General features: G+C 42.8%; 1 protein-coding gene across 4 annotated transcripts; it reads right to left on the bottom strand.

The window, feature by feature from the left end:
- Positions 1-42,306: 42,306 nt before the first annotated feature.
- epha7 (eph receptor A7) lies at positions 42,307-125,408 on the bottom strand. Of its 4 annotated transcripts, none has more exons than XM_035618151.2 (17): positions 125,206-125,408; positions 123,431-123,495; positions 122,119-122,788; positions 104,845-105,000; positions 96,208-96,543; positions 65,282-65,406; positions 63,338-63,506; positions 59,952-60,060; positions 56,987-57,042; positions 54,687-54,812; positions 54,003-54,188; positions 53,585-53,646; positions 53,147-53,356; positions 52,394-52,609; positions 49,055-49,248; positions 48,253-48,408; positions 42,307-46,785 (listed from the first exon to the last, which is right to left on the bottom strand). In XM_035618151.2, exons 1-17 carry the CDS (start codon positions 125,297-125,299, stop codon positions 46,671-46,673), a joined length of 3,045 nt encoding a protein of 1,014 aa, XP_035474044.1. In that variant the 5' UTR covers positions 125,300-125,408; the 3' UTR covers positions 42,307-46,670. The 4 variants fall into 4 exon arrangements, with proteins under 4 accessions (XP_035474044.1, XP_035474046.1, XP_035474045.1 ...); XM_035618153.2 differs by having other exon boundaries at positions 52,394-52,543; XM_035618152.2 differs by having other exon boundaries at positions 54,687-54,800.
- Positions 125,409-144,179: the final 18,771 nt, after the last annotated feature.

The raw sequence follows: 144,179 nt of genomic DNA, 5'->3' as shown, positions 1-144,179 counted from the left end.
TTTTACTGACATCTCCATGTTTTCAGTTCTCAGAAACTACTTGAAAGCACATGCCAGATAAAAATGATGAACAACATTATTAAAATAAAGGATTTTTGCCTTAACATCATGCTTCAATGCAGTAATTTCATGTGTTATTTGCATGAATCATTTGTTTGCCGGCCAATTAAAGTGAAAGATGAGTTGTTTCCAGGTACTTTCAGGTTGGATGGAAAGGTTTGCACTCACACAAATCTGTGACAGTTATAAACTATGTGCACTTTTTATTTGTGCCAAGTTTGACCCTGTGCACATACTGTATTGGCTGCATGGCCACCGGTATTAAATGCCTTTTTCCCAGTCTACAGAGTGTCTTAAACCCCCTTGTAGGGTAATGAGTGCATTCCTCAGAGTTGCAGGTTAATGTGTTTATATTGGCGTGGTGAAGCTAATAGAGTTGTGATGACTCCACACCTGCCACAGGCAGACATGGGGAAAAGGAAAGAAAGCCACCGTGAAGTCTCCCACAGGGCCCAGGGCTGTCTATGGGCAAGAGTGCAGCTGACAGATAAAGCATCTGACAGTGACACATTGCTATGGGGTGACAACAAAAATGACTGGAATTTTAAAACACACTTTGACTCTTCCCACCTTCCCTCCACTCCTCTGTTTCTTCTTCTGTGTCAGCTTCTTCGACCATTCCTGCTGCTGCTGGAATTTTACATAAATAAGTTGAGGACAGGAAATTACACAGAGCCACAGACATTAAGGGTCTGTCTGTGCGAATGATTCCGTTCTTATTTCCTCTCACAGACATAATTTGGCGTATTTTCTTTCACGGGCGGCTACTTTTCACTCATCCACCCTCCATAAATTCTCCATTTACTGAGCATTACATTTCCCCAGAATGCTCTCCATTAAGGTTATATCCTATTGTTATCACATGCGACAGGGTAGTTTTCACTGTGTGTGTGTGTGTGTGTGTGTGTGTGTGTGTGTGTGTGTGTGTGTGTGTGTGTGTGTGTGTGTCATCGCCGAACGTGGTCCTGGAGACACCTACTGTAACGGGAACTACCACAAATGTGGATTGGAGTACTTTGTCCACTCATTAGGATTTCTGTATTTGTGATGCGTTTACAAAGACATGCTGTGAAATTTGGACAGCTTTGGCTGCATCTACTGTGCCTGACATGAAAGCTAGCTTAGTTATTTTCTCTACATGAAACTATTCATAAAGTCAGTCTAACATTCGCTCACGTGCCAAGTTATCGATCATGTGCTAAGTTATAGTTAAAAATAGTTTGTGTGCACACACTGGTGTGTGTCAGACCATAACTAAACCTGGCCGACATCTTGATTTGAGTTCACACTTGTAAAGTTTCATGACTATGTCTTGCATGGTTGTGACGCTTAACACCTGGTAAAGAACTCAAATCCACCTCTGTGGTGCCTTAGGTGTCTCCAGGGCACGCACGCACGCACGCACGTCCACACACACACACAGTAATAATCTTAACAGCACTGGCAACAAAGTAATACAACAAATTAAAAGACCTGCATTACCTATATGGCTTAATTTAGCTCCAAACAGTCGTTCACATCTACTACACAACACTGAACACCTGAATGATACTCAGTAATGGACTAAAACTTTAGAATAGTCTCAGGACTTCTCTATTTCTTTTCAAAATGCACAGATATGCTGCTATACTAACATTCAATTTTAATTTAACCATTGGCTTTTTCTCCAGTAAGCGTTGCCATAGCAAAAACAAGCTACCCCCTGGCGCCGCCCATGTCGGACATGCACTAAAGTCCGGACGTGTGTGAACCCTATACCCACTCAGGTCTGAGCCTTTCTAATATCTCCAGTCAATCCAGTTTGCCACACCTGGATTGAAATCAAGTTCAAGACACAGCTCAAGGATAATTACCTGCTCACAACCTAAAGAGACACGGCAAAGGCAGCGCCTTTGAATGAGAGTCATGACAAAGCATATCAAAATATTAGAAGTTCTTGGCGCGCAATTCAAATCCATTATTCAGTGCGACAGAAACGCGATTTTTGGTAATTAGTAGTCAATGAATATATCAATTTACAATAAAGCAGACCGACATGCCTATGTAGTTACTCTATGTAGTTTTCTTAAATCATAAATAAATCATAAATAATCATAAATCATAATCCACTAACATGCTGGAATGTGCATTTGGATTTTATTCCAAAGTGCTGATAATATACAATCTGATTATTTAAATGTCTTACCAGTGCAACAGACTGTCCATTGAACCATTTTGCTGCTGCTCACTTCCGGGAACTATTGAGAGGCTACATTTTCTGAACTGAGATGTCGCTACTCTCTCTCTCTCTCTCTCTCTCTCTCTCTCTCTCTCTCTCTCTCTCTCTCTCGGGCAAGGGGCCTTTCTTTTTTGACGAGTGCGAAAAGTGGTCTAAATACTGTATGAAGCCACTGTAAAACATCACAGTAGCTTATGAAACATTGCATCAGCTCTTTTATTTCATTATGCATCAATTATATATACTGTATATTTATATTTTATATATTTTTAATCATCTTTATTCTTTTTTTGAAATTATATGAGTATTGTTGTCATCTTTTGGGTGTGTCTCCTTTCCCTTTTCCCGATTTGTGTACTTCAATTTCAGCTGGTCCTACATTTCCCAGAATGACCGTTAAAAGGCTGCAGACAGATGGAGCTGCGGGGCTCCACAGTAGACCGGAAACACGTGACCTCCATGCCTCTAAACGGGAAACACGTGACCTTCACGTCCGTCAGAAGTGCACAAATAATGTACTGAATGTACTTGTTTGTTTTTTGTCCATATAACCGATCTTGAGTTCATTTTTGACGGGTGGGCAAACAATAAGTGTGTGTATTACCGCCACCAACTGATAGTGAGTGTGGATCAACATGGCAATCATTTACTATGAAAAAACTTAAAAAAAAACAACTTTCATACCTACTCATTTACATTAGTTTGTCTAAGATACTGAAAAATGATTTAATAACACTAATTTGAGTCCCTTTGTAGATTTCAAATGAAAATCACCGAGCTACTTCCTTATTGTATGGAGGTCACGTGTTTCCAGTCTAGCGTGGAGCTCCGCAGCTCCAGCTGTCTGCAGCCAGACACTTCTCCCCACAGAAGGGGCTCGCTTTAATGTAGCGCAGACAAAAGTTCAGTAAGTACAGTAATTATTACCTGCTGAATGAAGTCAAAGAGAGAACAATGCCTGAAAAAACACCAAACACCATGAAGTGTTGGTAAGGGCAGAACACTGGTTTGGCTGGAATTTGCATGTAATACCAGCAGTGTGCAGGTGCAGGTGTAAAGTAGTATTAACTCGTCAGATTAGTCTTAGTTCCTTTTTAGCCCTGCCAAGTAAGCACTGAATCACTCAGCGGTCACATGACAAGGTGAGTTTGACACGGCACCAACGACAGCAACGTATGTTTCACTTTCCAAAATGTAATCAGTTTGGAATTTATTTAATCCCTGATTCACAGGGCGAATAGTAATATGTCTTTTCCTTAATCATTGTGTCTCCAGCAGAGTTCAATAGCATGCTACATTCCTCCTCCCGACGACGTCTCAGCCTGTGTGCACAGAAAAGCCTTTCATTCCCTGTCACATCACTCTGACAACAGTGTAAAATGCATGGAACATCTAAGCACAGCCCAGCAGTCCTACACAGCGTTGGTTCAGCCCCAACAATAATCCACCTCAGATCCGTCTAATTCTGTTAAAACAACAGATCAGGGCAGCCACGTCTGACGGAAAGATTTCAACAGCTTATCTTCCAACTTTCCTACGATAGATGAAATACATTGCTCCCTTCTTTTGTATGGTTTGGTGTAGCCTTCAAGTTCTATGTCCTTTTGATGCTTTTTTTTTGCAGGAGAATAAGGTAATAACACAGCATGGACATTGTCACCATCAGTTTAATTTGTTAATTAACAGTTGCCTATTTACAGTTAAGCAGACGCAGAGCAATATTAACAACCAGTTGTTATTCTGCATACCTGGAAAGTCCGACACTAACTGTCCTTGCATTTCTCCTTTAGTTACTATTACACATAGTAACAAGATCCCTTGTTAATATTAAAAATAATGTTGAGTACTGTAGCTTCAATATTGTTGTGACCAGCTTCGTATGCAGTCCCAGATATGATCAGTTGAAAAGTTCATTAAGTTAACTTATTGACATGGACATGTTTTTCTTGTTTTTGCATTTTGGGTGAATCTACCATTTAAGTGGTAGGAATAGAATAAAAAATCCAAAAGATCAAACATTCTATGATAACGGCCGTTTGTGTGAACATTTTGCAGACTACCACAGTAAAGGTCAGAGGTCAACAGACACAAAACTTTACTACCTTTCAATACTGAGATTTACAGTGTAAATGATCAGCGAAATGATTCAAAGTGGGACCTCCAGATGTGGTGAGCAGATATTTTTAATTATATGATTGCAACAATTTACCTCAAATTCCGTGTATCTGCCCTACACACACACACACACACACACACACACACACACACACACACACGCACCTGCCTGAATCAAAGTTATGAGATCAGCCCTGATTAACCTGCATGTGTCCCATTAGTTTGATTGATTGCATCGATATTTTGATTCAATACTTCTGGCATCCTGGTCCATCTCCATTGGTGGAAGCATTTACAATGTCTGTGTTCAGCCGCGGACAATCATGGAGCCTCAGTGCTGAGTAGCAACTCGAAGTGGTCAATTTCTCAGTGTTTGCCCTGAAACCCAGTCCTGTTCAGAACCCCTCCTCTCCGTTGAAAGTGGAATTATGTCTCCTAAGGGGCCGCAAAGTCTCTAAAGCCCAATTACTGTGCAGCCAGTTGATTTATGGGTTTATTTTTAATGTCACATTAAAATGCAATTAGCATCTGTATCCAGAACAAACTGTGTGCATCCAATGAAGGACTTTCAGAGGGAAAAAAAAAGGGACACTGATCCCCTTTCACTACATCTCCAACAGGCTCTTCGGCCTCGCAGTATTTTAGCGCTTACTTCAGATGCAACAGCTTTGCCTTTAATTGGAGTCTATTAAAGTAAAGTAAAAAACAGTAGAGAGGAGGAGAATACCCCGAGACAGAAACCAAGTCTGATTTACTTGGCCAACATTCCTCCATTTCTTTGATTTCCTCTTTATTTGCGCTCCTCAGTGTCTCGGTGTCAGTTGGCCACCTACCAAGGAGGTAGAGTCATTCGGCCACCAACCAAAAGATTGGCGGTTCGATCCCAGCTTCCCCCAGTCCACATGCCGTTGTGTCCTTGGGCAAGACACTTAACCCTAACTTGCCTCTGACGGCTCTTCCGACAGTATATGAATGTGTATGAATGTGGCAGAAAAAAGCATGGTAAAATAGTAGTGCTGTATGAATGTGTGTGAATGGGTGAATGTGACTTTCCTGTGAAGCGCTTTGAGTGGTCTATATGACTAGAAAAGCGCTATATAAATACAGTCCATTTACACGATTAAGCTGTACTAGTGGACTTGTCCTGGCAAATGATTTTTAAAAGCAAAATGTATTATGATCTGTCACGGATGCAGCAACTTCTCCAACCGATGACCTCTGGAAGTAGTAACAGGATTTACTATGCCCTAAAACCCTCTCAGTGAATACTGCGAATGACCCACACAGCAACACAGATGTTATCATGCTTTAGAAAGCCCACTTTAGACACAGCAAACGGCAGAAATAGCAACAAGATCAACGGCACGCTTTCCTGCATGCTGTGCTGCATGCTGATTGAGCTGACAGTATTGTATTCTCATAAAAAATGTATTGGCTTTACACAGACCAGCAGACAGACAATCTTTGATAATCTTTTTCCTTTCTTGTTTAAGGGAAGTTTTATGGGCCTGCTGGTGCCACTTTATAGTCAGGTTAGTAAACCATAGCTAATGGTGCGTTCACACCGGAGTTTGGTTGCAGGAACATTTGTGCGAATGATGTGAATATTTCCGACACCTCCTTTGAACTAAAACACACACACACACACACACACACACACACACAAACTGTCCACTTTCTGCCAGTTGGTGAACAAATTTGTGCCATTGAGTAGTAGCAAAGCTTCCAGACAACGTGCTGGGTAACTATACCCTCTGGGTAAGGACGTATGGTGGTGGTGGTTAGTTTTGCTTAAGATGGTAGTCAGAACTAACCAATGATGAGCAGCTACTGTTGGGCTCTCTGTGTCTCTGCTGGACAGAGAGGGCGTCTTGTAGGAGCTTTGGGAATGTCTACACTGGAGGCTCAGCATGAGCAGCAGCAGCCCCATGTGCTCAATGGGTCTGCGTAGGAGGATTTCAGACAGAGTAGTGAGCTGTAGGTCACCCATGTTTTTGGAAGTACTTGGAGCCCAAAATACACCATCACTGTTGCTAGAAGCAGGCAAATTGATTTAGAGCATTGAAATGTGCTGCATGGACACATAGCAAAGGTAAAGCTGAAGCCATTACACTGCCTGTGTAGACAGTAAAATGCAGTAAGGAGCATATATCTGTTCCATCAGACGCCCACGAGATGGGCGACTAATAAAATGCCAAAGATGCATGTTTAAGGCTCTTTGAGAGAGTCCATGTGCGTGCAGTGGGGGGAGATTGTCAGTAGCTACATAGGTAGCTCTGCTGTTTATCACCGATCACATTAGGCCTACTCTTTAAATCATCCCAAAATATCTTATTAGCTGTGATAGCACAATTAGCGGCAGGCCCTATTGTTGTGTTTACTGCCACTGCATCATATATGATGTTGCCTCTCTGTCAGCGCTTGCTAGTACAACTTGCAGGGGTTAAGAAATTGACATTGACCTCATTTTCCTCAACTAAATCTTCCAGTCCAAGCGCACACATGAACACAGAAAAAAAGTCTTGTCACCTTGGAGGTGGGGGTCGCTGATCAAAAATCTCGCCTAGGGCACCAAGATTGCCAGGCTCGGCTCTACAGGATTCTAAATGCTTGACATCTGGGACTGTCACAAATTTTTCAGGGCGTCTAGTAACCCTAATGATAAGACACACGGTTTTGAGATGAGACCAGGTGTACACATCATAGCTGTGTAACCGTGATGTCATTGGCTAATGAGCTTGCTATTGTGACACACGAAGCTAGCTTGTTCCGTAGAGCTGATGGAAGGAATTCATTTAGGCTTAATGTTGCCATTATGTGCTAACAATCATATTAAGAATGAGTTGTACTATAGTGTAAATTACCCAAAAAATATACAATCAGATGACATCTTATGAGTAATCTGTTCTGCTAAATCACTTTGTTAGGCCACTGTGATAGGCTTTCCCTTTAAGGCAAATTGTGATTTGTGAATATGGGTTTTATAAATTAAATTTTACTTGATTATCCTCATTGGGACAACATAAGAAAGTGCGAGGAGGAAGAAGAGGGTGGGGTTAAGCATTTTAGTTGTAGCTGGTTGAATGGACAAAGTTTTCCCACATTTGCCCTCTTTCACAGCCTGGACACCCTCAGGGAATCCACAAAGTCCTTCCACTGTTCGTTAATACTGGTCCCAGCTGTGGTTTGAAGATGGAAATCTTCTGCTGAGTTCAGTTGGTTGTTTTGATCTCTGTAAAGTGACCCCTTTCTAATATCACAGCACTGAACACAAGCATGTTGCTCTTTTTTGCTCTCCAGTTCTTTGAAAGTCAAAATTAAGCCTGGAAATATCTTATTTTTAAAAAAAAACACACATCCTTTTCCTTTTGCATGAGGAACACTTTTACACAACCCCAAATAAAATTTACAAAAGTAAAAACCAGTGATTGAAACTGCATGTCTGGATTATAGAGAAATATTGTGTGGCCAGTCAAGGTTTGACCCCTCATTTACTGGCGGCATGTGTGGAAGATAAAGTTCCCAAATGTCTTCACTGATTTGTTCCGCCTCTCTGAACTGAGCCGAGCACATGTGGCCACATCTACTTATATCAGGTGGGCACATCATTTCATAAAAATGAAGCGTATCATTCCTGAATGAGAAATCTAACCTTTGAAAAGAACGGTGAAGGAACAAACTTTAAGTAAAATGTACTCCTAATATAGAGATGTAGCAAAGACCAAAACTCAGGGCTCATAAGCAGAGGTAGTATTTACCAGCAAGCAACCAGTTTGAATTTCTTATTCGTAGTATTGCATTATTAATATTGAAAGAGTGTTTAGAGTGAAAGATTATAGAATACTTCATATTCCCTGATATCTGGTATCACAGAAATCTTGTCACAAACTATCTGACTTTAATATCCATTCAATTAAGTGAAGTATTTATGCCCTAAGTAAAAGGCCCTAATTCACTCAGGTATACTGATATTTATGTTTGTTTCATCTACAGTAATAACAGTATATTGGGGAGAAATGTCACTACAAGCTTGTTTTCATGTACTTTTCCAAGTGTCCCCATTGTGGGATGAATAAAGGAGTATCTTATCTTTAGCCAGTCAAGTTTGTAACTATTCATTTGAACGACGGGAAGTTCAAATGCTGAGTGTTTAGATCCTGTGATAATTATTGCTATAATCAAAAATATAAAGGCGTCTGACTTCAACTGCTTACCTTGGAAAAACACTTTCAAAACCGCAGCTGCAGCTGCTATACTGTTGCTCTCTGTGTCTGAAACTATTTGCCTCCTCAAAAAAGGCCTTATAGTGTCAACGGAGATGCAATTGCTTGTTAGAATCAATCCTCTTCGTCATCTTGTAGCATTTCTTGATTTGGAGCTTGTTTCCTTTAATGTTTGTGGTTTCTTAATTGTGTGGGCATTGTCCTTAGGGGGTGCTCTATAATGCTATTCTAGTCTACAATATCAACAATGGTAATAAACATCCATTTTATTACACATCTCATGTGAGAAATACTGTACAAGAAGGACATTAAACATGCATAGTATACTTCACATGAAAAAAGACATAGAATGAAGATAATAATAATAATTTGTAAAAAATGTAACATGTAAATAATAATGAGTAAATGGGACTATAGTGGAATCAATAGGACAGTTATTGGGTGAATAACTGTCACTAGGACACTTGTTAAATCTTGATATAATTCAAGCTAGATGCTTTACAGGGTTTCATTTACATGGACATATTTTGAGACAATGAGTTCTGGCACCCATGCATGAAAGGCTTCCCTCCAACCTTACAGAAAACCATCAGGGCTAACCTGTGATGAAGGTCATAGAAGCATGGCCAAAAGGGAATACATACTGTATAACTTTACTTCACTGTCGCTTCAAAAAGCAGCTCTTACTCTGAGTGAGACATCAGCAGTGAGGTTCGCATGAACTGATGACTAGTGTCATGCTATTCTATGCAACAAACATAGTAAAGCTTAGACACAGCCTGTTCTTCCTCTATGAGTCAAATGGGAGGGATATACGGTATGTTTTAGTTTTAATGCAAAGGTGAATATTTCAGTGGTTATCTGAAACAAATAAAAAGCAGCCAGGAGTAATAAGTTGGGTGCATGTGTAGGAGCTCAAGAGGATTCTCAACACAGCTGAGTGAGTGAGTGGTGACAGCTCGAATGAGTGGACTGACCCCCTACAAGACAGCAGCGTCAGCGGAAATGACATGAATGCAATTGATCTTGGCCACGCTGCTGGAGTGACCTTGTATATAAAGTCTGACAAAGGGTCAACAGCTTCTTCCAGAGTGGGGCGTGTCTCCTCTCAGCTCCAGACGTTAGGATGAAGAAGAAAAAAAATACAAAATGCCACGTTAGATTGAAGACAACACTGCTATCACTGCAGGGTGCTTCCCACAAGAATGGAGCTCTTTCCTTAGTCCCAAATCCCCCTCTGTTTCTATTAGGCAATTAACGCAGGTGGAACATAAGGGTGCTGCAGACTAACGTAATCACCTATGCAAATGTACAAAGCAAAATCCGGAGGATTAATTGCAGCCCGAACACGTGCCGTGAGAGATGTCACAATTATCTCATTTACAGATGGAGATCAAGGCAATGTTTGTCTCACATGTTCGCTACGTGACAGGCACTGAACAAACAAAAGAAAAAGCCACTGCATTTACCCATGAGATCACAGTTAAGTTAAATGCAAGCAGCACTGAGTTTTATCTAGTTAAAATGATAATAATAACAACGAGGCACTTGGTATTATTGTGCAGCATGTTTGCCATTTCTACCTGCTTTTATGTTCTTCTGTTCCTTATAAATACATCTGTGATCTGATTATCCTTGTATACATAGGTAAACTGATTATCTGAGCACTGTTGTCATGGCTGTAGAGTTTAATGTTTCAGATTTCGAGAGGCATGTACTGCTTGAGCATGTGATGGGGCGTCATCTCTAAATGCGGTATCCTGTTCTTCTTAACACATGGAACGGGGATTCTGTCAGGGTGAGTGAAGTAGAGCAACGCTCCGGTCGTCGGCCAGTTAACCATGCTCAGATGACATGTTTAAGAAGAAGTTGACGCAGTCATACAGTGAGGGATACTGTCATATATTTTGGATTTCTGAAATTAAATATCATTGTCAACGACAACAACAATTTTTGTCAAATTTCATTTATTGGAACAGTACATATTTTAAATATGTTTTAAAAAATGCCATTGTATTAAAAGAAATATACGTTTTACTGTACACGGGACTTGACCCCAGTCCTAACACAGACTTTGTATCTTTTAAATATTTACACAGCACCCAAAAAAAGTATTATGAAAAATAATGAATAAATAAATAATCACAGAGTTATTATTTAAAAAGATAGCATTTGAAGTATTTTAAGTAAATTCTGTTTCTAAGGGACTGGTAAGCAGCCAGTTATATCTTATGAACAACTAAATGTGTAGGGTACAGGAAGAGTTCCAGGTTATTCCATGAATAATCCATTGTTTACCTCCCACCTTCAACCACAAAGTACACATGAACTAATATTTGGAGGAGTCTTTGTTGACAGATTCCTTCTATCAGTCATACAAATTACCCCTCACCTCGCAATATTTATGATAATGCAGCCAGTGACACAGCGGTATATTCCTCACCTCCTCTGATGGTCTGACACACACAGATCAAGAAGAAGCCAGTATCCTCTTGCTGCTGCTCACACTCAATCCATCATCCTCTGTCCTTTGTGTGTGTGATGAATAGCACAGTTGTGGCGAGTATTATTCCAGTTGGTTGTACCCCTATGCTGTTAAAGTTCAGCTGTGAATGTGAAATTTGAATTATTTCCGGTAAACAGACGCAAACAGAGACTGTTAGGGTGCAAATATTTTGCGTCAGCCAAATCTGTTTTGGGGGTAATGCAATGCTGCCTGGATTGTGTTTTTAGTCAGAATGTTCATATTACACAATATCTACAGCAACAATATCTACATCTACAGAAAATAATACAATTGATTATAATCCAAAGACAGATGAGAGAAAAAAGATACACATGACATAAGAAAGTGCTAAAATAGAGATATTTTGAAATTAAGGTCAAAAGTAATCAACAGGGAAAACGATCCAGCAAATGGGAATAGAATAAAATGACCATACCAGTAACACTAATATGTATAAATAATAAAAAAAATCAATTCAATTTTATTTTTATAGCGCCAAATCACAACATACATTGTCTCAAAACCTGACGAAAAAGACCGTCTTCAGTTTTCCCTGCTGCCCTCAGGTCTTCAGGGGGGTTGTTCATGGACCACAGTCATGAAAAGATGCCTCTGGATTTTGTTCTGACTTTGGGGTTAATTGATAGGCCACGACCAGAAGGCAAGAAAGGTTCTACTAATTTCACAGAGTAAATAAGTAGATTTGGGCATACTGGTTCCGATTTGGGCATACTGGTTCCGGGTCACTGCTCATTTGGTTGACAGGCCGGCTCGTAGAGCAGTTTTAACGTGTTTTCTGTTTTTATTTCGTGTCTTCTGGTCAACCCGGTCTACTAAGTACGTGTAATCATGTGTCTAATCGTGTCTTCCAGCCCTTGGAACACTTTTTTTTAATAACTTTTCTGTCTCTTTCGCCGACCAGCGAAGCTAGCGTCCAGCATTCCCGCTAGTGCTAGCAGCAGCTTCTGCTAACGCTACTTCAACTCTGCAGTTTACTTTGCCGGCTTTGTTCGGAATACCCTCCGGTAGAGAGAGAGAAGTTGTGCACCACTGGCATTGAACTTTTGTCTTTCTCCCTTTGCCCCTTCTACTCACCCAGGGAATTCCCACAGCTCTTTTTCATTCTGGTGTACATCCATCCAAAAGCTAATGCTGCTGCTGAACACATCACAACATCACTGAACAGACTGGAACGTATCTCACCAGACTCACCAAAATTTATCCTGGGTGATTTCAACCACTGCTGCCCTGGGAAAGCCCTTAAAGGTTTTCATCAGTATGTCACATGCAGCACCCGCCTGGGGAAGACGCTAGACAAATGCTATGGGTCACTTCCAGATGCATATAGGTCTGTTGTACTCCCCCCTCTGGGCTCTGCTGACCACAATACTGTTTAGCTCATCCCGGCATACATTCCTATTATAAGGAGGGTTAAGAAGGTCAAAAAAGAACATCAAGCAGTGGACTAATGGCAGCATTCTAGCTCTCCAAGGATGTTTTGAATCCACAGACTGGAGTGACCTTTTAACCCCCTCCGACAACCTCAATGAGCAAGTGGACACCGTCTCCTCTTATGTGTCATTCTGTGTGGACGGCATCATTCCCTCCAAAACTGTCAATCTTCCCCAACAATAAACCATGGGTTACCATGGAGGACTAAAGAGACCAGCTCACCTGGCCCGGACAACATCAGCAGCCGTGTTCTAAGGTACTGTGCTGAACAGTTAGGAGAAGTGTTCCAGATCCTCTTCCAAAGATCCTTTGACAGCTGTACAGTTCCCCAGATGTGGAAACATTCCACAGTCATCCCCATCCCTAAGAAGAGTACCACCAAACTACTCAACGACTTCAGACCTGCCCTCACCTCCCTCGTGATAAATCTATGGAGAGAATAGTTAAACGACACATCATCAGAGAGACAAACTCTCTGATCAATCCTCTCTAATTTGCACATCGCACGAGCAGAGGCGTTGATCATGCCAAAATATTAATCCTGGACACTGTACACAGACACTTGGAAATGCCAAAATCTTCAGCCGGACTCCTGTTTGCGGATTTCTCCTCCGCTTTCAACACCCTTCAGCCTCACATCCTGGCTAACAAACTCTCCTCCTGCTTTCACCTGGAAGACCAGCTCATCCTGTGGTCACTGGACTTCCTTACCCACAGATCGCAGAGAGTGCTGGTCAACAGCACTTTCTCTGACCTTCACTACACCTTCACTGGCTCTCCTCAGGGCTGTGTCCTCTCCCCGCTGCTCTTTATCCTCTACACCGATGACTGCAGAACTACACAGCCCAACTCTCACCTGGTCAAATATGCTGACGACACAGTCCTCCTGTCTCTGCTGTCAGGCCCCTCACAGCAACATGGATCAGCTCTCCAGGAGTTTGTGGATTGGTGTGACAGCTCTTGTCTGGAGCTGAACATCAAGAAGACCAAGGTGATGGTGGTTTCCTTTTCAAACGGGCAGAGGGCGCTTGCTACAGCAGTGACCACCATAATCCATGGAGAGCCTGTTGAGCTGGTGGAGGAGTACAAGTACCTGGGTACCATCTTTGACAGTTCGCTGAAATTCTCCTCCAACACCGAGGAGATTCTCAGGAAATGTCACCAGAGGCAGTACCTCCTAAGGAAGCTCAACTCCTTTGGAGTAAGCAAGATCATCCTCCGGACATTTTACTGCTCCTTCATTAAGAGCATCATCACCTTCTCCATAACCTGCTGGTTCCACTCAACCAGCCTCCAGAACAGAAACCGCCTGCAGAGGACTGCCACTGTATGTTCCAAAATCATTGGATTACCCCTCAGGACTGAGGGTCTGCTGTGTATGAACATTTAACATGCAGGTTATCGAACCGGATCATGCAGGACCCTTCACACGCCCTCTTCTCATCGTTTGAGTGGCTCCCATCGGGTCGCCGCCTTCGCTGCCCTGCCTGCAGGACACATAGGAGAAGGGCTACCTTTGTGCCCAGGGCTGTCCAGCTCCTCAACTTATAGCCCCCCTCCTTACACACATACACCCCCCCCCCCCCAACACACAGCACACACACATACACAAACTTACATTCCATACACACTCATACTGCCCCCCATGCCAACACAACTTACATTTGCACATACCACTCCATATAAACGTGGACTTTGCTGTGAACTTGCCAACAATATTTGGTCACATTTGCACTCCGTATGTATATATGTATCTATCTACTTCATTGCCCATTTGCACTTTGTTTAACTTGTATATTCTTGGCATATATTTATTGTTTTTTATTTACAACATTGTAAATCACATCTCCACAGTGCCCTATGATATTTCAGCCAAATAACTTGACGTGACAAATTACAAATTTAAGAAATTTACTTCAGTGGGGTGAACACAGTTACAGAGTTTTCAAATAACAACGTCATTCTAAAACTGCATTTGAACTTTCTGAAGCTTTTTGTTCATGCTGGAGATTAAGAGAGGCTGTCCAAATCCTGTCCAAACAGTTCTCCCAAAACAGATTAATACACATTATAAAAAATAGGGCATAAAACTTCAGCAATACCCTGAAATCACATTCATACAGCTAGAAGGATTTACTATATATACTGAACAAAATTATAAACGCAACACTTTTGTTTTTGCCCCCATTTTTCATGAGCTGACCTCAAAGATGTAAGATTTTTCCTATGTACACAAAAGGCTTATTTCTCTCAAATATTGTTCACAAATCTGTCTAAATCTGTGTGAGCACGAGATAATCCATCCACCTCACAGGTGTGGCATATCAAGATGCTGATTAGACAGCATGCTTATTGGACAGGTGATCCTTAGGCTGGCCACAATAAAAGGCCACTCTAAAATGTTTTTACTGTATTGGTGGGGTCCGAAAACCAGTCAGTATCTGGTGTGACCACCATTTGCCTCACGCAGTGCAACACATCTCCTTCGCATAGAGTTGATCAGGTTGTTGATTGTGGCCTGTGGAATGTTGGTCCACTCCTCTTCAATGGCTGTGCGAAGTTGCTGGATATTGGCAGGACCTGGAACACGCTGTCGTATACGCTGATCCAGAGCATCCCAAACATGTTCAGTGGGTGACATGTCCGGTGAGTATGCTGGCCATGCAAGAACTGGGATGTTTTCAGCTTCCAGGAATTGTGTACAGATCCTTGCAACATGGGCCCGTGCATTGTCATGCTGCAACATGAGGTGATGGTCGTGGATTAATGGCACAACAATGGGCCTCAGGATCTTGTCACGGTATCTCTGTGCATTCATAATGCCATCAATAAAATGCACCTGTGTTCGTTGTCCATAACATAGGCCTGCCCATATCATAACCCCACCGCCACCATGGGCCACTCAATCCACAACGTGGACATCAGCAAACCGCTCACCCACATGACAGCCATTTGCCCTGTACAGTGAAAAACGGGATTCATCCGTGAAGAGAAAACCTCTCCAAAGTGCCAGACGCCATTGAATGTGAGCATTTGCCCACTCAAGTCGGTTACAACGACGAACTGCAGTCAGGTCGAGACCCCGATGAGGACGAAGAGCATGCAGATGAGCTTCCCTGAGACGGTTTCTGACAGTTAATGCAGAAATTCTTTGGTTATGCAAACCGATTGTTGCAGCAGCTGTCCGGGTGGCTGGTCTCAGACGATCTTGGAGGTGAAGATGCTGGATATGGAGGTCCTGGGCTGGGGTGGTTACACGTGGTCTGCGGGATTGAGGCCGGTTGAATGTACTGCCAAATTCTCCGAAACGCCTTTGGAGACGGCTTATGGTAGAGAAATGAACATTCAATTCACGGGCAACAGCTCTGCTGGACATTCCTGCACTCAGCATGCCAATTGCACGCTCCCTCAAAACTTGCGAAATCTGTGGCATTGTGCTGTGTGATAAAACTGCACATTGAGTGGCCTTTTATTGTGGAAAGCCTAAGGCACATCTGTGCAATAATCATGCTGTCTAATCAGCATCTTGATATGCCAAACCTGTGAGGTGGATGGATTATCTCGGCAAAGGAGAAGTGCTCACTAACACAGATTTAGACAGATTTGTGAACAATATTTGAGAGAAATAAGCCTTTTGTGTACATAGAAAAAGTCTTAGATCTTTGAGTTCAGCTCATGAAAAATGGGGGCAAAAACAAAAGTGTTGCGTTTATAATTTTGTTCAGTGTATATATATATGTATACACCACATTCTAATAGTGATAAGATGATGAAAACAAATGTTCCAGGCATGCCAGCCAATATATACAATAACAGTATAAACTGTATAATATAAGTATACCCAATAAAAACAATAAATAACATCTATGTCTGCGAATCAGCCAAAGCATAAAAACTGTACAACCAATTTACCAAGCTCCGTGGTTATCTGAGGAGTCTGAATGGATGAATATTCCAGTTTCCAGTTTGACTAGAAACTGATTTGAGTGACAATAGCAAAGTACCCAACGATTGCTTGGACATGGATGCAGTGTCTTTCCCTTCCATATGTGAGAGAAGTCAGTGATGAGTTCTAAAACCAGCCCCTTTAATAAAACACAGGCAACTGTGATAAACTGTACAAATGTCAACGGGGCTGCTTGCATTTACACACTATTGTCATGATCTATAAAAATAATAATGCTTGACTGAACAAGACATTTAAAACTAGTCTAAGATTTTTCAGGGATTTCTGCTCAAATTCACATTTGACAACAGCTAACAGCACAGATGGCGCACAAGCATAAAGAATATTATCATCTAGTGGTGTAACCATACACGTATTTGTATTGAACCGTTCGGTACGGGGCTTTCGGTTCGACAAACGTTACGAAACCTAACAATTCATTGTAATCCTAAATGATTACAATGAACAAATAATTGTGTGAAAATATAATGTGTGAAATATAATAATTGTGTGAAATATAATGTTCTCAGCGCCACTGTGCTCAACCAGGCAGTCCATGTTATGCCCCTGTAGAGAGGAAAATAGAAAATATGACATGGACACGATGTTGCTTCAGTCACGTCCACTGGTGTAATGTTTTTTCCACAAACATATCAGCATGTTTACAAAATGTACACACAATTAGAAAAATACAAATGTCAATAATACCTTACATGCATTAAAAAACGAAGCAGGAACACACATTTGTCATGAATCAGAAAAGAGTTGAATCTTTGAATTAACTTATAAATAAAATGGCAAAATGCATTTAAAGTATCTCAAAACAGTGTCTTCATTAAGACAGGTTCTCAAACAAAATAACATGAAACAAACAGCACAATAAGACGTTTTAACGCTAAATTCTGCTGTACATATAGGATGTATCTTTTACCTGTTCACATGCATCACTGTAACATTCAACACTATTAATTTATTTAACTGCAGCAATAGTATTAATATCTTCCATTCAAATAAAACAAGCTCTCACAGACGCGATGGCGACGTCACGCACGGTACCGCGCTTTCGCGTAGCTCCTCGTGGCGCAGCTAACCTGCAGGCTACGGCAGAGCTACATTTAGCCTGCTAACTTCACCTGTTGAAGTTATCACAGTCACTCACGTTTACTCCCTGCATGTTCCTTACAATATGAACACATACAGAGATCGTTCAAACACATCACAACCCTCGTTCTAACCTGTGGAGGGGAAAATAGAAAATATGACACGGACACGATGTTGCTTCAATCACGTCCACTGGCGTAGTGGACGAGCGCGCCGCACATTCTCCTATTCCCCCGGTCTGAACGAGAAATTAGCAATCGAACACAGATCAGCAAATCACATCTCGATATTAAAACGGGAAACAAATGGAAACTTGAGGAAATAAAGAAATACTGCAAAATGCAATTTAAAGTGTATTCCTTGTAAAAGTTAGTTATGCAGCATTTTAACACAAATCGTCTTTTTTGTTTCTATTTATCTTATAAGACTCTTCTAACAGGTCAGAGTAATGGATTACCGATCATAATGTATTTCAACTTGATAAGAGATGAATCTTTTGAACCAAGAAGTGCAATGAATTACAGTATCACATCTTTATCACCATTACGTCCACACTACGGTACAGGCAGCGTGCTGTCTGCTCCTCCCCTCCCCAAAGCAAAACTTTGCTCTCCAGTAGCAGCCGGGAGGAACGCTAAGCCAAGCTAGCTCAATGCAATATGCCTAGTAATGCTATTAAAACAACGGTATGTCGCATCTGCTACACGAGAAGTTACATCACTGCTTCAGACGTGTCAACTCATTCGCGCCGACATCACCCCGCGTGTCAATAGGTGGAGCGAGACAGAAACACGGAGCAACACACAGGCTACAAACTATCCCCGCAGCATTTACGCAGCCCTTCCTGTCCGTTCGTACTCATTCAAACAGGGAAAACCAAATAACGGCGCAGTTAGTGCATTTATAGCCGTGGATTCCTGCTTTGTATGATAAAACATAAGCCCAAACGAGAGCCAACTGTCTACTACTACAGTACTACACATTTTTCATAAAAAATATCTGCTTTTGTTTTGTATGCCGCTAAGAAGACACCCCAGAAGACATGAAGGGTCATTGTTCAAAATCCAAAAACATTTAACATTATTATGTTACTTAAAAATCAAAGACATTTCTCTGGCATTTCTACTTTTTTATTGTATCGAAAACCGTACCGAACTGTGAATTTTGTGAACCGTTACACCCCTAGTATCATTAGCATGAAAAATATGCTTTGCAGTTGTCTACTGGGGCACAGATATTAACAATTTACAAAGTAAACAACATTGGACCCAAAATTTAACTTTGCGGCACACCATTTTTTATGTGAATTCAATCTGAATTTTTTCCCCCCAGTGGCCTGAAAGTTGACATGGTGGGTCAATACGTGTGTGTGTGTGTGCCATGATGAGGAGGTGAGTAGAGGACATGGCTCATGCCTTTTCAGAGCTACAAAAAGGGGAAAACTAATTTTCCTGCTGTCCCAACTGGCCACATCATTGTTAGTTACATTTGAACTTGTGCCCTGTTTGTAGCTTCACCTTTTCTGAGAGACAGTTGGTTGGACTGACATTTTCTCTTTACCACATATCATTTATGTTTGTTGTTTTTGCTTTTGTACACCCTGAATGCAGCATAAGGCTCTCAGGTTTTTAATAGAAAGCACTGTGTGAATAAATACAAAAGTTAAGAACTAGTAGGCTGTTTTATGTGACTACTACAAGGCAGATTGGGATGTTGTGTCTCGGTCACCCCCAGACAGGACATAGAACAAGGACTTTTCATCATAAGCCAGAAAAGTCTGTGATTAATAGTGTAAAAATTATTTGATAAATCAATACACAAAGCTGCACAATGGTTCCTATAATCAAGAGCTGAGACTATATCGTTTACAACTACAGTCGCTGCTGTAATGGCGTTGTGGCCAGCTTTAAACTCAGAATAATTGATTGGGACTTAAATTATACTTTACAGCCAAGAAAGTACAGAGCTGTTCATTTACAAAAGATTACAGCATTTTTACGAGATGATGGGAGATAGGTCTGCAGTTATTCAGCTCATTTGTCTCTCCTCCTGTATGAAGAGGAGTCACTAAGGCTGACTTCTTGGAAGTAAGCCCCCTTCCTCTGAAATAATGATAGAGACATTATCATGAGACGTTAGTGTCTCATCCACATAAATGAGTTGATTTAAACAAAGAGATTGGTTTAATTAAGAGATCATTAAAGTGATTTCACAACTCCTTTACAAAATTGGAGTCCGATATAATCTGTTAAGGGAGGGTGGCTGAAGTAATGCCTTTAAGAAATTTTAACACTTTCTTAAATTTTGCTGAGTTGTTCCACAGTTTTACCACAGATTTTGACCTTTTCACCATGTAAGTACATGCATTTCATAAATGTCTGAAAATGTGCTATTCCACATCACTACTAGTGGATCAAGCCATGCTTTGTTTATTTGACAGGTAACCTCTCATAAACCATTAATAAACCCAACAAGTCTTCAGAATCATACGACAAACTATGTTGTATGTGTTTCATGAGCACTAATATGACCAAATCAACATTTCCTAAATTAAGGCCTCTACCCGTGACAGGAGGTACGCCACAAATACATGGACTCAGGAGATAGGGTCAGTCGTAAACTAACCCGAGGGTCGGTAGTTTGATCCCAGCTTCCCCCAGTCTGCATGCTGATGTGCCCTTCCAACAGTGTATGAATGTGACAGAAAATACGTGGTAAAAAACGGTCTGCGGTCTGTAAAATGACCACATAGGTTGTAACAAGCTGCTTGAACAAACAACCTATTGTGGTTGTTTTTTGGTGGATGGCAGTCACATTAAACCAAGGGTTTACATCTATTTTTGATGGTTAGGTTTAGCACCAACCTTAACCCCTACATTTCTAAACTGGGGCAGAACTTTCTGCTACACATGTAGACAGAAAGAACATTATTCATTCAATGCTTAATGCTGGTAGCAGATAGTTAATTCCTTAAACTGGCCTGGACCAGATGTGTGGACTTTTACACTTATAATTTCATGATTTCTGGCATAAATAGGCAAACAACTGGTGGTAGTTGTACTTATTACTATCTGCTCTAAAAGCATTTTCATAAAACATTAATATATGAATCCAAAATATTGCCATTTTACCAGGTTTCTGAAATTACAATAATGTCTGTCAATGTCAGTTGCCATCCCAAATTCAATCTGCATAGGCTTTTAAATTATGGATCCATAACATTGATAAATCCTGACACCACGTGCCCCTGTTAGGCTGCATGACGTCAACAACTATAGGATGCCACTTGTCAGAGCCAAGTTGATCAAGAGTCTGCCTTTTAATTTTAAAAGGCAATGAGGATGCTCATGAGTTTGATATGGGCCCTTGAACACTGTTGAAACACTTAAAACACCCTGACCTTCTACACAGTGTTAATATTAAATTGCCTCCTCCCTTGCACTGAGCATTTTTACCAAATGACATAAAGCAGATTAAAACGTTTCTGCAGAATAGCTTTTACAACACATCTGACAAACCAATGAAAGATATCCTTATTCAGATCAAAGTATATTAAATTAGCAAAAATAAAGCTTACTCAATAACACATTCAGTTCCATTTTTACTGTGGAATAAATTTTCCTTTTCAGACTTATAAAAAACAAATAATGGGATTCATGAGGTTTTCAAGAGAAATAGTACATTACATTATTTTGGAAAGTCTCTACATTTCAACACCAAAGTCTTTGCACTGTGAGTGATAGCCAGCGGAAATAAATCACTGATTTTGTGACAGGAGTGAAACCTGTTGGAAAGAAGCCGCTGATCCAGTTATTTCATGCTCTAAAATCACCCCATATGCCATATCCATATGAAATAACTGGAATGGATTTTGCAAGTCTTCCAATAATGTTGACTGAGTCTTCATTGGCACAGGAAAAGAGAGAACACAACTTCTGATTCACGAGACGACTCACTAAACATCTACTGAACAGAACTCTAATCTTCAGGCAATCATTTTAACATGCATTTAGTTGACCTGCCCCATAAATCACAGCTGAGTGATCACACTCTCCAGGATGTGGAAAAGTTTGCAGCATGATGCAATGTGTCTCATTTTGGAAAATATCTCTGTGCTGGCTGCGGCATGTCTTTTCCCCCTGCAGATGTGCACTGCAGCTGACAGCTGCGTCACTGGCTGCAATAAGAACGAGCAATTGCAGGGAAACATTTCTTGTTAACAATTATAGTTGAACAGTGATCTGAAGGTTAATTTGGTAATCAGTGAATCTGGCGTAATGATAGCTGAAGTAAAGGATGACATTTATCACTGAATCAAAATAAAAGGATGTTGTTTGAATGTGGAAATTGAGAAAGTACTAAATAAAATACTACATTTTATTAGTTTTGCTTATTATTAATTGTTATATTTATTACTGTATCTCTTATCCCCAGCAGAAACTTTACAAACTTATCAAAGGTGATTACCATTCTAGTGATGGAATTGAAATGCTCAGACAAAACATCCCTCATCCCTGGCCACTTTGAAGATATGAAAGTCACTGGATCTAGTAGTCCTTACTGACTATACTGTTAGGTTTTCGTTGAAGCAGGACCCCAATTGCACGTTAGGGAAAAGGGGGTATTTATTAAAAGGAAACAAAAAAACAGACTTCCAGTCTTTAAAGGAGGAAATAAAATAAATCCAAAAAAACCTCAAGGGTCTCAAACACCAGGGAAAAGAGCAACAAAGTGCAGAGCTGACACAACTTAACAGACAAACCAACAAGAACAAATGGGATAACAAGGACTGTACACACAAGAGGGTAGAGATAATTGAACACAGGTGAGACACATTGGGAACAGGTGCAGACAATCATAGGGAAACACAAGAAAATGTAAAGTGACCCAATAAGAGGACAACAGGAAGTGAATGCAAAATAAAACAGGAAATACAAAATTCAAGCCTCAGATTTTTGTTCTTGTCTATTCTCACCATTATGAATAAAATTGTGATGGGAATTCGGGATCTATGATACATCCATAGCCTGTCTGATAGACTGACTGATTGGCTTTTTCATATGCCATTGGGCTATGGGCGGTTAAGGGCAAGGGAAGTGAATGGTTAGTTAAGATTTGTCATGTTAGACACTTGATTAAGGTTAGGGAAAGATTGTGGTTATGCTAATTGTTGAATTGTGCCTACTCTGCAACGTTCTGCTTTCCGACATACAGGATACATTGCTTCCTGCATTGGCACAATTTGGGCACTGCAGAACTGTCTGCTCTGAAGGTAATCCCTGCGGTGATGTGTGCCACACAGCAGCCAAATTCTTCACTTCCCTGCACCTCTGCCACCCAAGTCTAAAATCAATATCAAAACAAGGCTGGCTGTTTATCAGGCCTTTAGTCTGATGATGGCCCTGTAGCACCGCGTACCACAGCTACCATACGCTTTAAGCTAGTTTACATTCAATAAACTGCAGCAAGGTCACTGGGGTACATGTAGGCTATACATCATACAGTGGCTGGTGGCTGTGAGCACTTACTCAAAGGAGGGAGCAAGCCATTCAAGGGCAGCCTAGTTCCCACCCTGAGCCTCTTCAGCTGCTCTATTACTATATTAGCTCACCTCTTAGCGACAACGCTGCTCTCAGGTGCACAGATAAACATCTTCCAGGGGAAGTGCACATTTCAGCCCTGATGTGTGATCCAAATTCCGAGAGTGGAGCGCACTTTTCCCCTGCTTTTTCTTTCCTGCAGTCGTTTCCATTAGACCCATGTGGTGAACGCTATGCTGGGATCAATACAGGCCCCATTATGGACCCTTATTGGGTCTGGATTCTGAGCATCGACACATCCTGGTCGGTGAAGAGACCCTACGTAGGACGTTCCAGCTGCTGTTGCACTCGCCCATCCCTCCCAGCACCTCAAGGTGTGTCACCCGCAATACCAACCTCTTGGTTGTTTTTGATACAGTGATTGCTGGTTAGTGTGTGAGGCGCGTCTATCAGCTATGTTTATCAAAATCAAGCTTCCAGTGAGAGGACAGCCAAGCAGCTGTTTGCCAGTGGGACCAGACTATTGTACTACATGGAGTTGCAATGAATTTTGGCTGAATTAAGAGGCGACAGAACGTTATCTGCAAATATGGGGACATATGTTAACAATCGCTGTTCCTTTAAAAAGAAAAAATCTGCACTGTCAAATCATTCCTAGAGAGATGGCATATCATGTACATATCAGTTTGTAAGTAATCTCCAGTCAGCCTTCCCACGACAGCGACTGCATAAATACTCATCTATTATTTGGTTTGCCCGTCTCCGCTCGCCCAAGCCTTTGGGATCCTCCATCTATTCATTCACCATGAATAATGTGGCCCATCTCATGTCAGATGCAGAGATAATGGTGTCACCGTGCTGGCCCCACATCTCCCGATCAGCACAATTTACAAAAGACCATTCTGCCACTTCGTGCCGCACATTGCTGCCCAGTGAGAGGGTTGATTTGCAGAGAGGCACACACTGACCGTACAGAGGCCTACAGCACAGCAGCCACATCACTCTTGTTGACCTCCGACCACTGATCCGTCCTGATTGGATGGGTTTGTCCGCTTCCCGCCGCTCTGCTGAATACAGCGTAGCCTAAAGAGAGATTCACTTTCCTTTTTTGTCACACAGCATAATGTGTTCTGTAGGGTTCTCTAATGTGTGCCTCACAGTGCTACAGCTAGTGATTTAACCTGAAAAGACAAAGAGTTTGACAGTCATGTTAGTGACTTTGTCCGGCTGTGCTTGAGATAAATGATAACAACAGCATGCTAACATGCTCCCAATGACTATGTTGACATGTTAATGTTTAGCAGGTTAATGATTACCCTGGTCACCATGTCAATCAAAGCATGTCAGCACTCTTTTTTACTAATTTCAGCCCTTGGTGCAGAGAAGGGGGACATTTACTTGATGTATACTCAGAATTGCAAAAAAAAAAATGAAAACACAACAGTTCATTTATTTCTGTGATAGGGGAAGATAACATGAACAGTTGAATAACATTTTCTTCTGGGTGGTCCTTTCAGTCTGTTTGCCTGTCGGGCCTTGGCCAGGGTGAACGCAACACTCAAGTAGTTACTTGTCATCACTGTCAAGAAAAATAGCTGTTGATTGTTGGGCTTTCCAAGAGGCAAATGCTTATAAAGAAAATCCAGTCCTCAACATCAGTACAGCTGGAAACGTGCAGCCAAACTGGAGGAGTGACAAGGACAAATTTGTGCTGATGAAGTTAATGCTCTTCAGCAGAGTTTGTTGCCCAAATGGCAGCTTTTTACTAAACCACATTCTGACTGAGATAATGTTATGCAGGCAAGTTTTGTTGTGAGCGAGCTAAAAGCTAAGAAGCTGAAAGCTCATTCAGAGGGAGGAAGGCTGCTGGGGAGCTGCTATAGGGCCAGATCACAGATTTGACACAAGATACTGAAAAAAAAAAAAAAATATTCAGAGAAACAACAGAAGAAATATCCAGTTTTCTCTCTTGTCTGTGATGAAACAACAGACATAACGACTAGACTTTTCTCTGTTTGGCATCACTGCTGAGTTGGATACGTGGGAGGACACTGTCTTTACAAGCCATGCATAGCTCTAATACAGGTGAGGATTTGTTTGAGCTAAAGTCAGCTGCTTATCATCATCATCATCATCATCATCATCATCGTCATCCCCATTAGACATCTTGCCAAAGAGAAGAAGTTACACCCGTCACAAACGTTATTGTGATGGATGTGTTCAAAAATCAAGTACGACCCTCAGAGGATGTAATAAAAACTGAATTGGCTCTTGACAGGAAAGACGGTTTCTCACCCCTGCATTAGCACTTGAGCTAAAATTAGTTTTTTTACTGTATCTTAATTATAAGTGATATGGGAGGTTATTATGGTTGTTAATCAATACTAGTGATTCTTTGCATGTCTATATTGGGTTTTAAATGTGAACTACTCCAGTGAGGCTTCTTTTGTTGTGTTTCCATCTATTCCAGGACATCTAACTGGCCCAACGCAGACCTGACAGGACCGTCTCAGCAACAGAGAGGGCTTTTCCAAGGCCGATTCACTCCACCTTAAGTTTGAAACAAAGCAAACACATACTTAGCCATAGCACCTGTAATTAGTTTGAACAATAGTGTGAACATCAACACAATCTTGGTTAGTTTTTTTCCAAATGTCATCGCATTATTGTCACCCAGTCTGTTGAGCCTTCCCAAAAAACTTTGTTTTTACAAAAGTCACTCCATCCCGCCGTCAACACACGCGAGCTGTCGGAAGCGAGCAAGTAAAGATCGAAGAAATATTTGCACCTACTGATATTACAGAGAGTCTTATCACCATTTCAAACGGGGACAACCAAAAAAAAAATCACTCAATCAATCACACTGTCCAGCTGTTAACCTTCTGCATCACTGACTTTCACACACTTGTGTTTTGCTGCTACAAGTGAAATAATTGTATTTCATGCAGCTAACACTCTGCTCTCTGGGTAGTGGGATTAACCTCCAAGGAGGCCCGGGACTGAACATGAGCTGCTGAGCCCCCATAAACCCAGCATTCCTTTTTACCTTCTGAACAGTGTGTGTGCACTTTTTCTGTGGATGGGACATGACCTGGCCCCAGTTTTGCTGTGTGGTAATTTTATCAAAAAAGCAAAAGTTGAACTAGTCAAGATCTTAAAACTAGATTTTAAGATATAGATATTTATGAAAAATATGCATCTAACGTATTTAAATGTGCTTTCATAAGTTTGGTCGTGGCGGAAGTATGCGCTCTACTGAAGGCCATTCTAGTTTAGTTGTATATAAAAGAATTTAATTAATATTCTATGATATACTTGACTTTACTTTGGGAAGTATTGAGTTAAAAAAACAAACACTTTTACTTCCTACTGTTCACCCAGTTTGATAAAACACAAAACGATAGCCAGAGGTTAAACTGAAGCCAGGGCCCACCGCTGCTGAACTCTGGCTCCTGACATCTAACTGGCATCCTGCCAGAGTTCAGCTCTGTCTGCTTCAGCATCGCAGCGTTGCCAACTCTGACACCTCTCGCTTCGAACATCCGCCTTCAGACGCCGCCTCACACCGACCACACAAAAGAAGAGTTCCAACCCTGTCTCCCAAAAATGATATTCCATACAACCAAACTGCAACAGCAAATATGTTCAGTGAGGAATATAATTTTGACAGGGTTATGGTTTCACTTAAGCTTGCACCCTGCACATTAAAAAGTAGACAGTTGCACACAAGATAACTTTATAATATATATATATATTTTTTTTTAATAAGTGTATGGTTCTGTGTCCAACCACACTGTAGCTACACTGTGTTTGAGACTGACAGCTGCCTGTGATTGTGTGTAGGTATTTAGCTTTTTAGGTTAAGATTGTGTTCATGCATATAGAATAAGTAATTCATTTCGTTTTTTCTTGTAAAAATTAAGTGTATATTGATGGCGGTTTGTGCTATTCATTTAGGCTCATCGGCCTGTTTCCCATCCTGCTGCTGGCAGAGGTCACACATGCTCCACAGCCATTCCATGTTGTCTCTCGTGTGAATAAATCACTGCACCATACTCACCATGCTCTGCCTCGGCATTCATCACTTGCCTGCAGCTGCTCAGTGGTCATTCTTTAAACCTAAGAACATGGACATTTCCATTTCCTAGATGTAAAGGAACTTAACTTCTTCAAGACAGGGTTGAGAATGTCGGCTCCTTCTCTTTGACTTTGTTGAGTTACTGTGGCGACCCATCCGCTATAGGCAATTTAGGCATACGGTAGCAGCTAGACCTCATTGATTATTTAAACCTTTTGATTATTTTAAACCCAAACAGGTTAGCTGTTACAAATTCACAATTTCTGCAGTGAGGCAAAGCAGCTGTGTTCGGGGTGAGTGCGGCACTTCATATTTTTTTTCTTCAGTGGAAAACCTAAATTGCATTTCCTCTGGAGAATCCATGTTTTTTTCGCCAAAGTGTTGAGTGATTTATTAAAGGGAGACAACAACATTTAAAAAACCCCAAAATGAAACACAAACTAGGTGCTATGCATGAAATGTAAACACGGTCAGCTAAAAACATATTTACATAGTAGTCCAGTTATAATTATTATTAAAACTACACAGTGTAACTGATTGATTTCCAATGTAGTGCATTATATTGCATGTTAGTTTTAGTTTTGTAGGAGCTCTCCTGAGCTGGAAGCAGAGCTGAGATTCTCTCAGCAAGCCCCAGCGAGCTAATAGCAGCAGCACCATCACTCATTCTGCTCTACCGTGTCTTTGAAGAAACCGTTGTATCTGCCAAATCCATCAACCTTTCCCACAGAGGCGTTTGCCAGCCTGTGAAACTGATCATCTACCTTGGGGACTGAAGAGCAGAGCGGGGGGGGGGGGGGGGGCATATTTTACAGCCCTCTTAAATATATTTGATGCAGGAAAGTGACATGGGCCCCGGCCATAAAAAGTTGGCCCGGGTCACTCTCAATCAGCCCAAAGCATCCTGAGACACTCTAAATACAGACATGTGATGAATCTGACTGTAGCTGCAACACTTAATCAAGATGGAATTTCGTTTCAGGAGGAGAAGAATGGGACTGTAGTGTTCAAAGTAAGGCGGTCAAATTTGCATTAGAACCACATTATCCTTTGATTTTGGCACAAACAAATTATTATAATCAACTTGCGGTGCACTTATCACTTCGATCCTGTGTGAATAACAATGGCTACTTTAGGACAAGTCTCCCATCAGGAAACAAGTATGTTCGCATTGTAATGGATGTGAAAGCACGCAGACTGGAGTTATTATCTACAGATCTTCATAACAGACAGGTTTCATTTTCAACAATGATTTCTTTGGCAAGAGTTTAAAACCTCTTTACCTTGTTTGAGTGAGACTTGAATTAGAAGTGTATGTTTGGACGTTGATTAAATGTGCTTCATCCAGAAGTGTGTAATCTGGATATAACCCTAATAAAATAAAGTATATTCTGATTTGGTCTGAAGCTTGTCATATTCAAATTGGCAAGAAAGCTAAAGCCGCAGAAAGAATTTCAGCTCTGTATCCCTGTGAATTATGTCCATATTGGACGATTCTGCCCCTAATTATTTGACGAGGTTCAGTTTCAGTTCGGGAAGTCATGTGTCGTCTGTGTAGCAGGTGGAAGGGTGGTGATTTGTGTATCTAATGGTCATGTTGCAATTCTAACATTCAGGCTTAAAACAGGAGATTGCATTCCCACAAAGACCTGCGATTAACAACTGCATTTTATTAAACTGTCAATGGACAAACTCCCCTTAGTCAAGTGTTATTACTGCTACCACTGACGTTGCAAAGATCGGATCACTTCCTTTTTGCACAGAGACTAGCAACAACACGAAACGATGGATACTTCGATAGCAAAATAGATAAAAGCATGTTCACTGAACAGGAGGAATAACATGGTTTGCAACATTAGTGTTGCTCTGTGCAAACTAGTAACTGCAGCAGGGGTCCCTCATTTGCTCTTTAATGGAAAGATGGAAGCGAATTCTTTCATTCTTTTTAACAAATTCTTTAATTCCTCAAATTGAAAGACATAGTGGAGATGGTGACCGTAGATACTTGTTCATATGGATCACTAAGATGAAGGCAAAGTAAAACACCCAGTTGTACAAACAAGGAGGCAGGTTTTGTTACTTACTCATCTACTTGAAAAATGCTAACATCATTTTTCTTTAGAACCCTCTCTAGTCCCAGATCTCGACATGGAGTGAATGCTGGTCCAAGGTTGAGCGCTTTTGTTTTTCTGTCACTCTCCCTCTTCTCTTTCTTCGCCTCGAAAGGGCTCGTTTTCTTTTGCCAGGTGGAGTTTCCACAGTTACTCCGGTTGTTCCGCCGTCCAACATTTCCGCTACCTGGGGAAAACAAAAGCATCCTCCGCCCGTTTTACTTGCACAGTGGCAGACGGACTCCCTTTGAGTTGTAAATCGAGCCTCCGTTGTCCTGGGAGATTTCGTACCCGGTGGCAGACGGAACTGAACGGTGAAAGTGAGGCTTAGAGGGAACCAATCTAAACGCGGATGGTGTCATTATTCTAAAGCCACTGCATTTTACTATAAACATTTAGTTCATAATGATAAATTATAGCAAAACCCTTTTCTTTTGCCACTTTAAGCATGACATTTCCAAACCATACTGTACTTTCCATCTGCAGACTGTTGTGTCTCGTCAAGTATGTTAATTGTATTCATGGTCATGTTTAGTGTTTCATGTTTAGTCCTTTGTTGTCAGGAGCACTTTATGTTAAGTTAAAGTCACTCATGTCTAGTCTTGTTGTGCACTTCCTGTTTTATTTTATACTCCCCTTTCCCTCTCATTTCAGACCTTGACTTCCTCCCTTTGTGTGAATTTCCCGCCATTGTGATTGTCTAGCCCGCCCCTGATTGGTTTCACCTGTTGTCCCCTACCTCATGTATAAATAGTCCTTGTCTCCCTTCGTCTTGTGCCAGTTCGTCTTGTTCTGTCAGGAGGATAGTTTTGTCAAGCGTACCAGCCAGTCTGTCACGATATCAGGTTCTGATTGAAGTTTTATTGTTAATCCTCCAAGTGTGTGCTTTTTGTTGTTTGTAATTTAATCCTCTTTGTGAGTGATGTTTTGTTTTGTTTGAAGATTGACAAGTAAAGATACCTTTGTTTATTGTATAGTCTTGGATTTGAGTCCACCCGTTTCGTGTCTGAGGTCGTTACACAGACTCCCTTCAAATTGTTCACCTGGATGTCAATAAATGTAATTGAATTTGATGAAAGGTCTTCAAGAATTGTCCAATTGACAGTAATGGAAATGTTGGAATATTTAATGTACAGTAGCAGCAGCGCTGCATTCTTGGTGGAATTTTATTATTTAGTTTATATGCAACCGTGCAGCCACAAGTGGTAATTACAAGATGCTGGCACTGTGAATTCTGTTGGTCTCTGAGTCTGCGTGACTGAGGGTTCTGGAAGCAGCGTACCCCTAGAAGCTAACAGCTCATGTACAGTAAGTACATGAGCTGTTAGCTTCTAGGGGTACAAAGCCTAAAATCGTTGAGGCAACAAACACTCACCATCTCAGTACGAAGCAGCAATCAAGCTGTTAAAGTCAGGTCAAGCCTTCAGCATATGGCAGACTGAACGATGAACTAACCCTAACACTAAAATGTAGATGCTGTGATCTCTTAGCCTCCGCCGTGATTTCTGTTCTGAGAATACTGAGCTATCTTCTTATAGCCAGCTTAAGACCCATAGTTGGTGGTGTGTGATGTACTGAGGTATAGTGGAACACATTTCTTTGTTTAAAACTCATCCAAAGTTACATGAACAAGCAAATGTGGCATGCACTGGGAATGAAAGAGGTGGTCCTGTCCCAATTAAAAGTTAGTGTTTCATCGGAAGGATTTTGAAGCCTGGTTTTGCCAAAATAAAGGGAAAGTTTATAACCAGAGATCGACATTGAATGACATTCTGCTTAACGTTCCCCCTGCTTTTGTTTTATCTTCATGTGTCACTGAAAATGCAGGATCATCAGCATAAAGAAAAAGGCAGATTTTAAAGCAGCATTATTTGATTTTTTTGTGAAGCAATTGCAGGTTGTAAAACCCAAACATTCAGCGTATTGATGCTAAAATTCTAAATTAATGAAGCCTTTTGGTGTCAAACTGTAAAACAGTAACAAAACTAAATGCTGCTTCATTGAAACCAACATTCATAACGTATATAGCGGAAGTCAGGCACCTTACTTTGGTTTTTCAGAGGAGATGGAACATGAAAAGATTTTTGAAAAAAGTACTGAATCATTTCTATCTCAATTTAATCATATGTATTGTTTTGTTTTTTCCCCCAGAGAAAGAACATGGATCACTGAGGTGATCATCAATTTCCTCTTTGAAGGCTGTATTTTATGATGAAACACCACTGCCTATTATTTTTCCCTGTTCCAATGCCCTTGTAACTTTCACACTGGCTTCTTAATTACGTCCGCCACTATCATGCATCCTGACTTGTTGATTAAGTGTAAAAGTGGCTTCAGAGGAATACAAGTACTCCGTGCTGAAAATATGATGTTTACCCTGATAATGATGAAACCGGGTAGGAGATTAAGCCGAGAGATGCTGTTTTATTTTCAGATTATTTTGTTGACATCTGACACATGAAGCCTGAGTGGCTCTTTACTCAGGATTACTTAGAACATTAAAGGGAAAATGAAGGCAAAGTTCTGTTGTTTGCTTAATCATAAAGCTGAACGCTCCATTGCTGAGGACAGTGAATTTGAACAGTTCTGGTAAAAGTGTCTGGGCTCTCAAAGCGGGATGCATTTATTAGGATAAACACAGTTGTAATGATGTAATGCATTTATTGTCGTTCATCACACACACGTCAGATCCAGTTAATGTGAGGTTAAAGTACTGACTCTCACCCTCCATTTTAAAGTTGTCTAGGTCCACCTCTATCAAACTGTTTAGGAAGTACAGGCCTGGGAACACTTCACATAAATAAAACAAGATTAAAGTGCTGAGAAATGTTAAATTCTTATACAACCCCTGCAATTTCCCTCCTTTAAAAATAAGGTTTTTGTGTGCCTCCCTCCGCTCTTGTAAAATGTAACTTTGTTGGGAGATTTAAGCGGAATAAAACAATAGCAATATACGGAAAGTGTGTGGTTCCTCTTTATGCTTGAGCTTGTCATAACGTAGCACATTACCTGGAGACAATTTCAAATCACAACATGCATTATCTCAAGGCACTTTACATAGTGAGGTTGAGAGCTCACAATATTACAGAGAAACCGGATAGTTCCCACAATGAGCAGCACTTGGCGACTACGGCATAAGAGAAAAAAAACTCCCTTTTAAAGGGCCAGTAAGCGATTTTGGAGACGGCTTGTCTCTCGTTGTTGTTGTCGTGATTTTCCTCCTCCGTCCTCAGGTATGGGAGACCGACGCACTCACAACTATAGGCCAAAACCGCAGCGTTGCAGCGCCACCCTCCAGCACGTCTCGTAAGGTTTCGACGAGTGATGTTTACAAACTGCACTCACAGTGTTGTGTGGTGCGGTCTGCACCATTTTGTTTGTCGATTTACAGAGCCTGGGCTGAGCCGCAAACCTCGATTTTTTTTTTTTTTGTCGGTGCAGACACAACTGACAGCTAGCAGGCCGTAAAGAGATATTCGCTGATCTTTAGTCAACGTGTTTTGCTTTGAAATCGCTAACTGCCCCTTTAACAGGAAGACATGTCTTCAGACAGAACCGGACTCAGTTGTGGGCGAAAACATCTGCCTCCACCGTTGGTGTGGGGAGAGAGGAGAGAAATGGGGGAGAGAGTAGAGGTGTTTGGAGAGGAGAGACGAATTTCCAAAACAATGGAACCTAAGCATGAGTTAAAGGAGAAATCAATTGCTCTTATATTGCATACCATACAACCATACCAAACCATATCTCTCGCTTTGTTTCCTGACTATCTTTACACTTTCCACCGTCCAATGAAGGCAGAAAAAATGTACATCAGGGTATCAAGTACACAATGACATCCCTGTTGAGTATACTTATGGATGCAACATTCGTGAGTGTATTCGTGTATCTGCATTCATGTCATGCTGAGACAAATGTTAGAGTGAACCAGTTGATCTTGCATGAGTCCAAGTCTTTCAAAAGACTTCGATATTATACCTGAAATGTATTATATCAAGACTTTACAAGCTATAAGACACTGTACGTAATCGTGTTAGGTGTTTATATTAGGTATGCATAATGCTGTAGTCATGCATAATGCTGCTCAAGGTGAGTTGTATAGTGCTGTTGTGGCTGTAAGTGATGATGATATTGTCGGAGCTGCACAGTGGGCCATGTCACCTTGAAAATACACCTAATGTTCATGTTGTTGCTCACGTGTTTTACTCTCATAAAGTACTTGGAGCTGCCTGTGTTTTGACTATGCCCTGCAAAATAAACTTATTAAACTGCGCTTCTTGCAAGAATGTCGATGAGCCTCACACAGGGTCCCACACTGGTCTCTATGCACGGGTTTGTTGTCCTACAGGCTGCGTGGTCCAGGAACAAGAACCAGGAGCTTTGGCTTCACTTACAAGGCAAGTCTTCGGTGCAAAGCCTTTGTTTCTGTAAATGGGCCATGATCTTTTTTCCTTTTGCAGTCCAACAGGTAAACCATTAGTCAGGCCTGCAGACGTCTCCTAATCAATTTACTTCACTTTCACACCATTAATTTCCAAATGCCCATTTGACTTCTATATTAGATGCAAAATGTCAGATACTGTAATAGCGGTGAGGCAGGGCTCAGGATTATTGCAGAATCGCCAAGAACCAGAAACTTTGGCTTCACTTACAAGGCAAGTCTTCAGTGCTCAATTTGGATTCATTTTTTGCTTCACATTGTCTTTTAAATGTGGCCAAATGTGTGGGCATAAGGATGAGGAGAAAGCAAGACACTTTTTTATTATTTATTACAAATATATTTTTAAATAACCTAGGCTTATTTGTGGAAACATCACATGCAGGATTTAAAGATCCACTTTTTCCACTTTTCCCCCCATATCAACCAGTCATGATGCACAACAATAAAATATCATACAGTTGAAGAAAAAACAGGATATATCAAAAAATCCAAACAAACCCACCTGCCAATGAAGCCTTTCTGTTCATTCAGTGCGATTCTGTAGTACAGTAATTTTAATGTAAAACTACAATATGGTTAGCATGGGACCCAGAGGAATTCTGAGAGCTGATTTAATTTGCTCTGCCAGAATATGATCTGGATCCCCTCCATTGGGAAGTGATTTTCTCCGGCACAAAACATGCCGGTCCAATTACAACCGATTATCTGATAATGGGTGGGGTTTATACCGTTACGCAGAGAGAGGCGACGTTTGTAAACATCCAAGGCTGCCGCTGATGAATGAACATTTGACTTAAAGTACTTGATATTTTTATATTTTTCTCATGTAAAGGAACGACACTTGTTCACAGACGTAGTGGAATCATCATCACAGACATCTCCTCTCTGCTCTACTCTGTTGACATTTCTTCGTCGCTCAACAGACGTCACATGATTCGTCGCTCTCACTGGTTGTTAGTCTGTGTCCGTTGGTCACAACCTTTTGGAAATCAAAAATAAACCGAGCGGTCCCGGACTAATACGCATTTGAGTATAAGTCTGGCTACACCAGGCTAGAATATGGTATCAATCTCACAGGTGTAAATGGCTTCTCTGAAACATATGTCATCCAAAAGGTTACAATGCCAACGGCTAGATTTAAACTGTTCATACCAAGGTCACATTGCAAAAACCTGTGGCCAGAATCAGAACTGAAAAGACCAGATTCCTCTTATCTGGAACATGAAAAAGGAAATCGTGCACAATGGTCGAGGCAGAAGTTCCGCCCACAGCTGAGACCGGTTCTGCTGGGAAAGGAGATTTCTTCCTGTTGAAAGGGAGGTTGTTTTTTTTTTTCTCCACAGTGCTGCTCATCGTGGGAACTGTTGGTTTTCTCTGTAATATTGTGAGGTCTATGTAAAGTGCCTTGAGAAAATGTATGTTGTGATTTTGTGCTTAACAAATACAGTTGAATTGAATTGAACTTGGTCTGGAATTAGAAACTTTCTACAACATCCACAACATGATGAGAAGAAAATTGTCTTCCTACAGATGCGTCAGTGGCTCAACTTTTGATGAAGGACCAACTCTTGTTTCTTTTACGATACAGGCCCTCTTTCCCCAGAAATCACCTCTTTCTTCAGGACAAGAGCAAGAGATGAGGCATGAAAAGTTTACATGGTTGCATCTGTAAATACCTAATCATATTTCCCCGAAGGATGCATCTGAACTGTGAAAAGCAAAGCCTTTGTTCTGTAAATGGGCCATGATCTGCTTTCCATTTTCAGTCCAACAGGTAAACCATTAGTCAGGCCTGCACATTCCTCCTAATCAATTTATGCACTTTCACACCATTCATCTCCATATCCCCGTTTGACTTCTATATTAGATGCGAAATGTCAGATACTGTAATAACGGTGAAGCAGGGCTCAGGATTATTGCAGAATCGCCAAATAAAAATGATTTCTTTCCCCGTTGTCATCCTCTGGCAGTCTGCCGGGTTCCCCTGTTTTTCTGTGGCAGTGCATCAGTGTATTGGAGAGATGTAGATGAAGACATTTTTTACTTTGACACACTGTATAAACATCCAATATGTGACGCATTGCAGGGATTAGCTGCAAAAACAACAAATAATTGAATGAAATCTAAGTTGATAGCTTTCAGGTAGGAGACATGATGTTGTCAGTCTTCAGTGTCCATATCTTTTCTGTGAGTTGGGTACAGAAAAGGCAGTACGGATGGTTAGCAGAGGGTATGAAAGCAAAAGCTATTGCTTAGCTGTGTCTGAAATGCAACACACACAGACAACCCCAAAAGCCCAAAATGTCTTTCAACATCTCAAAAGCCAGTCTTAGTTAAACACATTGTCTATAAACTAGTGCATAGGAAATATATACGGCTCAAGTTGAAGCTTCACCTTAAATAACATTATATGTTGAGGTTATTGGTGACTAGCTGACTAACTTCAGATTGTTACATTTTGGTAACAATACATTTAAGATCCACTGTCACATTATAAGCATGTACTGTAAGATAACCTACAGTGGCCTTCATGTAACATAAGAAAAATGTTCCCTCACTGGAGCCTATGATAAAATGTGTCTGCTCTAGGCAACTGTAGAAACGTCACCATGGTGGTGCAACATACTCTCTTAAGGTAACGGAAACCCACTAGTTTTAGCTTCAAATGAATGATTTTACGCTAATGCAATAGTCATTGTGAATGTTATGGTCAATTTCTACCTAAAGATCCCTACACGACACCAACACATCTGCAAGAGTTTTTTTTTTGCCATGCCACACATTGTTGGTGCTCGTGGTGCTATAACGTGGCTTGCAAAATAGACTGGGTCCTGCTCAAACAAGCCGTGAGGAGCAGAAAAATCCTGCAGCTGCTGCTGGGTTAAATGTGTTGTGTGGTTTAGTCAGAAAGCTGCTGGATTAGACTTTAGAGTTCTGCCTCCAAAGTCCTCAGCGGTATAGTGCTTCTGAGCATAAAAAACTATTAGTATTTTGTATTATAAAAAGTGCAGCTGTTAATATCTCACAGATAACATTGAACACAATGGATGAATATGCTATTGTTTTTTCCAGTTTGGACAGGTTGTTTTTTTTTTTAAATGCCTGTAGCTCAGCCAACATAAAATGACTCATTATGTGAATGCAGAGTGTGTTATTTGGCATCTAGCCTCTGACCTCATCGCTCACTACTTCACCCACAGGGGGGAATAGTGTGTTTTCATCCTCTTGTTTTTATGTTGCAATTTGCCAAAAAAAAGACAACGTTTTTTGTGCCTGGCTGAGACTATATTGAGAGAACAAAATAAACCAAAAATAAAAATAACAACCACATGCAATAAACCTAAATGTCATATTCCCATATTGTTTCTGTATATGGTTTTCCCATGTTTGACGTTCAACTCGAGCTCTGGTATTCATACTGGATCTCATCGCAATGTCTCTTCCTCTGCAATGGCATCCAACTGCAGAATCAGCATCAGCAACAGTTAATCTTGGTGAACTAACTCAACGCTTGCCGAAAAATGTGATTGTATGGATAAATCGATTAATCTGATAAAGTCACAGTCTTGTTTTTTTTACATTCGTACCAAAATGTCTGTTTAGCTGGTGTTTTGGAGCTTTTGACCATGATTTGATTTTAACGATTTGAGTGCACTGTGATGATAGAGAGGGACACAAAAATTGTATCCTCACTACCAGAGGGCCAGATTGTGACTGTGCACTTCCACCAGTAGGATACTATAAGCCCATCATTTAATAAGCCGATTATAGCTACTAAATTAATGAAAACAACAATATATATCAACTTTTATTTTACCAACATCTCTATTTGTCATGTTCAAATCCATTTAGTAATGCTTCAATGCAGGGTGCGATTTGCCCTGAACTCATGATCTTTTGATCTGATGTGAGACAGATGCACAAGTAGGGAGTCAAAATCCAAGTAAGTTAACGTGTCTGCGAGTGACATTTACACTCACTGCACAGCTCAACAAAATAAAACTTCAAATATATGCGCTTGGTGACGATTCTCTTGGTCCAGTTTACTTTTTTGGCCACTCATGTGGCTCTTCGTCGTGGGTCGTTGGCATTGCGGGCAATAGCAGACGAGACCGCATTTGCTCGGCAATTAGCCTCTTGCATTTCGAGGGAGCGCCCTCTATATGGAGGGGACTAGATTAAAATGTGGTCAAATGAGCAGATTGATTGATTTGGAAATTGACTCACGTCCGCCCATCCCTGGTCAAAAGCATATAACGCAAGTGCATTTAGTGTCCAAATCAAATTTTTCTTAGATTAACAGTGGGGGGGGGGGGAAGGTTTCTGCGCCAGTCGCATGATTCAAAAGGGTTGTACTAGTGTCATATTATTTAATCACGGTGTGTTTTGAGTGTGACATTCAATAAACCAAATAGATTGGTGCAAGGTAATAAGAGAGAGAGAGCCTCTCTTCAGAGGAAACTTTTCACTTTGCACACAAGCAGATGATCTGTGTGTGTAACAAGCAGAGTGCATTCATTGTACATCCACCTATGTAGCTGTTTAACATATTAAAATCATAGTGAAGCACTGCACCGCTGACTTCAGACAAGGTTTTTGTTGGTAAAAAGCTTCATTGCTTTTCACTGGCTCAAGGTAACAATATGCCAACAATATGCTTGACCACACCTCATTTTAATACCAAAACACTCATGGCTGCTCTGCATCAGTCTGAAACAAAGCTTGGCAACGCTTTTTGCTGTTTTGGGCTGTTTTGGGCCATGTGTATCAGGGGGCCCTGATGAATTATGTACAGGTTCTATGGAATTTAACAACTATCATTGCTTTTTGGTTCCTAGTGTATAAGTTTCTTAGAAGTATTAGTATATTTATACCCAAACATGTTTAAAACCTGTGGATTTTTCTATATTCTAACAAGGACCTGTCGTTGGTAATTTCGATGAACCAGTTTCTTGGTGCCCAAACTACAGCTTGACTAAGTCGTCCACCTTCTGTCATCTTGATATTGATGGTAATAACTACCATGAGGCGTTTAAAGTAAGCCATAAGTGGTCCCAGTAGAAGGGTACCTCCCTTAACCACTGACTATTAAACTAAGTGTCATCTTTGGATTTTAAAGCCAGGCTCTAAGACAAAAGCATCAGAGCAATTTCCCTCCTCCTCCTCCGCAGACTCTTACTGCCATGCCACTGAAGATGATCTAACCATTTAAGCAGGATCAAACTTGTAGCTTAAGTTAATGGGGAGGGTTGAGTTGCCAGAGAAAACAGATGGAAGGAAGCCAAATCCATGTAAAAGCCAGACCATTGCTTCACAGAGACAGCTGAGAGGGCTTGGAAACAGCACGGGTGTGCCATGAACTTACCAAATCAGAACTGCCGAGAGATGTGATCAGAAGTAATCCATCCCAGCTCCTTCAAAGCACATGCAGGCATTTCTGCAGGGAACAATGGCTAAAGCGGAAGACTGTTTGGACACATATCACTGTCTCAACATGTGCGCAGGTTTCCACACGGTTTCTTAATCACATTTAACCTCACAAACATCAGTGTTTGCTGTTGGATAAATTATAGAAAATAAAACTTCATCAGGATTCATGTTAATTGTGTTGCCAGTTACTGGGATGAAATACTGTATATCCGTGACAAAACATTTACAAGAGGAAACAAACTTCATGAAACTAATTTTTGTTGGACAAATAACTTAACAGAAGCATATTTGCCATAACCATGGACTTATTCTAGTCTTAAATACACTGTGGTTGGTATGCAACTACACTGTATCGTCTAATGTCACTGTTCTCTTCTGACAACAGGGTTGCAGCCGCACACCTGCAGTGCAGTGGCAACAGCACCCGAGCAGGGAAGTAGCTGCATCCTACATCCTATAAGAGCCGTGTGGCCCATTGAGAAGGTGACAGATACATACATCACAGTAAATGCAGAGCTTGGCAGAAGAGAATGGGTTTGTGTGCAGCAGTGTCGGGAAAGATTGCCACAGCATTTTGACATTATTTGGTTCTGTAATTCTGAGAAAGGATTAGAAAGATTAATCCAAGGTGTCGTGCTTAGTTTGATTTCGTAAGACGTGACAGGATTTCTCAAAATAACACAAATATAGAAGTACAAAAATACAGTTTGTGAGAACAGTTTGTGTTTTCAAAAAAAATCTCTCAGCTCCTGTTTTCTTTAGATCTTGTTCTTGTATTGTTCGTATTCATCTGAGCACTATACTGTTTAAATGATGTTCAGGCATGAGACTGCTTTCCTGATTTGAAATAGTCAGTATATTTCTTATTTTCCTGTGAGTATTCCCAATGTTGGTGTAATGTGAAACAAGTTTCATGTCTTTACGATTCTTTAAAATTGGGCCACTTTCTAACCAAGGCATCCTTTTTAAAGGTTTATACGTTTTACATACTGACTTAATATAAAAAAAAGGTTTAATAAATAATTTTGCAATGGTTTGTACAGAAAATATTAGCCAACAAGAAAAAGAGAAGATGCCGCAGAATGTGGAGACGACAGGAATACATGCTGCAACATCTCATGGAGACTCCGACGAAGAATTGACTGCCACGGTTTCAAAACTACCTGGTTGCTCTGTCCCCATTCACGCAACCAGGTAGTTTCCAAACTGCGGCGTTCAACGCTTAATCGCTTAAGTGTCCATGCGATGTTGCAGCATGTATTCCCCTACATGCTTTTCGTTTTTTGGTTCCGGAAAGAGCGCATCTATTGGTTCCCACCGGAACGTCAAGTCGAGGAAAAACAGCTCGTATCACCAAACGATGGAGATGACGGGGGCGCTTCAACTCCAGCAAAACTCTCATGATATTATACCGACATTGGAAATTTGTCTACGGCAGTGAAATCTCTTGAAAGTCGTTAGGTGTAAGACCGGCATTACCCTCTGCCCATGACTAGGCCGACGCTGAAACACTGGTAATATCTATTAATCCTTACATTTTCGCAATAGACATCTCAAGATCTGTAAGTGTACAACACATTGTCTGAACATACCCGCTCCCACTGTTGCCCATTTTATCAGCTACTAGTTCACTTGTCTTATGTCCTATTCTCTTGGAATCTTTGTGTTAACAGACAGCAGTCAGTCATTTGTCACGGCTAGGCTGTGACGCTGGGAATCCCAGGACCTCCGCCCCTTTCCTGTGTCTGTGTTCTCTGTGTGTATCTGTCTCGTGTGTTTGTGTGTGTAGTTTACGCCAGTCATCAGGAGCTCATTGCATTCCGACCTGGACAGTATAAAAACGTGGACGACGCGGGGACACGTCGCCAGATTATTATACGAGTTACGCGGTAACGTAGATCTACGGCCACTTAACGTAAACGTTTAGCTTTTGTCCTTGTGCTACTAACCTCAACGTTAGGAGCACAACCTCAACTAACCTCAACGTTAGGAGCACAACCTCAACTAACCTCAGCGTTCTCTCTCCTGGCTGCAGAAATCCAGGATTGAATTCCGCAGACACCGCTTCATGCCACACGGACCCACACCCATCAGCAGCCCTCGTCCCCCTGCCTGCCTCTGCTCAGTATTCTGCAAAGATCTCAATAACACCTGTTCCTCTTTTTCCCCTCAATCCGTGTCTGCCTGCTTAGTCCAAATACTCACCACCACACCTAACATCATTGTCCTGTTTGTACTGGAGATGACCATTTTCCCGCTCGGAGGAGTCCTCTCCCCCCCCCCCAGATATGAGTGCTTAATGAAACTAGAATGGTACGAGAGTTCATACCTCAGCCAAGGCCCACCATTCCCCTTATAAAGTACATTTAAATAATCAAGATCGTGGCATTATCCCCTGGTCAATTGGTAGCCTGGGACCCAGACGAATTCTGGGAGCTTATTTCATTGGCTCTGCCAGACTCGGTCTGGAACCCCTCCATTGGGAAGTGATTTCCTCCAGCAAAAACTTGCCGGTCCAAGCACAACCGATTATCTGTTATTGAGCGGGGTTCATACGGCAACACTGGTTCAAGGACATTGTGGAATCATCATCACAGGCATCTCGTCTCTGCTCTGGTATGTTGACATTTAAGTGTCACTCAACAGACGTCACATGATTCGTTGCTCCTGCTGGTTGTTGGTCTATCCAATTGCGTCAGGGGGCATTTTGATGTGTGCCCGTTCGTAACGCGAGAGGAAGCGAGATGTCTCACTAATACACATTTGAGGATTAGTCTGGCTAAGCCAAGCTATTAAATTGGTGAAAATGTTATAAAAGAATGCAATGTTCATATCTGGGAAAAAAAAGGGATTAAAAAATTGTCTGGATCCGCCCCTTTGTCTGGATCCATGCCACAACTGAATGGGTTCTTTCTTGGCCCATGTTCCACCACGTGTTATGGAAATCCGTTCAGTTTTCGTGTCATCCCGACAAACAGTCCAACCAACAGACGTAAACATAACCTGTAACCAATCTAAAAGTCGCTTATGAAATGAACACCACCAAGATTGTGAGAAATTATATAATACAGCAAAGGACACCCAAAACTTCTATAGAGATTGTATTATATTTCCAAAAATATATGTACAGTCTATTACAAAGGTTACAAAGCAAAAAGAATTGTCTATGTAACAAGAAATTGTCTAATTAAATGATCTTCTTCTGTCGGGGGGAAAATACTTTTGACCAGTGAATATTCTCAATACTTTCATCACAGAAAAATAAATAATACATTGACAATTTGTATTACTGTACAACAAACTAAAAGGCAGAGTGAAGACAAAGTCAAAGTAAAGATGGGAGATCCTATCAACTGTCTTTGGTCCTAAATGAGAAATAATGTACAACTGAAATCTTGTGGGAGACAATAATTCATCTGCGAGATATAAAAATATAGTGCATTTTCAATGTATTCAGAGCTCTCTACTGAGTAATATGTGTAAAAAAAAAAAACCCAATATAAATAAAATGTACAAGTTTTACAATTAGAACATATACAAAGATTCCCTCAAGTCTCGTCTCGTTCTGACACAATCAACAGTGCTGCGCTCTTTGGAACTATCCACCACCTCGCCGAAGCGGTGGAACTCATTTCCAACTGCTGTACCACAAGGTTTGAAAAAAATAACTTCATACTCTATCCACTTTTCCTGATTCCAACCAACCCTCTACATCCTGCAGGTTCTTGGTTTTTGTCTTTTTTTATTTTGCTTTTTGTGTTTTAATTTTTTTTTTTTTTTTAATTTGTATGCTGAAATAGAGCCACAGCAAAACCTTTTTGTTGTCCAGAGCTGAGTAAGCTCAAGTCCAGAACGTGGATGAAACAGGCTGAAACAGACAGTAGAGTGACTTCGCTGCTGAAGGTTCCAGGTGATTTTGAAGATGAATCGATTTAATCTCAATTTAGGAGGTGGAGGCATTATACCTTAGGGTGTGCGAGGCCTCCAGGGGCCTGGTTTGAAAATCAGAGCTGGGATGGGGTGGGGTGGTGAGACAGAATGCTGCCTGTGAACTGGGGATTTTTGTGCTGACTGAATGACTTTATGCCGCTATTCAATTCAAAGGTCTGGCTAAGACCCAATTGCTGAGCTCTGCTGTATGGATAAAGGGAGCGTGTGTGTGTGTGTATGTGTGTGTGTGTTTGTGAGTGTGTGCCCGGGGAGCTCTGAGTTACTAGACTTATATCCGCGATAGGCTGGATAATTCCTAGAGAGCAGTGTTTGAAATCTACAGTTGTGCATCCCAGGGTGTTTAGGTCATTTATGTTCTTCAAACATCTGAACGAGAGAATTGTGTTGTTGTTTTTTTTTGTGGGTTCCATTTTGATTATGGTTTCTGCTCAGTGCTGCCATGATGGAACACTCCTATGAACAGATTCAAGCATTTTACATAAGCAAAGTGTTTGACATACGCACATCATATGACAAGAGGAAGATACGCAAACACACACACACACACACACACACACAGTGAAGCCTCAGAGCTGGATTCAAACCGAAGTGTCCAGGTCACTGAACAGGACAGTTTGCACTGAGAGCAATGGACACAAAACATTAACTGAGTTCTACATGCAGTCATTAAAGTACTGCACTGAAGTCAAAGAGAGTTAATAACCTGTACGACACTGTGATTCACTGTGGTGGTTCAGTCAGCACCGTAACCCTAACAATACCCACTCTGCAGCCATATATTGTTTTCACCACATGACATTCACCAATATGTTTAGTCCACACTTAAAAAAGGCTTAAGGGATTATCACACAACCACTAAAAAACTAAGAGATGCTCTCTGAGATTTTCATGAAGTTTGAAGCTAGGATATATTGTACAGTATACATTATGATAAAAAAAACATTTATTGTTACTTCATCCTGAATTTGATAGATTTCAAAACTTCCCAAAATGTCTTGAATCCAGATTCTAACCAATCTGTGACCTGAACAAATAGTTAAGGAGTTGTGAGATTTGATCGTGTCCCATTGTGTTTCTAAAAGAATAAAGTCTCTACGACCTTCAGGTGATTTTTGGCATTGTGGGTAAATTGTTTGAATAGCTTCCCATTTTGTTCAATTGGAAACCACATTTCAGCTGAGAAACCGTGACACAACCAGAGATGATGCCATCTTAGTTTCAGGGGGAGAAAAGTGGTTAGCTAATTATTACTTTTTATATTGTCTTACTCAAGTTTACAGTTTCAAGCTTCATATGTTTCTGTCTGTGTTGTCAAACAACACAGCAAGTTGACGAACCTGCAATTTACCGGCAACTATTTTGATAATTAGTTATGTGGTGTGTTCAAAAATATTTGCTGTTTTTTGCAGATGTTTTCAGCTTCACCCACTCTGGAGTGTGAGGCTAAGTGTGAATCTACTGATGTTTTTTTTTTTTTTTTTTTAATGCATCACTGCAAAACTTTAAGAAAATTATTATGCAGGATGCAGCAGCAGTAAAAGACGTTCTAATGAGTCTCTTCTGTGACACCGCTCCTCACAGCTGAATAACATTTAAAAAAAAGAAACTGCAATACAACATACTTTGACATGGAAACGTGCTCTTTTTTTGCATTTGAAGTGGAGACAGATGGCACCAAATAGGTTGATTGGCTTCTAGGATGTCGTCTGCAGAGCCCCCTCATCCATGTTCTTCATATACGTCTGCCGTATGGAAGCAAAGAGGAGCAATCTTAAGAGACACTTAAATGCATGTTCCATTTATGCCTGTGAGGGATGAGCCGTGGAGATGCATGAATAAACGAAGGCAGCTGCACGGCCTGATATGCGTGTGACAAAGGTTCCCTGCACTTTCATGCCCGAACCCTGGAGGCTTTGATTAGATGACATCAGTGAGGCTGATCGGCACCTCTCTAGTGTTTCTCAAAATGTTGCATCGTTTGTCCCTGCAACCACCCACTTACACGTTCCCATACCTTGTTAGATTCAAACCTTTAGCATATCATAGTGGCAAAATACAATGTTATCATTCCATTTGATGATTTGGCACAGCAGTGTTTTTTTAAGCGTGTTCCAAAACCGTTTTTGAGGTTAAAGAGGTACATTCCTTTCCTTTCCAGTGGTGACTGAATCTTTCCAAAGGGGTTTCTCTCAGCACAGCACTCACATGCGTTTATTCCTAGCACCTTAAAAAAAAAAAAAAATCTCAGTTGAGGACCATTTCTATCTGGTAATTATTGCTCTGTTTAGTTCATCTCTTCTGCGCTGACTGTGCCGCTCGTGGCTTTTTAAACCGTGATCGCGAACTTGATTTTTACCAGTTCAAGTTCCAGATAGACAGAAAACAAAACACAACGACAGGAAGCTTGTCCACCCACAAAATGAAACGCAGAGAGCATTGCCATTCAACTGCCTAAAATAGTGGCAATGACTAGTCAAACATGTTTTAAGGCAGTATTACGTCTACACCTTTCTTGGATCCACCCTTAAAAACTCCTGTGTGCAACATTTTAGGCAAAATGATGGCAAACCAATATGCGTTGGCTTCAATATCAATACAATCTTTTAACAGTGCTAAAACATTCTACTCAATAACCAACTCAGGGTTCGTGTGTTTCCTGTAAGACCAAGGATATTGCTACTCTGATTAAAAAAAAAGAAAAAAAAAAAAAAAGAGTCTGGTGACACAAAGAACAGTTCTCACCAAGTGTTGCACTTAATACAAAAAACGGAAAGGTTGAAACCACGCCAAAAACGCTCTCCTGTCGGCCGCGAACACGCGTGGGAGGATAGCATGGACACACAAGCCACTGCAAACCGTTCAAACAGTCCGGCACGTCTCATGTCACAGAAATGCACATTGGGATCCGCTCCTGTAGAGTTCCCACCTTTTTGGATAAAAGGTACGTTTACCCTGTTGTCAAGTCCAGATAGAAGAGCAAGAAGAGCTGCTGCATGCGCAGCAACATGTCACTGTCGCGGGTACAAAGAAAATTAACAAATTAGAAAAAACAAAGAAGTGAGAGCGTTGCGAGTAGACAAAGTGTTTTTTGTTCTTTTTGAAAGGAAACCCAAAGCCATGATGTGCACTTAAGTCTTTCGTCAAGTTAAAGAAACGTAAGCGTCAAACATCCTCTCCAATGTGCCATTTGATATGTGGTTGAGTTTGTAAGCGCCTCTTCAACAAAAACAAGAAAAGAAAAGTCATGTCCAGGTAGTTTCTTTTTTTGTTGCTGTTTCAGGTTTTTCTGTTGTTGCCCTTTTCCTCTCTTTAGTGCCCTCTGAAGATGCGGACCACAATCCTTCACTGGGGAACAAAGGAATGATTTCACTCCGGACACAGTCGGAAGAGTCAGACATAACAGATGTCTGTTTACTTTGACAATCCCGGTAACGTCCCAGGCGCTGCTCCAGATAAGTTCTGCTTTCGTCTTCCACCCCCGCCTGAAGTGGCCCGTCCCAGTCACACCTGGACACCAGTGCCATGGAGATGTAGCATCTGGGCTCTCATAGTCTGTATGCTGCTCATGATCTTTTTCTGATGGCCCACCAGCGAGATCCCCAAGCTCATCACGTCCCTGGAAGAGAGGACAACACATCAGTCACCACAGCATAGGACAAAACCAGAGATTTACAGCTTTGGGATTTTCATTATTGCGAGTATGGGGAACAGAACAGGCAGCAAAACATACAAGCTCAGTTATGAATTTCAAGCATACACTTTAGCATCAATGTCGAATGTGATTTAGCAGAAAAGTGTACTCATAAGTGCTTTTTAATTTCATGCTTGTAAAGTTTAGTTGAACCTTTGATTTCATGACGATGCCACAGTCTGGGCTGATGCTCATATTCAGATTTTCAAGAGTTCAGCAAGAATGAATAATGAAAGACTTCACACAAATTCTGTTTCAAACGGAAGCACACTGTGACGATCTTTAATATGGAATGGTGGGAGACACCATTTCAAGATTTCATAGATCTTGTATCTTCAATACTGTAGCCCTCAACTTAGTTTACTTTAAAAAAAATAAAAATAAATATATATATATATATTTTACAAACCTTGGACTAGAGGTATTGTGATATATGTGTATTACTAAAAATTGTATTAAAAAAATAGTGATATCATGTTAAAAATAAACATATGATTCTATTGTGTATTTCTGGTTCTGGTTGACACTCTAATAGGGCATTAGTCATTCAAGTGTAATTCATCTAGTCTCCAACCAAAAAAGAATAACCCAAAGATGAATTTGATGAGATTTTTTAACTCAATATTGTCTGGGAATGTTGAGAATTATTTTTCGCCCCACCATTTGTGTTGTAAAAAATGTAAACATTAGTGACAGCCCTCCCTCAACCTGAAATGATCTAAGATGAGCATTGCTGCTATTCTATGTCTTCTAGTATGTTGTCAGTTTCAAATTATTTCTGATAATTTATTTACTGTATGTTTAGCGACAATCAGCACAACTGGATACTTGGATGTATACTTTAAAAGCCATGGATGTCGGCTCACATACAGCAATGTTAAGACAGAGCAATGCAGAGCAGTGGACATACTATAACTTGAGTGTTTTTGAACTGGCGGAATAAGGGCTGTGGAAACGTTCACTTTATTGAATTCATCGACACAACAAGTAAACATGGAGAAAGTGTATAGTTTGCATTAACAGCAAATTTAAACAGGATTCACATGAGAATCAATAAGCAGGGAGGCTTATGATAAAGTCTAAATTATGATTAAGTATAGTAATAAAAGGGGGGGAATTATAATTAAGGCATGTCTCCAATAAAGGCCGGTTCTCTCTGCACTCTCCATAAATAAAGGCCCAGGCCACTATCTGAACATATTGAGTAAGTTGCAGAAATGTATAAACCCTGATGGGACTGAAAGTCAGCCAAAACTGCACTTTAATGTAAAATGCAAGAAAGTAGATTTTGTTCACTCGATTTCGATGGAAGGAAAGTGTAAGTGAAATAACAACAGTCTAAATGTGTTCTCTACTGATGCCCAACCCCTTGAGGGTCGCATCTCGACTTACTCGATTGACATCCTGGCCACAGATTCCAGGGAACCGTAGCCAGCTGCTGTGAAGTTGTCTCGGTATCGCTCCATCTTGATGGCTTCCAGCCACTCTCCCACCGAGCGGAAGGCGGTGAAGTCTGGTGTGCTCTGATCTAACAGTGGACTAATTGGTCTGCGGGACAAGCACACAAAGATGTTTGTGTCACATGGGCAAAGGCAAAGCGTGTCAACACAGTCAAACGGGAGACAAAGACAAAGCGAAGACCAAAGACATCTGGCGGCGCGGTCAATTGCAGGAAGGGGAAGAACTAGCTGAATGGCAGCTTCAATCAATACAAAATTCCCAAACAGATGCATCATGTCACCTTTCTGCTTAATAAATATTTTGTTCAATATCCTTTTCAATCTGAATACATTCACCCCATACAGTCACCATACAGCAAAGTGGCGTTTTGACCGGCTGTAACCTCCACGTCTCAATCCCACCTCGGGAAAGTATGTTCTGACTGCAAATAGAATTCATTTGACAGGCGTCAGAGTGAGGTCTGCAGTCCCCGCTGCACTTTAAAGTACCAGGAACTCATTACCGAGATTGATTTAAAAGCCCTGCTATTGGCCATAAAGCCATGGAAGCTGCTTTGGGGTATCGATCCCCGGGGATTTATCTTTCATCTGTGAACTACGGAGGGCTAAATCATCCACTGGACACATTCTGGATCATCCACTAATGCACCCAAAAAAATCAAAGTTTAAATTCTTTATTGTATGAATCCACATTTTTTAAGATGAATCATTCCGGGCTTTTTAATATCCCTCACCTTGTACATGTTCCCACTGGGGTTTTCAACGTGTTCGGATTGCGGATCATCTTGTCGAGGATGCCGACTATCTGATCAAATTTGGGACGTTCGGCTCTGTCTTTCTGCCAGCAGTCCAGCATTAGCTGATGCAGGCCCGGCGGACAGTCCATGGGGGCAGGAAGACGGTAGCCCTCCTCTATCGCTTTTATGACCTGGGGAATGCAAACAGATGGATCATTAGTGTCAGCATGTAGTATCACCCTGACCCCCCCGATCCCTTGCCCCAACCTTCAAATGATATAGGGCCTAACCAAATTGGACGAATGTATTCCAGGTGTTTTTGTATAGAGTAAAAGTAGCCAAACTGATAAGTTTGGAGGAGTAATTGAGGAGCAACACGTTCCTGATCATAGCCAACCCATTGCACCGATAAACCACTTCTATACTATGTATTTCATGACCGACAGCTTCCTCTTTCCAAGAGAGGCTGCTGAGGTCCTTTTACTGTATCTGCCCATGCCAGAGTGGTTGTATTACTACTTGTAAAGTCTGCCTGCAGTAATTGTTTCTGAAAAATACTGTCTGAAAAGCCCAAATCACCAAGTTTACATTATATGTCCATGCCAATCTATTCATTAAATGGAGAACTCTCCAGCCTACCCAGAGAAAACTGTCATCTATTGTCGTTATCAAGTCGATGTACCATCACCCATGAATTTCAGCTGGAGATGGAAGACTTCCAATTTGGTTGCCGTGGAGATATGGGCATTTACTCGTTGGGGATGTCACAGAATTGTTTCATGGGACGTGTCCGGTAATTTTGGAATGTGACCCGTTCTAGTGTATAGAAGTCAGGACGTCGTCTCTGCCTCTACAGCATCAATTCTGTCTTTCACAAACACCCCAGACTTTGTTTAATAATAATTGCCGTAATGCTCAATTGAGAATATTGGCCTCTTGTTTACCATCGTGATTATTAACATTAGTCGTGGTGACGTTTAATTCACCAGTGATCGATTGGTTGTTCTTCGGTCCCAAAAGTGTTTGCACATTGACCGTCACACATTTGCAAGTTTCAAACAAACATCCCAGTTCATCCCAATTATCCTGACCACTCACTTGGAAGAGAATGTGAATGTAAATGGATCCAAAGTCTCCGCTACAACAGTCAGTTGCATAGGTAAACTGCTTGTTTATCGCCTGCGCACATTGCTGTAAACCTCTGTCTGACCAGTCACCATGTCCTTACATCTCATCAATGAGGCTGCTGAGAATAAATTGTAGAAATTTACAAAGCCAGAGTGCCGACAGAGTTGTTTCCCCGAGATTAATTCCCCACATTGTTTATATGGCTAAACAAAAGGCTATATTTATACAGCTTGGGTAAATAATGGAAATTTTATTTCCGAGGAGCCTATATAACTAATCTGTTGTCACTCCACATAATGCATGCAGTTTAGCACAGAGTTCATTATAAGTCAGTGCCATCACAACAGTATGTGCAGCCGGCACTTTGATGTGAGCCCATACCTCCCCTTCCTTTTGGCTGTGTATGTTTTGTGCACACTGTATATTCATCAGCTATTCCTGCCAGGACCTCTCATACAAGAATGAGTCATGGAAGGAAAAGATGTCAAAACACCGAAACTGTTGTGGAAAATGCAAATGATGTTCTTCCAGCACTCCCGGAGGATGTTTGCCGACGTCTTGACAAAGCGCAAAAAAAATTCTGACATTGATGTCTGTCAAGGAGTGGAGTGGCAAAACACCACATACACAATTCCGATGCCCAGACATCTTGTTTAGCATTTCCAACATCGGATTTTTCAATCAGCAGGCCGCTGTTTTGGAGCGCCAAAGAATCTTAATCAAGTTAAGACCCGATGCTGTGGGCACTGAACACTGGGCGCCATGAAGGAATCGTCTAGGCCAGAATCTCTCGCCTTCTACCATCAATCAAAATGTGTCAACAGTCCAATGATATGAAAAAGCTTCAAGAAGTCTGGTGCGGTTAGACTCCCTCAGCGGGAGTTAGCTACAACACACTGTTTTGTGGTTTGATTGTATTAGTGTTACATGTATTTCTAGAGTTATTATAAAACTTGCGGCTTCATTTTGCTGACATCTTTAGGTTTTATACTTACCCTACATAAATCTAGTACAATATTTTCAATGTTAGAAGCTACAACAAGTGAGATGTGAAATAATTCCCTCACAGGGAATGAGTTTGCTAAATATTTCATTTAAAGGTGTCATAACAACTATAATCGGGGTGCTTAAAGAGGTACTCCATGATTCAGTATTGCATTTCCACAAAGTTTGGGGACTTAAAGGGCCCAGATTAAAAAATAAATAAATAAACAAGGTCAAAATGAATGCAGTAGAGAATGATATCGTTGCTAGTTTGTGACATTTCCAACGATGCACTGATTTAATAGCATCCCTTCGTTAGACCACTCCGATGTTAGTTAACCCCGGTGACATCACAGTGACATCCGTTGGAAATATTATCCAGATATGTGGAGTGGCACTTTAACATCAGAGCTTATCTATGAATTTATACTTTTTGGATACCACAATTAAAAAAAACCAAATAGGTAAATTCTGGGTCAACTGCAAAAGAACGCACCAGCCGTTTGCTGTGTTATTGGTTCAACACGGCTACTCTCACTGGTTCCCATTACCATAAATCATTATGAACCGAAATTTGACTTGGAAGCATTCTGCATGATAAGTACGTTCCACTCCTGTTCTTCACATTAATAGCATCATCAAATCCATGTTCTTGGGAATTTTTTATGCCTGTCCCATTTGAGGACAGTTTTTTTTTCTCTCTCATTCAAATGGATTCAGATTGCATGAATAAAGTGAAGACTTTTTGAACTAATTAAAGCCAAGGTTACCCCCCCCGCTGAGCTTTCCTCATGAGGGTCCTGCACCAAAGCCTCAAATAATAAAACCCACAAACAGGGATTTTTCTCAGTGATTTTCTCAGTGTCACTGGAATGGCTTCATTAGGGATGAGTAGATAAGAATATGGAAAAATCTTGTACTTTTACAGACAGCAGTACTCAGTTGAGACCAAGATTAGAAGTAACATATATCCTCCACTATTCTACCACTCCTAATGCTGGTTTGTCATTTGTAAGCTGTAAGTTATTCATTGTTTTGAAATTTGAGTTTCTTGATGGACCTCGGAAACACTAGACATATCCTCATGAACGATGCACTATATCTTCAGCAACAATAAGATTTTATATGGTGAAATATTATGGGCTTTGGCGTGTCAGTCCATCAGCAGAGTGACAACATTACAGTGTTGGTAATTGTATGAGCTTCTATCGGGTAGTAACTCACATCTTGATTGGACATGTCCCAGTAAGGCCGTTCCCCATAGGACATCACCTCCCACATGACAATACCGTAACTCCACACGTCACTCGCAGAGGTGAATTTGCGGTACTGGATGGCCTCGGGCGCGGTCCACCGCACAGGGATTTTGCCCCCCTGTTCAGTAAAACGCAGGTCAGAGGCTGGAGTAAAGATCAAATGCATTACATCCTGCATCTTCCCCTAGAACATCAATTAGAGAGAGTTTTGAAATTACACATGGGGTCAAAACACAAAGTCCAATTAATAACAACTTTGACTGATATTGTCCAACATATTTATGCTGCTCTTATGGGGAAAAAAAGTCTTATTTTTGCATTGTCCATGTAGTTTTTCATTATTTTTTCTTGTCCATTTTAACTTTTCATTTGTCTTCCTAGTTCAAGAGACATAGTTTGTCTCATTTTATTCTATTTAATTTTTCAGTTATTGATATTGTACTTGTGTCAGACTGACACCTGTTGAAAGCCTGTGACTCTTGTATAATATCATAATGATATAATATGACAATATATGGGGTTGTTTTATATTGTGAATGCAGTACAAGACTTTCAGTTGTCACAGAAACATTGCATTTGTAATAAAGTCAGTGCTACTGTACCAGTGTTCTTTTCAATTGCTTGTAACTGATCTATAGAGCATGAGTAAATGATTAGTGATACACTGGCTGCGACATGATTTAATAAGTTTGACAGGTCTTGGGGTTGGGGAGTGACTTACAGATGTTGTGTAGACTGCCTCCGGATCATCGTCGATCACCCTCGACAGGCCAAAGTCTGACACTTTGCATACGAGATTGCTGTTGACGAGGATGTTTCGCGCCGCCAGGTCTCGATGGACGTATCCCATATCCGCCAGATATCTCATCCCCGCCGCGATGCCCCGCAGCATCCCCACCAACTGGATGACCGTGAACTGACCATCATGTTTCTGCACGGCACAAAGAAGCACGGGCTGGTCAGCCGTCTTTCGCTGACCATGGGGGAAAATGTAGGTCACTGCACTGCAGCAGCTCTAGCACAAGATTTATGATATTTATGCGATGCACAGATCGTACTGCGGACTCCTACTGCTCTTTGGGACACTTTCTAGGAAATGTAAAGAAAAGTTATAGAAGACGCAGCTTTGAGGCTGCTGCGCTTCGGAGGTGATACTCACCCTGAGGAAGCCGTCTAACGAGCCATTCTCCATGTACTCAATGACAATCATGACTGGTTTTCCTGGAGAAAAAGAAACAGAGGAAGAGAATAAGCCGAACAACAAAAAAAAGGATATTACTGCTTGATACCAAAATTTGGTTTGCCTACAAAATGCTTCACAATAAACGGCCATGCTGAACAGCTTCCAAGTTATTTTGAGCCGTGTCTTTTATTGGCTTTTAATTAAGAGTTACCATCTGCTCCTTTTATTACAGTGTCTAAATTAGAAAATGTTGAACAGAGAGTGTGGCTAATTTAATGTTGTATAATGTCACTCTAACTACAGCGCTTTTACCTCTCAGAGATAAAAATGTTTCTAATGATCGGGATTCAAATCAAAGTTTCACACTTTCATCTCACGTCCCAGCGCGCTTTACCTCTTGTCACGACACCCTCCAGATGAACGACATTGGGATGGTCGAACTGTCCCATAATGCTGGCCTCGCAGAGGAAGTCCCGCCTCTGCTTCTCCGTGTAGCCCACTTTCAACGTCTTGATCGCGACCGCCACGTCCCGCTTCCCGGGCAGCTTCAGCCGGCCACTGCACACCTCCCCGAACTCCCCTGTGCGAGAGGAGATTTGAGTGAGTGAGGGAATGGCGTGGGAGGTTGAAAATAGAACAGCAACCCACAAACACCCCCCCCCCCCAAAAAAACCAAAAACAAAACACATCAAGCACTTCACAATGACAAATTTATTACGTGTATTTTGAGACAAAGGAGATGTGCTGTGGTGGAATACAAATTGGAGTGCGACATCTTGTTATACTCAGGGGAGTGTAACCAAGACCTATAATAGGACATGCTTGAGATGCACAGATACTGTCATTGACCACCTCTGTAAAACCCGTGCGGCAGCAACTTTTCAGCAGCAGGGAAATCTCGGCAACTGCCTCCACCACACGCACATTAATTGCAATGAACTTTTTCCCCTCTTTGCAATTGCACTGTCAATACTCAATATATAAAGCTGTGTCCCTACTCAAGGTGTAAATATTTGGCTGTCAGTGTGATATATGAGAGCACAGAGTGACTAAACAGCAAGACAGAGGATGGGCTCACCTGCTCCAATAACCCGCTCGATTTTAATGCAGGAGGCGTCCAGCTCCTTGGCAAATTGATGGACAGCCCTGTTTGGGTCCTCGTATGTTTCAGGGTCAATGTAGGTTTTGGTGCCTGGAAATTTGACTGTAGAAAGGTAAGAGGATTACTGTTACGATTAAATATGCACACTGCGCACCAGCGGGCACTTGACAGGCAAACGATTACTAAGACCAGTGACTCAGGGGGAATTGCAGGGCAGTAAGCGGCCGGTGTCAGAGGGGGCTTTCACGCGGGGAAAATCATCACAAAAGGGGAAGCAAAGATTTGAGTAACCCATACGCTGTGCTTTTTATGAGGCTGCCAATTGCCTTTCACCTTCCTGCAGCTGACACTGCCTCACTGCAGAAGAAGAAGAAGAACTGGCCTCACTGGCCACGTTGTATTATATACTTGTCATACTCTGAGGTTTTATACCAAATTATATCATTCTAGGGATTCATTTTTTGGGGTCTGACTTTACCCACGATGAAAACTGTTGAGTCTTATACTTGAGTTTGTGAACCCAGACATGATACAGTATGTGCTGCAGTTTTTGAATTTGCCACGATTTGAACTGACCTTCTGGATATTACAATGTGGTTATTTCACACCTAATGAAATCTGACTGAACTGATTTCATAGAGGAAATTAAATAAACAAATTAAACTGAGAACCCAACCCACCCCAAACGCTAGGACCTGTCCACATTTGTCCCTGTTCTGTTGTGGAGAATCTACAGTAGCATGAAAGTGTTTTACACATTCACTCTGTGCAGTGTATGTTGATTTACAGATGACAATGAGTAATTGTAATCTCTGACAATGGTGCCAGAATGAAACATTGGTGACAGATAAGTTAATAAAGGACTGCGGTCTGCTCAGGGCAGATGCAGCTTTATCTATCATGACGTAACTCCGAATGAAACTAATTGAGATTTTGTCCAGAAGTGGGGTACAGCATTTTTAATAATTTTTCTCGACTGATGCCTGGGGCAAGACATTCAGGAATTATTTTTTATTTAATGAAATCCATGCATTATTGTTATTTTCAAATAGCACTGTTATGGGACTGGTCCATGGATGGCCATGAGGTGAGAGAGGAAGCAGTTTGCAGAAAAATAAGGTAAAAAACCAACAAGGGGAGATACGGGCCTGCGGCAGGGTCGAGGGGGGGGTTACCATCGTGCACGGTGCTCCGAATTAACAGAAAATTACAGTATTATGCAATATTTAGTGCACATGCGACCCAAGGGACCTCTTCAGCCACGCCTTCTAAATTTCACTGATAACAATATACTCTGTCAACTTGTAAAATGTAATGAGCTCAGAGTAAATAGTGCAGCCACGGCCCGCTGGATAAACAGTGGACAGGAACTTGTTCTCTGCACAGAGGGAGAGGCATGATGGTGGCCGAGCCACTGGCGTGAACACAACAAATGTGTCTTCCCCTTGCGATGGGGAGGTTTCCCTCCACTCGCTCCCATAATTGCTTTGTCCCTTCGACGTGTCAGCGGATCTGATAGGAGACGTCTTATCACGACACCCTCGCCGCGACGTGGCAGACAAAGTGGGTCTATATGTTGAATGCGCGCGCTATCTGGCCTCTGTCGCCTTGGCGGCGTCCTGTCATTTGATATTGCATGGCAGATCCCTCCATTAAGCTCGACACTCGTCTTGTTTGTGTTTTTTGACTCCTGCTGAGGTGGATCTGTCAGACACTTAGCGTAGGAGCCAACCTGGGCTCACCGCCGCTGCCTCGGCTCTAGCTGTACGCTTCCCGACACCCCCGACCCTTTGTTTCCAAATCAGCAGTTTGCCTACAACGTGGATCATTACGGCTCCACCCGGGGAAGTGGCATCTCCAGGGGCATCATTAGGGGTGGAGAAAACTCTCTTGCTGATGCTGCCTAGAAGCGGTGTTCACTGTGACACTTGCTAAAACCATCGAAGTTATAGCTTTTACTTTTTTTTTTTTGTAAGAAAACTCCTTCCTCGCGGGTTAGCCCTTTAACGGCCTCCATGACAGTTGTCACAATCGTGCCTTTGTAGTTTCCTGACTTCTTCATCTCCACAGACTGACTCCAGCCAATCGGCAGCAGATGTCAGCCTGATTGTTTGACTTAAATCAAATGGACTGGGATAAAACAGTCATGCCTGTGGGTGCTAATGGGTTTTACGGCACCATTCCGGTCTGTGTGTGTGTGTGTGTGTGTGTACATTCTTATATATGCACACATAGAGCGCGTGTGTGTGTTTGGGCTGATGAATGCTGGCACTCACACTGGAAGTAGAGCTCCTCATCTCCCTCCTGATCCGCTTTGCTGTACCCGCAGTGCCTGCATGGAGGGGGGGGGGGAGTGGAAGAGAGTGGCAAAAAAAAAAATCAACTGATTGGTGCCGCCGAAAATAAAAGCCCTAAATTACAAGAATTTTAATGTGGCAACTAATGCTGTGCATGACAAATCTCTTAAGAAACCCCGCTGAGCAGCACGAGCCGTGAACCCAGCAGCCTAGGCCGGGAAACGTAGCTCGGGCGTCTAACCATGCAACATGTCAAATAACACACTGTGCACCGGAAAGGACTGTTCAACGTGTCTCGTGTCATTAATTTATAACATCAACGTGTTGAAGCTTCCCTCAAGCAGGTGGCGAGCCACAAGTGATGGATATGCACTTACTATAGATGAAAAAAGAAAAAAAGAAAAAAGGGGAAAAGGCAGAGTGTAGCAAGTCCCCGTTGTTCATGCTGCATTCTTTAACCCTTACAGCCCCATCCTGTTTTCCCCTGGTGTTCGCTGCCTGTATTCACCGGCCCCATGACTACATGTGTCAGCTCGGCACGTCGGCATATTCACGAAAATGTTTGCTCTGTTAACAGGCAGCACGTGGATCTGTATTAAGATTTGTTCTTCTCAGACCTCGTCGTTTTTATTTAGTTAAAAAGTGAGGCTGTCATTGACAGTGGGATACTATGTGTGAAACAAAAGGTTTTATGCAATTATATCAAAATAATTCGATTCTGGGCCCAACAAAACCCCCCAAAGCTCATTTCTTTGTTTGGATTTTTTCCCTGTTGTTGTTTTTCCTTTGTCGCATAAAATGATTATGTGGGAACCGTCCAGAGTCACTGAGGACAACGTCTCAGAGACTCTGGACGGTTCCCACGTATTGTATTATTTATTATTATTTCATTCAATGACCATGTTAGGAGCATAAATGCCTGGATGATGGACAACGAAACTCTGATCATCATCGTCGTAGTCGCCCCCCCCCCCCAAAAAAAAAGTGACAACGTTGCATTTGCAACCTCCGTTGTATAGATTCGTGGGAAACGGGGACTTCAGTGCAAACATCCGACGGCTTTTCAAATAAACTTGATGGTTCCATGAATCATTTCAACAACCCCACTTGTGTCTGAGTCCAACCACAACCTAACACAGACTGTAGCTGCAAGGTGTGAACTTCATAAATCGGACTTGCTGGCTGAGCTAATCAGTCTTCATAACACTGCTCTGAGATGTCACATTGTTTTTTCCTTTTTTTTTTCTCCTTTGGGCCAATTATCACATTTGCTTCATTTTCCCCTCAGCTTCCATCGTAATTTCAGCTCCTGGTGAGACCAAGAACACGACCAGATGCTTCTGTGTTGTTTTGGGGTCACACAAATTGTAATCCCTCACATAGCATTGTAATTATAACTGTAATGGCTTCTCTTCCTGTATTGAGCGCTCGGCATTTGTCCAGCCGGCCTCGATATTTTCTTCAATCAATTTTGACGAGGTGAAATAAAAGTCTCCAGGATGACGATGTTTGCTGTAAGCACTGCAAAATCATTTTGTGCAGACTCACTGCTGCAGTTGCCGTCAACAACGTTTTCCCACTTTCATTCAGCTCCTCGTCTGTTTTCTCTGGTTTTGACAATAGTCCACGACAAAGTCCACCAGTGCATTTAGCTTATACCACAAAATAATTCCTCAGTTCCCTACGAGGGCAGTATAACTGCAGAGGAACTGGCATGTGTGGATTTGGTTAGATCAACCAGCAAGTCGACCAGGATGTAGATTCCTATAAGTTAAGTTATAAGGCCCTCTCCAGGTGGCCACAGTCTGCGATTTCTTCTGTTCAGACTCATACACAAGTATTTGGAATCATTCATGTCAAAATCAAGTCCATGGGTCTCATGCTGACCAATATATGCAGTTTTCTGCGAGTCCTCGTCTTCCCCGAATCTTGACAACAGAGGTGGCGAATGCAAAAGTTAGCACAGCCCGCAGGGCCACAGTAGATACGTTTATGGGGAAAACACCAGGCTGCAAAACGCCACTATTATCCCTTAATGAGGGACGTCACCTATGACATCGAGGTTTCAAAACTCCACTACATGCAGAGTTACCGCTGCGTGGAACCCAAATTATCCAAGCCAAACATTTTTTTTCTAAAAAAAAATAATAGTCAAAACTGATTTTTATACCACAGAATTATCAGACTCTGATTTTTGTGGCGTCAAGTTGGACAGCTATAAAGCATATACAACAAATATTACATTTTCATTCAACTGCACCTTGATAAGTCATGGTTAACAGAGCTTAATCTTAATTAAGGGGTAATTGACTGGCATATTTTTTTTATATTTTTCTCTACACATTTTTACACAGATTTCTTTGTCTCTGCTATTTCAGATACTGCTATAACTGGAAAGTGCAAGTTAAATTGATTGTGTACAACATCTACATATTTCTGTTTTGACTAAGTCATGGCTCGGAGAAGAAGGCAGGCCCTTTTTTGACACAAAATGTGCCGAGCGGAGGGTAATTCTGATGAGGCCTCAATTAAAAGCAAGCTCTGATGAAATGCCGTTCGTGCAGATGGAAACACAGATGAAGCATGTGGGGGAATGGTGGTAATGACAATGGGCCGGGTGCTTTGTGAGCGGTGCCACACTTCCTCCTGCCCTCAGGAACGCGGAGCCGAAGCGCTCCGGCCCTAGAGCCCTTGCCTCATAATGGCTCCGCAAAAACAGCTTAAAAATGTCCTCGGGGCTGGAGGGAAAAACAAACAAATAAATAAAAATAAAAATAAAAAAAGATGCATCACAACCCATTAGCACAGCATGCCACGAGATGATGGGTGCGCGTGTGTGCACGTGACGACTCCGCAGGCGCGGAGGCCTGTGAGTGACAGAAAGGCTAATTGACAAGCGCAGACTCACAGGAGCGGAGAGTCAATGGGGCCCGCGAGAGCGTACCTTCTCCCGATGATGAAGCCGAACACCATGAACACCAGGATGATGGTCCCCGCCACGGCCACCACTGCTATGATGATGACAGGGTTCTGCTCGCTGGAGACAATCGCAGCTAATGACACGGACACACACATACACAAACAAACAAACAGACACACACACACACACGGATAGACATGCAGAAAGACAGAAATGAACAGTGTGAACTTCAGCAAATCAGAGAGCACAATCTGCAGGACATAATTGAGTCCAATGAGCAGCATGGAGACTGATAAACCCCCCTCCTCCACTCTCCTCCTTCCCCTTGAAGTGTGGAGGAGGAGGAGGAGGAGGGACGCTTCTATATTTGAGCCGTCCTCATACACACGACTCTACTGTTTCAGAAAGTGGGCTTAATAGTCCCAGACGACAACGGCGGTGCCCTTCATCTCAAACAAAGACACATTCAGGTTGGACTGTTTCCCATCCGGAGCTCTCGTAGAGCTCAGATTGTTTGCACTGACACTGCCGATTGCGCCGCAGAACGGCCGTATAAAGTCAACGCGAGTAGTGTATGCGGGGGGAAATTCATGCATTTTAAATCAAGTGGATCTGAGGTGAAGGAAATACTTGGAAAGGGAAGATAATGATTTTTTTTTGTGTGTGTGTGTGTGCGTGCGTGCGTGTGGCCTGTCTGAGGAGTTGCGATGAAAAACCCCCGGTGACATTTGATCAGCTGTTACTCAATCAAGCTTCAATATTTTCACCAACTGTCCATTTTGGGAGGAAGTCTGGGGACTCAACTGTCACATTACACACGAGCAGGTTTCACTCTGTCATGGAGGAGACCGGTGGTTCGCTGTGCTGGTCAAGGACACTTTGACGAGACCGCAAACTTCTAACCTTGTCACGGGGCACACTCTGCGTGTGGTATGAGTAATTAATGTGTCCCCTCCTGCAGAAGTGTTGGCTGTAAGGTGGGGGGTGGGGGGTACTACGGTGGGCTAACCCAAACTAAAGAGAAATGAATGAAAAAGGTGAAGCAAAATCCATTCATTCAATTCATTTACAAATGTATATCAAATCCTTTTATCAGCGAATTGTTAATATTCCTTGCTGCATATAACTTGCTAACTATCGCTGTTGATTATGACTACTAGTGTCACGTAGCTTGTCGCCTTTATTAAGAAAGAGGAAAAAGCCTGGTTCTGTGCAAAGTGAATTAACGCACTGAAAGCAATTTGTTCAGAAAAACAGAAAATGTTTGTTGTGTTCGGGGTTTTAGAGGGAGTTACAATCTGGAACTATTTCTTAGCAATCATCAGCTGGACGCAGTGAGTGTGCACAACATCCCAGAGTCTTGGGCTGTGTCCAAGATCTTTCCCTTGCTCACTTGTTTCCTACTTCCTATATAATTTATACTAAAGAGTTTACCCGATAGCAATGGTTGGAAAACTTTTTTTCCTTATCAGGGGCCAATTCAAATTTGATAAAATTGTCCGATGGATAAACTAAATTAATGAACACATACATTACACTAATGCGGTTGTAATGCTGGTGCTGCCTCTCCAGATAATTGACGTCCGACGGTAGCGATGGTGATGCTGATGATGTGACAACTTGCTCAAACAAATACTCACCTTTGGGAGTACAGTACTATGCATGGCTTGCAAAGACAATCATTTTGCCCTCATATCAAACTTCACACATAAAAATGTCCTGTTGGGCTGCATTTGTTATATCTGTTGTTGTTTCATCACAGGACAGAGGCAAGAACTGGATTATTTTTTTGGCCAATGTCCTTCGGTGTTTGCTCAAAATCTTGTATAATATCAGGAATCTGCTCTGCAACAATTCTTCAAGACAAACTGGAAGTTTGGAATCCTGGGCCCACCCTGAAGGACAAGCTAGTATGCTCTTTCATGTTATTTTATTGCATAAAGAAAATAATTGCCATCATGAGAATGATTTTTTAGATATAAACTGTCTCAAGGGCCGTACTGTATATTGCTCTGAAGCTTAATGTTCCCCACTCGTCTTATACTTCAATGAGCAAAACATTTTGAACATCAATTTTGCATCATCGCTGACAAGTGAAGTGATGGCATACTTTTAGGATCAATAAAATATAGCCTGGTAGCCATAAATAATGTTTATTTCATCAAATTAATTTTTCAAGTGCATTAAAAACCATGCATAACATTTGCACCCAGGAAGTCAAATAACTAATGGTGGATTCTCACAACGAATGCGATGAAAATTGTGGCACAATGACTTTACATATAGTCAGTGCAATTTGCAGTGCCTGCTTATGGCATGTTGCCAATAATGCAAAATTGGCCCCATTGGCTTACAGTAATTATCTATTTATACATGTATATTTATAAAATGCTAGTGTATGCAGCACAAACAGCTCAGAGCGGCATCCCTCACCAAAACTCATGGCAGCACACTGCGACACTCAGAGTAGAGCTAATGTAACTGTTTAGCTTTAAATTTGTTTATCCTCACGACGCTGAGGTAGCTTGTCCTTATGCTTTGAGATTTTTTTTACCCATGAAGTCTCATCAGCATAAAGTCAAAGCAATTTGTGTTTGCTTTGCTCCAAAGCAAATCATTTCCCTGGGCTGTTAATGTAATAACCGGAGACATTAACAGGTTGTAACGTGAATATGGAGTCCGTTTTCCGGAGTGATGTGCTGATGTGCTGCTGCGGTCAAGGTAAAAACTCGTGAGGAGAGTGGGAAGAGGTGAAACACTGGTTGATGAACACATGCAGTCCATTCACACTTTCGCTTTTGTCACGTTCAGCAAGTGTGGATTTCATTTAAAGATATACAGTCATATTTTTCACATATGAATAAATGTGTTTATTTCGCACCCATTAAAGAAAAATAAATAGACCTGACAAGAAATCGATGGAAGAGTTGGCAGGACTGAGAACGGCATAAAAATGATTCTGACTAGTGAGAATGGAAAAGGAAACACATTGATCTCTTCTTCAGCAGCGAGCACTCAGCAGCAAAGCTATCGATGAAAACATGTGACACATTAAGGGCGTCACACGGAAGCTAATGCAGAACACTGTTAGAAACAAAAAACTAGACTGCTTCCTGCATCAAAACTACGTACCTAAATTATCTTAATATTACAGTATGGTTTGTATAAAAACATTTCAACAGTGGGAAAATCAACACAGAATTTTTTTGGGCCAACCTGCATATTTTTTTCTTCATGAACTTGTGTTTATGGTGGAATGAGTTTCAGGTAAAATTAAAGATGACTGAAGTGATTGATACAAATTTATAGTTGTGTATGGATTTTAAAATGGGTCCAGAAAAAAAAAAAATAGTTTTTTCAAGGACAAACCACGATGAATATCCAAGTGTGTGTTTTTGCATGGCCCTTACCTGTGGCCTCCTCTTTGGTGGTTATCTCCAGTATGGGGCCGTAGGTCCCGTAACCTGCCTGTGTGAACGCCCGGATCTGGAACACATAGGCCGTGCTGGGCTTCAGGTTGTTCACGGTGGCCGACGTGGACTTGGACCTCACCGTGGAGTAAATCCGGTCCTTCTGATCCTGTGAAGAGTAAAAATCATCTTTTATTTTTTTTTACCAGCTGGGCAAAAAAAACAAACCACCAAACCACCAAATGCTGTGTGAAAGTCCAGCTAATTATTTACGCAAATTGAAGTGTTTTCATCTTGACGTCTTTCAAAAATATGGCAGTTGTACTTCAGAGGGCGTAATTACCTGCACTGTGTGAATTAATTTTGAGTGTGGTTTAACAATGTTTCATTCAACTTGATACACAGGGAGGCGATTTCATATGTAAAAATATGCTAATTCAGTAGCCACTGTAATATTCAATCTATATTCTGTATAATCTGTATGTGAATGGCTTATTAATACGTCATTCATTGGATCTGCAGAGGCCTTAATAAGAGACAGGCCTGTCTTCCTAATGTTCCCTGTGTTTAAGTATAATTTTCCAAAATTTTGTAAGGTGCATTCCTGCTTTCTTTGCCGTTGATGCGTCCTCAACACTTCCCCCTGTGTTAACTTGTTGTGATAAATAATAGCAGCACTAATTACAGCTGCACAATGGGAGAGTCGTGTCATGTACACTGCCGCTCACTGAGTTACTGCTTCCAGTCACAACTTAATTCCAGTTGCTCCTACTTTGCTGTTCCTTTTAAAATCCCTGTTAGGATCAGTGTCAGTGAAATGTAAGGCTTCCAGCACAGATGTTTAATATCAAAACACTTCCAATGGCTTTTTAATTGGCTGTTCTTGGTAGACTTTTAATGTGAAATGCCATAAGGAAGAAAGGTGTATTGAAAGTAGCTTACAGTCGGAATTGATTTACTAAGGGAAACCAGTATTTCTGTATAAGAATATGACCTTCTGTGGAAATTTAGGATACATTTGTCTTATAGCACCCTCCACCTTCACTTCAACTTTTGAAGCCAGTTTCTTGGAGATATTTGAGATGTACTGTATGATGTTAAATAAGTAAAATACATTGGTATTATTTTCAGATTACACTTCATACTGACTGTAGATTACTGTGACCCACACATTTTCATTAAACTAACAGTTTTACCATTAGATGCCCCGCCACACAGAGAACAAAAGCACTTAAGGTACGAAAATATCTTCGCCACAAAGGAATCTGTTCGGATGCAGAGTCCGCACGTATTGTGCACTTTGTTGTCGAACTGTAAATGCTTTGCTCGGCTCAGAGCCCAAATGGAATGCCAGGGTCTGTTAGGGGTGTAGTCGTCGTTTCCAATTTTCCACTTTTACAGCTGGGCAGACCACAGCCACAGTATGTGACACAGGAGACTGATTTGTCAGTGAGTGCGAGGGGCTGTGGCCAGCAGGACTGGCATCAGAGCTCTGCTGCCCTGCTTTTGATTTGCTGGGTTAAATTCGCTCCATTAAACCTTGCTGTAAAGAGCTGATGTGATCAGACTTGCAACACGGGCAAGCAGCGGTATAATCTATGTGGGAGGGGAAAGGAGTTAACAGTGACAGATTGCTAATTCTGGCAGTGCGGCAGCCACGGATTCTGTGTGTGTTTGTGTGTGTGTGTGTGTGTGCGCTAATATGTGCGTGGGGGTGGCTGTTAGGGACTATAGCCTGATTAAAATCTTATGAGCATCTCATTCATTATTGCAATTATGAGACAAAGAAGGTACTTGCAGAATCTTGTGAATTCCACTCACAGCAGCATGCAGACAGAATACAAAATGGAGAGTCGGCAAAAGTGAATGTGAAGGATGGAAGAGGAAAAAAAAAAGGTTTCAGAAAGACACCGGAGATGAGAGACAGATCGACTGAAGACTCACCTTTTCAAAGTACTTGATCTCGTATTCTGTGATGACGCCGTTGGGTTGCTGCGGCTCCTGCCAGGAGAGCTGGATGCTGCGCTGTTGCACTTTCTCCCTGATGACCTCGCTGACCTGGGATGGAGCTGTTTAGACAAGAGCATGTCAGTGAGCGAAGGGCAAGCCCCCTCTGCACGCACACACACCGCATACAGCGGGCCACAAATCGGCCCCCGCTGACTCCTCCGCCCGACGCTCAGAGACACTGGCGAAACACACATGAATATTCACGGGATTGCTTTTCGAAATGTTTGCACCCCCATGATCGAAATTTCAATTACAGTGCACACGGCGGAAGGTAGCACTGGCCTAGCCCGTGGAAAACTGCAACATGTAGATTATGAATGACAACTCGGTTCAATTAATTCCAACATTTCCAGCAGAACAAGCAGGCACTTACTCTCCCTGGTGACAGAGCGTTTCAGAAAGTCTCTCAGAGGGAGAGGGGTGTACCTGTAACCCTCTGACACCAGTCTCGTGCACACCGATTATCTGCGGCCCTCTGACTGACAAATCTGTCTGGCTGCCACATTTAGAGTTGCTAAACATACAAAGTCGTGTTTTTCAGCTGTAGGGAAATGATTGTACTGAACTTAACAACCTTGCTTGAACCCACATTTGTGCCGAGTAATGCCATTTACTTTAACTGCTAATGCTGTCGCTGCAACAACTAGCGCAGCAGCTGCTGCTACTACCACTGCGAGTACACTACCACAGTATTCATGCTATTGCTGTAGCAGCAGCAGTCACTGCTAACACATTTCTGATTTTATTGCCAGTAATAACACGCTAAGCTAACCACTACTAATGCTACAACTACTGCAAATGGTAACTTCTCCTGTAACTACTAAAATCTGCAGTTACAATTGCATGCAAGGTGGGAATAGTGGTGTGCAGAGATTGTATTAGCTTGGAGCTTTTTTTTCCATAGCAACTTATTGCTGCTAGGAATGAAATGAAAAAATATTTAAAAAAATAAAGATTTGTCCAAATGCTAAAATGCTTCATGCAGCTGAGGGTTACAAGTGGAAAAGTGTAGCTGAGCAATATTTCAGCTTGTTTCCATGAATTAGTATTGAGTAAAATTCTGGTTTGTTTTTCTTGTGCAGCAAAAAAAGGCCAAATTCTTTCTTTAAAAAAAAAAAAACGAACATTCGAGAGTTACTAGAAAGTTCTCAAACCTCGTTATTACTATACACAGGCTAAACTATTCTTAATTCACTAAGAGGAAAATAAAAGGCCACTCTAAAGATTTGTCATAACAAAGACCGACTTAGCAGTTAGGACCTGGCTTTGTAAAAAACTGTTGGTGCAAACGGCTCCTGGAGTGCGTCATTACTGCTACTAGTCCTGCAGCTGTGATTGCTCCTTCTAGTACCAATTCCATTACCTTCACATCATCACCATCGTTATCTTAATTATAATCAGCATCATTTATACAGCACTATTCTTAAGGACCCCAATGAGGAACAAGATGGCAAGCTTTTTGGATTACTAAACCACACCCCAGGGATACAATGCTTTCAAAAGATATGCTTACTGCAAATCTGCACACTAAACAGCCCCAAAATCCTTTTTTGTGAACACGCTGTGAAAACTTGATGACTCATGCAAAACGCAGTGTCTTAGCGAGTTTGAAAAGCTAGCTCTGGGACGACTTGGACTCCAAGGTAAGGGGCCACTTGACTTCGCAAATCAGCAAAGTGCTATCAAATGAAAGGAGAAGCTTATTGGTGAAGACTTGGCACCAAATAGGATGTGAATTCTTAAATGACACTGTAATCACTTGACTTCAAAATGCTCATCTTGAGCAATTTACAAATGATGATGAATGAATTCGTTGACATACCATTTGGCAGAGTAGGATGTTCCTGAATCTGCAAATTGTACAGTCTCAACCATGATTCAAATGACATTGATATCCTATAATTGTTTTGATACGGAACAACAACCAACAAGAGACAAAAGAGTGCTTTCCTTGGACAGCTGCTGAAGTGCTGACGTGTCTGCACCATGCTCAGTGATCCGGTGCGAGTGGACCTCTGCAGCCTTCACGCAGCCTGACCTCAGGTTGTTTTAAGATGGCCTGCTACTAATAGCTCTGGCTGGATTAAAACCTCATTAGGCTCATCAGCATTCCTGACAGTGAAGCACACAAGAGCAGACAACCCAAGACCTTGTCAAAAACGTGCTGTTGTGACATGTCCCCTCATGATCCACCCAAAACACAGGAACAATGAATCCTTTCTCATCGGAGTCGGGCCGGTCAAAGGGACGATTGAGTTTTCTCTCCCGAGTCATAACAAGCAGTTATTGCAGCTTAACTCCATCCAATTTGGATGCTTTCTCTCCCCCCACCCAGACAATGCCCTTGAAATATGGACCTTTCTCTTCCAGCATCTAATTCTGGTTTCAGTTTATGGGCACTAAATGTTGCTTCTTGTCTGTGTTTACTGCATCAATCTGACATTTGCTGTCATGCCCTGCAGATGTATACTTCTGCCCTGCATGTGCATATAGAGGGACACTCTTTCAGGATATATATTTGCACGGTTTGGAACTCTTGGACTTAAAGCTATACAAATAAATACAGGTAGATATAAATATTTCTATTCTGAGCCAATGGAAATGCAAGCTGTTTCTATGCTGAGATAACACATAAGTAACTATCTCTGGCAAAATCTTACTGTACAAAGAATTGTTGTGTAATCCTCTGTTTTTAACATTCTGACACAGATAAGTAAATGTTATACAACATGCTGCATCATAGCCAGATCTCCTACTGAATGAAAAAGGCTATCTTTTGTTGTCTGCGTGAGGAGCTTTTTTTTTAAAGCCCTTTTTTCAGATCAAGTAGTTTAAAAAGAAAAGGAACCACATGCTGTTTTTAAGAAAATTAAAAAAAAATTAAAATACAAATCCAGTTCTTTGTATTGCTGTATTGTCCTTTTTCTGAATCCAAAGTCTTAAAGAGAGGATTACTTGTGGACTCAAATGATTCCCTTTGATAAGCTTGCATCACATCACTATGAAGTTAAAAGGGCACATTCTAGTAAGTCGGCATTGAACTTCCATAAATTGGAGGACTCACAAGAGACTCATCAAAATTTACGCAGCAGAGGCAGTGAAATCCTGCAAGGGGACATGTTTCAAAGAAATCTGCACTTCCCATGATGCAACCCAAGTATGGGGCAAGCCCAAAAAATGCTAGATCCCATAAATAGATCTGGCTTTTTAGTTTGACATTTAAGATATTCTTTTTTTTGTAGGACAACCCAGAAGTTATAATCAACCTTGTTCTTTCAACAAAAAGCTAATGAGATATGACTTTAACATCAAAAACACTACACTTCCAACTTGTGACTTGATTTAACAGAAAGTCAGCAATAGTTTCGATGAGCGGACGTATGAACGCAAAAGGGGGGTAAAGGTGGTCTAGTGAGTGGATTGGTTACTGTGTCACATCTCTAGTCTCAATTTGCAACCCTCACAAGTTGGATATTTAGGTAAGATATGAAGTTGTATGTTATAAGATAATAAAACATGTATGTATCTAACCAAAAACTCAATCAAAAAACCTTAATAGACTTTAAGGAGGAGGAAACCGGAAGAACAAAAATGTTACATTGTTTACAGGTTTTTGAAGTCATTCCTGCAGAACTCTATGGGTCTTAAACTACCATTAAACTGCAACAAATTCCAGAAATGTTAGATTGCTTTCGGCCAAAAACAAAACCTTAATCCCGTTGCCAGTTAGCACGCGTATTTTGGTACTTTTTTCCAATTTTCGCCTTTGACTTCCTGAAATAAAATTTTTGACATATACATATCCATAAGAATTTGAACATCGCTTTACTGAGTAAAAAATAATGTGTTTCTTGCTGAGAACGGCAGCACTCTTCGCTGATTTAAGTGGCAGACGTTTTACTGCCTGAGATTAGTTACTTTCCCACACATCTTCTCTGTTCATAGTGCGACGCAGGCTCAATCACCAGATCTGCCCCATTTACCCCCCTTTGGCCTGCAGCTGTAGTAGCAGTGGCTCAGTATAGCGCCGCCCCCTCCTTCACTCCCTTACCGCCACGGGTGACAGGCGGCCGGGGGCCCCATGTTTCCAGAGAGATCATGAGATCAGTGAACGGTATTAGCAGACGCGTTCTTCCGTGCTATAAAAGGGGGCTCATTCCAGGAAGGTGATTTTCAGAATGGAGAAGCAGCATTCTCTGCCAATGAAGACCAGAGTTTTGGGTTCATTCTGGGAGAAAACTGCTTCTCTGGTTCTTTCTGGCTCACTCGGGAGGCACTTTGTGACAGCTTTTAATGACTGACTTGACATCATGGACACCAGAAGCAGCCAGCCACTCTCAGACTTTCAACATACCTGTGGGGCTTAACATGGTGGAAAACGGTATAATTGTTATGCCAGTCTTAAAGAGGCTGTTCGGAGAAACGTTTGCGCATTCATTTTGCAATATTAGAAAATGTGTTAGTGACCCTGAAAAGCTCCTCCTTTAACGCTAACTGATCCAGAAGCCATTCTCCAATGTGCTCTGCATTTGAATATCTTTTGAATACATTAGACAGTGCGTTTTTTAATATCCTCTTCTTTCACTCAGCCGGCTGATTCGTCTCCGAGGCGAAAAGCAGAGAGGAGGTTGTTCATTACATAAGAGTCTTTCTCTGCCTCGACCGTATCAGTGCTTTAAACTCATACATGAATCAGTGCTATTTTCAGGATGCGCCTGTGTTACGCCTACAGAACCATCTGTGTTGAGGTGCAAAAGATTGTTGCAGTTTTAAAAGGTTTTTTTTTCTAACAGGTTTTTAATTTGAACAGGAAATCTCAATGTCTCCCTGAGAAAAAAAGAATATCCTGAGGGCACAAGGTATAAAGCTCATCTGACAAAGGCTGGAGATAAAATTAAGCAATAGCTCACGACAGGCCGTGGGATACGGTCATCGAGCTCTCATGAGTTTACTCAACTTCACTCCGACGCTACTCTCGTCTACTTCCGTCGTTACTACCTCAGTCGCGGATTGATACGGACCTCTGCAAACTGATTCGACGTCAAAGCCGTGGTATATGCTCATCACGACACAGCTATGAACCAATCAGATCGCTCGATTTGAGCTACCCGTTTTATAATCACTATTAACTCTGCATAATGGATCATGGCTGCCTTGCGTGGTGCGCCATTTGTTCACATCTTCAACAATTAACGCTGCACATCACATGGACGTCAGGGGCCGTGTAGGAGGCAGATTCCCGTCATTGTCACAGTGACGTTGATTTGACTGCCTCACATATCCACCCTGGCACCACGATCACTTATTTTACTGCGATCTCAAAAGCAATTTTGACTTGGCTAACCTCCTACAGTGTTGCCATGTTATATATGTTCACTACGATCTGAAGTCTGCTGTGTGCCCTGTAGTGGAATACTCTAGTAATATGTGTGGTATATGCAGAGAACGTACTGTAGCAAGTATGTGAACAACTACACACATGGCAAATTTGGTTGTCTACACACACTCGTGGCTGAAAAGTGTGAATATATGAACAGACACGTGGGCGTATTGGGTTCTATAATATTTTCAGAAATTGAGTTTTCTGGGCAACAACTGACACTGTGTTATTAAAAGCTAATTTCAGACATTAATACAAGTTATTTCATCTGTAAAGGCTGTACAGTTCAGGTTCAAACATCATGTCCACGTACTTATACATACTCAAAATCATGCTTGCTGCTCTCCATTTTATTAAGTATTTTACTATTTGACGGCTATTGGTTCATTTAACATACTGTACAGGTCCAGTCAGTTTCCTGTTTCACCGCTACAGAGCTGACTATTTACAGCTCAGGGGGGTCTGGTTATTTTTTTCATAGCAGCCTGTGAAAAAAAGAAAAGAGTGGCGGTGGTTTGGTCCCAGGCCGCGCTGACACTAACGAGGTGCGACATGATCAAGATTACCTCTAGTTGATGTTGTGACTGCCAGAACCGAGCAGAAAGTGACTGATGTTAAAATGCTGGCAGCTCAGGAGACATGGACGTTTTAAGGAGTGGTCTCTGCGTGATCCTCTCAAAAATGGGTACTTGTTGTGGCAGCCAAGAGCATCTCTTTGCTCCCAAAGCCTGAGCCCAGATAATCCTAATGACATCAACACGAGTTTTCTCTTGTTTTATTTTCTCAGACATTTGAAAAAATGACTCAGAGGTGCAATTTCCCTTTCAAGTCAAGGCAAGGCAGTTTGGTTAAGTCGTGCTCATGTTTCAATGAAAACCATTTCAGGTGGAATGTGAAGACTTCCCTCCCACGAGTTGAGAAAAATTGTATGGGTCGCTGAATTTAAAGGCAGATATATATCCAAAAGGTCCCCCACACCTTCCCCCCCACCCCCTCACTTTCCAGCACTGTGTTTCAGTGTCAAACTGCTGCCTGCTCCTTGTCGTCGGCTCCCCGTGCAATCTTCTCACGGTGGCAAATGTTTGTCTCTCCCCGCACGGAGGATGCAATTTACATTTTAAGACAGCGCAATCATTTCGCCAAATTTCATGTGACCTCAGCTGGTTTTTACAGCTGCAGCGCCTGAGCTTGTTTGTGCGTGGGTGAGTGGGTGTTAACATGCCTGTGTGAACCCAACATAAAGTGTGTGTGTGTGTGTGTGTGTGTGGGGGGGGGGGCAACCTACCTCGAGTGTCTAACTATAATATGAATACAACTGTCTGTCTGCCTTCCTAATCCAAACTGTACATGTGTTAATCTGAGGAGTCAAGGAATTGCAGTGTTGATTGTTATGTTTTTTGGGATTAATGGTCCAACTGCATATTATTTCAGTAAGAAATTAAAGCCACGTCATACCCATTTGTCAAGTTCTTCAGTCAAAATGGTGATATTTTCAGTTCAGGGAAATTGTTACAATGGTGTCTCCTAATTTATTAGGCACACCTAGATGAAACTAACACAACAAGCTAATAATTGTTGTTATTTGAATGTTCTATTTTTTAATGAATATGTTTGATGTGTGGATTTATTTAACTTATTTCAATGGTCATTATAGAGGCTTAAACTTGTGGAGCTGTTGATCTTTATAACATTTTAGCCTGTTTTAGCTCATTGATTGACAGGCAGCTGTTTTCAGCAAGACAGGTCTAACAAATCTGTAATCCTGTCCCATCACTTTAAAAGCCAAACTTACGCCTGTGTGTCATCCAGTTTGATTCCGTCACACCAGCCGGACACAGCAAAAGTCTGTGTCCTGCCAAACAAAGAATGGCAGCATCATTCTGACAGCCCGATGATTCCAATTCAACGCAAACTCTTCAGTTGAAGAGGCATGAAAATACCCTCGGACCAACTGTGTGCGAGGAACCGCGGCTTGGTAGAGGACGGCGTGCTCGCTGCACAGCAACGGCGGTTAATGGCAGGGACGTCTTTGGTGACCATGCAGGGGAGGGGGTCAAAGGTAACTCTTCTTTTTTAAAGCAATTAGCTATGCCTGATTTGAAGGGGACCTGGTGGGGATCTTTCACGTTCTATAGGGCTGACAGCTCCAGAGGTGATGGGATGATTATTCATATCAGATGCTTTCACAGCTGACAGCTCAACACAGCCCTCATATCCCCCCTCATTATTTTCCAGTTCAAGGAGCCCATGATGATATATAAGCACATCCATTCTCCAAATCAGCAGAGAAGTATCAAATCCAATTCTCCCTGCTTCTCTCTGCTTCAGAGCAGTTTTTTTTCCTCTTAACAGTAACAGTCAATGGTGAGGTCTGACAGAAATGTGCTAATCAAATGATGGTGGGATGTGTTTGGCCATAAAAGGAATAGCAGTAGATGTCAATAAGAATTTATCCAGTTGATTGAATCCCCTCTTGAATTCCCCAAGCACTCAAGCAAGAATTGTTTTTTTCTTTTCTTTTCCTTTCTTTTTTATTTGAGGGGGGGGAGTTTGCGTGATTTGCTGAGTGCATCACCCACACTTAACAGCATAAGTATAGGCCTGTGCGCAACTGTGAAGCCAGGAATCAGAATCACAGTGGAAGGTCATCGAGGGGAAATTGCATTCATTCTACACTGACATGCACACACAAGGCACCACTGTGCATGATTGCCCCTCCAATGCCTCCTGGCAGTGAGTTCATTTGAACCTGCACTGGTTCCGCACGCTGCATGCACACGTATAATATGAAAATGCCATTCAGCAGTGTAACAGACGCGGAAATCATCGGTCAGCTTTGTTACATAATTGTTGAGCCAGCGGGGACTTATTTAAGAAGCACTCGGCTTTCCTGTGTCAGTATCCAAATTAGGGAGCGGGCCTGGCAGCCTATCATCAGTGGCTCTAAGCACACTCCCTGATTTCTTCAAGTCAGCTGGAACTGGCTCGGCAACAGCCATATTTATTTCCCCTCATGTAGGGCAAGAATAGAGTGATTCCTCCATTGTACCATGGGGTAAATTTACATAATCATATAGCAGCGGTGGTGAAATGATGGGCTTGTTCACACTGGGCACTAAAATGCATCTTGGTGTGATGCTGTCACACATGGACAGGTCTACAGGCACAAGGGTGAATGCAGCCAAAATGCATGCCGGAAAAAAACAAACAGTGTAGGTCATTTTAGGTCACAGCCAGAGCCCAGCCGATACTGAGTATTGGAGGCTGATACTGATAACTCAGATCAAAATATCAGTTGTATTCATATGTATATATTCATTAAACAAACATTGTTAAAAAAAAAACATGTGCTGAGTGGGAAATGTTGCAACTGTTTCAATAAACGTATCAGTCAATCTATGTTGAAATATATGATTTTCTTTGTTTCAGTTGATAACTGATCAACTGTCAACATGACCACATGGTAAAGGCCAATCTAGGCATGGTTTTTCATCACACTAATCAAAATTATTGATGTCTCCATGGAGTAGTTCTGAATGATTTAAGTCCTGAAGGGCTGTATCAAACCCAAGACACTGAAGGGACAGCTAACTACATATGAACAGTGCCAATTCTTTTGACGGCTGACACATTTCTTTTGTCAAATGGTCAAATGCCAAATCGCTCATATGGAGAAAATTTGCCACAGCTGACAAAGAAATGAAGCCCTCTAGTGGTGAGGAAAGTTAGAAATACGCTTCCATTGATAAGAAGTGAAGAGGGAATTTGAAAACATGTACAGGAGCTGATTCATTTCCTAGATACCAAGCCAGACTCCCCCTTCGATTTAGCTCCCAGGGTTAATCTCCGTGGGCTCATTCAGATTTGAAGGCTCAAGCCGAAATTCTGAGGGACTCGTGACTTCGTACTGTCGGCAATAGCAGAGCCACGGCAATCCTCCTCTCTAACTCCACTCCCACTTCGAATGTGTGTTTCCCCCTTCTCTCAGTTTTTCCACAGCAAGCTTAAAATACAATGTGATCTCAGGCAATCAGACATATTTTAATAGTGCAAGGTGAGAAATGTAATTTCCTCCTGTGTCTTTCAGGAACCAGGTCGTGTTGTGGAAGGTCGCGATCAGCTCGGCAGCTGGGAAACACACCTCAAAGAACAATGACATGGATCATAAACTAAATGTGTGTTGCAGCCTGCTTGAGCCAAAACCGCATATTTACCGCACACATAAAACTGAGCCTCTTAATTTAAAAAAAACAACCTTAACCGTTCACAGAAGAAACGCGGAGCCCAGTTGTCTGTAATAAAACGTTGCACGCTGCCAAATAAGAGCAGTTGTTGGCTAACTCGGGCATTCGTAATTATTGTGACAATACACAGCAGGCCAGCATGTGTGTGCAGGACGTAATGTGATGTGAGGTGGCGTGGCGGGACGGAGCTAAACGCTTCAGGGAGGTCGCTGGAAACAAATGATGGAGGTCAGAAATTGAGGGAAAAGCTCTGTGAGTCTGTAAATAAACCTTGCATTTGTTCACAGACCATTTTCATCTGAACCCACTTAATCAGGCGAAATCCCCAAGAAGCGCCCGGCTGCTGATACACGGCCTGATATCCTTGTCCTTAATTGCCGAATTTCCTGATCTATGCGGTGCTCTTTGCCTATGCGGCCCGATGAAGTCATGAAAACATGCCATGCTTGTCTAAATCCCTTTTGCTGGTGAGCTGTGTTATAATGATGCTATCTTACCCCGGCGCAGCACATGGACTGTCAGGGAGAATCCACTGCGATACAAACAGGCGCGGGCCAGATGAGAAATGAAAGCGCCGATACTTGTTATAATGTGCACGCTTGGCTTTGCTTATCCGCTGCCTCGCTGACCTTTTTGCTACGAGCAGCTGCAAGGCATGTCTTTTCAAATACATGACCAGGCTGAGCAGAGCTACGCGTGTGCGCACACAGCGGCGTTTATGGTTTATCTTAATAAAACAAAAGGCCGTGGAGTGAAAAGGCACAGGGCCGATTACGGCACGAAACCCCGCGCGGTGACTGTGGATATTTACAGGCGCCGCTAAGCAGCCAAATGGCCTTCCACCTCTTTGCTTCCCTTAAATGTCAAAGCACAGCCTGAGGGGCCCTGCGCTCCAACCTGAGACCGTGATTGGACATCTGAGCTCACCGGGGACTGATAAGTGAGATAATTCACAAAAATGCACTGTGCCGCGCGCACCGGGTCGGAATCCTGAGGCACCGCTGTTATTTTGAGGTTTCAACCCCTATAGTCACACTTATCTGTGGCTTCACACAGAGGCAGCCGCTCCGAACGACGTTCCTCACTCCCTTATCGTCAGCGAATGAATCCAGTGTTTGGCACACAACGGAAACAATTATAAAAATTTCAAATTAAACCCGCCGCCGCCATTTTGCAGAATGTGGGGACGTAATATGAGCACCGAGGGCTGGCATCATAAACATCCATTTATTACAGAAATATCTCTGTCATCAGGGCAGATGATCATATTAATCAGCGCTCATATGCTCTTTAATCACAGTCTTGGACAGGCTCCATCCCGGGGAAATCATATCCAGGGCCCCCTCCGGCCGCCTCTGTAATTTAGCACGGAGCAGTCTCTTCCAACACGCTGCTGATTGCCAACAGATCTGGGGCAGGCGCGCAGCTCTCCAAGACACGGCGCAGTTAAATCAGATCAGAGTCTGAGTCGGAGACAAGTCCAACAAGCACTGGAAATGACCCTGCTCAAACCGCCGTGGACAGCTGCGGAAGGTGCTGAATGTGAGCCCCCCCACCCCCCCAACCCCCGCCCCCCTGAGGCTGCTGAGCACCTTGAATCTGTCAACATGTTCAGTCCGTTGCCAGATTCTGTACGCAGCCATGTGTCGGCACATTGCGCTTGGTCGCTGCGGCGCTGCGCCGGTGTTCTGATGACTTCAGACCGAAAACAATCTCATCAATCACAAGTGGGACGAATCTGCAAGAGTGCAAGCGCACCTCACGCCAGCGAGATCACCCTCATTAGAAAGTGAAAATAGGCCATGTTGAAAACGACAACTGAAAAACAAGTAAAAAAAAGCCAAGTAAAGAAACCCAGCTCCACTGGACCTTCAGGTCAAACTCTGGAGATCTCACATATTCGATCTACAGAAAGGATGAATCCCGAGGAGTTATGTGTAAAATGAACAATCCACGAGCAAGCACAATATCTACAGTCAGGATGTGGACCGTATGTAATCTGGGCTCACATTCTTTTGAAAGGGGCCAAAACATACAGCAGTCTTGTGAAAATTGAGTGCAATAGCTTGAAATAATTATAAATTAATAATAAATGATTTAATAAATCTTAAAATAGGTGACATAACAGTAAATGGGCAACTCTGTATTCCAAATTAAAAGTATGCCACTGGTAACTGGTGTATCTTTCTGTATGTATATTTATATAACATTTTTTGGAATAGGACATAGTATACAGTATATGATAATGTCAGAGAGTAAATGAAGAAAGATTATTTTAACTGCCTCAAAGACGGAAAAAATTAATTGTGGAAAACGAGGCGGAGGGAACCTCTCCAATGAAGCGGTGACTCCTCATGGCCTTGTGAATAAAAATACCACATTCATGCCGCCAGTCATAAGGCCTACACTCAGACGTCTGTTTCTAAATCCCACACTGATCCAATAAAAGGCTGCTTCAAAGCTCCACCGGGCAACACCCAACTCTGCATGCGCGAACAGGAACTGCGTGGCGATAATGGCCGCGCACGGGGGAGAGCGCACGAGTCATTCAAATGGGCGCGCGGTTCGAGTCGGCCCACCCGAACCGGCGGACGCAGAGCGGCGCGCGGCCGGATGGAGTGCGCCTGGTGATAAGGGATGAAGACCCGAGCGCCCAGTCGACTCAGCAGCAACCCTGTAATCAAGGGGACAGCCCGCTGCTGGCAGCTGCGCTCGTGATGAGTAAACCCCGGGCCAGACACTCCAGACAGACTGCATGTGGAAGAAAGTAACAACAACACCCTGCTTATTGTCTGACGGCAGGTCTGCCTTTTTTTTTTGTGTTTGTGTGCGTGCGCGCGCGCGTCTGTCATCAGCAGTGAACTCTTCCATCGCTCATCTGTCCGCTATGAGCTGGCTGGATGTCTTCTTTATGCACAGACAAAAGAAGAAAAAAAAAAGGCAGACGACGGGACGTGAGGGGAACCAGACGGACACTGGGTGTGTCTCTCCGCACTCGACGAACACAAAATTTCAGCCATATTTGGCATATTTGTCCTGGAGAAATTTCCTCTGTGGCCTCGGCAGCTCGATCCTTTGAGCGATCGCCCTCCTGAGCCACATCTTTTCATTTTCATATCCCGTTAACTTAACGGTAGCGGCTAAATGATTATGATTAATGACCGCTAAACGCAGGGGGACGAGCAGTGGCTCCATCTCTGTGGAGCTTATGGATATTGTGGGTTTGAAAAAAAACCGAAAATCACATATATCATGCTTCTGAAACAATCTCAGAGATGGTTTGCAAGACTCATTGCACGTAACAATCTGTTAAGACCAGATTTATAACTAGGATTTATTATGGAGTGTCATATAAAAGTTGTTTTCAGGGGTCTATTCTCAGACTCGTAGCAGTGCAGCCGGTCCCTTGTCAACCGATACTGCGCTGAGTGACGGGCTGTGTGCAGAGACAAAGCCCGCTCTCTGCTTTGCTGAACTCGGCGCAGATCCACTCCAAGCTCCCTCCGCCCTACAAGTGCATAGCCACTGTCCTTTGTCGGCTACCTGTGCCCTCTCCCCTGCAGTGCCTCCACGTTGAGCGAGTCGCCCGCAGTCGCTGGGCACTGAGAAGGACTCGCTCGCAGCACCTGCACTGGATAAACACGAGGGGTCCCAGGGAAAGCCGGGGGCCTAAAGCCTCCGTCCCATTCTTCACCGGGGGGAAAGGGGATAATAATGGCGCCAGGGTTTTTTGAAGATGACCAAACATGATTTAGTGTACGGTGTGATCACATGATAATATGGGTTGTTCATACAAATAAAATCTTCTATAGAGGCAAGTGTAAATTTGCATCTTTCATCTTTTGTAAGTTTGCAACTACCTATTCAAACGATCGATTTCAATTGCTGCTTTTGTCGAAGGAATGGTGCAGATCCACAAAACAACAACTTTGCAGCATCGTCCCACATGTAGAGAGAACTTTTCATGACCTCAGAAGACAGCCCCCGCGTTTGTTTCAGACAAAACTCTATTTGTCTTTCAAAGCAAAAAAAAAAAGCAGAAGCAGGGAACGTTTCTGGAGCCATGAATGAACACATTCATCTGGATTCATGGATGAAGTGACGAGGTATAAATGTCTGTTTTTGGCTGATCCGGTGTGTCAAACACCTGAAGATCAGATAAAAATCCATTGCCTGCCGTGAAGCGGCCCTGCTTGTTAACGAGCAACATAGCCGACGGACCTCGAACCCACATCCGGTTTTTGTTTGCCGGCGTCTTTTTAATGCACAAACATAAAACTGGTCCAATCGAGCACTGGTGGCGCGACCTAAAACCTTTTCTCCTCGGGAAAAGCCGCCATTGTTCACCAACGTTCGTTGAACAAGTGGAGGCATCCGATCACAGAGGAGACAGGGGTCTGCGCTCTCTCCATGCGGAGGCACGGACTATTTCCGTCGGGGGGGGGGGGGGGGGGGGGGGGGTCATGACTTTTTCTCTTGACTCGACTTTCTCTCTTCGTTCTGATGCCCTCGCCGCCTGTGCATGAAACCCTCGGCGGAAGAGTCTGTTGTAAGGGGGCGGTATTTTCCTATTTAAAGCTTATGTTTAAATTCATACATCTCAGCAGAAATGTGCATTCAAATAGTCACAACTGCAGCTTCTTTTAAATTTTTTTGCAGTGACAGTATGTGTGAGTGCCGTGCGTCTCCAACGGCCTGAGCCCTGGCTCACTACCAGTATAATGATGTCATCATTGGGAAGAAAATTCGCTTTGAAAATTTATCTCGGGAAACAATCTCATGGCTTGTACTTTCTCCTTGGAGCAAAAGTGCCCCTGTTTCGCCGCCAACTCTATATTGGACTCGATAATGACTCTTTTCTTCTTTGGCTGGTTACAGAAATTTACCTCACACTATCCGGCGCGATCGCTTTGCCTGGGTGCGGGTAATACGAATAACAGACACTCTAATGAGATGTCAGAGATCATCAGCGGTGCCCGGGGGAGAAAATGACGGTGATATTGAGAAGGATTTCAAAAAACACCACTATGAGCTAAGCAACATAATACACCCAGCATGCTCAGGGTGGCACCACGTGGCATTAAGCAATCTAGACGCCTTTTTTTCCTTTTTCTTTTTGCAACAGCTCTATTAGATGTATAATGTTTTCCCGCTCTGGCTCTTTCTCGCTTTGTGGCAAGCTTTTGGAGAGAGAGCTGCTGAAAACGGCAGAAGCAGGGAGCGGTTACATAAAACTGCGGCCTGAGCCGATGAATCGCTTTCCCTACTGGGGTTCGAAAGAAGCCCTTCGGAAAGTACTGTACCTCCTTGAAGTCAGCAAACTGATTAAAGAGACCTGCCAGACAAAACGAAATGAAAAATAAATGAAATAAAAATACCCAATCTGTGCTTGACTGTTATCTTTTTTTCTCCGCATCATATTTCTGTTTTCTTTGAGATGGAGAGGGAAGCAGGTATGGCACAAAGAGAAGCTGAGAAAGTGGTTCTTTACAGAGACCAAATAATGAAAAGAAATAAAGGAATAAAAGGCCATTTCTTAATCCATCCCTGCTGCACATAGCATAGCTCTGGTCAAATGAATTCTCAGCCTGCACGTGGAAGTGATCAGCAGCCAATGCCTCGAACACATTGTGTTGTCTCCCAAAAATGCCCGCGAGTGCCATTAGTCCCACAGGGACAATTATGAGAAAAAAAAACCCTGCCCCAGCCCATCCTTTGTAAATCTGTCTGAATCGCCGTAATCCTTCACTATTAAACTCGAGAATGGTTGGACCATTCATATCTATATAGACGGCTGCTCTGCGCCGTGTGGATTCAGGCTCAGAAAGAAGCAGCAGGGGGGACGTGAGGAGGGATGGGGGGGGGCGGAGGGTGTTGTTTGTGATGCAGATTCCCTACAAGAAGGGGACCACCAGCAGTGTGGAGCAAACACACACACGCACACACACACACACACACCATGTCAGCTTGTCAGTAAATCAGGCCAAGTAGAAGTCATCTATCAGCCCGTCAGTACCGCTCCCTGCTGATGTGATGGAACAAGGTTCAGGATTATACCGAGCGGAGAAAGAAATCTTTCACAGATCTCCTGATCCACTTAGGAACCGATAACGATTCGTATATAATGTAAAAAGTGTTCAGTATGTATGTGTAGCAGAGTCAAGGTTGACATACAGTAATCGACCTGAGTTACTGGCCCCTTGATTCTAAAAAGAAAACTCCCCGACAGACAGTGACCCTCTGTGAGTCCGGACGGCGTAACAGCTCCATGTGAAAAACGGGGCCAAACTTAAAGCTGTGACACCCCAACGTGAGTGATAGCGAGCTACCAAATTGAGAGATGAAGCCCGACGTCCTGATTAAGGCCAGCGAGGCGTCACATCATTGCCAGCCTGTGTGTATTGGCTCGCAGGATTTGCCATTACTGTAATTGGTGATTTCTGCCTGATAGGCGGCGAGGGAGACGAGGCTTAAGGCTTAGTGGGAGGGCCCGTGCGAGGGTTTGCTCTTCAGGGTGCCGAGCTTCTCCCGCACCGCTTTCCCAATTACCCCTGGAACAATGACAGACAGCAGCTTTTTAGCCTCTTTGTGTCAGACGTCCGGTGTGTTTACCCAGCGTATCTCCGATCCACTTTGTCGCCAGTTAATTGGAGAGCAGCGCGTTATTCGAATGCAAATGCCAGGCATGTTCACACAGTTTAAAGTGAGCTGCCGTCGGTGAGCAGCAGGTGAAACAAGAAATGACAAAAAGCATGTTGACACTGTGTGGGAGGAGTCGTCCCCTCCTGCAGCACGCCCTGCTTGGCAATCGGGGGGGCAGAGACTTTACAGCACGCACCCGTCTCCGGCAGCTGCCACACTCTGGACAGCCAGACTGAATCCAACTTGTGTCATCCGCTGCCATTTAAAGCCAGAGCGGAAGGGATGTTACCCCCGTGATGTGTCCGATTAACAAGCCCGTGCGCTTGAAATACATCCAGTCGCTGCACTAAGTCACTGAATCTTGCAAGCTAGATGTAATTTAATTTTGCATGGCAGACAAAATCAAATAACGTCTTGACATTAATAAGTGATTATCTCTCTTCACTGGAGGAGTGTTTTCACAAAAGCCCGACCTGCCGAGAACGCAGGGGTCTCGGCAGGCCTTTGATTTCATCGCTCATCCCGGTGTCTGCTGCCAAAGTGACCTGGTCTTAACGCACTGTGACACACTTTTCTTTGGCGGCGTTCGATGGCGAGTCACCAGTGTGATCGGGAGGCGATTTGGGAGGAATTTACAAATTTAATTAACTCGGTCTCTAAGGAGACCGGCTCTTCCCGCTTTCATTTAGATGTAATCTCGCTTCGGAGAATATATTTCCACGCACGGTTTGCACAGAAGAATAGCTCTCCTCGGCCTCCGTGCTCCTCCACACGCGGCACGCGGCGGCTGCTCGTTTTTCCAGGGAGAGTAGAGTCAGGAAGTATACAAACCCACTGTAATAACAACTGCAGAAATGGTTGAATAATAGGTGAGCTGGCATACTATATTTTGGGGGCATTACCTAAATTTTGGGGTCACACATTTGGTACAGTTTTTGGTGCAATAATAGATTACACTTTTGCTGTTCTTTTTTTCCCCTTCATCAAATGGTGGACAGAGAGCGTCTGCCAGGAAGTGGATAGTTCCCGGCTGAGTGCAGCTTGTGCTCATTTACATGATGCAGAGGTGAAGGAACATTTTTGCTCAAGTGTTTGACAGTCACCGGATTCGCCAAGGTTGCAGTAATTTACTGGCAAAACCATAAGGCATCCAAATGACATCTTAAGACGACACTGTACAACTGTTACACAGCCACCTCTTTAGAATTGCAATTAACATAAGAGTATTAAATGAAGATTATTTTCATTATGTTCTTATTGTATCTACGAAATGTAAACAATGCACTCCACAACGATTCCTCTGGCCAATTGTGATATCTTTATAGAATATACTTTTTGTCCAACCAACAGTGCAAAACTCAAGTGAGGAAATAAAGTCAGACTAAGAAGAAAATCAAGAAATTCCTTCCATTTGAAATGCTGGAACCAGCACATAGCGGTAATTTTTGCTTGAATAATAACTTTAACAATTTTTTTTTTTTCTTTCATTTTCAGATGTCAAAAAAATGCACTAATCATTGCATCTCCTCAATGTTCCACAAAGCTAATGTTGGTAACCTCCCAAGAAGAAATGTATATTTTAAAGATGTGACGAGGTATAAGATGTCATAAAAAACACCTGGCCAAAAGCAGATCCTAGCAATAATAGGATAACATGAAGTGTTTTCAGCGATCTAAAAATACAAAACCTAAACATTAAATATTGGTGATGAAAAGAAATCTCAATTACAGGGGGATAAAAAACAATTAATGGAGCTGTAGAGGCACCAGGAAGGAAGAGATAGTAACTCAAAATACAGACAAATATAACAGCACACATTTTCAATCTGTAACACTGGAAACAACGTCCCAGGATGTTGTTTTCCTCCAAGAAAAATAAGCAAATCAACCCAGTTTTTCCCCCCCTCCACATCTCCTGCATCCGGTGTTTCTCTCAAGGTAACCCTTATTTCCAGCCAAAATATGTCGCCTTCTTGTATTTTCAACAATCCCTGAAGTCGGTTAAACAGGCATTCATTTCCTCGCAGCAGGACTTGGAAGCGGTGCGCTTCTGGCCAGATCTGAGCACTTTGCACAGCGACTCTTTGTCCCAGCTGTCCAAGGCTGCAGCAGAATGAGCCGAGAGGACGGACGGGCGACGGAGATCATCCGGTACAAAGGGAGCGGGAGACGTGGCCACGTGGCCTTGTCGCAGCCGCCCTCTCGCCCTCGCTAACTCCCTCCAGCCCAGATGTGAAGCCCACCTGCTCCGCGGCTAACGCCGACGTCCTTTGCAGGTCCGCGGCTGCCGTAGCGCTTTTACTGTTGTTCTATGCCAAATAATTCAAAGCAGCCCACCAGATGGCTGCCACTCGCTCTCTGTGCTTTGATAACAGAGAGGTTTCGGCGCAGCGCTGGTTTGAAGGCAGCAGAAGTACAGCTGAGGAAGCCAGCAGGTGTGCAGGACCGAACCGAGTCTTGGTCAGGCCCTGAAAGAATTTGAGGCGACGGCTTTCGAGGGTCAAAAGGTTGTTCATAATTGCCAGCGGCCTGTTTGAGTGGAGGCAAACGGACTCCCCCCCCCCTCCCTTTCTCCACAGTCAAAGTGGTCGGCCACAAACTCATTATGATTTCCAAGTGTGATGATGATCTGAATAAAAGGGGAGGGGGGAGGGGGGGGGTGAAGCAGGGGGTCGGAGACATAATTAGTTTTCCTCACTGCAGGAGACAGTGTGTTGATGAGACAATGAAAGAGTGAAAAAAGCCGAGCTGTCAATCTCCCCCCCTCCCCGATCCTTTCATCTCACAGAGCTCCAGTGAGTAATGCTCACAGAGGCAAATCTCTGCCAATTCTACAACCACGAACCGTTTGCGCAGGCCTCCGGAGCGAAGGGGAAACAAGCGTTTCGAAAGAGGACACTTCCCAGCAAGCACAACCCAGGTCGTGTTCAGGCAGGGTGCTGGAAATAAACGCAACTAGTTTGCACACACACAAATGCACAGTGCGCACATTTTCAATAAGTTCAATAGCCATAACTCTAAAGAATGCTTTAAACGCATTTGAGGACTGCAAATGGTAAGAAGGTTCCTCACTCTAAGGGGAAAAATAGGAAACATTTATCATGTGACTTACTCTGACCTATGGCTAAGTGTTGGGGAACAACTTTGGACAAAGTAGGCAACTGGTGGTGATATCATTAATAAGCAAATTTAGTTTCTCATGGATTCTAGCGGTAGCTGTTCCCATAGCACCACTAGCTGCTGTAGTCGTACTGAATGAAAAAATGAAATAACAATTTTACCTAAATCAAGCATTATTTCAAATGCACAGCTCAGATGGGGGATTTTAGTTGCAGGACTAGACCTCACTGTGAAACTAGCCCTTACTATAAGCGTGCACCATTTACCCCGTATGAGAAAAAAAATAATAAAGAAAAACCCTGATAATGAGAGCACAGCACAGAGCTGCCGGATCAAAGCAGAAATCATCACACGGAGTGTTGCATCCTCCTATTCAAAAATACATTATATCCAAAGTCTGACTACAACTGAAAAGAAAACAAAGTCTGTACGAATTTATGTGAGTCCCTCCGTTGCTCCGATCGATCAGCGACAACTTGGAATTAACCAACTCGAAGGTTTTAAAAAATAGATTTCTTTTTATTCAATGTTTTTGTCCGTTGCTAAAAAATTGCAACATGATCACTGATGAATGCTGCTTAGATATAAACACCTGATCACAGGCCTGCTAGGATACCCCCCCCCCCCCCTCCCAATTGACTAATATGGGGATGTATCACTTCTCAGCATTTATGACCATGATCAACGTGCAGGTGATGTTTCCGTTTTTTCCCCGTGTGCGATAAGAGACACGTGCCCTCTCCAGCAAAAATGCTAAGAATCTCTAAGCTATAGGCAATCCCTCTGCACCACCAGACAAAACATCTTTGCCTGCAGGAAACAGCGATCAAAGTTTAGCTATTGACTTAGGATTGCTGCTGTGTGTGTGTGTGTGTGTGTGTGTGTGCGTGTGTGTGTGTGTGTGTGTGTGTGTGTGTGCGTGTGCGTGCGTATTGTCCAGTAGGGGGGATCCGCTGCTCTTGGGCACCTTCAGAATGCAACCCCAGCTCGACTTTTTATTGCCCTTGGAAGTCCTTTTAACTCCTTCGGCAGGAAATGAAACACTCGAATGGCCCCATTGCGAAGTGCCAGGGCCATTTGCAGCCGGGGCCGCGAGATTCCGGAGCATGTGTTCCGTATCAAGAGAGGCTCTGGGAGTCACAGGTGCATGCTGACGGGGCGAGTGTGGTATGTGGGTGTGCGTCTGCATGAATGTGCACGAGAGAGGAGGCGAGAGCGCAGGCGACCGCGCGGATGAGGAAGGGAAAAGGAAAGAAGGTATTTTGGTGTTTATTGAGGCCTTACAGTCACCCGTGGGCTGTAAACGCAGAGCTGATGCATTCCAGAGCTGAAGCCAGCTGCGTTCACCGGCCGGTCAGCGCTTGAAGACACACACACACTTTAAACATGGAGGCTCAAGTTCGCTTTTCAGATTCGGAAATTGTCGGGGAGGAGAGGAAGGGCGATTACTGTTGATTTCCCTGTGATTGATTTGTGGCTGCAGCACTACGAGTAACAATTGCATTCATTATTGATTAACTGTTGATCGGTCCCCTGATTACTTGATTCATTATTTACTCTACAAATAGCAGAAAATGCAATTAACAAATTCAGTCAAGCCCATGGTGGCATCTTCAAATCACTAGTTTTGCGTGACGAGCAGTCACAGGAAATTCAATAACATGCAACAGAGAAGAGCAGTTATGGAATTTTGCTCGACAGATTACTCAAATGATTAAGGTATTATCAAAAACCAATAGCAATTAAATTTTTTGGATGTTTTCTGTATATTTTTGTGTCACCTCAGAGACTGAAAAGTTTTCCCATGAACTTCATTTATACCCTGGTCCTTGTGTTCGAAACGCATGAAGTCCCTGCAAAGGTTCCTGGTTCCTGGGGAAAGATCCTGCCGAGGAAACGTATAGGGAATAAAAAAAATAATTACAACCTCGCTCTGTCTGTTAGCTTTGCACGTGATGCATTATTCTGATTTATAAGCCCTGGGAGTGAATAAAGCAGCTTCATCAACTGGCTTCCGCACGTTCCTATTATTATCAGATTCCATCGCAAGCAATGCCCATTGTCGGAAATGAAAGTCGCTCACAAGCGTCGGGGGGAAAAGAAACACATTTAAGGAGCACTGGTGAATAATCACGAGCATCCCAGTGCCACAACGCGGCCTTTGTTGCTCAACCTGAGCACACCGTGTGCTCTGAGCGCTTCACGGCGCTGCTAAATATGTATATCCTCGATGCAGCTCTTTTGTTCTGCAGGTCGCACAGTTATTTGTCCCACGCTTCATTTGCTGCACCAGACTGACTGCCTCAATTAGTGGCACTCACAGAGAGACATTAATAAGTGTCCAACAAACCTGGGATGGAATATATTAGAGTTCCATTTTTGTCGACAGTGACATTTCTCATCAACTACCCCTCAGGTCTGTAATTTCACCGTGCGACTACTCACTGCTCGTGATCTGTCACCCTGTGGTGGTGGCGGCGGTGCAGGGAGGGCTCAGTCTGCTCAGGTGCGGCTACCACACCGGTGGAAAATACGGCCTCAATGCAGGCAGAAGCAAGGTTAGCTGATGCTTTTTCACACAGCAAGCTCATATACATATAGCCAAGAGCTGCCACCAACGCCGCACAGCACACAGTAGCTCCAATGCAATCCAGGCCTTGAACAATGGGGGAGTTAAGACGCTCGGAGTTGCTGGAAAACCTGAAAACCTATTGCAGCTCAAAGATAAATTCTGCGGAAGTACAGCCGAGCGACCGCAGTTGTCGGACTTGTTGATTGCAGGTGTCTCGTGACATTTATCACCGTATTACTTCATTAGTAAAAAGTACATGAATTTATTGGGATTCATATCAGATTTCCCCCTGCTACCCAGCCCTATATATAAGAAATAATTCCAAATGATACAATTTATGAATGGCTGTGATTTGGCAGGAAAAGGGGGAGAGATTGTGTAATTCAAAATTATCGTTTTCACATGTATGTTGTCTTTTATCAACGCTCTCAGCGCTGAAAGTAAAAATTCCACACACCTCCTTTCTATTGGAGGGAGAAATCTCAATGACAGATAAAACCAAAACTATCTGTATAGATGGATAACACAAAATGTGATGACCTAAAATGGGTGAATTGACCCTTTAATCTACTAAGAAACAAAATGTCCCTTTTTTGGACATTGAATTTTTTTGTTACAAGCACTGCTCAGAGTGACGCAGCAGAACTAAAGACAGAACATGAGGCATGCTCAGCTGTAGAGTTCTCCCTCACAGGGGTTTTTATTTAGCTTCCTCGTAAAGACATTTTGCTAATGCACGGGGTCGCGATGATCTGAGCCTTGCTGACACTTTGATACCTTTGCACATTTAAGGCGTTTGGCTCGTCCCTTTATGCAGCAGAGAGCAGATTAACAGTTCAACAGACGGCTCTGTGAGGAGACCGCAGGGCGACATCTGACTCTGTGGACTGTCACCCGCATCCCTCGCCCGTGGGTCACCAACGTGTAAACATGCAGTGGAGTTCAGTCAGCATTCTTCAGTGTCTCCACTTCCTGTTTTGAACCATGTTTGTTTACAGAGGGGTTTAAGATGTCACACACACACACACACACACACACACACACACACACAAACACTCACACGCACACACGCACGCACACACAGACCAATTTAATATCCTAAAAAATGTTGATAAGTGCAACAAAGCAGTCAGTGCCTCGGCTGAAAAATGAGATCGGCTGACGTCTGTGCGAGGAAAAAGTAATGACTGCAGAAAGGTGAGGCTCTGACTGAAAAGTTGAGCTGTTATGTGGAAGGTAAACAGCAGATTGACTGCCAAAAGAAAAGAAGAAGAAAAAACGTTGCCTGAGCCTCTGTCTGCTGCCTCGCAGAGGTCTGAATAATTAAGGCCGTGTCTGTTCTGGGGGAACATTGCCTATAGGATGAGGCTGAATGAGAATCTGGGCTCCCTTTTCAACTTCCACACATTCCCAGCCGAGCCATAAACTTCATAATGTTGCAACTTCCCTCACGGTCTTCACAATGGAATGATATCGCGCTCTACAATTGTGCCAAATTAATAACGCTGCATCCAAACACAAGCAAACATGGCTGGAGACAGGGTTTCTGGAGACATGCAGAAAAATACGGGAGAGAAGAATAAGGAAATATTTCATAGGTAATGTAATTCTAGTGATCACTAGATATATATATAAATATATATAAATAATATCTATAATATCCATCTACAACAGTTAATGTTATGCAAATGTTGATAACAACATTAGTCAAATATTTATGTCATAATTTCTACATGGTTTTATCTTTAGCATTTAAACATAGTATCTAAGAGAACACGACCACCTGCTATTAAGCTGCTGGAATAATGGAACAAAAAATTAAGAATAGGCTGTGTGTGTGTGTGTGTGTGTGTGTGTGTGTGTGTGTGTGTGTGTGTGTGTGTGTGTGTCTGCCTTTGCTATTTTCCATTACTCACTAAAATAGGTAATGAATTGGACTCGAATTGTCAAGACCTGGTCTTCCGACCTGACTGCAGTTTTGGTAAGCATATAATATACTCATTTAATACTGTTTGTTTTTGGTTTAAAGTTGAGTCTGTGCACTTTTAATCTGATGTAGATGGCCGCAGTGACTTTTTGTGCAAAAAATTATTACATTTCAACCGCCGATTCCTCTATAATTTCACTAATCACATCCATGCTCCCCAGACGGCTGAAGCCTTTGCATTGAAGACTATGACCTTTCCTCTAATGATGGTGTCTCACTAAAACATTAACTTTAACTTTCGTGAGACTTGTGATGTGTAAGAAAAAAGAGTATCACCAGCCTATCTGCAGCTATCCGCCCTCTAAGCCCGTATTAGTCAATGCCTTTTCTTGACTACAGCTCTGCATAGATGTGTCCGCCTGTGTCCTTTCCAAGGCGCTGAAACAGCCCGCTGCTCTGACAGGCTTCCCTGCGCCGGGAGAAAGGACCGTCCAACGGCTGCGATAGGGACCAAGTGAAGGGGAAAGAGACAACACCGGCTTCTATGAAGGAGGACTCATTCAAGCAGGCAGATTCAGGGGGATTTAGGGAGCTCGTCTGCCAGCAATAAAAGGCTGAAACGGGATACTTGGTGAGATTAATTACCTAGATAGGCCATGATAATGCCATTTAAATGGGAAAGTAATTAAAGTGCACCTTCCATGAAAATTATTCATTGCTGACGGACTGGGTGACAGACAAATCAGGAGGCATTTACAGAAAAGCTACAGGTTAAGTGCTCCGAGCTGCTGCTCTGAGACCACCACAGTTTTATTGCAGCTGTTGAATCGTACTGCTTTGCCCAGCTCTCATCAAATTACCGCGAGCATGTGGAGCGGGCGGAGGGTGGCGGCGCAGGCGGGGCTGGTGGGGGAGTGGCTGTGGTGGAAAGAATGGGCTCCCAGGTAACGTAAAACCGAGGGACAAATGCAACAGAGGAGGATCCGCTTAACTAGAAAATTACACTGGCTGGCACTGGTCACTGGGGACTCCTCAGAATCAATCAATCCCTCTGTTTAAGGCCACCGTGGCAGATTAGAACACAAAGAGGGGTAATCAATGGCCTTATTGTTCCCCAAGTGTTCCTTTCACAGAATATCCTTTTAGTGTGACGATAAAGTGTAAATAAAGTGGCCGTATTGATTACCACTAAGGAACTGGGTTATCAATTTGCACCAACGATCTTTTATATCTCAATGATCATTGCTCCCTTGTTGAGGTAAAAACATGAAACTAACTATGTTTCTCAGCTCTGCTTCTTTTTGAACTGTAGACACTAAACTGCTGGAGGACAGTGAAGCAGACTTTGATTGAAGAAGGGAAACTATTTGCTTCTCATGCAACGCGAGGGCACCGAGGCTTTCCACATCAAAGTCGAAATGCTTAGCTTACATTCTTGTGTGCCTCAATGCCTTTTTCTTTTCTTTTTTCTCTTCCTCTTGCACCGAGAGATTGAACCGAAGGGAATATCCTGTTGTTCTCTTTGAATGTGTAAGTAGGTTTGTACTTGAGGCGGACTACAACACCATCCTGCATTCAGCGTTCAGTGTTGCACAACAAATGAACCGAGCAATGGCTTAAAAATAAACACTGATTTGCTGATTTCCAAATTCCTCCAGTATCACATATCTGAAGCTTGTATCTTTCACAAAAGCTGATTTAAAATTCAATATCATGACCAATTTCCATCATATCAGATGTTTTTGATTGATGAACTGGCATTCAGAGACGGTCCAGTCAAAAATCCAGTCACATAAATTCTGTTCTATCAGTTCTGGATGACCATCAAATGTCATTTCTGATATGCATCCATCTATACAGGTCGAGTGGTAGAGGAACAGGGGAACAACAATCTGACAGAGCTATGAGAGGGCTGGGGGTGTCAGCGTGGTTCGGTTCATGGTTCAAATATTTGGGGGTTTTAATCGACAAAGGGGTTGTGTTCAAGCTGGGATTAAGGCACTCTTTTACGGTTTTCAGCAGGAAATATACTGTCATAAATCATGCATATAAGAGGTTTAAATATTACATTATTTTCCATAAATGCTCCTTTGTGATGCCCAACCCAACATATTCTCAAAGTTTACTCCGATTCAGCCCCAACATATTGACACCATGTGGAAAGGTGTTCGGAAACTCCATCAACTTTGTGTTAAACACAGATTTTCTTTGGTTGACTGCAGCCCTGAATATGTGTAACAGATAGATGTAGTCAGAAATGTTGCATATTCCATGTCATGCAAATGCAACATTTTAAATAGTGTCTCCATTTTATTTGAGGGCTGTTGTTTTTTTCTTCCTTTTTTTCAAATGACAGCCACAGCATTTTTGGCATTCTGAGTCGCTTCCATTCCAAATCACCACAGTCTAAATGTATCTGGCTACATCTGGCAACAGCCCCCATTTTTCTCTGCTCTGGGATACTTCAGAGCACAGCTCAACTCTTGCCATCTGAGTGTAACAGGCGTTGTGCTGATGGTACAGGCAGTTCACATTAAAATCAATTTCCTTACGCTCATTATACTGTTTGCACCTCTTGCCGATTGCACCTAAACCCCATTCTTCTGCTCTCAAGATGAATGTTTACACGCAGCATGTGCACTAACACAGGTCCCCTAGCCTTTCCCATAACCAATTTCAAATCCTATTTCTGTGCCCTTCTCCACAGTGATTTCTTCTGGCTCAGAGATGTGAACACCCGCTTGAATAAATATTAATGGTTATTCTACGAGCAGTGCCCACTCACAAGTGTGCTGGAAGAACAAAAGGCCTTGTTTACAAGTGTGCTTGAGGAAAGCTAAAGTGCGAAGGGCCCTTGGAGGGCGGCCCTCTAGCACTGTGGACTCACAATGGAGTGCTGATTGAAACGCACTCTTAACTTACAGCGCATGGCGGCGGCGAAAACAGCAAAAAAATCCTCAACATGGCGAATTCCTATCCAACCGCCGGGAGGACTGAGAAATCAAGCTTACAACCTTCTAGCCTCCACTTGAAGTAATTTAAGATGGAGATGAGACGTGATTTGGTTTCTGGGAACAATAAGCACTCAGCACCTTGGGAAGCTCCAGCCTCGCTCCACACATTTCCTTTAGTGTAATTAGGGGATGTGTGAATTCCTCATTAGATGGATCACCATGTGCATTCACACAGTGCGTGTTCATGCCTTCAGTCTCCAGCTACGGACTCTATGTTCTCGCTGATTATCATGCAGGAGGTGGAGATGGGAGGGATGGAGGAGAAGGGCTCCTCTTCTCTAAGGTTCTTTCAGTGCTACGGGGCTCCAGTGCCTCGCCACACAAAGGTTAATCAAATCTGAATGATGAGCCATAAAATCTCTAATAATGCAGTCCTCATCAAATGAGCGGTCCTGCATGGTTACTCAGGAAGGAACGTTTGTTTTAAGGAAGAACCGACCTACCAATTACAGAGCGCTCAAGCGTTCCGTAACAGCCCAGAGAGCGCCGGACACAATGATGGTCCAGTGAGCAGGACGATGAGCCCTGCAGTGCGGAGCCAATGTCTGCTCGACATGGGAAAGAGGGGATAACCCATCACATGGCCAGCGACATCAAGCACTTGCTTGGTAATCAACCTGCCACAGAACTTCATGGAGAGAAGTGGTGGTGGATGAATGGATCAGCAAGGCATCCAACTTTACATTGGACGACTCCTACTGAAAGTCAACACCAGGTGCTTTTAACCATTGCCACGGCTTTTACCCAACCTTTTAACCAGTTTATCATACAGATGTGTGCTTTCCAACCTTATTGAATAATTTATATTAAACCCAATATTGACCTTTTCCGAACTCCAATCAAGAGCAAAATAGGCCATTCCTGATCTTGTGACATGACTGGAGTTAAAATATTCAGCTCAAATCAAGACAATTGATTACAGTTGTGTGATATGATTTAAAAGCAAATTATAGTAAGTGTTGCTTGAGTAAATGGCTAGAAAATGGTCATATATGTGGTTTTCAAATGCCGTGTGAATTTTTTTTCCTTGTTCAGTTGAGACAACGTGTTAAAATCCTGCATCGCAGATTAAAATGTATTTTACCATAAATTAACAAACTCTGATTCATGCTGCTCAGTCAAACGGAACTTTTTGACCATAGGGTTAAAGAATACTAGTTAGAAAAATCCCTTCATGTTTTCATTGCTATTGGGCAGAAAGTGAGCTCTTACTAAGTATGCTACTGTTAGACTCCGTCATATCATGCATTAAAAAGAAAGAAAACCTACGCTGATTTTCTTTCTGCGTATTTAATTTATTCCTTTTTAATGCTGTCTGAAACTTCAGCCTTCATTAAATGTATTATTCTGTCCCAGTGAACGGATGGATCAGGTTGCCCTGTCTCGGAGAACTGCTAACCCTAAAGGAATTTGATTAGTCTGTGTCTCAAAGTGCATCATGGTCTAAATACTGTTTCAGACGCTGTCCCACCCTGTTACCAAACTCCTAGTTATTTAAAAGAAAATGATCAAATGTACAGATATTGATGACAAGCACAATCTATTAGGTATCCAAACTTAATGAAATCGATCAACAAAATTATCAGCGACCTGATCCATCCCGGCCAATTACACTCATTATAGTGTTAAGGCAATTTAAATGGTGCCACTTACTCGAAATGATAAACATGACACTGTCTTGGCCGAGCATACTTCTCGCCTTCAAAATAGCTAATGATGAAATATATTCAATGGGGGTTAACTGGGTAATTGTCTGTTGTCAACATGACAAGTATAATTATGAGTGACTCTAAAAGAGCATGTGTTAATAGTTTCGGGGGGTTTTGGGCTTTTTTCCTGCGGGTCATCTTCCGGCAGACGTCCTGGTTTATCTTTGGCCGGGAAAAACCTCCTGCTCATTCCAGCTCATGTCACTGTCATGAACCAAGGTCTGGGAAATACATCATCGCTAACACTGCATCCCACACACATTTACTCAACAGAACACCTCGTGCTCTCTTCCTCCCACACATGCACATGAGAAGTACGCTGACATTTTTAATTGTGTCATAAACTGTCCTTGGTAACAATCAATAACCTATTGACATGTATGTTTCTATGAGGAAATTGGCAGGTGAGTTGCTTTACTGTACGCTAGGCTAACACTACAAAGATGACATGAATGTCGGCGATCAAACCATAAGGTTGATTTAAAAGCAGCAGGACATAATTAGCCATCACAAAGGACACGCGTAGTTCGCACAAACAGAGGTTATATGTGGCCGGGGTGGCTCAGTGGATGGAGCAGGAACACATACACTTCGAGGTTTATGCCTCGACGCAGAGGTCCAGGGTTGGAATCCGACCTGTGACGATTTCCTGCATGTCTTCCCCCTCTCTCTCCCCTTTCTCACCTAGCTGTCCTGTCAAATTAAAGGTGGAAAAAGCCCCCCCCTCCCCCGGAAAAAAAAAAAAAGCCCAGAGGTTATATATCCAGCTAAAGCTCTGTGCTCTCTTCACAACTTTCTTTTTTTTTTTTTATTCATTTCAGAACATACTCTGTTGGGCCAAATGTGTTACATGGATGCTCGAGCATGAAAAAGGGCTCTCTTTGGGCGGATCCATAGAAATAATGAATGAAAAAGGGCTTTGAAATTTGTCACCGCAAAATACAGCATTTTAATTTAAAGCCGATTCCCTTGAGACTGAGCTGCAAATACAGTATTGGCTCTTTAGGCACCACTGGGAGTCTGCATCATTGCCGAGCTAATAATGTTTGCCACTGTGATGTACACATTAAATTAATCTGAGTAATATGCAAACTGGAAATATTATGGATCATTTCAGACTATGGTCATTAATGCTTATGGAGAGGTTTTTCATAATGAAAACCATAATTTTGTTGATACCTAATGCTCTCTCAGCTGGAGCATCTGATCTCCTATTATAAACTATAAACTATGCATAGACTGGTGATGTTCAACTTTAGCTGACGAAACAGAAATACAATGATTTATTATTTAACCTCAAGATCAAGCAAATGTCAAGAGTGTGTTAACTATACAAAACTAAAGTCTGGACAGGGCTAGCTTAGCTTAGGGGCTAGTACCTCTGAAGCTCACAGTTGAACTTGTCATTTCCAGACACTGTTTATACAATTGTAAGTTTTTTTTTTCTGTTTGTGTATGGATTAAACACACAGTGTGCTAATTAGTAATGCTTGTGATGTGTTGTTAAGTGTACTTTTTGAACATTGAAAAGAGCCAGACATTTTCTTGTTAAGGCCAGATGAATCAATCCTTGGCTCCAGCTCCATAACTAAAACGCAGATATCGGATTGGTATTGACCTTCTCATCTACCTCCCCAAAGAAAGTGAACAAGTATATTATATGCCACCTCCCTGAACTGAAAGAAACTAAAACATAAATAAAAACAAACCACATGCCAAAATCACTGGTCTACAACAAAAAATATGTTGGAATCTGGGATGGCAGAGGATGGGGACCTGGAGGACCTGTTTATAATTCAATATTTTTATTACCTCTGACAAGAAGGTTGTGTTTTTGCTTGTGTCTCTTTGTTGGTTTGTTAGTTTATTTATCAGCAGCATTATGCAGAAGGTACTGACTTAATTTGCACCAAACTTGGTGTTGGATGGGGCATATGCCAGAAGAAACCATTCCATTTTGGTCAGATTTGCTGAAAGTGATGGATTCAGGATTATTGTTTAAATGTGTTTACGGGGAGCCATTCAAGTGTTCGTTGTGGAAAATAATACAAAATGATAATAATAAACAAAAACCGAAAGAAACTTTGGGCATATCCAGAAAAGTTCAGAAGATCAACACGTTTCCTCTAAATAACTTCCTTCCAAAGCAATTCAGTCAAAGTGCTTTTACCCAGCAGGAGGACATTGGAGGATACATTTCATCATCAAAATTATCATTATGTATATAAACACACTGACGGAGGAGTCCTTACCTGCTTGACCAGTAGCAATGCTCACTGCCGCAAACAGCCTCTGCGTGCGGCTCAAGTCCGACACCCCATTGACAGCCTCCACCTCAAAAGTGTAGTTGGCGTGGGCGAGCAGGTCCATGATGGTCACGTAAGTGTCCACTAATCCTGTCTGCGCGGGGGAGTATCCCACGTTCGGCCCACATGGAACACACTCCTCGGGCTCCCAGCTGCAGCGCCGGCATATAACCCTGTAGCTGACATCGTTGCGGCCGCCCGTGTCGGCCGGCGGGCCCCACTCCAAGCTGACGCTGGTCTGGTTGATGTTGTAGACCAGGTTCTGTGGCGCCGAGGGAGGTCCTGTCAGAGGTGGACACGGAGGAAACCAGAATTAAACAACTGAGTGCCAAGGAAAGTGACAGCCAAGACTGTGCATTGACTGGATCTGTGTTTTCTCTGTTCTCTGGGAGAAGAAAAAAAAACCCAGTAAGGGACATGCAAGCTCCAGCCCTAGAGCCAAACACTGACACTCAATTATAATAAGACTCAGATCCAGCGGAGAAAAAAAAATGGTTCAGGTACACGGAAAGGAAATCAGCTCTGGCAGACACCAAGGTCAGTGGAAGAAGGGTGTGAAATTAAGCAGTGGAGCCCTGAGTTTCAAAGGGAGAATAATTTTAACGGTAATTTTGATGTCATTGTCTATGAATTGTCATCATAAAAAGACTGACAGTCAAGCAGACAGGCCCACAGATTGATCTTGTGCCAATTTGAGCCATTGTAGATAAAAAAAAAAAGAAAGATTTGCGCAGCCTCATATTTTGATACGTAACAACCTAATGGTTTTTTTTTTTGGACAGCACACTCGTACATGCAAACATAGCTGGTGGTTCATGCGGATGGATTAAGGGCTTTGTTTACACAGTGACTGTTAACAGCATAAAACCTGCAGCTGCTGTGGAAATGACAGAGACACGGTTACACGGTCAGACAACCGCTTTACAGGGAGTCAGGAGCCGCAGACAGTCCCTCTGAAATTCTTCCCAAAAATATACAACTAGAACCCCAGCTGGAGGCGGGGGGGCTTTACTGGTTTTCTTTGGAAAGGTACTGTATATCATGTTGACAGCAGGACACTTAAAATTAATGTCTCCCAAAAAAAGGACTGCCTGATCCACACAATTTATGCAAGAGATTTGAACCTGGATGATCGCCCTCCTGTAACTGCCACATACAGTTCCACTTGACGCACAATAACAACCTGCTCCACGGCATCAAACGTGCACACGACCACACGCACCATTTGACTGTAGACGTAATGGCAGGCAGATTAGCTCATCCCATGAAACAATGAATAACAAATTGCTGCTTTCATCTTTCAAATTCCAGGCTGTTGGCTTTTATGACCCATATGTTGATATAAATACCCCCCCCCCCCCCCCCCCCAACACAATAAAGATTATATGACTTGTATTATTTGTTTATGAAGGGTGTGAGGAGCATCTAGGTTTTCGTTCTCTGGGAGACTCATTTGAACTTGTTCTGTTTAGTCAGGAAAGATTTTTTTGAGGGAATCTCGGGGAGGGACGCCGCCACTCATTAAATTTGTCACATTTACTAACAAAATAGGTCATGCATATGCACGGAGCCCAATCTGCTATCACAATATTCATTAATGCAGCACTTAGTTGTTTCTCCCCTGTTCCCCCCATTAGAAGCGAGGGGCGCGGCAGAGACATATCCATATTCATGATCACCGGGCAAGATAAGAGAGAGACAGTGGACGGGGGAAGATGAAAGAGCCACCTGTGGCAGGTGAAGTGGAGAGGAGTGACGGCCGATGGCGCCACTCGACTCCAGCCTCGGCATCGACTCTCTCAGCCCCGCGCTCTCAGTCGTCGGCGCGCACAAAAGGGAAGGTGGGCCCTCAAACACGTCCGCACTCAAGACTCCCACGCACACGTGCACCCGCGCGCACACACACACACACACCCCTCCCACCTCAAGTCCCCAGGCTCAGGGGGGCTTTTTACTCGACCAGCTCTGTGGCCACGGTTACAAGTCACAGCATCTCATTTGCTCGTGCGCCTCTCATTTGGGTCTCAGGTGGCAAAGATCAAAGTGGCAGTTTTGCATCAGTAAGAGACAAAGGGAAATTAGATTAGACAGTTTCTGGATCTGTGTGACCCTTGTCTTTTGTCTTGTTTTTTTTTTTACCAGATGCGCACTACCCTGCAAGTTTTGCCCGTTACATTTTTCCAAATCCTACAGGAAACCACAAAAAAAACCTCTGAGCTGCAGCCTACATGATGAAAATGTCGAGTTATGACGAAGATTCGAATCGTCTTTTACTGTGGTTTTTTTGTTTTTTATTGTTGTGTTGCATGTCTTTTGCAGGGAATCGGCCATTTTAACAGCAGGAATGGCTTTCTCTCATGCGAATGTTCCAGCGGGTTCAACCCTGACTGATTTGTAGCGGCCCAGTCACTGGATCCTGGGATTAGCGCCACCCAAGACGATTGCGATTGTCGTTTTCTGAATCTGATTTAGCAAAATAATAATGGGTGCAGTCAGACCATTCACCGGCGCTGACGCGGAGCTGTAGAGATGAACGACTGGCTACACGAGACTTTGTGAAGACAACAAACGCAAAAGGCACAAAGTTCCTAGAGGGAGATGAAGGCACAGGGAGAAAGCAGGCGTTCTAGCCTGCCACTTAGGTATACACACTTTTCACTACAAACAAGATGACACATAATGCAACCCAGTTTGTTTGAAGCACATTGAATCCATCAGTTCTCTCTCTCTTCCTCTTCCTCTTCTTCTTCTGCCCTGGCGCCTCTTTGTTTTTCTCCGAGCGGCCTCTGTCTGGGCTCAGGAATACGAAACTCTTCTGCCCCCAGTTCACCTGCAGCGCAGATTTGCGCCGCATCCTGAGCCCTCCGCTGTCTGTCTGTCTGTCTGTCTGCTCATCCCTGTAGCTGAAGGGGCTTCTCGTTCTCCCTCGTCCTTTTTACTCCTTTCCCCCCCCCCCCCCCCGTCTTATCTTTCGTGTTCGCTCCTCTCCCCCCTCCTCCCAGTCAAGTTTCATTTCACGGATTAGCCTACCAAGCCCCCACAGCCTGAAATGTCTCAATCGCTTGCCAGCTTCCCTCCAACACTGCCACTGTGACCAAGCACGAGCGAGCACGAGTGTGTCGGTATTTTTGTTGCCGTGCATGCATGCGGAATATGTACACGCGCGGTTAATATGTCCCAGTGCATAGTTTCCACACTACCATGGCACAGATGTAAAACTGAATCTGTGGAATAGAGAAAAACGATCTCCCGTGTGTCAACAGTGGTGGAAGAGGCCCAGAGGTTACCACTACATCTAATAATCTACCATATAGGAAACATACAGATCATTTCTAGGTCTTTATTCAGAGCCCAGCTCCACTCTGTGCAGAGTTGTGAGACCTGACTAAATCCGAGCTTAGGAGAGAAGAAGCCGGCGCTTATCGGCCTTGAGATGTGCCCAGGGCTGCCTTAACCCTCCACAGCCTATTAGCCGGCTGTGCTCTAATTGGGGGGAACTGTGGGGAGAGGGGCGGCAGGGGTGAGTGGTATCCAAATTGCCCATGAGGTAATCCTCACTCTACAAATGTGTGTTGTGCCCCCGTGACCTGCCCTGTAATGATGTGGCTGCAGCAGAACCTTTATGAGGCTGAAGACGGGGAGTGCTCGAAGAGGGGGGGTTTTTTCCCTCCTTTTTTTTTTTTTTTTTTTTAAGCTGAAGGGCTTCCGACCGCTGTTGTCATGATAACCAAAATCTCAATACTACCTCAACACTGCACTGAATTCAATATTGGATTTGCCGCTCGCACAACTAATGCGTGCCGCAAGCTGGAATTCCATTTCAGCCCCAGTCTCTGGAGGGTGTGCGGTGGCACGTGGACGGGAATGAAAAATTAAAGGAAACCGTCACTAAGACGTGTATTGTGTTGGAACAATATACGCGCGTTTGTGCACTTCAGCCGCATGAGCTGAGCGCTCTGAGATTTCGCTTTGGATCGCATGCAAAGAAAAATGAATCCTTACTTTGCCAAACACGTTTGATGAAACAGTGCGGCGCGACGAGGTGCCAGGCCTCCTCTCGCCATGTCAGTGAACCAATCAGCCAATGAGAGAGCAATGATCCAATCCTTGTGAGTGTGATGTCTTCATATGAACTTGTATCTTCTCTGTGCTCATATGAGATCCCTTTAAATGGACTTATCTCATTACGGCGTGGACAAGAAACATGCAGTCATCTTCCTGAAATTTACATGTGCGTGATCAGGATGGGAAAAAGAGCCTTCATGTTTGGATCAGCATCATCTCCAATCTCGATTCAGCCTCGGGATAGTGCATATTGATAAAATAAGCTGCTTTCAATCAAAATACAAATACAGAACCAAAATAAAAAGCACTGCTAATTTTTTGTCACCAGGGCCGCTTTGCTGGAAAATCCAGCCCTGACCGGAGCAAGAGGGGAACATTTGGAACATGCTGATTTTGCGACAAGGCCTGAAGGGGCAAGTAACCTGAGCAGTCACACTATCAGATACACATTACTTAAGAAAAAAAAAAAAAGGTGTGAAAGTGAACGCACCAAAGATTGTCCATAATAATCCCATTAAACACAACAACTCTACAACTGAGGTTTCACCTACGGGTCCCTTTCAGTGAATCCCGGCTGACGCTTCAGTCTGAGAGCACCATATTTCTCAAGGTAACGAGTTTAGCACAGGCTGTCGTGTTTGTTGGCAACACTAGCCCCAACGTTCTTCAGCTCCCTGTCACAGCTTCTCCAGGCAGGATGGACACTCTGACGGATATCAACTTGTTGAGGTGGCACATATTTAAGTAAAGGGGGGGGGGGGGGGGGGGGGTTCGGTGGCAGGGTCTGGTTGGAGGGGACGACCGCTCACGGCTGCTGCTGTCAGCCCCCTGCTCGCACCAGCACTGCTCACAGCTGTTGCATGATGGATGTCCACTCCCCGGACCTGTCAACAACTCCAGCCCGGGCCTCGGCCCTGCTGAAAGTGCGCCCCCACAGCCGTCCCTCTGCGTCCCATTTTCTCACATCTTTTGCATATGAATGGCATGGACAAACATCCGTCAGACAAAAGCATTTCTGTTTTTTTCTTTTCTTTCTCTTTTGCCCCCTCTCGGCACATATCGCTTGGGGAGACAATGTATTTGGAACTATGTTTTTTGGAACTTCTTCCCTCATCTTTATTCAGCGTCGATTTGGCTTTTCATCTCTCCACATTACATCTTCATCTCATTTCCTCTGAAATCCTCATGGACACATTCTTAATCTGTGTGTGCCAGAGATCCCTCTCACTGTTTTGCTAAGGCCTCCAATATGGTAGCTTTACAAACCCCTATTCTGAAAAAAATCTGTCAATCAAGCTATTTGTTCAGGCAGTGCAAATTCATTTTCAATTACTATTCTTTCCTGGTCTGGATAAGGCTTGAAAAAAAAAAAAAAAAGGAACTCACAGTGACTATTGGTCACACTGACTTAATCCTGTGATGAATGAGGGAATGCACGTACAGAGAGCTGAGCAAAAATGTGCACTGGGTGAATGAGGTGGACGGTGAAGCCATTCATACAAGTAAAAAATACATATTTACATATAATGGTATGGGGTCATCAAGTGTAGACCCCGAGTTAATGAAAAATGAATAATGGAAAGTGTGCGTTAGCCAGCTTCAGTAATTACTGTGCTACTTGGCCAAGGTGAGTACCCAGAAGGGAACAGTCAGAGGACACGGCGAAGGAGTGGGAACTTTCTCCTGTTCTATCCACTGCACGCGTGTCCTGCCCTTGATCGGTGGGAGGTGTGGGAGTGTAGCGTTAACATCCGATGAGGATGGTGGGAGGAGTGAGTAATGGACCTGTCCCTCAGAAGGAGATCTGTATGGTTGGGGAGGAGGTCTTAGTCCGATGACTGTTTGTGTCAGACGGTGATCGCCATGGAGTCAAACAGATAAGTTTGTGCTTGGTAAGGTCCTTAAATGTGAGTTTGAGTTGAGCTCGCTCACGTTTTTTTTTATCATTTTCAGATTCTACGATTCTGCCACCTGGCATTGCTTACTTGTCTGAAACGATTAATCATTTGAGGGGATTTCCAGAACAGCGCTTCTTAGTGGGGTCACATTTTTTCTGTCTTAATGTACTTCCAATTTTCCACAAACAGGAAGTGACCATGGCTGGATTAACACACAATTAGCTTATTGCCCCTATTGACCTCCCTGTCCACCCCACTCTGCTCCGTGCTCTGCGCTTTTGGTGTAAGCTGTCACTTTGGTTCAGTCGCTTTTCACACCATCCAGATGATCCAAATGGAGAAGAAGGTACCAGGTTCCTCGTGGCTCGTCCAAGTGAGACAGTCAGATCCCGTTCCCACCACAAACAAACTGGTACAGGGTTGGTTTCGGACCAGACTGAGAGCACCTCCGGTAAAGGGGTCTTGGTGCAGTTGGTTCGGTCCGCAGCCGAAGTGTGATTACTGTGTTCGAACCTTTAGTCAACATGCCTGCATTTCACCAACACATATACAGTGAAACTCAGAGAGTAAATTCTGCTACTTTTCTGCAGAGTGTAAATCCAGCCGACTCTAACCACTCTGGCACTGGGACAAAAAAGGAAACAGCTGACTCTTCGGACAGTTTACTAGCTGGCATACAAAGGGAGCAGTTTGAGACGGACTTCGAGAACATTACTTGGCAGATATGTCAAGAAAAGAAAACAGCCAGCTGAAATGAGAAAAATGGAAGGCTGATGTTTTGAAGACTGATAATGGTTGTGAGAAATCAGAGCTCATTATTAATGAGAGACGGATAAGTTTCTTATCCAAGTTTCAATCTTAACATTCTTCTTTTTTTTCAGGCATCCCTCTATGACTCACCCTGTGTTTTAATTAAAATATTTTTTTCCTCTTGATATATAATCACTTACATCATCAAGCCTTGAACCACCAAGAATATTATTCTTCCACAAGAGTGGAATTAAAAAGAAAAATCTATGAAACAGCTTAAACAGTCATGGCTTCTGCCAAATCATTCATGAACTAAGCGCGCGCACACACACACACACATACACAAACACACACACACACACACACAACAGACACACACACACACAAACACACACACACACACACACAACAGACACACACACACACACACACACACACACACACACACACACACACACAACAGACACAAACACACACACACACACACACACACACACACACACACAACAGACACACACACACACACAAACACGTCTGGCTGCATGAACACACCTGGGCACTGAGGATGTTCTATAATAAATGGAAAGAGCTGTAGGGCAAGCTAAGACAGATATGTTGCTCAAAACTGCTTTGCAGACAACTATAAATGACACATAATCTTCTTCTTTTTCTTTTACATGAGTTTTACAACATTAAATCCAGACTGCAATCAGAATAATCCTCTCTTTGATTCTCTGATTCAATGCACAGCCAACCTGATGCAGACTTATAAAATTATAGTATTAGCATAATATCGCACCAGCAGTCTCTTCTGTGTCACACACACACACACACACACACACACACACACACACACACACACACACACACACACACACACACACACACACACACACACACACACACACACACACACACACACACTAGAGATTCTGACTTGGCCTACTTTGGGTGTTCAGGGAGGGGAAAAACTCAGGATGTGAACCAGCATGTCGATTTTCCTGCAACTGTGAATGTGTTTTTGTTTGTTTTCAACCAAAAGAAGAATAGTACAATATGAAATAACCAGTGTCAAATGTTAATTTATCTGCTTTTTCTTAATAGATATATCCCCCCCACCACAAAAAAAAAGGATGACAGAAGTGTATATCTCGCAGCCAGAAGCCAGCGGGTCTTGTGAAACATTATCAGCTGAACGGAGGCACACCGATAAGGTGCAGAGATTCTGTTGAGGGGTGCTGTCTACCGCCAGATAAAGCCGAGTGTTAACACTGTCCTGCTGGCGTGCGCTGCACCATGTGCATGTTAGCTGAGGGCAACGTAAGAGAGGACAAAAAAAAAATCCAGAAGCACCTGGAAACTAAAACCGATATATATGTATATATGTTTCAGCATGGATTTTGGAAGCAAATGAGCCCCAGCCTTCAGACGGAATTCCCCCGGTCTGTGTAAATAAGCCACCGACGGCTGTCACAAAGCTGTTACACTGGCCAGGACAAATGAAGACACGGGGTGCTGCCTGGGCCGCCGCCGCTGACTGTAATTGCAATCTTTCAGACGGGAAATGGCAAATTGCTCCTCTCATCATTAGCAACCAGCTAAGACAGAAAACAGACATGTAAGCCGGCAAACATGATTATAATGACATACTGGGAGGCAGACGAACTGCTATAGAACACATCTGGGGCTTTCATGAGACCACTCCACGCTGACTGAGCAGAAGTGGCCTAGGGGGACCAGAGAGTGTGTTGGGTTTTTTTTTGTTGGTTTTTTTTTTTTGTTCCTCCACTCGCATGTGTGACTGTTTAAATTCAGATCCCGGCAAGCGGTCTGCGCTGTGTTGACTTAGCAACGGCATGGCAAGACTTACTTGTGCAGGCCACAGGCGGGGGGTCAGAGAGTGCTCGGTAGTAACCGTCCTCGCAGTCGCAGCGCCAGGAGCCCTCGCGGTCGTTGAAGCTGTGCGCCGGACAGCGAGAGCACTGAAGGTCCTGGGAGGAAGACTTGTAGAAACCCCGACCGCATGCTGTGCAAGGAAGGAAAAAGGAAAGGGGGGGGGGGGGGGATGAGTTAGTGAACGAGGAGGACAAAGACGAGAACACAAAGTTATGAACCCTGTTTGCACAAACAGAATAATGAGCGGATCTCATGCAATTATCACAACATCTCTGCATAATGGAATTTCAGTTGTGGTGAAGTGTGAATTTTCCTTTGCAAAAAGTTCCTCCCATCTAAGAAATCTACATTCCTAATTAAAATCATCTTGACTCAATTTAGTGGCAGTTCCAGTCGTACTATCTGGACAGTGGAGCTTACACCTCCTTTTTCCATTTCCACCCAAGGGCTCCCTGATGTTTTAATACGACAGAGAAACACTTCCAAAGATAACCACCCTCAATACGAACAGGCACCGGGGGAATTCTGACAATATTTTTTCTATTCAGTCAACTCTGGTTCACACAGATCTCAGCAGTTACAACCGATCACTGAGTGATATGAGTCCCGTGCAAACTCCTCCTGAAAGAGTTGTCCCGGCACTCCCCACTTCCCATCACGAGGACGGGGCACGACAGAGCGCTCCGTTGTGGTTCGCATCTTCGAATCAGCAAGTATTCGAATGAACCTGCCCCCTAATCAAGGTTCGACTGAGCCTCGAAGCGGCATCACGCTGAGGCACTCGCACAGGGATCAACTACCACCTCTCACTTTGAGAGGAAAATGACAAGGCCCTTTTTATTCTGATGAATCCTCGGGTCAGCGAAGGGGTCCTGCCTCGTTCACAACAACAGATCCCGACCATGAGTGGAAACACCCCTCTGCCGAGCGCAGTAAAAGTGCTTTTACTAAACTGAGATTGACTGATCAAGAAAGACTCATCACGAAAGCGAGCAGTGATGAAGACGGAAAACTAAATCCGTTGACTCTTAGCGGCCTCGACGGGAATCGCATGTGCTGTACTACGTTCATGTTTAAATACTAGCGAGGAGGAGAAAAAAAATTATATTCTGGGTCTGTCTATTTCAGCCCTGAAGTCAGCTAATCTGCAGCGACCGGCCCTGTGTGCAAAGCAGAGCAGCAAAACTGCAATGATTTCTAAAACGCTAAAAAGCTCTTCATGCAAACTGGTAAATGCATTTTTTCCACGAGCCACTGGGGGAGATGAGCGACGTTTTCACACTACAGGCTCCCTGCCATTCCAGTTCTCCATTCTGTCCCGCTGTTTGTTTTTTTCACGTTGCAATTTGACCACCACCTCTTGTGACAGGTCAAGAATGAGAAGCGCAGATTTTCTCATTGGAACACTTCCAGGGCAGCATGAAGAGGAAGCCAGGGATCAGGGTATCCCCATCCCAGCGACAAGAAAGCCCTGTCACTCTCCATTTATCACACTGCCACAATCCTTTCTTTTTTTTTTCTTTCCCAGGAGGAAAAAGAAAAAGGTTGGAAAAACAACGATTTTATCTCTAATCTTTCTTTTACCTTTTTGAACTAGTAATTGGAAACAGAGCAGCGCTCTTGAATGCCGACCAGGCAAAGCATTCGCTGTCTGCTTGCGCTTACACATTATACTTAGCTGCTTTGGGTTCTATGTACAATTCTGATAAGTGATAATGTTTGACAAACAGTAAAGCGAACGCATGTCTATTCCCACTATCTGAAACTTGTGTAAACACCCCCCCCCCCCATGGATGTTGATAATGACACTGAACGGCTACCTCCAGCAGGTTAAAGATTGGCGAGATCCCATTTAAGACACTGCTTTCTCCCACCATGCGCTGTTTAAACATTCTGATAAGCCAGCGAGTCTGTTTGCCTTTGGGTTTTCGGAGAGCTCATCTGCTGGGTGGCCAGTGTGCGGAGGGGGGAAAGCCTGGCAGGGACCTGGGCTATCTTCACCGCATCCTCCACTCCAGCAAACCAGAGGATCCACGGCGAAGATTAAGACGAGCACAAAGCCCGGGAGTGGAGGGCTGTGCCAGTCATTGTACGACAGTTACAGTTGCTTTTTCCTCCTCTAAACACTCGATATGTGATTTTCTCTACATAGTCTCTCCATCAAAATAATATCAAGGGAAAAGAGTAGCTTCATCTTAAAAGTTTGGACATCTAGTTTCTCTGATCACATAAAACCCAGATTTCCAATGATCCTTCATCTGGTTAAAATATAGAGTTAAAAACCAGCAAGATCCAAGAGTATGTCGTTAGAATTAGTGAAAAAGTCAATTTTGATGCTCGTGGCAGACAAACACAACAGTGACAGACGTGCAAAGAGGATGTGACACCATCAACAGGCGACCAAATGAGACTGTTACCTGATTCAAATCACAAATGTCTCTAGGTTTTGAGTTTCTGGATAATGTAAGTAAGGTCAATAACATAAATAACATATGTCAAGCGGTTTGTATACATTCTAATTTGGAAATGTTATAATATAGATTCCAATACCCAGATTCCAATGTAGATAGGTTCTATCTACACATTAAAGGGAACCGAAATTCCCCAGTTTAGGATGAATTAAGTACGTCTATCTATATATCTATGTTATGAAGATTTAAAGATGATTCCAGACAATGACTGCATAAGTTTCCTGTCTTAATAAACACACTTGCCCTTTAACTCATGCTCACAAGGGAACGGCAATTCATTCCTCACGCCATTTATTTTTGTTTTTCCCCATTTAGAGACCATGTGTTTATCAGTGCGTCCGACCGGCATTGGCACCCGGAAATGTTTACAGACGCAACAAGGCGGCAAATGAGGCCTCAAAAATGGAATGCCTGTGTGACATGGGCACCTCTGTGTTTTCGGCAGCTTTCCCCACCACTGGCAGTGCAGTGAGTGACAAGTACAAACACAGCCTTCGCGGGCCTCAGCATTCCTGTCCCAGTGACTGCACACTGACTCACTGCTAGCGAGTTCCCGTCCCTGGCACCAGATGCCGAGGAGACGCTCTCAGCCCGAGACACCGCGATGGGAATGATAGTGAGTGAGAGGCTCCTTGTCGCCTGTCCCTACAGCAACACGTCCCTTCTGAGTGGAAATATCTACAAAGCAATTACACCGAGTCCATTTATCCAGTAGCCGTATGACTGACAAAATGACTGACACCTTACTGGCAAACACTGACACAAAAACATGTTAAAACGTTGCACAGGGCCCCAGACTTTCTCCGGCCTGCACTGACTTTCAGTCCAATGCGTAATTGCATTTGAAAGGATGAAGTGTACAAGTGTGACTCCTTTAAAAAAGAAGCCCATTCATGTTAGTCTGGTCTTCTTCAGGCACAGATAACGAGCGACTAATGCCTTGTGCTTGTTGACACGGACCTGTTAACAAAGCTCCGCCGCAGACACAACAGCCGGCTTATTTACGACACTGAGAAATTAGTCAGTCCACAGAGAGGTGGGTTGAGGCTAAGCAGACACACAAAAAACGAAAAGAGAAAAACAGGTCTTACATTCAAGCCAGCTTCTCACAAAGGTACAATAGCAGTATCTGTAATTTCCCTTCCAGTGGTCAAACACTTTCAATTTTATACAGCGAGAGGAAGAGGAGCCTGAGAAAGAGGGAGGACCCCAGAGTAGTGGGATAGAGATAATCAAACTGTGACTGTCGTGTCTCAATCACAGCACACACTGGCCCGGGGAGTAAAACAAAGTCTCCTTATCTTATGCAGACATACATACACAGACACACACACAAAAAGGGGGAAAACGGATTTCTGTATTTTTGTAATTTAGTTTATTTATTTTTTCCCTCTGAGCTGAGCTTCTTAACATTCTTGAATTACATCCAATTTCTCTCACGCTTTGGCAGTGTCATGACACTGTGGGTGAGGGACAGAGAGGGAGGGGAAGAGCGGCAATGACTCCTTATGCGACAGCCTGACATATCCCTCCCTGGCCAAAATAGAAAATAATTATTTTCCTTGTCTGAGGGTGACTCTGACGCACTCCCCCCCCCCCCCCAGTTAATCTTGTGCCCTTGCTGCAGATTGGATTCCAAATTTGTCCTTTTCATTTTCTATCTCGTCTTCTGGTTGTCTGTATTTACTGAGGCTGGTTAATAAAGAAAAGAGCCAACCAAGAAGGACAGATGACAGGGAGTATATTTTAAGGTATTAAAAAGTATTCCAAATAAAATAATCTGAATTGATTTTGATTACAACCCCCATTACAACCCACAAATCAAACCAAAGTTACTATCTTCATTACAACCAATCCTGAAATGTGTTTCCATGGGACCAACTCTCAGGACCTGACAACTATGGAACCTGACCGACAATGCTGGGTCAGGTTCCAACTGCGAGTGGGTGTGTATGATCAAAGTCCCTGTGGTCATATATTTTGGACTGATATCCCTAAAGGCACTGGTGCAAACTCTCAAGGATTAGGACACATGACAACCTTATCCCTTTGTGTCAATGCAGATTTAGAAAGGATTTGAAAGGGTCTGAGCTTTAGTTACAAGAAAGTGAAGTATCAAGTAAAGTATCATTTTCATATTGGTACGGAGACTCAGACCCTGTTCAAACCTGGAGTCTGAACAACTGTCTTCAGTGATCCAGAAGCACCTGCGATGTGTGTCCTTGCATGTTTGCAACCCACAAATCCAATCAAGGGTACAATCCTTATTACTACTCAGAACAGAGGGGTTTGGGAGTATTGACTTTCTCCTTAACAGAAAGAAAAGCATACAGTAAAGTGTTGTTTTGATGTTGGTTCAGAAACGTGGTTATCGTATGGTCCCACTTTCAAAAAACTTCAGATGATTACCCGTCTTGGAAAAATTACTGGGTGTCCTTGCCTACTTACAACCTACAAATCCAATCAAGGTTGCAATCCCTATTACGACTCAGCGTGGAGGGGACGGGCTTGTCCAAGTAGGGCAGCTCGGATATTGAGTTTCTCCCCATCTGTCTCAATATTGCCACAGACGGGGGGGCAATGTGAGCTGCAGTAAGGGAATGTGGGAGATTCCCTATGTTTTTTTGCAGACTGCCAGAGCCAGGGTGATACTGACTGGTGTGGGCCATTCTGTCTCCACAGTCCTAGTATGATGAGTCCTGTCAGGGCCAGCCACCCCCCCACTGCCCCCCCGTCCGTCCTGATTATGTGTTAAATCCGCCCATGTGTCGGGATGGATGTGGAAAGAATGCATGCTGAAGGGAGAGAGCTGTGGCCGCGGAAACCCGGAGAGAGCAGCCTGGAGATAGCACCCCATTAGAGTGATAAAAGAGGCAGAGGGAGGAGAGCAGCCGACAGGACCAACATGCCGGCCCAGTCACTGATGAATGCCAGGTGGAATGGGTCAAGCGTGATAAAGGAAACAGTTTATTTTCTTATTTCTAAAAAAACACCATTGCTTTCCGTGAAACGCTTGCAACGACCGCTGCCGGTCCGATGGGGTAAATTCCCTAATATGTATCAAATCCAAACACAGGCCTGGCACGAAGAAGTCTGTCATTTTTATAAATATGTTTCCTCCAAATGTCTTTTCTTCTATTTGATTTTGACACCCAATGCAGAGCTGCCCTCCTGAGGTTTGGTGTTTGAAATGTTCCCACATCTACTGGATGAGTTTCAATTACAAGGTTTTGGTACCAATATCAGAATGGTCCTTTCTCTTTTGCAATAGATTACTTCGCCACACAAACACACTGTGTGTCTCCGGCCATGACTTGCCAAAAAAGCTGAACAAAGACAATTGCTGAACCTTGATTTTAGAATATTTTCCCCCAGATTTTTTTCATTCAAAAAACAAGCCAAACGTTTTTATGTAGGAGGCTGGATTACCAACCATGCAGCGGGGACAACTGTCCCAGGCCCTCAAGACTCCAGGGGCCCCAAAAGCTTTCATGTGTGTCAGCTAGATGTGCTAATTCGGGAATATGGACCATAAAGGGGCCTCTAAGTGGGTCCTCCTTGTTGAGACCTCAGTCCAAATCTAGTTTCAAGACCTTGATTTTACGAGCATCGCATGTATACATATTGCATTTTGCCAAATAAATCTGTTAAATCACATTCCCACACATTAAACCTGTGGCAAGGTAGAATTCCAGCTCAGGAATACCACAGACATTGCCCAGAGAGTGGGAAGACCAGGAAGTGTTTAACTCCTAATCTGTCTATCTATGTTCAAATGCTAAATGTGCTCTGGACACAACCAGCTCAAAATATAAATGGCCTAGATAAGTCTCAAATTGGCAAAACTTTGATTTCACTGACCAACTGAAGGATCAAAAGATAAATTGACACGAACCAATAGTGCTGGGAATACATTTTGGTTGGTACCAAAAGAAATAGCCCTCCTATCTGGGGTAAAAGAGAAACCAAAAAAAAAACGGGTTCTATTACACTGCAATCCAATGTTAATACTGCCATAAACCTTCACTGTCGGCTATTTCAAGATTCTCTGTGTCTAGCTGGATGTTTAGACAACCATGAAATACTATTTAAAAACCCCACTCCTGTGTTTCTCAGTTTTACTTTCAGGGCATACGATTAGGACCATGACCGCGTGCTACGATTATAGAGTAGGGTGTCAATAGCTTGCGCAGAGCTTAGTCCGTATGCAATAATGTAGCCTCGGGTCTGTGTGTGTTGCTTTTATTAGATGTGACTTATGTTCTTTGCCGCAATAAATAGGGTCTGGTGTGGACATTCATCAGGCTGTGTTTACTGGCATTTTATGCATGTTGAACTGTGGCTGCATCGCTTTTTTACGGACTAAAGCCTGTGGTGTTCTCCCCTGCAATGAGGCAGTACATCTTGTGAGTAATTTCAGAGCAACTCAGGCAGGCAGACCTGGGAAAATTTCTAGCTGAGTATATTTCTTCTGCTTGAAAAGCCAAAGGACAGCTCGACTGATCTCATCTTGTGGGTGATGTGTGGACTCTTATAGCTTGCAAAGGTTTTTGTGGGAACCACCTTCGATTTCTTTCTTAGGCTTACTGCAGTGCTTGCTTAACATTTTGTTTTTGTAGCTTGGCATCATCCATCATTATTCAAGATATTCTAAAAGTATGCGAAAAAATATGTTATGCTGTATATGTAAAATTTTTCACATTCAAGCATGGTTTGTTTTGCAGTCTGATCACAGGTAACAGCAGGTGTATTTTTCTTTTCTTTTTGCCTTGAGCACATTGCAGCCATCAATTTATTTTTCAACCTTTCTAAAGAGAGGTGCTCAGAAGATGGGCTTTTGCCTGCAGACATGTTAATCTCCCATTTAGGAGACGCAAGGGCGCCTACCCAACTCTGGGATACAGTGGCAGGACACACAAAGACAGGCAGAAAAAGAATTGAGGTGGTGTTGAAAATCCGGTCACAGGACGGAGATATAGTTTCTCAATTCCAAACATTTGGAACACCAAAAACTCATGCAGGCTTGGGATGAAAAGAGGGTAAGCTTGTACATGGTAACAATGAGGCTAAAGGAGATAGGTACGCTTTAAAAAGGAACCACTGAAACACAGTGAAGGAATCTGATGTCATATTGTGCCGGATCCTCCCTCCACCCCACACATATTTGGAATGACTCTGTCTGGCTGCTGCTGCTGCACTCCACACATGCGACAATCGGCCCATTCAGCTGAGGTACCTGTGCTTAGCAGGAGATAAGTAGCTTTCCTTGAGAAACAAAGGGAAGATTAGCATTCCCTTACACCATGTTGGAGGGCATGCAGCTTTGCCCTCTAAGCAGGGAAAATCTGAAGGAAATGCCTGCTTGGCAGTACACAGCAAAGATCAAAGCTCCCCACTGATTAAGTTATACTCCAGTTTAAGCTCTTGCTCCTGCTGCGGTGCTAAAAGCAATGCTACAGCCAGTCCAGTGAGTTGACCCTCAAAGTGGGACAGTTTGGAATTAAACAGCAAACCAGTGATCAGCTCCCAATCAAGACTACTGTCACATGTACTAATCATTCACAGGCTATTTGTTTCTGATCACCCTCTTTGTGAAACAACAGTCACTTTGAATGGGTCAGTTCACCCACTTTATCACATTACAACCAGAGGTTTTTGAGATATTTGAATCTCCAAGACTGAATTTCCGCGTCCAACCCGAAACAGTGAAGGAACGACTGAATGCTTAAAAACTAGTTGTTGACAGCATTTTCTGTGGAAATATAAGATCAGTGTTCACAGAAAGAAGGAGATAAATTAACTTTGTAATGTCAATTCCAGTGCTCTTCTTTGGCAATATTACAAGCAGTGTAACATTTTATTATCATTTCTGACTCCTCGCTGCTTTGGTTTGACGCTGCCTGGGACTGAAATGCTGCGGGGAGGGGGTGGTGTGTCGAGTGCCGACCATGCACCTGTCACAGCACAGGTTGTGTTTCTTAGAGACATTGTGCCTTTTTAACGTTTCAATTCGGAACGTCAATGAGCTGAAAAAGCAGGGTTCCCTGCCATATTTTGGAGGCCCTCTTTGCAACCTCTCCTTTGCACGAAGGCCCGCCCCTACTCTGCCTCTGATTGGCTCATACCGTTTTAAGTTTTCAAAGTATTTTTAAGTATTGTTCTTTGCTGAATGTTGGTGTGAAAAAGAAATCAGGCATAGTGTATAAGCCTTAATATACTACGCATGAAACATGTATTGCTGGGTTTTTTGCTGAATGCTGGTGAGGGGGAAATAACAGCACGTGTTAATGTTTGGGCTACTGCAGCCGTGCACATTAGCACATCAAGAGTGAGATTGAGTTAAAAGAGAAAAATGATGACAGAAAATGTTAACTCGAGTGACAGCGTTACCGAAGAAGACGTCCCCACGGACGCAGCACTAGGCTCAAAAAAATTAGGGCATTGTTTAAAAGAAGGGTCAGAGGAATTCAGTAGTGTGGAGATATTTAGTCTATTTAAAGTCCGACAAAGAGCAAAGTAGTAGCGTGCACTGCAAACTGTGTCGAAAGCATTTGTAGCAGTTGCAGCAGTTGTATTTGTACACACAAATGTGTATTAACAAAGCCCCACAAATGTAGTTATGCTGTTTGAGCAAGACCTGCTAAATCCTGCAGTGCACCGCTGTTTTAGGAAATTTATGAGCCCTTTTTAGAGGTTTTAGAATATATATTCATGACTCATCTTTGTTGATTTATGTTCATCTTAGTAGGAACTAATGGGCTTCGGGCTGAGTGCCAAAGACATGCTAGTGAAGTCAAAGTATCGAAAGAGAGAATAAACTTTTCATGCAATTTGTTGACAGGAAAACTATGGAATATCGTCAGTGTTATCCAGTAAACCTTAATTCTCAGGACCATCAAACAAATGCATCTACTAAGGTTATGAGTAAAATATAAAGGTAACGGAGGTAACGTGATCTCACAGGAGACAACTGCCTCAGCTGGATTAGAGTCGCCTCTGACAGCGAAACAAATTGCAAACAACAAACGCAAACACCTGTTTTCGATTTCAGCCCTCCTGCTGATTTACTGCATGCATTTGGAGGTGGAAAATGAAGGGCATTTTAGGATTAAACTCAATACATCACTGAATGTACGGCCTCTCACTCCGCCTGAGCTGTATCTTAAGTCTGTGCACTAAGGAGGTCTCTGCTTCTTGTCATGCAGACTGAGCATTCTGAAATGGATTCTTGGTGACACGGAAAATGTCCCTGCCTAAACGCCTTTTGTTTAGTTCATTTAACTCACATGGAAACAGGAGAGATGGCTCTCAGCAACCTTCCTTTAATGCATGTGGTGGTCAGCTCTGAAAGGGAGCTGCATGTGTTAAAAGACGCAGCCTTCTGGGGATGAAAGCCAGGGGTCCAAAGGTCTGACCGATCCACAGCCCCCTGTAGCCCAAACAAAATCACCACTGAAAATGTCCCCAGCCAGCAAATGAGCATTATCTCCGGATTGGGCCAACTGTTAACCCCCTCATCCTGACCCAGCCCCCGCCCATTCATTTCCACCACGGGCTCTCTAGAGGCTCTCCTCTAGACCCAGAGTTGTGACAGAAAAGAATGGAACCCCCCCAAACTGGTCCTGCAAACATTATCCAATCAAACTATCCAAATTACTCATTCACCCCTTGTGGCATCAAGCAAAAGAGTTTGGGTACAGTAGGTGGACGGTTAGAGAATGTGTCTTTTTTTAATTGTGCTCTGGGAACTTGTCGTGGGAGTTTTTCACAATGCTCCAGCATTTTATACAACAAACAATTCGTCAGATAATCGAGAACATCCTCAGCAGATAAGTCAGTGTAGAAGAGTAATAACCCTAACCCTTAACATATTTATTCTCACATGCTGGCATTCCTGTCCTGCAGAGAATGATTCATTTTAACTCAACTCTCTGAAAAGAGCATCTGAATTCCTGGCAGCAGGGCTATCCTAAGCACATTTAAGTTCTTCTTCCTTTTGCTCTAGATGTAAGTGATGGAGAAAAAAAAAGTCAAGTGATGTAATAAGTTATTGATTTTCCTCTTAAAGGAAGATTGAAGTACAGAACCAGTGGTCTGGGGCCTCCTAGAGGAGCAGCTTCACTGACAACAGGGCCCTCCTCTCTGCCTCTTTAGGTGGCGAGACCCTGGGACCCCGGTCACATATCACTTTCACCCTCTTGCCACGGGGACACAACACACAACACTGCGGGCATTGTCTTCTAACGGGGAGTTCGCCTGTCTGATCACATCCCTCTCAAGCAGTCGGCAGGGCATGCAATTAGAAAAAAAGACATCTGTGCCACAGTTTGGGTAGCTAAAAGGGCCAAAAGCTTAGAACTGCAAGAGATGTGGAAGCAGGGATCGATGGAGATGTCTAAACCTGTTAGTGCAAGTGGAGACGAGGGCTGCTGCACTATGGGGAGGGCTCTTTTGTCATGCAGGGAGAGGGGGGCGGGGCGGAGAGGTGACTCCACCGGCGATCAGGGGTCAACTGCTGCGATCATCCATCTTCCATCTTGACAGTGTCTTGTCAGCCAGGGCGCTCAAGTTACTAAACACAACAGGCAGGCCTCCATTGTGGCGCTGCGCTGGTCTGCAGCCATGTGTAAATGAAGTTAATATTCAGCGACTTCATGCATGGGCTAATGTGGACCCTGATGTCACCTTGGAAATAACACTATGTGATGCAATGTCACAGAGGTCTCTCTTTTAGGGGGGTTAACAAAGTCCTTGACCAGTATGACTGACCATATGGCTTTGTTTGCGTGAGACTGAGGGTTGCTTACTTGGATTCTGTCTTTTCCTGTGAAGCAACACAGGGTCTAAAATTTGGACTGGCAGGTCAGATTCCAAGACCTGGACAATGATAGGCGCATCTTCAAGCAGCATTCAATAGCTGCTTGGTGCAATTTACATTTAAAAGCAAACCCTTTCTTCTCATTGTCAGAACTAAAATGCACGCACACACACAAACATCAGCATATCCAGCCATATCAGTGTCCACGATTTTGGTAAACATCAATAAATCGGTTAAGAAATCATATCCTTACTTCCTTTTTTGCTTCTCCCTGACTTTCTCCTAGCATCAAAGTAACCCAGTTGTTTGTTGTCTGAATGTGCATTGTTTTAAATAAGACTAAGCCCTAAAACGTCCTATCCTAGTTATCTTCTATCTCTTCTGTCCATCGTATTGCACATGTCGGCCCTGAAATACAAACCTTTTGGTCTTTGCAATACGATTTTGTTATTTAAAAAAAACTGTCCTTGAACCTGTACAGCAGCACTGACATGCCAACTGCTGTTGTTTCCGAGTGTAATAAATGAGTTTAAAAATAACGGTATATGCCATGCCTGGCTAAGACAACTTGTGATTATGTCATGAATAAAGTGGCTGTAAACAGAGTAAAAGAAGTGAGACAATAACCAGGCCAGTGTTCAAGAGTTGGGAGTATAGAAACAAGAGGATGCTTGCGTTCGGAGACTATGTCCAAAAGGTTGTTTTTTTAGTAGACGCTCCCAGTGGTGTTTTCTGAACTAGGTTCGTGCACCTACAGCAGTTGAGTGGATTGAGCTTCCCCATCAGCTGCTTGATATTCATGTATGCATGAGTCAGTAGCTGAAGCCTATTAGCAGAGGGGAAAGACAAACCCCATTACCAGTGACCAGGCACCAGCAGCCTCCAGTCCCTCTCTAAGTTTGAGCTCTCAGAGCTTAGATGATCTGTTTCAGATCCATCCTTACCTCAGTGTGACATCTCTCAGACGCAGACGCTAGCTGGAGCAAATAATTAGCCACAGCAGCCCTTTGGTTTCTTTGCCTTTGCTCCGGCATGTGAATAAGTACAGTTGATATGAATATAACTTTGAGACAGATATCCACCAAGCCAAATGACTTTGTGAATGAGCCTCCCAGTGCATGATTTGTTGTGAGCAAAATGAGGCATTGTACTTATTTTGACGTGTTGACAGGGCAGCCGGATCCCGCAGAAAGCGCTGCTGGCGCCAGCTCAAGTGAGCGTAACCCGGGGAAACAACTTTTAGCTTTTTACCTCTTATTTGGAAGTGCGTATTTAAAACGGGTCATTGGATACGAGAGGTTAAATAAATGTTCATCCTCACAGCTTCCCATTTCGCGATTTCAAAAAATTGCCCTTCTCTTCATCCTCCAAGGAAGCAGCTGTGGTTTAGTCTCCACTAATGAGAGGGAACTAGATAGAGCAAAAGATCTGCACAGGAATAAAGTAATAATCGTATAGTCATGAAGACAAGTCTGCATCTGCTCTCTGCAGTACTGCCATTGAAATGCAACACCGCTCTGACTGGCTCTTTATTGTAATTTCAACGCTCATTGTTCTCTCTCCTGCTGAAACCTACTATGCAATCATTATTATTTTTGTTATTTCTACAGTTTGCCCACATACGTACAGCACGTAGAGCACAGAAAACCTTTTTTTAGGGCCATATTGATAATTTTCTAAAGCAGGAAATCCACCCAAAGGTGAAGCAAGAAAGTAAATAGTTTTCCTTCATTGTAAAATTCAGTAGCTATAAAATTATTTAGCTGAAACCCTATGATTGTGAGAAATCTGTTACATATTCAGATATAAGATTAGTTAGAGATAAGCCAATGACTTGATTATTCTGCAACAATTTTGTTAATCATCTAAGTATTTTACTTGAAGCAAGGGTGGCAAAAAAGCATAAAAGATACCAGATTCTCAAATGTGGAAATGTTCCTTTTTTCTTAGTTTTCGTCAATGATAGATTTATCATCTGCAGGGTTTGGACTACTGGTTGTGCAAAACAAGACATCTTAAGATGTAATCTTGGACTCTTAAGGTCCCTGTGGGGATGTTATCAAATATGAAATGTGTTTTGTCTGGCCAACCGTCGACTCCAAAGAGATTCCAACTCTGGTAATACAAGAGCGAGAATAGCAGCATATCCTACAGTTGAAACACGGGAACCGGTGAATGTTTGGCATTTTACTTAGATAAATGACTTAAACGGTCAATCCATTAATCATCTTCGCACTAAGCATTTCCGTCTCACCAAATCTCATGTCTCAAGTCCTCCCCTTAGCCATCAATTTCAGGCTCCTGTCAGCTGCGTCGGTAGCAACATCCTCAGCAGAGAATGGCACATCTTTGTGCCCGACTGCTACCTGCCATGCCAAGACAACAAGGAGGAAAAGCCCTGGGCTATAGAAGAATACTACTATTCACAGGGAGAGGACACTGGCAGTGACAAGGAGAGCTTCCATCCATCAACACTTCATTCCCGTCCTGAGTGATTTAAGTCCATTTGGGTCTCCTGTGGATTCCGCACACACCTGTCATTTGCATAATTGAGCTCTGGAGCAGTTGCAAAAGCAGCCATTTGGTGAATTAAATTCACACCTTATCAATCAGGGGAGCGTCAAGCTGTATGAGGACCTCCTGACTGCTGGTGTCCTGGCTTCATTTGAAATGCTAAATGCAGCTTTCTCTCTCCGGCCCCAGTGCCATGGGGCTGGTAGCCGCCTGGTGGCTGTCGCGGTCAGACCCTGACTGCCCAGCCCCTTCCCTCGTGGGGCTCAATCATCAATCAGTCTCCAACTAACTTCTGTCCAGCTCCCTGACAGCCAAGATGGATGGCGCCAGCTTCTACAGGATGCTGTATCCTCTCATTAATTCTCTTGTTAGCATGCACTGATAGCGGCACGATTTGGCCTTTTTATCCGTTTTCCACCCTGGATAGAGGCCACTCCCTTTTTTTAGGCGAGGGTCAACAGTTAATCATGTCACAGGCACTGGTTATATAGTACCACAATGATCTGATGTGTCAAAAATCGGACAACATACATTCCCGGGATTGAGCGACACAAAGAGGCCAGTGTCCTCCCACAAGGGCCCTCTCTCTGTCTTAACGACTCCGTGGCTCCATCGCAACCAGTGGCCGGCGCTAAACAGCACCAGCGAATGAATAGGCGCTATTTTCACAACACGCACTTCTTCGCAGAATGAAGCCTGCGCAGGCTGCGGTGACACTTCAACTGGCCTTTTTTTCAGCACACATTGCACCGAGGCTGCCGAACACAGCAGGCGCAGAGAGGATGAGTGACATTTACAGCCACAGATTGCCACACAAAGAGTTAAAGAGAGACAGGGGGGAGTGCGGGGCGTAGGGGTGAAAGACAAGGGGTCCCTCTTCGCTGACGGTGATGAATGAGCGGATCACAACACATTTCAGAGGAGGCCTTTGCATCCTCAGAAGGGAGCTCCTCAAATGTCACGGCCGACGGCTACACGCTTTCTCCACCTGCACCCATCCTATCAATATTTCACTTGGTGACATATTTAATAATCATAGCAAACTACAGATACTGAAAATAAATTACTTTTGCCTCAAATAGAGTGCTTATCAGATCACCGAACTCCCTTTAGGAGTATTTGTGAGGTGAATTTCAGCAGCTTTAAAGTTTTTTTTGTTTTTGTTTTTGTTTTGTTTTGGGGGGTTTTTTTTTGGGGGGGGGGGGGGGTCCATGAGGTTGTGAGGGGAGAACACACCAACAGAAGATTTGTTTGAAAAGTTAAATGAATGTGGCACTAATCCCTAAAAGCCTCGGTACTCTATGCTCCAAACAAAGTGCCTGTCAGATCCTCTAACAGGATCTAAAGCCCTCGTTACAGCGTCGGAATCAGGGGATTAGGGACAATATTTGTTACTTCCTGAAACCAACTATCTAACACGTCGACTTCATGAAAACCAGTGTTCAGGTGGCTAGATGTTAAATATGATATGATATGAACTTTTATCCCATGGCCTTTTTTAATCTTCACAAAACTAAACCCGGTTCTTTTCTGTGTGTACAACAAGTGCAAGACCAGAAATGCTTTTATAAAGTGTGAATTGTTATTCCTTGCATCTCCCCCTCTCTCTATGATAGCGGGTTTTTCACCCCTTCTTCCCGGTTTGACCCCTAATACAGACTTGTCCTTTTAAAGTGTGCTGAACCCTCGACAGAGGAGGATGCGGCGTAATGCACCCTGACGTGCCATTGGACAAAAAAACCCTCATCTGAAAGATGACGTGCTTTTGCAGCGCTAAGACAAGTCCGCCTATTGTCCGGAAGCCGGGATCACACATTTTGAATGGTCACAGACACTTGGACTTATTGCTCTGCTGTTCAGCTGGTAGATATAGTCTAAATAGCTTGTACATTGTTCTGGGGGGAAAGTACTGAATGGACAATTTAATGTCAGTGGAGCTGCAGCAAGAAGTGCTGATGGTGCACCGTGATTCTCATTTTATTTAGATTAACTACCCCTTAATACAAAGGCTTCTCATGCCTCAGTGGGGATAAAGCTCATAAAGGTGCAGAATCAAGACCGGGACTTGATCCTTTAAAAAAAAAACGAACGCTGGGTTCATTATATCTGCGGGCATTTGTTTTAATTGACACGTGATCGGAGTAATTAATGGAGACATGCAACAGCCCTCTGTTCGCAGGGGTGTGCATCAAGACATAATAAGAAAAGGTGGTGAAAATTACTTGGACAAGCCGGAGATGTTTGCTGTTATGCTGCATCGCGCTCCCTGTGGAAATAAATCACCAGCTTTTCTTTCCACCTAAGGGCACAACTGGATCTTACATCTATGCATATTAAAACAACAAGAACAATAAAAACGAGCTCCGTGGGGTTGGATCAGCGATCGCCTGCTAACACCAGAGACATAGCACAACTTGAGGTGGGCTGTGTTGCTCTAAATTACATGGCCTAATATATTTCATTAACACACCTCCCTCAGAGGGGTCCCTAATGGAAGACAGCGTGGCATAAAAGCTTGTCTGCCGGGGACACTAATTTGTTCTTAGACACATTCCGTTCAATTATTACTGGCTGCTGCTCCTCGTAAGCTGCTTAGAATGAGGCTGCCCTCTTTGCCGCAAGAGAAAAAAAAAAACAGCTTTGCTTCGCTGACAAGGCAGGCCACTTAAGTTCTGTGACCTGAGTCACCTCGTTCTAATCCATAGTGATTTTTATCTTTGAAATCAGGTGGCTGCTGAACAAGAATCCTCTGAGCGTTCAGAGTGACAGAGATCAGGTTATTGTTGGAGGCAGGCGCGCGATCCTGCAACACAACAACGTTTAAGTGAGCAACGGCGATGCTGCGTTTGACCTTCCCGTTAGGCTCCTTCATAAATATCCTGAGGCCTAAATGCCAAAGCACGGCGGCTATTTGTTTCCCTTTCTGTCGCGAGATACTGAACGACTGGCTGGACTTCCTCCGGCCCCGTGCATTCTGCTAGTGATTGTCTTGGCCCCCGCCAGCAAGAAAGAGAGCAGCGTTTGTCGCCGAGCAGCTAAACTCCAGTTATTATTTAGTCCCAGTGTCAACAGAATCATGGCTATGAATTAGGAGCATCATAATCAATTATCACAGATTCCAATTAATAACCAGGGATGTCTGTCCTAAATACTTTGTTCATATTTACGGCTGTAACATCAGCTTTTTTTAATCCCATTTGTGAGCACAACTATTCAGGCAGTTTTGTCTAAACTGTCTTTTTCCTGCTTTGCATAATCAAATCACTAAAACTCACGGCATTTTTTTTCATCCACACACCTTTTGTTGCGTGAAATCCAGGAATCCCCTGACAGATTGCCAGAAGTTAATGCAGCAAGAAAAACAACCCTGGGAATGCTAATGAGTGAATTAAAGTATTACTAAAAATATGTTCCATTCTGATCGTGAAAACAAAGAGGCACTCACGTTCACACGCATCCCCCTTCTGATGAAATCCAGCTCTGCATATACATTTCCCAATGGGCACCAGCCATTCCCCCTCAGCGCTGCAGTGCATCTTGGGAGAGTTGTCGGCCTCCTCCTCTGCGTCGTTCACGCACGTGCCCTCGACCTCCACCAGCGAGGAAAACTCTGATCCTGTCACCGTGTCCGGGAACGTGGCCAGGTTCTCGATGATAGACCAACACTTCTTGTAATAAACTTTGACAGACACCAGGGCGATGCATGCCCCTACGTCCTGGAAGGCCAGGTAGAAGCCCCGCCGGGACAGGGGCCCGATTATGCGCAACTCAGTGTTCAGCTTCATCTTCCTCTCACCCAGGTCACCCTGCGTGAAGCTCTCGTCTGCGGCAATCGTGTCAATTTTCACGTACTGGTTCTCCCGTAAGCTCCTGCCCACCTCCGAATCTGTCTCCTGGTAATACAAGTTGAACGTCTCCTTGCAAGTGCCCACCACACCGGGTAGGCTGTTACAATCCCTCAGGGTGAACTTCAGTTCGACAAAAATTCTCTGAGCATCGCCCTTCTCTATCCAGTTAGTCCGAAGCCAGTTGTTCTGATTGGGCTCCATGACTTGGCAAACCTGGTATGTGCGAATGGGTGTGTAGTTCTCATCCAAGCCGCTGATTTCTTCCCACTGCGAGAAGAAAACATACATGATGATGAATACATCCAATATATTGCATTCAAAAACGTTAAAGACGACCATCTGTCACAGCATCGATGTCCAATGATGGGCAATCAAACCAAACGGGAGCAGAGAGCACTGTAATGAGTCTGACAAAAGATATGTGAAATACAGTCATTTCAGAATGAGCTCTGTGCAATAAGCTGCAGATTAGCGGCCACGTCCTTATCAAACAAACACCATCTTTAAGACGATGACTGCGCTCGGTTTATCTTCTTCTCCTCCTCACATTATTTATTTAAAAGTTCCTCGCAGCCCTGCTTTTAATCAGACTAGCAGGTTGGAAGCGCTTTGCTCCGGGCCTCTGTGCTCTGAATGTCAAAAGCCCCGAGAGTTTGGTGGCAGAAACATCCTGCTGTACTCTTTATCTTCTCGCTCTGGAAAGGAATTTTGTGAGCAAAAAATAAAAAATACGGGGCCCTCATGTATGTATTACAAACCTACTTTAAATATTATTATTCCTATCACAGATGTGGGACATCTGAGAAAGCTGGAAATATATATATATATATATATATATATATATATATATATATAAAAATATAGATAAGGAGTACATCTGCAGCGTGGAGATTCTGAAGGCAGACTTACCCCGTTGGGAGGATAGGAGATCCACTCCAGTTCTGTCTGCTGTGCCTTGGAGTCCAGCAGAATCACTAGTGACAGGAAACCAAGAGGCAGGTGGTTAAATCTCACTGGGGCACCGGGGCTGGGTGTTAGTGACAGGCCACACATCTACATCTATAAGCGCATGACCTAATTTCTACCAGCAGCAGCTCAAGAACAGACAAGAACGTATATAAGAGTATATGTATATATACTGCTACACTGCAGCACTGACTGCAGGGGAGGGGGGGGGGGGGGACTTTTGGGAGACAAATGAAAACCCGGACAGCACACACATAAAGAAGAAATAAAGAATAGAGTGCCTGACACAGGCACGCGTATATAGGCAAGCGTTGCGCGCATGATTAAGCAGCAGGCATACCACTTATTGTGGTTTTATTTTACGCAACAGTTTATTAAAACTCATCTTTGGGGGCGCTGGGGGTGGAAGTTGCTGCGCTTCAACAGCAAAGCAGCTGCTCCGCTCCGCAGCGCGTACTGGCTGGTGAGGAACACGGGCGAGTGTATTTTCGGCTCAGGGCGGCAATAAAACTACAGTGAAATGATGTTAACAGGCGGCATGTTTGCGCGGTTTGCATCAGCGAAGGAAGATGTTCGGGGTCGGGGGGGGGAAATAACAAGCCTCTTTTAGGTTTTGGATGCGAGCGAGAGCGCAAAGCGGCACCACGGCGGCTTAAAAAAAATATGAAGCTGCTTTAATTGTACGTGTAATATCGGCGACATAATGAGAGAGCGGATGGGGGGGGGGGGGGGGGGGGGCAGTCAGGACGCACAGCCGTAAAAAAGAATGTCTTACAGGTGACTGTCTGATACGGAGGTCTGCGGAATCCCCCCATAACACCGAGGATCACCTCATATCCGCTGTAACATCCACACTGTGCTCTGTTATTATTATTATTATTATTATTATTATTATTATTATTATTATTATTAATAATAATAATAATTATAATAATTATAATAATGATGATAACAATACAAATGTACTTAATATACTGTAGTTTTGTTTTTGGGGAAAATCAGAACCGTAACAGTGATTTTTACGCATGACCCCATTTAATACAATTTTAAGCCGCAAAATCCGACTGTTTCAAAGTATCATTTTAGAGTTTTGAATTCGTCTCTCGTCTCCGTCGCTCTTGTGGTTGTCCCCCCCCCATTCTCGCCAACTTCAGTGTCCGACGCCGCTTGCGACTCCGCGGCAGTCCGCGCTGTGTCTGACTTCCAGGAGCCCGCACTGGCCGGCACCGCTGTGGCCGAGGCCACTTTTGGAGGCGGTTTTGCGCTCCGCCGAAGCGATCGATCCGCCGATGTACCCCCCCCCCCCCCGTCGTTTGTCGCGATAGAGTGATAATCTATACCGAGCGGGCTAGTTATCCCCGTGGCTCATTTGGCACCGGGCTGAAGTTAAAACAGCAGCTTCTACATCTGCCCCCGTGTCCCTACGGCGTTTTTAATTGCAGTGCGTAAAAACACGGCGAGGTCGCTCGCAAAACAGCCCGCGAGCAAGACCAGACCGCGCTGTCATCCCCACCGCGCACCAGTCCTGTTATCTGACTGCGCACACGACACGTCCAGACTTGTGGGGATTATTAAATCCACGGGGTAATTGAAATCAGACATGATAAGAGTCAAGACGGACGCACTCTGCCGGGATGTGGACACGTCTCTTGTCATTTCTGACGCGTCGTTCCAAATACGACGGGATGGAGGAGAGTCCTAAACTTTGGGGAACTTACCTTCCTTCGCGTTCTGCGCCTCCCCGCTGTCCACGTAGCAGCATAGACGAAGGCAAAATGTAATCCACACGCACGGGATGGACCTGGAGAGCATGGTGCAGCCGCGGATTGCAATCTAGACCGTAACTCGCTTTGCCACTGTCTCGCGCGCTTCCCATTGACGACACCAAGCCCGGCTGTGTGCACAACAGTCCGCCGGTGCCCCACTCAAATAGCGTCCGCCGCCGCTGGGAGGAGACTGTGGCTCCGCCGATGTCAGTCACGGCCACAGGCGGAGGGACCGTCCAATCGCAGGCCGCGGAAGGCGACGTCACGGCGGCAGAGGGCCACTAGGAGCGCCGGGCCGGCCGAGAGAGGGTGGAGGTGGGAGGGAGGAGTGGGAGAGGCGGCTGCGGTGGGGGGCGGAGGAAGTGTTGTCACAACTTGGATCACATCGTTTTGGTTTTCCCCAGGAAAGGGCCAAGGGATGCTCCTGTATGCACCCCCCCCTCTCTCTCACACACACACACACACACACACACACACATCGTCAAACAGCTTCTCTGACAGACAGCCATTTTCTAATTGTGTCACCTTTCGATAAAACAGGAGTCCATCTGTTCATTGTGCGAGTTGACCAGGAACAAACACATTTTCCATTTTCCATCCCCATCAATTTATTGTATAAATACAATAATTTGATCTTTTTTTTTTTTGCGCCAACGGCAATCAACAACAAGAAAAACTCTTTCAACCGGCAACTGAAAATCAAGTGAAACACACTTAGCTTCCTTGAAATAAAAAGGACCTTGACATCATAGCACGACTGAACCATCATCGCGTCCCGGTGATGGCTCTAAAGATGTTTTTCCACTGTGACGGCTGAGCAGCGAGACATGAGGTGGGAACTGGAGAAAGACTTTATCTGAAGTGTCTGTATTCTGATCGTTTACCGGAATTTAAAAAAAGAGAAATAGATAAACATTAACATTTAAAAAAAAGTCAACGCTGCATTCAAAGTCCTATTTAATGTATTATCGGGGACATGAAGTATCACCAGTCAAATGTCTTTTTCTACAGTAATATGTAGCCGATGACTCTGTGGATGATATTATTAGATTGTAAAAGCTGATGTGTAAGCAGAGTTTTACCGCTCTCTGGGTGGAGCTCATTTCAACTGCTTTATATATACTCAGCTGGTTTAGCTGACCCTCCAAACGGTCACAAGGTCAATCTGAGGCGTCACAATGTTTTCTATGTAATGATGATTAACGTGAGATGAAACAAAATTCTGATCCCCAAATTAATTTCCATGCAAGGCATTTTTTCGAATCGGAAGTATCGAGTCAGTTAAGCGAAATCATGTCAAATGTTTAAAGGGAAAATTTGAATTGCCAATAACTCCCCTCTTCTAAATGTGCTGTTTGATTAGCTCATGGTTGTTGTTTTTTTGGGTTTTTTTACATTTTCAACGTAAAGCAGCATTATAGGTTTCATCTTCCCAGGCTTGCAGTGGCTGATACAAATTCCAAACACTGTTTGGAATTCTTTATATTTTTTTTAAATCTCCCGTGCTGAGTATCGGAGATGAACGCTGGTTATTTCATGGTCTCTCAGTCTTCCTAACTTATCTACACTTCACCATAACTCTTGAACCTGCTGGGCCTGATTCGGGCAGTTTAAGCTGCTGACTAAACCTCAGCGAGGGAGTTTTAGGGGTAGAGTCGGAACGAAAGCGGCACCGCTCTCACTATTACAAATCAGAGCAACATCACAGGGATTTTGAAGGTGTTATTTTAACCTAAAGTAATTTGATACTGTTGCTTTAATTTTGAAAAGCCATCAGCAAAAGCAGCTGTCAGCAAAGTGTAGCGGGGTAAAAAGAACACCATGTTCATCGGAGGTACAGTGTAATTCAAGAATAGATCAATTTAATTGGAAATACTCAAATAAATACCTTCAAATACTGCAAGTGTTTAGCATCGTTCTCCTCACCATGGCATCTTGACAGTTGGCATTTTTGCAACACCGCCTCACAAAGAACAGATTGCACTTGCACATTATCTCCAGCACTCAGCTGCAGGACGCACACAAACACACGTACACACAAACAGACACACACACACACACATACACACACACAGAGTAAAATAAGTGTTTTCCCTCCAATTTCTTTACGTTTCTTTATCTTTGTGCATAAACACCCACTTTCCAGACATCAGGTCAAGGAAGAACTGTACCTTTTTGGGACAAGCACTCGTTCCTTCCCTACTCTGTTTGGATCCTAGTGGACCGTGTGTGTGTGTGTGTGTGTGTGTGTGTGTGTGTGTGGAGAGGATTCAAAATCAGCACAAAGTTCTGTACAATTTTATGTACAGAGCAGGCAAATGTAAAGAAAGTAGACGGAATGACAACAATCATAAAAAAAAAGATGCAAATATATAATTACAACAAGTCCGTTAAAGTTTTGTGTGAAATACTTTTCATTCAGCACCTGGATTGTGACACACGGCGTGGTTTCAGACAGAGAGACACTCAAAGCTGTTTGTTTTATCAGCGGAAGGTCACCTTAAGTAAGGGAAAGTCCCACTGCGACAGGCCATTCACACGGCGGGACCTGATTCATTACTGCTCTGCTGCTCGAGAGACTTTGACCATAGAAATGGAACTGCCGGGGGTTTTAAATAACGAACACAGATAAACCGTGACCCCCCCCCCCCCCCCCCCCCCCCCCCCCCCCCCCCCCCCCCCCCCCCCCCGAAAAAAAAAACAACCGAAAAAAAATCAATTAAAGAGTCTGAAGTTAATTCCCTGCTTTCTCAGATGACTTGGCATATCACTTAAAAAAATTGAAGCACAGAGCAGAGCTCATTAGCCCTTTATACGTACAGCCCTTGCTGCGGGTCACTAATTAATCTCCATTACCGTAGAAACAAGCAAAAACAGCTGTAATTATGGCCAACAAATATTGATTAATAAAGTGTTTACATAAAAGTGGACAGAAGCAGACAAGGACTTGGAGGTTTTTGTAACTCAGATTCTTTTTCTTTTTTGTGTTTGTTTGTTTGTTTATGATGCAAATTGCAACTAATCCCTTTTGCCCTTGATACAGTGTATAACTAATGATGGCTGAATTAATCTGGATTAATGTTACCTCTGTCAGATAGTGTCTACATGACACCACCCACCACCCGTATTCAGTGTGTAGTGTACTGCAGTGTTTGCTCTAACTGCTAACACAAACTCTTTTTCTTTGAGGTTTGTAATCATTAATGGTATTTTTAGCTTTCTTTGCTTTGCAGCGACAGGCCTCTTGACGGTCAACTACCGGTTTAATTCATTGGCATGTTCAGTCCCAATGTCTGCACAGTTTGAAGGCAATAGTTTGGGCACCACTGCTGGAATCATAAACTTTTGTTTAAGTGAGAATAAGGAAATACATGGCTGCAGCAAAGAGACATTAACAATATTAACGGACGCAGCCAGTGCCGCAGGAAACGTTTGTAAAGACAGAGGGAGGAAGAGAATTGGATGAGCCAATGCAGAAGCTCAAAGCACACCATGAACCACTTCAAGACACACAGAGACAGCTTTTGGATCACAAACTTATATATAACTTAGATATTTTAGTCGCAGAGGGGCTCATTACATTTGTTGCAATACTACGTCCAATATAACATGGGAAATCTATGTTAAAACAACTATATCAATTTATGATATTGAAAAGTCACTTAAGGACACCACAAGACATGTCCAGATTTGGTCTCAGAGGCCCCGTCACACTTGGTCCGCAACCACGGCTGAGGAAACAGCTTATCAGAAGATCAGGTTGGTGTGATGTATGTGCTTAATAATCTAGGATTCAAATCAAAAGGATTTATAAAAATTAAAGTGACTCTTGATAGTACAAAGATTCCTCACCCCTGCAGTAATGTTTTTTTATGGCCACTTGGCTCCGATGGAGAAGACCATTCTTGGTCAGAATGAATCCTGTTGGTTAGTCTGCAGCACACTGTTTTTCATTATCAAGTCTTCCCGTGACAAATGTTCTTGAGCTGTGCGATACACATCCCGTCATCAGACTGCTTGTGTTTCTTCTGACTTTTTCATTCTCCTTTGGCTTTGTTTCCCCCTGACGGCAGACACCGGCTCCACATGATCTCCGCTCAGCACGTTGTACTGTTCCCTAAACATGCTCACAGCTGCCATGTCATCCTCTAATGAACCCCTTCCTGTTATCTTCACATGGAGGTGACATTAAACATTAGAAGTATTATGATCTGAGCTGACCGCAATGAAGCCAGTATTGCCTTGTTGTTCCCAAACTGATTGGCCTCCAGAGAAAAGTGTCAGCGTGCCAAAAGTCAAAAGTTCACGCGGCGGCGACGGCTGGATCTGTGAAACTCTGCGTGTCCACAGGCACCATCTCTCTGTCGGTGGAATCCTTCTTAGATCATTTGGGTCCAGTAGGGGATCTGCTATAAATGGCCGCAATGACGAGGGAGCAAAAGATGCGGCTGTCGCAACTGGACGCGCTGAGGTCGACTGTTACTGCAAACTGTGGAATGAAGCGACCCAGTTAATGGACACAGCTTCATGCGGGGCCACCACAGGACCAGCTCACATCATTGACAGTCATGATTTGACACTGCTAGTCTTGGGACATCAATTCACTATCCGTTTTTTTAATAATGACACTAATGGTTTTATAATACTTATTCTGTTGATAAGTGAAATGTTCCATTTTTTGTTGGATTAAAAAGAGAAGCACAAGTGAAATATTTTATTGGGTATGTTGAGGATTATTCCAGGAGAAAATGAATACTATAATTGGCATAATTAGACATGACTAGAACTACAGCTATGCTTTCCCAAATGTAGCTCTGGAACAGAAATTAGTTCATCATGTAGGGAAATTGGAATTTGAGAAATTAGGGTGTGAAAGTTCATTTCCGAAATATCTGTGTAATCTAAAGAAATGTGTAATCTAAAGAAATGTTCTGCTGAGGTCGAAGTTCTACATTTTTCCAAGGGAAATGAATCTCGTGATTTTTAATGAACAAACTCAATCCAAAGATTGTGAGTTTTACTGTCTTCAAAAATAAGACAACAACAACAAAAAAAAGAATCTCTGCAAAAGCCAGTGAGAGGTCTCTGAGATTTTATTTCTGTCAAACTATTCAGAAAATGTGTATGAACAGTAACAGTGGCATGTGTGTTGTGTCAGCTCACTATGGGCTTTTGCACTCAGCAGGTTATTTATAAAAACGTTTGCTGTGGTACTGATCCTTTACACTGGACCAGTGATTCCCCCTCCATTTGAATTTGTGCAGCGAGTTGCCAACCCAACATCAATATGCCATGCCTGGTGTCTATAGGAAGTTTTAGTGTTGTCAATGATGGCCTGAATATATAAAGGCCTTTTCATCCTCAAATAATTCCATTAGGTGGGTTAGTGTACATTCACATACACGGACATTTGTTTTCCTTTCCAGAGAAATCTGTTAAACATTCATCCAGTGTCCTCATCAGCAGGCAGCACTTAACTCCTCTCTCAGTGTTTCCTCCCTCCGGGCTCAAGTTGCATGTCTTAGACAGAGTCTCACAGACTGCTGAAATGTGTAAAGAAGTTGGAAATACTTATGTACACAGTTGTATCTTGTTCACATGAACCTCTTAGGCTGTGTCAGTAGGTAGCGAACAAGGCGACCACAGCGTGTGTGTGTGTGTGTGTGTGTGTGCAGGCTGATTTTGGCATCCAGCAGGCAGGTTGGGGGCAGCCTGAAGCCTGCCTGTCAGGCCCTGGAGGAAAACACCACCCAGAGCTTTAATAGCGACTATGAGAAGCAGCACAGAGGCCGATGGGGGTTTGGTTGCGCAAGCAGGCAATTTGCTTCTTTTTATAGATCAGTAATATGGAATGGCGGTCCCAGAGGAAATCTCAAGTGTTGAAAATTCAACTGGTATTGTTGTGGGGCAGCTCAAAGCCATTTGCACCTGACACCGTTTTGTTGATATAATCACATTCCTACCGGAGTCAGAGACTGCGACTCCGGTGAAGTTTTTCAAAAATGCAAAGCACAGAAGAAAGGGGTAATCAGTCCACACAAAATTTCCCCTGTGTTTAAACGCATGTGCCTTGGGTCGCAATTATGAAAATTGGTTAATCAGGAGACAAGGAAGTACACCAGAAATCCACATTTCTTTGTGATCCAATTAGGAGATTCAAAGACAGAAGTATATGCAGTTGTATTTCTGTCTGGCATGTTGCTCTAGTTTTTAGTTAATGTGGATACAGCAGAAGTTCTGTGTCTCACATCTTAGTTTATGGGTCACAGGGTGTGTGATATTGCAACTTCAGAGTGAACACAATATTATAACAATCAATTTTTTTTGCTACGACACAGAAGTAAAACACATTTGTTTTGTTTTTTGGGCTGTAATTAGAGGAAGAACAGCAGCCAGAAATGAAAATGAGAGGCAAACAGGACTAATGGAGCCTCAAATGACTCAACATTGTAACTATTCATACACCACAACTATAGTCATTCATGTATTCACATTAAAAAGACAATCACTTTTCATGCAGATGAAAATGTATTAAGGTGCTATTTCATTGACCTGCTCAAATAGAACAAAAATACAGTAATTATTGTTATTCCTGAATCACGACTGTGTAAAGTAACGCAATTTCTGAAAAAATCCCTTTCAGTCAGTGAAATGTCACAATGCCGCAGTGTCGTGCTCCGGCGACTGCTTCATTTCATTTGTCACCTCTCTCTGCCGTACGACTGTGGATTTGTAAAAATCAGTGTTGACAAATGAAGACATCCAGACGTCTGCACTTATAGGAGAAATGCGGTTAGTCTCACTGAGCCTCATTCATGCACAGCGATGGGACTGGCTCTTCCACAGCCATTGTGTTGTTTGTTTATGTAGGGATGATTAAAAATGGCTTCCTCTTAGCCTGCCCAGAAGCCCCAGAGTGGAGACGTCTGACAAACAACTGCCAGTAACGTGACCCACAAGCAGTGGCACAAGCCAGGAACTGCAAATTTGACAGAGATGATGTGCTTCCTCTGCAGCACAGAGGTGCAGATATTATTTTTTGTAATTATTTACGCCTGCAGATATAGTATGCATGCCATGACATGGGGTTTTCATGCATAATATGTGACATGACATCCCATTAGTTTATACTCCAAAGGGGGTAAAACATATGACAATTTATAAGATATAATTAAAATAAGAATAACCACATGACTAAGTTTTACATTGTATAAATTGTTTTCTCTTGTAAGTCTTCTTTAATGTCCATTTCGTTTGATGTCTCAATCACTTTTAAGTCACTTTTCGTGATAGTATAGTGTAATCCCTAAATCTCTTCTTCTAGACAATCACATGCCCCTAGTTTCTCTTAAGCTCGACCAATCATAATTCCGATGGCCACAGAAACAATGAAGCGGAAGCAATTCTGAATTATTGTGGCTGCTGTAATGTTGTTGTTGTTGTTGTTACAACATATCTTTTTGGCCATTCATTCCTGTGTTCACTCATTCGGTTTTATTTAGCTCTGAGTTCCATAACACTGGCGATGTCAAAGTGCAACTGAACAACTGAAAACAGTTCAGTGATAGGATTGCTCAGCTGCTCCTTTAGCAATAAATCTCATTTCATGAAGTGAAATAGGATTACCAAGGCTTGCGGGGCTCCTATTGGCCCGATCAGGTGCTGGAACCATCACACTGTTAGGTATACCACATATCAACCAAATCCAAATGTAGCAACAGTGTTGTGTTACGTCCATGTCCCCTAAATTAACTTCCGCAGAGAGCGAGCTTCAGGTTCGGTGTGCAGGGTGAAGGAGTCAGTTTAGGGTGTCCATTGCGTGAAAGAGAAGAAGGTGGCCCCTTTGAATCTGAAGGATGCACAGCAGATAAGTGTTTTATTCCACAGTCTCTCCAGCTGCCTGTGCTGCCTTGCTGACAGCATCCAGGTTAGGCAATGTTTGGCCTGCCTGTGTCCCCCCCCGGGCCGTCTGACCAACTGCTGTCCCCTGCCCAGACACCGCATTCAGCCACACTGCTTGTCTGGCTCGAACGACCCCTGAGAAAAGGATGTCCTCATTTTTTAATTCATTATCTATTCATTTTGTTTTGTTGATGCTAACATTGGTTCCATAGCGACTTAAAAATATTATCATTCCTTGAAGGAAAATGTGCTTGCTTTTTGTCTCAGCTGAGTATTACTGCAAATTGTACTGGATGATATTAGTTGTCCTGAATCACATATGGGATAATGTGTATATTAATGTAGTGTGAAGTAAGTGTAATAAAAAGCTTTTTGGGTAAAATCACTGGATTCACAGACATTTATGTACTTAAAGGGGCAGTGAGCGTTTGTGTGTGGGAGTCTGGCGCATTAACCACTAGGCCAAAACCGCGGAGTTGCAGTGCCACCCGCAAGCACTTTTTTTGTTTACGATTTACAGAGCCAGGGCTGAGCCGGAAACCCGGAAAAAGGGACAGCTAGCAACGTTTGCAAAAAGTGTATCGCTTTAGAATAGCTTACTGCCCTTTTAAGTCACATTAATGGACTGAAATCAAGACTAATATACTCAGAGAAATGTTGCAAGATGTACATGTTGGGCAGTCTGAAGAAGGAAGACGAACCAAGTGCTCCATGTTTATTGCTACAGAACTCTAGCTGTATTCTAGATTTCCTAATTGTTGCCGTGTTACCAACCATGGTACATGTGACAAACGCTACACGCACAGCATATGTTACGGCAATCTAAGAATGTAGCTCTCAAAACATGTCTCCACGCTCTTGACTAGTGAGATTTAAATGTATAGAATCCTCAGCAGGTTTCAGTGAGACATGGCTCCCCGGCAGTGAGGCGGCAGCCCTGGGAGAAACCCACTATCATTATAACATCAATCGCTACTCGCCTCTCTTAAACTCCTTTCTCATCACCACTCTTTTCAACTGCAGTACATCAGCAGTGACGGAGACAGAGTATGGAAGCAGTAGTCATCCTTTAACACCAGCTCCAGCCTGTGTGTATATATTAATGAGACGCCACTGGCTAACTCCAAACTTTTTAGCTCGTCTCCGTCATTAAACTACGCCACATTCACTTTTGACTCCGAATTCAGCCCGTTCTGTTTGCCCTTTAGGGAGACAAAAGGAGCTATGTAAGATTTATAGGGTTTGGTCCACATCTAGCACTGCCCCCTCCATTTCTTTTTATCATCTGATTGGGATTATCATCGGTCGTAGGAGGGAGGAGGAAGACGTGCTTAGTGGTTTTGAAGCAGGAGACAGACAGAAATCAGACAAATCTCTGGAGAGCATCTAGCTTTCTAAATGTGCCACCTCTTCTGAAATAACTTTGAGCTTATTTTTCTGTCTGTCAGCTTCTTGGTGGTCCTGTCTTTACTGGTTTAATTGTCAGTTTTGTTAAGCTATCATTTTGAATGTAATCTTTCAAAACATACAGAGGTATATATATATATTGGGAAATGCAATTCTTGCTCTCCTTCTGAGAGCAGAGATTGATCAAGTACAAAGCTGAGGTCAGGACACTGTTAGCCTAGCTAAGCATGAAGCCAGGATGCAGGCGGGAGAAACAGCGAGTCTGGCTGTGTCCAAAGTTCAAAAAAGACACAGACTATGACCATTGGCTGGAGGAGGAGTTAATTTTCTGCGCTTGTCTAGGAACTGTGAGACAAGAATGGTAATGCTACCAAGCAGACCAATCACACTTGTTGGTGTCTGAGTGGCAACCCACCGTGACATCACCCATTGGTTTTGCAAACTGCCGTTTTGAGGCCTTGAGTTTAGCATTTTGACCAGCGCCATCTTGTTTTATTGGGAACCAGATGTAGTTGCGAGGATGGGTCTGATTGAGAGCTCGTCCACTGCGTGCCAACCTTCACCTGCAACCATACACTTTAACTTTAACATTTACTCTTATCTATACTGCTTGTGATTCGTAACATTTGTGATATAGTAACACTCTTGGAGTTTATTTAAATTCGTTTTCTTTGTCATCTTCACTTTATAAGAGAAGCACTTAAATATTATTTTTTCATTGCTTAAAGAGTTATAACATTGCAACGGGTACCTTCCCTTTTTCTTATGAATGAATCAGCTTCTCTTTCATCTCATTTTACATTTCAGAGGAAGATATACTGCCCACTATACATTTATCTGACATGTAAAATAAAAGGTAACTTACATATACAACATATAATCAGCTTATGAAATCAGATGGTTTATTGTTGAAGATTGTATTGCTGCTCCCACCTGAATTAGGGTTATGTTGTTTCTTTTACAAATCATTTATATTATTGTTTTTCACTGCCTTATATTATTTTTTTTACATTTATTTATGTCATGTATTCACTGACTTTTTTTTGACAGATATGTATGATGTACCCTCAAGCCTCTTTCACAATTATAGCTTGGATTGACCACACTGACCTTTGGGATTTAGAGAATGCTCCACTGAAAACAAATACAAAGTACTAACAGTGCATCATTTTGATTAAAATGCAAAGGGTACAGCTGTAGCGTTGTGCCCTCGAATATGTTTACATTGGCATTAATATGCTGGTGGCATACTTTGACTCAGAGAGAGGTCACTGTTGCGTGCCCACTTCCCAGAGTGACTGAATTAGCATGTGGAAATATGCTAACTTGTGTGACTTTGAGTTTGGTGCTGCTGACAAAACCACAGATGCAACACTTTATTTTGGTCTTTTGTTATGTACATGAAGGGGGTTGGTTGGGGGTGTGGTGTTCACACAGTCTGAAAGATACAAGTTAGACTGTATTTCAGCTGAAGTTTGTCGAAGTGGTTGTAAAAAAAATGTCAAGATGTTGTAAAACAGAAAAAAAGAAAAAAAGAAAGACAATGGAATAGCACATAAATTATGTCATAGGTTGACACAATTACACCTTCAGTGACTGCTTATACACTACCCAGTCAACTTTTCCACTTTGTTCTGCCTTTATTTGCATACAACCCATTGCAACAGAGCAGAGAGTGAGATAATTAATAACAAGTAAGATTAATAAATTGATATATATTACTTAGTTCATTTCAAAATCCTAAATAAATTACTTAAACAGTTAAAAAGGAGACATTAGAACATTTTTGATTAATATTAATTTTATACCATAAAACCTTAACAGCCTCGTTGATAGAGGGAAAGAAACAGCATATTTGCTGAGCCCAAAAAAGACTTTGTCTTCGAATGTCTGCAGCTGGGTCACCCACCACAGCCCCATGGAAGGACGCGCAAACATGTTATTACTTCCCCATAACAAATCCAAATGGATTTACACCTTTCAATCCATTATAGCTCACTGTCACCAAACATAGTGTGAAATAGAGTGAAGCCCATAACTTTCCACGTTTCATAAATAAATCCTGCCATTACACCATTAATCATTTCCAAGAGGAACCAGTGCGATGGTGGAAGGAAGAGAACAGTTTGACACATAAGTTCACTTTGTTTAACCCAGCATGGATGAAGGGAAAGGCTTAACTCCTTGGCGCAATGAAATGAGTTCAAACTCAATCCTTAAATGGAACATAATAGCTGGTCCTTCCTATGTAGTAATTCTTCCTCCTTTTCTACTTTTTCCTCAGTATTGTGAATAAAACTAAAAGCCCAGATTATTATTTGTTTTGGGCTTCGTCCACACTACAGCAGATAATTCCAACTAGGTGAACTGGAGCTTTGGGAAATTCTTCTTTAAAATGGATACATTCAGTTAAATTTACCTTTTCAAATATGCTTGACAACATCCACAAATTGCCAAGGTGAAGCTGTGTTCAGAGAATAGGTACTATGTGAGAAGCCTATGCCTCCTCAATTCATTACCATGAGTCCACAGTGTGACGTTGCAAGCATATTAAAGGCATAAGTATAACAACAGTGGATGCAATGGTTGTTGCTGTGATATCTTTCCATAGATGTAAAATCCTTTCCGTTTTGTACTGTTTGGCCTGACTACCTGGATAAAAAGCTAAATATTCAACATGTCACACTCTAACATCATTTATTCTGCAAGTTTAGTTTTTCACGTGTTTTACAGATGCCCTGGAAGTAAAAAGTTGCCTAGGTTGTTCGTTGTTCCACTGAATCCAAAGAACCATGTGCCTTATTTAAATAGACCATTAATGCCCAACACATAATGAGTCAGCACAGGCTTTTATAGTTATCTTTTTCTGCTTAGGTACATAACCACATTAGCAAAGCTTGAGCTGACAGATCAGCAAAACAAACAAACAAACATCAAACTCAGCCCAGATATTCCCTTGGCCATCCAAATGTACTGTCACTAGAAGCGGGCACAGTTTGTGGGCCAGGAACCAAGGCCCAGAGACACATTTCGTTCCTCTGGTAGAAATGCAGATTAAAGCTGCAATGGTGGAGATTTTGTTTGGCCACCAGGAGAAAAGGGGAAGCAAGTTGAACACATATCACTGACATCTTATAGGAAACGGCATTTAGCAGTTACAGGCGATAATTATCATTCATTTGAAGCAGTTTGTGCCCACCTGATGAGTGTAAGTGTCGTAGCATGTTCCCTTTATTTTATCTTAGTATTTAGTCTCTAAAAATCTATCTGGTTATTGACCTGTTAAATGCAGTTCAATAGCCAGGGAGATGAAAACGACTCTGTCCTGCAGCTGAAACCTGCTGTAACAACCAGAACAGTGTGGGCTGGACGGGTAAACAATGACCAGGTGATTGGTGAATGATTCAGATGATGATTCTCCGTCAGTTCCTTCCAACCGAGTGATAACGAGTGATGTTGCTGTTCCTGTGTTCTAAAGTAGACTGTTGAACCTACACCTGAACCTGAATATTAAAGGGGCAGTAAGCAATTTAAATCCAATACACTTTTTGTAAAATTCAGCAAATGTTTCCTTGCGGTCCGTTAGCGGCCCGTCTGGCGCATTCCTGGCTTTTTAAATGGAAAAACAAAAAAATGGTGCGAACCGCACTTCACAACTGTGTATGCAGTTTGTAAACATCACTCCACCTTAAGAGACATGCTAGCGACAGACTCTACGACAGGTTTTGGCCTCATGGTTATCACATCCGTCTCACATAGCCGATTCTGCGGCTACGATCCCCAACCAGTGCAGTCAAAAAACCAACAACAAATAATCTTTCTCCAAAATTGCTTACTGCCCATTTAAGCAATCTCCATTAAGGAATTAGCTATTTTAGTTTACTGTTGCTACATCTGTCAAGCCTTCTAGCTCAAAATGTGTGCAGTTGACATTGACAGATTTACCACTGCAAATTTCTTTGAAACAATCATTCCTTGTTATCAGATGTGGTGAAAAGCAGGCTTTTCATTCAAGACATTTAAAATATATATATTTTACACGTTTGATCAGCTGTAGCTATCTTATAATTCTAGCTGCAAGAGCTGGTTGGTAGTTAGCAAATAGAATATATTTATATACCATTTTCTATTCTTATCAAGCACTCAAAGCGCATTACAGGACAATTCACATTCATCCATTCTTATAATGCTGCTATTTACCGTGTCAGAGGCAATTAAGTGTGAAGTGTGTTGTCCAAGGACACTTCTGCATGCAGACTAGGGGAAGCATATGGAACGCCGACATTCATGTTATTGGACGACCGACTACCTTCTGAGCCACAGCAACCCATGAGGAACACTTACATTTGCAGCCCATATGTTACAGCAACCAGATGCTTTACTTTTGCTCTATAGTTTGGATTTGAGAAATGCAAAAGAAAAGAAAAATATATGGATATCGAAATTGATATCGAATTGATATCGATTACTCCATGTGCACTGTAAAATCTAATAAGTTTTTAACTTATTAGATTAACCTGTTTATTCTGAGTGTGCGTTACTTGTTTATTATTGTGGTGATTTTCCTGCTCTGGGTCCCCAGTGTGGAAGAGTCCACCAGCCTTTCTCTTAAGGTGTAGACGAGTGATGTTTAAAAACTGCACAGTGAGCCATTTGTTTTGTTTTCAATTTACAAAACCAGGGCTGAGCCAAAAACCCGGATATTTTGTCTGCTCACACACAGAACGGACAGCTAGCGGACCATGAGGAAATATTTACTGATCTTTACAAAACTTGTTTTGCTTTAGAATCGCTTACTCTTTAAGCTGTAATGATATGTAAAATATATGCTACTTTAGCATTCGAGGAAATGTACTTAGTTAGCCTGAAAAAGGCACTTTTTCTAAGGAATTGGTTCTTCTTAGTGAATCCAACTCGAGCAGAAGAATTGTTGGCCTTTCACACAGGAAAAAAGAAATGGGAAAGGTCAAATGACTCTGCAGTATATGATTATCAGCTCCAGCACTGATGTTAACCAAGTGGATGCAGTAATTTTCATCCTAACCTTCATTCTAACCCTTTTTTGGCAAGATACTGTGACCCATCCTGGAGGCAATGAAGATGTGTCACCTCCATCAATAACTTCTGCAATTTTTTTTGGCCATCTCAGCCTCATATTCCATCCACCTCATTTAGAGCAGTGCATTAACATTGTTCACTCAGTGTTGAGTTCAAAGAATGAAGAAACCACAATATGGGCTCCATGCTGTGAATCCTGTTTCGCAGGATTGGAGAAAAGAAAACATTTTAAAGGATAACCTCAGTGATGGTGGGGGGATGTAAATGGCTTGAGCTGACGTTGGATAACAAACCCCTTTGACATGTTACCAAGAGTCACAAAAACACCAAACTACAGTGCTGTAGTCCTTAGTTGTGTGTCTCTATGTGTATATGGCTGGTTGTACAGTTTTCGTGGGTTTACATTACATGACAATAAACTCAGTCTGTGCGGACAAGATCAGAAATACAGGATACAGTTTCCTCTTGTTTCAAAGAAAGACCTGGGAGGCCGACAATGAGGATTTAAAAGATAGAAGCAATACAAAAGTGACAGTGTGATTTGTAAGGGAGAGGATAAATATGAGGAACGAAGACAGTAGACACAGGATGAGATTGTGATAACGATCATTTTATGATCCAAAAGATGCTCAGGAAAGGCTGAGAGAGCTTGACCAGGAGTCAGGATTTACAAGGCAGGGCAGCACACATGGATTTACAATAACCGGAAATCACATACCTCATACAATGTTATCAGATAATTAAATCTCTAAGCAATTGTGCCCCGCATCTACTTACATGTTGGATTCAACATGTGAAATCGAAACTGCCACTCTGACAGACAAAAGCTGTAGAGGAGACGCAGACACTGTTTCCAGGCGTATCATAACATCAGAGGATTATAAAGAATGAGCGCAGCCACATATTATTCATTTCAAAAGCTTTGTTTAATAATAGCCACCATATAACAAAGTAAGTGTGAAAAGCGCACTTTATGGGTTGGAGCTGTTGTAAAGTTATATTTCCCGTTAAATTGAAATCCTGGTCCCTTGACATTATAGATAAGGCATCTGAAATCATAATGTCACTTTAACAGCTCATAAACTTTACAGTAGCTGCTGGTGTGCGTGCTGCTCTGCGTTCTCGTGGCTTGAGGGATAATGTTCGACCTGTCAAACGCACTGATACATGAGTGACATCCCGTGACAGCTATTATAACACTGCGGCTCCTAAGCATCTCTCACCACATAGGTTTATGAAGATGAGCAGGGAGGAAAATGCATCACTTTAGAAAATGCTTTTCCCCTTGGTGGTTTTGCACAATAATTGTTTTTCCACACCCTTGGGCTAGTCATCAGTGTAGCTGCCACATCACCACATGATATTCGTGATAATCCCCATTAGTCTTTGTGTCACAGCGTCTCACGGTCCAAAACTTTCCTGCAGAATGTGATCGAGTGGATGGAGTGTTTTTCAAATGTGTTGATTCCCTTTTGGTTTCTTGTCAGCACTTGATGAACTCTCTAAGTTAACACTTTCTTATTCTTCCATATCTGATGACTTGAAGGTATAATATGCAACATTTGCGCTTTCAAATGTCTAAAGACATCTTGACCTCCATTATGTTACACAGATGTCTTTTGGTTGTGTATGCCCATTATCCCAGATGTTTCCTGCAATTTTCAAACCTTGAAATCTGAAATTTAATCAGTAGTATTCTTTTGGTTGCCTGTCTGTGGTGTTATATTCCCTTTCCGCATGTGTCACCGTTGTGTTTGTCTGACAGAGGCAGTTTCAAGCCACATTTACACATTACACATTTTAGTTTTAACTATAAATTGGATGACTTGGGGTGGGGTTATCAGAGAAACAAGCTAAGCAAAAGTTAGCTGTAGCTTTACTAGCAGACCCTGCCAAGATGTCTGCTGAACAGCATCTCAATTGCTACTCAATTTAATCAAGGTCTCAATCAATCAATCAGGTCTGTTCGATTCGAAGAGGAGGATCTGTGGATTCGTTGGCTGCTGGACGATGAACACAGAAGGAATCCTAACGGGATGACAACAACTCCCATGATCCCATGCTACTTCACAATGTCACCGCTCTCAGTCTTTTGGTGATTGAGAGACCACGTTGTGGCTGCATGCCGATGATCCCAAAGGTTACATCCATTCACTTGGCTTTCACTGGTCAAACAGAGCCGCACACTCAGCCTCATATGGTGTAAATGCTATGCACTAAGATCACCTGTGCTCCATCAGAGAACCACTGTTATACTTTAAAAAATATATATATATTTTGGAAGGTTACAAGGTTACATATATTTTTTATGACAAAAATGTGTACGACAATTTATCATTTTAATTATGATTATTATTAATTTTGCATAATTTGAATTTTACACACACTTGAGATAAGAATAAGATATGATTACAAATATGACAAAGTTAATGCACCTTATAAGTAAGATTCCCAGACACTATCATGATGTATAACTGAACAGTTCCTTTTCGTGTCTCTGGCTGCATTGCAAAAGAAAAAAGTACTTTTACCAGTTTGTTTCATTTCATTTGATCCTGGTGTCATGGATGCATTCTTCAGAGGAATTTCCCTTGAACCAAACCTGTTGTAACATTGTTCTTCCTCTCTACCTGTCCTGATTGTTGTTAGTGTCTCTCGTCATTCAGACCCTGATAAATATCTCTCTCAGCATTCTCTCCTTTCATGACCTGTCACCAGCGCTCAGCCATGAAAGTGCGAGCTGTGAGAGTGGGTGCACAAACTCTTTTGTGCGTCCCACACACAGAATTTGCTCACACAGATGAGTTTTCCTCCCTTCCATGTCTCCGCTTGTCTTTCTCTGCAGCTCATAATCATTTGTTTAGAATTCCACTCATCCCATGCTGACATATGTCTCATGCAATCATTCATCTTTTTGATGTCTCGCAATACTAAGCAGCGCAGACATCTCATCAGATTACTGTCAACTTTATTTTTACCTGCACTTTGTCATCACCAGAATTGAAGCACATGCATACAGAGAAAGAGAGATGCTGTAGCTTCCCAACTTTCTCCTTTGCATTTCATTCCAGGTCATGTTTTCTTTGCAAATACCAAACATCTATTCAAACTTCATGTGGGACATTTAGTAACAAGCTAAGGACATGGGCCAAAATCTTCATAAAGAGCTTTTGTGGGATGTCCTGGAGCTGTAATTGTAAAATGTCTAAGTTACAAATTCAGCTTCAGACCTTTGATGCTCTTTATCTAATTTTTTTCTACGGATGGTGAACTGTGTAATAAAACAGAAATATCATGAGAGTTATCTTTAAAAGGGCACTGCTGCAGAGGTGTTTGCAGGTCATGATGCCATGACGATTCCCACAGAGGAAAGTAATCAGATAAAGTATGGTGCTGTCTGCAGTAGGTGTGTCAATACAACACTTTGGTCAACAGAAAGTCATCTTAATATGTACCAGCCCAGATTGCTGTGAAATATGATAAGGTTTCTAATGATCCCCAAGGAACGATTCTGGCTGGCGTGAATGATCCCCATGACCCTCTCTATTTCAAAGCATAATATGCAGATTACAATGACATTTGCACATTTATACGCCCCAGAGGATTAACCCTGTGGTAAAGAAATTTTATGTATTAAAAGAATTCGTCATACCTAAACATTAAAATACATTGTTTGACTATAACCCATGACTGCTAAATCCATGCCTTAGGTGTGGTTAGGTTAAGGCAACTATAGCTACATCCACTTGACTACCCTAAACCTGTTTGTTTTATCAGTGATGACTATCAGCAGTGGATGCAAAGCGTTGCTAACACTACTGTTGAGCTAAAATACTATTTAAATACTTTAACATATTAGCATGGATGTAACCTGAAAGTAATTGGTTGAGTTTAGGTCAGCCTTAATGCAGAATTAAACTCGAGGGCCCTGCCTTACTGCTTTTACCTTACTTTGCATAATAGTCAATGCTTGATTATTGAAACATATACTGTAGATCTAAACACCCATTATCGGATTTATCAGCTGCTGCTTTGTTACTCTGACAGAGGCAGGGGTCCTGGTTTAGGCAAAGATTGTAATCTCCCAACAATGTTGTTATGTTTTCACCCCTGTCTATTTGTTTGATAGCTGGTTAGTTGGTTGGTTTGCAGCACGATTATCCGAAAAACTACAGTAAAGATTTTCACATAACTTAGTAGAAGGATGCGAAACCAGCCAAGAAAGAACTCATTTAATTTGTGGACAAATCTTGACAAAGGAAGAATTTCTTTGTATTTTCTTTAACATCAAGAAATAGGTCATTTTTTGACATTTTCACCAATTCCCAGGGAATATTTCACGGATCTGGCCTATTAAGGGGACTGATATCTATGAGTTTGTGCAATCTGGAACAGATTGGAATAAAACTCGGATCTAACGAATTAAAACGTGGTTTCATCAGGGGAATGTTTGGGCTTGCCAGTATGTGCTCTACTGAGAGCCACTGTAGTTAAAAAATACTGTTAAAGGCAGCCAACAAAATATAACTTTTAATGAACAGAAACCATTGTGGTTGCTA

The sequence above is a fragment of the Scophthalmus maximus genome, chromosome 18 (assembly GCF_022379125.1).
Source record: "Scophthalmus maximus strain ysfricsl-2021 chromosome 18, ASM2237912v1, whole genome shotgun sequence".
NCBI classification, from domain to species: Eukaryota; Metazoa; Chordata; class Actinopteri; order Pleuronectiformes; family Scophthalmidae; genus Scophthalmus; species Scophthalmus maximus.
The sequence above is the reverse complement of the archived record's forward strand: the minus strand, read 5'-3'. Positions and strand labels throughout refer to the sequence as shown.

Coding starts and splice junctions, on each gene's coding strand:
- epha7 (XM_035618151.2), bottom strand. CDS start 125,299: ATGCTCTCCAGGTCCATCCCGTGCGTGTGGATTACATTTTGCCTTCGT. Junction 122,789..123,430: donor TCTCCTATCCTCCCAACGGG/GTAAGTCTGCCT, acceptor TTCTTCTCGCAG/TGGGAAGAAATCAGCGGCTT. Junction 52,610..53,146: donor AGGCAGTCTACACAACATCT/GTAAGTCACTCC, acceptor TTGATGTTCTAG/GGGAAGATGCAGGATGTAAT.